Source organism: Mastigoproctus giganteus, chromosome 6, assembly GCF_048544385.1.
Source record: "Mastigoproctus giganteus isolate SK-2022 chromosome 6, ASM4854438v1, whole genome shotgun sequence".
NCBI lineage: Eukaryota > Metazoa > Arthropoda > Arachnida > Uropygi > Thelyphonidae > Mastigoproctus > Mastigoproctus giganteus.
Window position 1 is genome coordinate 147,798,150 of NC_143580.1, and position 121,896 is coordinate 147,920,045.

The 121,896-nt window shown below is 37.2% G+C and overlaps 2 protein-coding genes across 2 annotated transcripts in view; one reads left to right on the forward strand and one right to left on the reverse strand.

Annotated features, from left to right (window-relative positions):
- The window catches only part of LOC150084646 (transcriptional adapter 2-beta-like), a 356,600-nt gene extending 346,499 nt beyond the window's left edge, over window positions 1–10,101 (forward strand). Inside the window, exon 19 of the mRNA XM_090376312.1 lies at window positions 9,882–10,101. Coding sequence (XP_090232438.1) covers window positions 9,882–10,007 — 126 coding nt within the window. The 3' untranslated portion in view covers window positions 10,008–10,101. The remainder of the gene's footprint in view (window positions 1–9,881) is intronic.
- Window positions 10,102–28,599: 18,498 nt separating this feature from the next.
- Window positions 28,600–109,708, reverse strand: LOC150084647 (32 kDa beta-galactoside-binding lectin-like). Its single transcript, XM_090376528.1, is given in 10 exon segments — window positions 28,600–28,888; window positions 28,891–29,090; window positions 45,618–45,706; window positions 58,234–58,308; window positions 61,239–61,560; window positions 62,550–62,638; window positions 62,966–63,094; window positions 69,399–69,606; window positions 74,737–74,825; window positions 109,526–109,708. Coding segments are annotated over 10 exon segments (1,389 nt in total). The 5' UTR covers window positions 109,592–109,708; the 3' UTR covers window positions 28,600–28,766.
- Between the last annotated feature and the right edge of the window lie 12,188 nt (window positions 109,709–121,896).

Genomic DNA, 121,896 nt, shown 5'->3' on the forward strand with positions numbered 1-121,896 from the left:
TATTAAACCTCATAAAGCATGAGCTGATACTTCTGTGTGAGCATCAGCAAACTGTTGTCTTCTCTTGGATCCCAGGTCACAGTGGTATTCCAGGAAATGAATGTGCAGATGATGCTGCAAAGCATCCCTCCAGCATAGCCTCAACAAATGATCTGATTATTGAATGTTGGATACTCTGATTACAGACACTGTGTACGGAGAAGATGTATGGAACAATGGACACTTCTGTGGAAAATGCAAATAAATAACAAGCTATTTGAACTAAAACTTGAACTAGAAGTATGGACATCTAGCCTTTGTAAAAATAGAAAATAAGTAATCTTAGCCAGAACCCAAATAGGTCATAGTCACCTCACACATCCCTACCTGCTTACAGGAAACGATCCTCCACAGTGTGCACACTGCTTGAACCCACTTACAGTAAAACGTATACTCCTTAAATGTAGCTTGTTCAACAATGCCCGACAAACATCTTTTGGTTTCATTTCAGATCTATCTCTCAATAACCTCAGTGTCTCATAGGTAAAGAAGCAAATCTCTCTGAATTCTTTCTCTATTTAAAAGAAATTCAAATGTATCACCATTTCTAACTGCTCCCCATGCAGTTCTCATAAATGAACTCAATTAATTCGAGAGGTGCAATATAGCCTAAGTAGATTTTGCACCAGAAAATGTTAAATTTCAGTTGCCGCTTCTCAGCCCATCTACCTAAATTTTCTAGATCCTGTTTCAGTATCTTACCTCCATTACTGTTATTAACCACCCTGCCAAACTTTGTATCATCATGAAACTTAGACATAAGTGTAATATGCCTTCATCAATATCATTGATAAATATACAAAACAACAATGGGCCAACACCGAACCCTGGGGGGACTCCACTAATAATATTAGTTCACGAAAAGCAGTGTCCATTGATTACCTATCTCTGTCTTTGTATCAACTTGCCCTTAATGCCATACAGTCAGTCCTCGTAAAGCACGATAGTTGTGTTCCTAGAAACCCTCGTGCAATGCAAAATCATGCAATATAAACAACAGGCCCTATGGGAAAAATAGGGTTAGGTGCCAACCACCCAAGATTGAACACACATTTGTAACCAAAACATTACCAAACACAATAAATAATCATAATAAAATACTTATGTATTTTATATACTTACGTATTTTATTACGACTATTATGTAATAAAATATTGCTAATGCTTTTACTTCTATCGTAAGCAAACTTGTTTTTTGTTTGATTTTCTATCCAAACAGATGACAGCCGTTCCATCTCTTCCAATTCTTTGTGTCTTAATATAATGGATTTTAATTACACTTTGAGCTGTTTCTGCTATGAAAGTTGTTTTTATTTTCTCTGCATTCTTTGTAATTCTCGGCGTTGCCTCATTTAGGCCTGTAGCATGTGCAATATCACACGGTCTTTCATTTCGCTCAAAGCGTTTCACAATTTCATATTTTTTCTCTATCGACAAAGGCGGACTGGCCATAAGCCTTACCAGGGAAACCCCGGTGGGCCGGTGTGATTTTGGCCATAAACCATAGTATGAGGCCACTATAAATTTTCCCGGGTAAGAATTTTTGATCCAGTCCACCTCTGTTTATCGATATTGCTTTCCTTTTTCTCTCTGAATCTGCAGTGTCTTCACCAGGACGCTTCCTTTTCATACCTTTTAATTAAGTATTTTACTCGTTTTTAGGGAACAAAGCACAATTACAAAATGAGGAGGCACGCTTGATACACATAAACAAAGCTGCGCGTGTGTAGCAACTGAATAAACAACACCGTAAAAGCAGAGATACACTATTAACACCTCACATTTTACTAAAGCACATTTCTAGGGGTTACTACCATAAAACAATAAAAACAATTTCCAGTTGCGTTTCTGCTAGTGGAATCTATTATAAACTGGTAGTAAACTCGATCTAATTGCATTTGCGATTATACCGATATCTGGAATTGTGTTGGTTTTTGCGTTATTATGGTGAAATGTGTTCATCCTTAACTGATATAAAAATCAAATACATTTTCAGAATCTTCTCTTCATTTCTATCGTGTTGCATTCAGTTGGTGTGATTCTGCATTCAACTGCCATTTCTTTTAAACACAAAGGCGAATCGTGCATAAACGAATTCGGTTCATGTTATATAAGATATCGTTCCCCTATTTATAAATCTTGTGTGATTGAATTCGTGTAGTGTAAACATGTGTTATACGAGGACTGACTGTACTGCTCCCATTTGTACAGTAGTCGTCCATGTGCAACAGTATGAAAAGCTTTCCAGAAATCAAAGTATATGATATCAAAATTATTTTTTGCATCTGGTTCTAGTTTGCATCTAGTTTGAATTAATTTAAAAGAGATTGGGCAAATTATTAGAAGGGATGAACAGATGAAACTGAAACAAGATTTTTATTTTTTTTTGTTGATGCTGCATAAGCTCATATTGTTTTGCCAGTATAATATTCGATACTAATAACCCAAGCAGTTAGTAACAAAACATTGTTAAAAATGGAGAAGGGGTGATTATCAACACCAGTGTCACAGGTTTCTCCCAGACTGTTACAACTCAATGTTAGATGGAATATTAATCAAGGTGACTCACCACCTTTCATCACAGCCATTTCTAACCAGGCTGGCCACAGTAGCATCTAGTACCAGAGCATTTCCTACTGCCCATAATAACACTACTAGATCCAGATTGATATGACTCCCAGCAAAGCATTGTGCTCTTTACCTAGTACGTTAGAATTTCGTATTCATTTTTATTTTATTTTTAAATTTTACCATTTGCACATAGCCATTGTCTTCTGAAGAATTTGTTTATTAGAATCATTAATGTTGTTTTTATTTTATTCAAATATTTCACTAAATTTAAATGTTGCATATCATCTGGGAAACATATCCATTAGACTTGTTAAATATCACCGTTGCTGTTTTATTTCTTGGGAAATCCATACTTTGTAGATGTTATATTTTGAATCTGAATTAGTTGCTCATAAGAAACTAATGCCCATTATAGTTGCAACCCTTGAAAAATTTCACCATATGCTTTTGTTAACAACACCAACAATATTAATTTTTCTTTTGTTCCAGATGGACGTTGGCTTATGCAATAAGTTAACAAAAGATGAAAGGGTAGAGGTGATTTCACATAGCCAAATGGTCCCTATAGTAGTGCAGGGATGAGTTGATCATGTTCGAGCCCATGTGGCTACTAAAATACAATTAATGATTTTATTCATTGTCAAAATGATTATTTGTAACTCCTCTGACCTGTGATCATGATAGAGTATAAACAGAAGGCCGGATACTTCAAATTGATTAATTATTATTGAATTTATTGAAAAGCACCCTCGACAGATCTCTACTTCATCAGAAAACCATTAGAACAATAATTAATTAATTCAAAGAAATAGGAAGTGTCTATAAACATCTGCATAGCAGCTGGCCAGAACGTTTTCAGCTGAGTTACTCGATACCATTATTACTGAGTAGTAACAATGGTATCGAGTAAAATCCGAAGCAGCCCAAAGAAATGAAGAAAGCTGCCAGAGTCAGATGTGCACAGGAAGTCTATCCAGCAGATCCTAAAGAAAAATTTTAGAAATATTACCATTCCTACAGTCTGTATGTTGGTGATAAAGATAAGTGAATGGAGTTCTCTCATTGGTTCTTACAATAATACGACTTTCTTCATTGGATCGCATTTAGGAGTAAGCAGTATTTTACCCCAGTGATAATGTTAGTAGGTATAGTTCATGATATTAGGTTAGCAATAGCCTGTATTGGATGAAGGTGAATGCATGATAAGTTATAACTGGGCAGTGCAGTGAGAAGATCTGTTAATTGATCTATACTTCTACACCAGATGATACTGGAGACAACATTCCTAATGCTCATTGTGGACAACAACATTCCATCAGTGCTGGAAGCAGAGCTGTGATGCCAACTGGAAAGTTGGCATCACAGCTCTGCTTCCAAGCACCACATGGTTTACTCTGAGTCTTTTGATGGATTATCTGAAGTTAGGTGTCTGCATTGAACTTACATCTGGAAAACAAGGCAATAAAAAGAAAAATCAGTTCTGGTTGTGTCCAGATATCTTGCATAAATCAAATCAAAAAGCATTTCCAAGTTATTGGTAAGCAATGCAAATATTTTAATTTTTCTTATGGGAGTGTGACTTTTGTTATCCTACATAGTTTGATCAACAACTGATTAATTTTATCAAGTGATAAATGTTTGTATTGTTAATATTTTTCAATATTAATAATGCAAACATTGTTGTTAAAATGTCACTGATTAAATCATTTCTGGAAGTCTTCCTTTTGTGAATGCTTTTAGTTGGTTTTTCATATCTGATTGAATTTCTTGAATCGACTGAAATCATTTTCCGTTTGTGTATTTTAATTTTGGATAGACAAATAATAGGACTATGTGACTTTTTGAATAGTCAAAAAGTCACATGGTACCTAATCAGATTAATAAGGTGGGTGTGGTACAATGGAAATTTGCCAGTAAAAAATTTAAAGTTCACACATTCAAATTTCATTATTTTCCTTATATATCATAAAAGAGAGAAAATAAAAGTGCTCAATTCAAAGCAGATTTCCACTAGGCTGGTGCATAACAAGTTAAACTTGATGTGCTCAAAAGGCATCATCATAAGTCCTGCTCACAGTCTTTTAATTGTAGCTAAAAACTACTTATGGTGCATATTATGCATTCAAGAATTACAAGATAATTCACTAAACTTTTTTGATAAAACTTTGTACATTACTATACCTGTGGCATACATTAATATATGAAAATTAGTAATATAACATTTGTGAAAATGGCAGTTCACTTCCAGGTTTAGTTCATTGTTGTTTTGGATTAAGAGATGGTTGAATAAAATGCTTGAAGAAATTTATTTTTTTACTTAAACCTTGCTGAACTTCTTAAATGTATACAAATAATGATGGTTATTGCAAATATTTCATTTGCAGTATAATTATACTTGCAAATTATGAATTTCAGTTAAGTTTGCATTGCTTCATTTTATTATGCATGTATTATTCATTTTCCCCAGTACAGACTTATCAAATACCAAAGTCATGGTTTATCTAAGTATATTCAAAAATTCACAGAATATTATTTTTGAATATACTTATATAAACCATGAAACAAATAATAAAATAATATTCAAAGAATTTTTAAGTGACTTACAATTCATGAACAATAATTTAATTTTATTGAAAATCAAATAAAAATCACAATGCAGACACGAACTTTTGGTTGAAGCAAGCCAAAATTTATTCACAGAGTGGCAGTGCGACTCAAAACCAAGTGGTTTGAGCCATGACTTCAGCAGTCATGATTGTTGAGTTAGTTTTGCTGCTTCTGCTGATCTCTGAATAAATAGATCACCTAGATATATATGTTCTAATTTGTTTCACTTTTCATTTGAGATTGGGTGCCAAATAAACTAATTAGTTGATCTGATAAGTTTTATTTATTTACTATTTTTTTTATTTTATTATTTATTTATTTATTATTTATTTTATTTTATTATTTTTTTTTATTTTTTTATTTTATTATTATTTTTAATTTTATTTATTTATTTTTGCATTTAAACATTTCCAATTTTTAAATATAAAAAAGTTGCAATAAACTGACATTAATTGCAAATTTCCTGAAGAAAGTGCTAAGGACTAATGCTATTTTTTGAAGTGTACTACATCAAGTCATTAGGTGAAGAAACATATCTTATATTTTATATATGGATATTTGTTTATATTCAAGAAATTTAAGAAGAAAAAATTATCTCTTAATATGTTGTGATTTCAATGCCTGGTTTTGCAAGTAACATTGATTTATCATTTTGACCTTTTAACCATGTTAATACTATACATATTAACGTGTTAAAAGGCCAAAACGACAAATTAATGTTACTTGCAAAACTAGGCATTGGAATTAGCTCCCAGAAGCTGGGATAGAGCATACAAATGAAACAGAACTTTAAAAATGCAGTTTATTATACTTCATAATGAAATACATAAATTTCCTGTCATGAGCTGTATGTTGTACATTTACTAATTATTATTGATTTGAAAGAAATGTTCTAATATACTGTTCTTGTGTACCAGCAGAAAAGCAGATCTGTATTATAAGTTTTACAAATTGTAATTTATAAAAGTTGAAGGTATGTATAGTATATATAATCCACTCTGGTGTGTTTGATTTTTTATGCTGATCACAGGAACTTAATAAAACCTTTTTCATTGAAACTGGTTAGCTAGTCCCTTTCCACTGTTGTTAGAAGAGTTTTCTCCTGATCACAGAAACTTAATAAAAGCTTTTCATTGAAACTGTGGTTAGCTAGTCCCTTTCCACTGTTATTAGAAGAGTTTTCTCCTGAGATTTATTCTTTTTTTTTTTTTTTTTGTTACACAAAACAGGTCCTGTTTATAGTCTGTTATCGTGGTGGGGGGATTACCATCACAACAAACTACCATATTTCTTCGATTCTAAGATGCCATTGATTATAAGATGCACCTTAATTTCAGAAAAAAACCTTTGATTCTAAAAATAAATAAAATAAAACACTAAAATAAATCTAACAAATATTTTTATTATAATAGAATTCAATTTACTAACAACAATAGTACTGGTATTTATCAGCACGTATGTTATTCCTCACTTCCTTCTGAATCTTCTGAGCTGTCGTTATCTTCATTATTCCATAATATATCATCTTCTGAGCCATCGAGAGCGTTGGTGATGCAACATTTTTTAAACGAGTGCTTTACTATTCTTTATGGGATCAGCTTCCAAGCTGTTGATACCCATTCTGCCGATTTTGATGCTGGTGCTTTCTTAATTTTTCCGGAAGGTTGTCGGTCAACAGCCAGGATTCATATTCCTTTCTCAAGTAATCCTTAAATGGTTTGTTGAGTGAAATGTCGAGTGGCTGCAGTTGACTAGTAGTGCCACCAGGAATCACAACCAAGTCACCACGTTTTTGCACGATTTTATTTTTGACACATTCGGACAAATGTCCACGAAATGCATCAAGTACTGGCTTGCTAGGTGGGTTACGAAGACTTCTTGGACATCTATTCCACACAACATTTAGCCAGTCTTCCATAAGATCTGCCCACATCCATCCATTTTTTGTGCATGCACAATAACATCTTTGGGTAAAATTTCATTCTTTGGTATGGTTTTTTTTTCTATTTAAAATTAAATATGGTGGCAACTTTCGACGCAGTGATACGCTGCTTTTCGTAGCCCATGCTTATAATCTTGATTTCTTTAGCATTGACTGTGTAATTTCGAGGCATTCGAAGAAGACTGGGGTTTCATCAGCATTTCCAATTTGACTAAACTCATAGTTTCTTTTTCTTTAATTTCATCACCTGTTGCTGAAAGTTAATCAGCTTCTGTTGAAAGTCTGCAGGAATTTTTTGACAGATAGATGTTTGCTGCCTTAACGATAATCCACTATGACACACAAGTCTGCCGCACCAGCCGAGACTGCCTTTAAAAATTATTTTCTCTATTCCGAGGGACTTGGCAATTTCTCTGGCTTTCAGTTTGCATGGCTTGTCGAGTGATGGGTCGAGGGACTTGGCAATTTCTCTGGCTTTCAATTTGCATGGCTTGTCGAGTGATGGGTAATCCTTTTGCCCGTGTCTCTGTTACAAAACGTATCACAACTTCATCGACTTGTGGAAATCTTCCTTTCTTAGGCCCTGTAAAGCACTTGGTTGTTGCTTTGCACGAAAATATGGAATTGCGATCATTTCTCCAACGTCGAACATTTACTTCACTAATGTCAGAATGTCGACCCACAGCTCTATTTCCATGTTCTTTTGCATACACAATAACTTTTCATTTCAATGTGGCTTCGTAGTGCAATCTTTTCGACAATTTAATGTGCAATAAGGGATCAAAATTAACGAAATACAGTAACTCCACTTCTAAAGTACTTTCGAAGATACAAACAAAACTTCCTAGTTTTCGCTGAGTGAGCTCCGCTATAATGAAATAATGGTGGCTTCACATTTCGAAAGCACGTGAAATCACCCATGCCACTTTATTCCCCAATGGAATTGGAAAATGCGATAACGGTCAAACTTGGAGGTGGGATTTCCATGTAAAAACAAAACATGTGGTGCTGTCCAAAGCATGGGAAAATTCAAAAAAGCAAAAACTGTGATTGTAAGACACCATCGATTCTAAGGCACACCCCATTTTTAGAGACGTTTATAGGGGGGAAAAAGTGCATCTTAGAATCGAAGAAATACAGAATCCTCTATAGATGAGATATAAGACCAAAAAGAAAGATCTGTTTTTACGTTAATGTTTTTACTGGCATTATTCCAAAAATTTTGTAATGAAAAGCTGTCATGCAAAAAGCGTTACAAAAATTTATTGCAGTTTAATTTATCTTCTGCTGGACCAAAGTTAATGAAATTTTGCACGGAGTTAGCTCCACACTAGAAGGAAAACTTTCAAACCTCTGAAAATTGCAGTAGTTTTTCCAGGATAATGGAAAATATTTAGACATGTGATCAAGGAAATTTTCTCACATAATAAACAAGATAATGTGGATGTATAGCATATCGTTGGAAAGCTAAGAAATTTAGAAACAGAAATATTAAAGTTTTAAGATACAAAAAAACTTTCAGAAACTGGGAAATATGTTAATTCAAAAATGCATCTGGTTTCACGTCACCTGGTGTTTTCAGATTGAATGTAATTTTTTTCTTTAAAATTAAATTCTGAGGCTGGAAAAGGTTCTGCACATTTATGAAAACATTCTTCAACTTGAACATATCATCAGATCTTTTGATAAATACTACATGTAATGGAACTACTATAGATGGTGTATTTAGTTGTGAACTAAAATCTCATCAATGTAAAAATTATATATCCTACTTTAGTCATCATGGGCCAGTACTTTCAGTAACCGACATGTAATTATTATTAATAAAATAAAAACATTGTTATATTATTATCCATGAATTTTATTAATATCCGAAAATTAAATCGTTTTAATGCCAACCTCTTAAATGTAAAACACGTTAAATGTGCTAGCGGCAGGACACATGTGCCTGGTACAGAATTTTATTTCCTATATACAGTATACAAGTATATATATATTCAAAGGAAGAGTGAAATAATTGATGTTAACTAATGAGGACTGGTTTAGGTTATGAATCAGTCCAGTGTATTAGATATACTAGATTCATTATTCAATGAATTTAATTGAATAATGAATTATACTAATGCATCTACTGAATAATAATGCAAGTGATGCACAGCAGCACTTTCAGCAGAAACAGTATGACATTAACAAATGTCATACTGTTTCTGTATGCATTCAAGCTAACACAATGCATTTTCTTACAATAGAGGGCATCTCTCCAGCAGAAATTCCCCATCATATGAAAAAAACGTACGTCAACAACTGTAAGTTACACCCACGAATAGGCAAGTCATTAGCATGAAGGAAGCAAACTTCTGTAGTAAGGCGTCCTTGTCCAGGAAAAACATGCACGGCTGTTTGCAAGTGGCATAGCATACAGTGAAAAAATCAGTTATTAGATGACTGAAAAATGATTTGGCATGATGTCAGTTCCATTCTGATGATGAAGTGAAGGAACTAAACTATGGCAGAGATTTAAAAAAAAAAAAAAAAAAAATCTAATTTTCATTGCATCATTCTCATAATTTAAATTTAGCATAAACTTTGTAATATATTTTATATATACTGTATTCAATATTATAGCATATTATTTTAACTCAATATTTGCATTTGTAGAATAAATACAAAAAAAAACTGTTCTTTAAAATATAATTTACTCCCCTTCTTCTTTGGTTTTCTAGGATCATGTTCAAAAGCAGTATGGAAATGTAGCAGGAAAACCTAGCTATCCTGCTGGATTGGATAAAAATCACTGCCAGAAAGTAAGAAATTTTATGGTCAGTAGTGGATGGATTTCTGCTTGCTGACCACAATTCAAAGCATCAGCTTATTTAAGAGAGTGGATTTGCCACTGTGTGGCTATGTAATTTACCGTTCATTCAAAAGCTTCTTTAGAAGCAAAATTGTTTACCTCATTATACAGATGAGGTTTTGAATATATATTTATACATTAGATTATTTTCATATACATTGGAAATATGAATTACATACCATTTTACCAGGAAATGAAGGAATCTGTGGATTCATTGGTTAATTTCAGTGCATCAGACTGATTAACAGTACTTCATAAAAAATATGTTAAGTAAGTAAGAAATAAAATAGCATTAAATTATGGATAATTAGAAAAAGAAGCTAAAATAAGATATTTTTGTACCATTAAATATATTAAGATTTTGTTCTCCAAATTAATGAAAAAATCAGTCTAGAAGCATCAGTTGTTGAGGAGGGTAAAGGGTTTACAGTATAGTTTCTGTGGGGTACATATCATTCTTATGAAAAAAAGGTGTTGCATTAAAAGAAAGTACAGCTGAGATTAAAAATATGGGGGGGGGACTTTTAAGAAAGTATGATTTTTATAAAAGAATTTTTTGAAAAAAAGCTAAAGCAGTTTATTTTTATTATTATTTTTTTAATCTTTCTCACTCTTTTTTTTAACTAGTTTAATCTATTTAGTTTAAAATGTATAGTGTCATTCAACCTGTCTTTTGGGGAGGGGGGGATTTCTTTTTTTTTTTTTTTTTTTTTTTGTTTGTTATTTTTTAGTTGTTGCAAGTTATTTTTATTTCAGAGTCACTAGTCTTAAGACCTAATTAAATGTGTCATTCATTACTCTAGTTTTACATACTCAGTTCCATTTGTCAATAAGAAAATGTTGACAAGGGTAGGTATGTAAATGTCTTTTGTATATTAATAACCACATCCTATTTTTGTGACCTGTGTAACTGGCTTTCAGAAAATGATTCTCTGTGATTATAGAACAGAATATTTCAAGAGAAAATAGATGCTTCTTGTATTGAACACTTTTTAAAATATTAAAATTTTGGTATGTTTTTAAATTTGCCTTGATTATCATTTGTTTCATATATTTACTCTTTCAGTGCAATTCTTAAAAGTAGCCGACAGATTTTTTAAATTAAAATATTAACTATTTATTTTTTGTTATAATTTGAAATTGTTTTTACTTCAATAAGTTTATTGTTGTTGAAAGTGTATTTGTGAGACATTCAGTGTTTAAGTATTCCTAATGATATATGCAAATTTGCATATCTTTGTTACAAAAACGTATAAAATTTTTTGTACAGTAATAAGCTAATTATGTAGCTTATTGTCCATTCCAGAAACTATGCTGAATTATATAACAATGGACATTTTTTACTATTAGATCACTCAGAATATTACACATATAGTCGAATATTTTTGCTGCTTTAATTTACTCAGGATTCACTGTGACCATTGTAGAGGCATTGTACAGTGAATGTTGAACTTAAATAGAATTATTTGATGTACATGTAATGTTGTCAAATATCTGAAATAGACTATCATATCTAGAGTTTTTGATAAGACTTGGAAATTCACTGTGGAGTAACAGTTAGGCAGTAATGCCAGGTGTGTATATAAATTTTGTACTAACTTAATCATAGTGTTGAGTTTTATTTTGAGGAAATAAAAATTAGTAATGATTTCATATTGAATGAATAACATATAAGCTTGTGTAATGGCTGCATAAATTATGTAATGTATTTTGATGATTCTCAGTTAGAAAAATTAAAATTAAAATTAAATTCTTACGTCTAGTTATACTTTAGATTAACTCATTAAATCACACTCAATAGAACTCTTTTTAGTGATGATTATTTCTACTGTTTAGGCAAATTTTCATGATCAAGTGATTTTTAATGCTATGTTTTGTTTTGTTTTTTTTTTTTTTATCCATTACCATTGGGGCTGTGATTGTGTGAATGTAGTTGATCTAGAAAATGCTGTTAATTATACTGCTGTACATTCTCTTAAAGTCGTTGATTCAGGGGAATATGGGATGTAGATTGGTCAGGCAAGTAGTTTAGGAAATAAATAAATCCCAACAAAATATTAAAGTCCACTGGAGGACTGGCATTAGCTGCAAAGTAAACAGAAGTGCCTTTTGTGGCCACAATTATTTATTATTGACATGTCACATGTGCCATTAAATCAACTGTTCAAATTGACATTGATTTTATCACCAAAGATTGATCCTTTGCTTTGAAAGTATTAATATAAAAATAAATAAATGTATTTTGACAGCTTAGAATAATTTTCCTGAAGAAAATAAGAAATGTAATGTACAAGTGAAGTATTCTTGGAGGGAAAAAATAAAGATGTTAACAAAGTGAATACATACTTTTGTACTGGGAAGACCAAAAAAGAGTTAAGTGAAATTACATAACCTTTATCTTTTTTTCTAGTTGGACACCTTGTATTTTTTGACCAAAATGTTTTTTGTGTGGTTCATGTATTGCCACAGCATAAAAAAATTTTACAAAAAAGTGCAGTTATTACATGGGCTTATGTAATTTAATATTTTTGTACAAAAGTGTTTGCTCACAATAAATGATGTATAAAATTAGTTTTCAAAGTGATACAAAAAGGATTTTGTATAATATATTTCATCAATACCATTAACTGATGCAGAGTAAATTGTACTTGCATATTGTTACCAGCTTGTTAGTTTGTGTTACTTATTTGCATATTCTATAAAATGACTGATATAGAGCTCAATATAATCTGAGTTCTGCTTAATCTGAGGTTACCAGTAACAAAAAAAAAAAAAAGAAAGAAAAAAAAAGAAGCTACACCTGTGCAATAACACCTTATTGAAAAAAAAAATAATGCTTTTTAACTGTATTACTTATTGTGGCGCTAAAGTACAAGTAAATTACACATTTTTGTGTTATTTTTGCATATGTTTTTTCATTATAATGTTAAAATAAAATTAAAATACACTTCACACCATATGTAGTGATGAAGTGTATTTTAATTTAATTTTAATTTAACATTATAATAGAATATCTGCATAATGCTGTTTTAATAGTTCAGATTCAATAAGAAATCCAAAATTATTTCATAATTTTGCTATCTTTTCTTTTATTAGTTTAAAGGTTGTTACTAGTAATTTTAATAAATAAGATTAAAAATTACAAAATAAATTTTTTATTTTACTATTCTATATAATTTAAGTTTTCACTGATAGAGTAATCCAAGTTATATTTCCAGTTTACCATAGGTTATAGTGACACTACTCTATGTATAAAGTATATTTTTCCAAGAGAAATTTAAACCATATACAAACCTGTCCAACCATTTAAGTTCAGTGGAAACTTTAAAAATATTCAAGGCAAGGCACGGAATATACATTTTATATATTCATCTCAACATAATAAAAAAATGAAACATTTTTAAACATAAATATATTCTTACAGAACATGGAAAGTTATATTTCTTTAAAAAAATTACTTTTCTGTTGCAAAATCTAAAATTTATTTTTATCAGATAGATTGTGTTCAACTAGTTTGAACACAAACTAGTTGAGGGGAGGTATCTTAGTAGTAGTAGCTATTTCTCAAATTAAAGAAGTAATGTAATTTTGAATGGAATGTATGTTTTTAATAGAATAGTGTCTTATTTGAAGAATCCTAGACAAAACTATTTTTGATTAAAATGACATTTAATCAAAAATAGTGATCCCATGCTAACTGTTAATGATTAAAAATCTGAAAATTTGTTTCCATTCCTAAATATAAACTGTCTATGAAATGACTTTTTACAGTTTTCACAGATGTGTAGTTTGTGCTATAGTATCATGTTTATATGTAGCCAACTACTAAGTACAGCGGACTCCCACTAATCCGAACATCCGCCTAATCTGAACAAGTTTCGGTCGGCGGAGAGGAAATTTTTTAGTTCGCAAAATATACGTTTTTTGTATTTTCCAGTTAAACTTAAATGGCATTAATGGTACAAAAACATTTAGAATTCCACAAAACAACTGTATTTTATTGTAGTACTGTACTAATACAAAATTAATAAATCAGTGTTTGACATGGCCTATTAAAATTACAGATCTATACTTACACACCAAAACAGGAACAAAAGTCATTTTTCAGAAGTAACAAACTCTGTTAGTTTCTTTTGACGTAACGATGAAAATCGGCTAGATGATGCTATGTTTTGCCACCGCTTCATAAACATGTAGTCTGCCGGTGTAGCGCTGGGATATTGTTCTAAGTAGCGTAAAGCGAGGTCAAGGGCCGCTGTCACGTCTGTGTGTGACACAAGTTGTTCCGCAGAAACACCGGGCTCGTCATCATTCTGCTCGGAGTCTTCTTGGGTGACAGCTGCCACGATGTCCTCATCCGACAGGTTTTCATGACCTATTCCATCCGCTGCAATCCACTCGTTAACGTCAGATTCTATTGCTTCCTCGCACCCGGGAATTTCCTGTACGAGCTGAATTAATTGTTCTATGTCATTGTTTTCGTCAGAGCTATCGACAAAGCTGAGAGAGGGCCATAATTTCTTCCATGATCTTTGTATGGACTGCTCGGTTACACCCTCCCACGATTCAGCAACCCAATATACAACATCTTTTAAGTTCACTTGTTTCATTTTCTCATGTAAAGCAAGTGAATTGGTGTTATCTTCTATCAAGGACCTAAGATATTTCTTTCTGTAGGCAAGCTTGATAGACTGTAACACCCCCTGGTCCATGGGCTGTAATAACGGTGTTACATTAGGCGGTAAAAAAGCTGCCTTTATATCCCCTGATGTCAACTCGGAAACGTCTGGGTGGGACGGCGCCTTGTCTATGAGGAGAATGGCACGAGGTGGCAAATCATTTTCATTGCTGAAACGTTTCACTGCTGGGACAAATTGATTATGAAACCACTCAATGAAAAGCTGTCTGTTCATCCAAGCTTTTTTTTTTACTTTTATAATGGACTGGAAGATTGTTAATGTTCATATTTTTAAAAGCTCTCGGCTTCGCTGATTTACCGATCATCATCAAAGGTAGCTTGTGATTTCCTGAAGCATTACTACAAGCTATCAACGTCACTCGCTCCTTATTCATTTTAAAACCTGGGGCACGCATTTCTTGTTGAGATGCTAGACTTTTTGTGGGCAAAGCCTTAAAATTTAAACTTGTCTCATCAGCGTTATATATCTGCTGAGGTGAATAATGTGATACCAAATCAGCGAACTCACCCAAATATTTCTCTGCTGCAGCATGACCAGCTGATAATTGCTCCCCGGTGATCGTTAGCTGGCGAATCCCATGGCGCTTCTTCCAGCGATCAAACCAACCGGTACTCGCACTAAATGATTCATCACCTTTCATTAGTTTGTTGAGATGAATGGCCTTTTCTCTAACAAGAGGTTCGCTTAGGGGTGTTCCCCTTCCTCTTTCCTGAGTGAACCACGTGAATAAGGCTTCATCAAGCTTGTCAAACGTTGAGGGCCTTACTGTTTGTCGATTTTCAACTGATTTTTCTGAAGTAGAGGTACAAAACTGCTCGATCTTTGCTCGGTTTTTTTTCCAGTAAGTTACTGTGGCCTTGCCCACTCCAAACTCTATTGCTAATTTCGTTGCACTTTCCCCCTTGTCCAGCCTTTTCAAAACTTCCAGCTTATCTTTCAACGTACACGTTGAAAGATAAGCTGGTTTTCCGTTTCGTGGCCATTGTGGCAGCAGACTGAACTAAACTAAACTGTAAAATGTAATGAGAGCGAAGATATAAACATTCACATTTAATGCACAATGTCGCGTGCAATTAGTCTTAGCGTGGAGGGGGGGATTTGCTTCCGGTGTGTTACACTCGCGTACAAACGCTAGTAGGCTTACTATACATTCATTCCTTAATAAACCAGACCTGTTTTACTGCTTGCTTCTGCATTATTGCAGTTATTCGGCTAATCCGAACAGGGCTCGGTCCCAATTAGTTCGGACTAGCTGGAGTCTAGTGTAGTTACAATTTTTACACGGGGTGGGGTCCGCCAAGAATAAGTAACAGTAGTCTTCTGTATTAGAGAAGCGTTACTTATTTGAGGTAGTGCAATACCATGGCAACTCATTGTGAAGGCATTCACAATATGAGATATACTTAAATGATGCCAATTTTGTAACTACTTAGTAGTTGGCTACGTATAAACATGATGCTATAGCACAAACCTATACATTAGTTAACTTCTTCGTAACCTGAGGCTATTGCCCTGAACAAACTATGTAGTTTTCACAGAATAATGAATGTACGAGGAAACTGTCAGGTGACCCACCATAAAGTTTCGAATTATGTTTTTTTTTATAGGTTTAGGTTACTTGTTTCACTCTCCCACTAGTTCAGTAAACATCTATAGCCTTCTCTGGTTGCTTTTATTATTTCTTCACACAGCAAATATGAGAACATGAAACCCTGATATTCTCTCCAGATGGACACTCCTCTGCGGGAAGCAATACATGTACAGTAATACCCCGAAGTTACGTGATAGGTGGGTCCGACGAAAATTGTGTAAGTCGAATTCGCGTAAGTCGGGGTAAAACTTTGCATATAAATACATATAAATTTTGCTTAATTGGGACCAAGGACTAACAAAAACACTAGTTTAGAAGAAAAATATTAATAAAATTGCAGTTCTTTATACATATTAATACAAAATATGTATTAAAAAAACAAATGACTTACGTTAAAAAGTTATTTCAATGTCGATGGCTTCATAAAATCTATCAAATTCGTCTGATGACACAGCGCGTTCTTTTTTTCACGCAGAATTTCTTCGTAGCAAGCTAATAATTTTTTTATTCCTTGCTTTGTAGCTATAACGCGTTCTTCGTTGGAGTCTATGTTTTCTAAAATTTTTAAGCCCTTTACAATTGAGCCCTTTTCAATTTTCAACCTGTCAAGTTTGCAATTGTCATGTGCTTTTCGCCGTTGCTTCATTTAGGCCTGTAGCACGTGCAATATCACATGGTCTTGCATTTCGCTCAAAGCATTTCACAATTTCATATTTTTTCTCTATGGACAGAGGCGGACTGGCCATAAGCTTTACCGGGGAAACCCCGGTGGGCCAGTGTGATTTTGGCCATAAACCATAGTATGAGGCCACTATAAATTTTCCCGGGTAAGAATTTTTGATCCAGTCCGCCTCTGTTTATCGATAATTGCTTTTCTTTTTCTCTCTGAATCTGCAGTGTCTTCACCAGGACGCTTCCTTTTCACACCTTTTAATTAAGTATTTTACTCATTTTTAGGGAATAAAGCACAATTACAAAACGAGGAGGCACGCTCGATACGCATAAGCAAAGCTGCCCGCATGTAGCAACTGAATAAACAACACCATAAAGGCAGAGATACGCTATTAACACCTCACATTTCTAGGGGTTACTACCATAAACAATAAAAATCCAGTTGCGTTTCTGCTAGTGAAATCTGTTATAAACTGGTAGTAAACTCGATCTAATTGCATTTGCGATTATACCGATAGCTGGAATTGTGTTGGTTTTTACGTTATTATGGTGAAATGTGTTTCCCCTTCACTGATATAAAAAACATAAAAGCAGCAAAGTTGAATTTTGTTCATCTTTCGCTCTCATTCTCCGCCGTCGCACCGTATATCGATAACATATGAAAAACGACCTTGAAGATAGTGGGCGGCAGCGTTGCCAAACGAAAAAATCAAGAACCGCGTAACTCCGAGTTCGCGTAAGTCGGGGTAGCGTAAGTCGGGGTATTCATCATCATCATCCATTTTCAATCCACTGCAGGATGAAGGCCTCTCCAGCAACTTTCCAGTTCCTTCTGTTTTGAGCACTGGCCATCCATTTACTACTCAAAAACTCATGAATTTCATCTATCCATCTCCGCCTTTGTCTTCCAGGTTTTCTTCTAGCTCCTCTTGAGTACCATTCTGTTATTTTCTTAGTCCATCTGTCATCGTGTCTTCGAGCTATGTGTCCTGCCCAAGACCATTTTAGTTCTTTAGTTTTGATAAGAATGTCCTTTACTTGAGTTTGCTGCCTAATCCATGTGTTTCTCTTCTTATCTAACAGTCTGATTCCCAATATGATTCGTTCCATTCTTCGCTGTGTAGTTCTTAGCTTCTCTTCCATTCTTTTGGTGAGTGCCCAAGTTTCACTTCCATAAGTCATGGTGGGGAGTATACATTGATTCATTATTTTACGTTTCAGACAAACTGGGATATTGCTCTTCAGTATGTGACTATATTTCCTGAATGCTATCCATCCAAAATTTATTCTTCTCTTGACTTCCAGCCATTTATCATTATTACAGCTAATAACTTGTCCCAGATAAGTATATGACTCCACCTTTTCAATTACTGCTCCTTCAATCATTATATCCCTTTTTGTGGCATACTTGTTCATCATTACTTTTGTTTTAGCCATATTCATCTTTAGTCCAAAATCCTTACTAACTGTGCATAACTGATTAAGATTTTCCTCTAATTCTTTGGGATCGTGGCTTATGACCACAATGTCATCTGCAAATCGTAAATGGTTTAGATACTCTCCGTTCACATTGACTTCTTTCTGCGACCAGTCTAATCTTCTGAAAGCTTCCTCAAGGGCAGCAGTAAACAGCTTCGGAGATATTGTGTCTCCTTGTCGAACTCCTTTCTCGATTTTAAATTTGCTACTGTCTTTGTCTAGTCTAATAAAGGATGTAGCACTCTCATATATTTTCTTCAAAATCATAATATATGGAGTATCTATGCCTTGTCTTTCCAGTGCCCGAAACATTGCCTTATGCTGTATGGAGTCAAACGCCTTTTCATAATCCACAAACGCCAGGCATAATGGTGTTTTATATTCATTTGCTTTCTCCATTAGCTGTGATATTACGTGAAGGTGATCCATAGTTGAGAATCCTGTCCCTGTATGGGATAACAAGCTAATTGGTCTATAATTTCCAATTTCTGATTTATCTCCTTTCTTATGCAGCAAAACTATGATTGCATTATTCCACTGCTTAGGCATCACACCTTTTCTAATGCACTTTGTGAAGAGCCTTGCCAGGGTATTACTGTAATTTAAAATTTTGTATGTTGTGAAGCATTGGCAAATTTGAAATAAATTTTGAAAAATTTTAAAATGGAGATGAATAATAGTATCTAATATATATATATATATATATATATATATATATATATATATATATATATATATTAAATATTTATACATACAGTGGATTCTGGTTATTTGGGACACATCGTGACTAGTGCATTTTGGTCCAATTAAGCCAAGTTTCACGTAAATAGTTAAAAATACAGTGGACCCCCGCTTCTTGATTGATTCCCTGTACAATCAGATCATGTTACGATGGTCTCACCATAGTTTGGTACCATTCACTATACGATATGCAGTAAGCACTGATCACTGTGATCACGTTTGTGAATTGAATTTTAATTCTATTAAACAGCAATTCTAATAAGTGAAAATAGGAGGAATATTATCCACAGGTTATAAAAGTAAAGACATATTAAGCACAAATTTACACTTGATTACCTTACCAATTAACAAAATTAAATGATACGTGAAAATTGGAAGAATATTTTCCACAGGTTAGCAAAATAAAAATAAATTTACGCTTACGTGCATAGCTTAATTAATATGTACTGTAATGTGTACATACTAACTAGTTGATATTTCTGTTCATTGATATTTGGGGGGTTAACACTTAAAACAGTAAAAAAGATAAGCAATCAATAACAAAGAACACGGCACACACAAATTGCAACTAACACAATACGTGCCAGTGAGAATGAAGTAACAAGAAGTTACAAAGCTTAAAAAAATAGGAATGAAGAGAAAATTCTGAAAATCCATTTATGTTTTTTATATGATTGAAGATTTCATGTAAGGGGAAACACATTTCACCATGATAACATAAAAGCCCACAGAATTCCAGGTGTCAGTATTATCGCAAATTTAACAAGATCAAGTTTGCTATCTGTTTATAATAGATTGCACTAACAGAAAAGCCCAATAAACCAGAAACTGCTCATTTTTTTTTAGTTTTAAGGTTGTGACCTCCAGAAATCTGACCAGACCACGTGGTATGGTCACAGATAATCGTAGGGTAATATCAAGTGCTGTGGTCTCCTGCCTCGATTAAACGGCATATTTTCCCAAATAAGCAAAGAAAACCCTGGCTATTTTCTTGATTAGGTTCTGTTCTTTAAGATTTGTCCCAAATAAACGGCTGTCCCGATTAACCGGAATCCACTGTATTTAATATATACCAAGTGGTTATAAAATGTTTCCCTATTCAGGAGACCCTAGTGCCAAAATGGTTAGAGCTAGCACTGTGAAAACCGGTGGGTATGTAATTTAGGGTATGGGGGAAGTGATTTGTAGAATAAAAAAAATTAAATTTTCAAATTTCCGCCACCAGAGAAAAAAACGGCACTGCACATATGTCAAAGTTGTCATTTACTTCAAGACAAATGACATCTAACAGGATGTGATTATCTGACATTATCAAATGACATCCTGTTAGATAAAAGCAGAAAGGCCAACACCAGTCAATAACCATTATGGCTCTTACAAAAAAGGAATGTGCTCTTTTAGTAAAACTGTTCTACCAGAATAATAATGCTAATGCAGCACTATGTGAATTTCAGAAACTTAAAGGTGTGCATAAAGGACGTCAGTGTGGCTTCGAAAACTAATAAATAAATATGAAGCAACCGGGGAGTTAGGTGTAAATCCAGGCAAGGGATGACCACATATCAGAACAGAGGTAATGGATGAAGTGCGGTTGCAATGGTCAGAATGCAAAACACTACCAGTCAGTAGTGCCAGAGACATGAACCCTCCTTGGTCTGTTATACATAAAGTGCTTTGAATAATTTTACACTGGTTCCCATACAAGATTGACATAGTGCAAGAACTAAAGTCTTGTGATCAGCAACAACGTATAGACTGCTCTACGATTTCTGGCTTGTATGGAACTTGACGATACATGGGCTCGAATGATCTTATGGAGTGACGAGGCACATTTCACTGTTAATGGGGCTGTAAATGCACAAAACTGCTGAATATTCTTGTTTATCTGCTGCTGTGCATGAAAGACCACTACAAAGTCCATATGTTACAGTATGGTGTGTATTCACAGTAGAGTTTAATATCAGACCATTTTTCTTTGAAGAGTCTACACCTCGTGGCCCCATAAGGTGTATGGTAACTAGTGCACAGTACTGCGCGTGTCTAAGAGATCACATTGTTCCCTGCTCTGCAGAAAGGCAATACTTGGAGACCATAGTGTTCATGCAAGATGGTGCCCCTCCCAGTGCTGGTCGACAAGTGAAGGAACTGCTCCGTTCAACATTCGGAAATGATCGCATCATTTCTAAAGGCTTTCGGCAGTTCTGGCCAGCCCGATCAGCAGATCTTAATCCCTGTGATTTCTGGCTATGAGGATACCTGAAAGACAGAGTTTACCATGGTGGCATACAGACGCTTGTCGATTTGAAAGCAAGCATTAAACAGCACGTAGCAAATATCCCCAATGAAATGCTATGTAAACTGTGTCACACGCAGACCTCTGCTTTCAGAATGTCATCTCAAGTGAAGGAAAGCACATATAGAAATATCTGTAGATTTCTAAGTTTTGATATTAAAATATAATCCTAAGTTAAGTATTCCATCTCACAGTGGCAATTTCTCCTTTGGTGGCAGAAATTTGAAATAATTTTTTTTTCTTCTACAAATTGCTTCCCCATACCCTAAATGACATACCCACCAATTTTCACAGTGCTATCTCTAACCGTTTTGACACTAGGGTCTCCTGAATAGGGAAACTTATTTTATAACCACCCCATATATTAATATGTATATTAAATTTTGAGAGCTTAAAGGTCTTTTAAACTAGAAAATGGAAGATTATTTTAAAATATCCATCAGAATTAATATTTTTTTGTTTTTTTTTTAAATAAGGTGTGAAAAATACAGCATATTTAAATAAATAATTATATTTTTTAAGAAAAGATGAAATATTGGTGTATGCTCCAAGCAGAATGAAAAAAAAACCCAAAATTTTTTTACAAAAATTATAAAGTAAAAAAATTAGGTCATCTGGCAGCCGATCTGCAACAATTTTGCTACATTTTAGGTGCGACCACTGCTATGTTAATTGAATTTTTTTTTGTAAAAATTATTACCTAAATAAATTTAAACCCTCGCACAATAAGATTTTCTGCCATGAGGCCTAATCAGGAAAGATCTGTTCCTAATTTTACGGGGCAAAGGCTAGTAAAGTTAGTTTACAACCACCAAATCTTTCCTGATTGGGTCTAATGACAGGTTTAACAAGTTAATGGAGGCAGTGCATTACATTTCAGGCATGTTCCATTTTTGTCTAAAATTAAATGATTTTCTGTAATTAATAGAAATGAAAAGTAAATATAGTTATCACCTTCTCAACTATTCACTAAGATAAGTTTTTGCATTATTTGAGGCATATGATGCAAGAAAGCAAGCTAATAGAGCATCAGCCAAAAAAAAGAAAAACAAAAAACCTTCCCATTTCACCTATCCGGTCACTCCAAATGTTTGTCTAGTTCAGCCGTAAATATATTTATTTAAGCTATCAACTTCCACAACAACAGATGGAAGTCTGTTCCAGCAATCGACTGCCTGCTGGCTAAAGGCAAAGTTCCACACATCTATTCTACAACTGTCTTTCCTCACTTTGAATCCATGGCCCCTCAGGTTCTAAATCTGAGCAAGCAGAAGTATCCCGTCAGCATTAAGCCTGCTCAAACCAGTCAAAGCTTTATAGACCTCAATCAGATCACCTCGCAAGTGCCTAGTCTCCAGATGCTGAAATAACTTGCAGAACTTAAGCCTCTCTTTGTAAAACACCCCTGAGTGTAGTACCACACAATTAGTACATTTCTCTTGGGTTACTGCTACCCTTATCAATCAGATCACCTTGCAGGTGCCTAGTCTCCAGATTATTATTATTATTTCTCCCTCATTGTCAGTTCCAACTCGTGACAGGTATTGCTACCAAGTACACAAGGCGGTTGTTTTTATGTCTGGTGTTACTGTTGGTCGAGGAACTCTGACTATCCTACAGGTGTTCAGGATTGCAACTTTCTGGAGTTCACTGGGAGACCTATTGCTACTAGGCTGTTATGTAGGGTCTTTGGCACCTTACCTGTGGTTGACACAGGTATGGTGCCAAGGACCCTATGTTCCAACCATCCTGATGATGATTGGAACGTGTTGCATTGGCTAGTAAAGTTATTATTATTAGCCATATGTTGCAAGGAAGCTTAACGCTCATGCTGCACCAGCCAAAAAAAAAAAAAAATTAAGTCACCCTGAGAGAGAGAGAGAGAGAGGGTAGAAAAGAATCACCAAGAAAGAGAAGAATGGTGATATCCAGCTCATGATATCTAGGTGTGCCAAGCCCATACTCACCAGATTGGGCAAGTATGGGCTTGGCATACCTAGGCCCCTGGGGTTGGTGCTGCAGCTGACAGAATTTAAGCCTCTCCTGATAAGAGAACCCTTTGTTCCTCTCACCAAACTTGTTGCCCTTCTCTGTACTCATTCTAGCAACTATACATCCTTCCTGACCATTGCCTTATACAAAGGTATAATCACCTCCGTGTCTCTGCTAGCAAAATTCCTATATATCATTGACAAAACTCCATAGCCTGTCTGCACTGCTCAGAGAACTTTGTATCCACTTGCACAATTACCACCAGGTCTTTTTCATTCTCCACCTTCCTGAGTGTAGTACCACACAGTTGGTACTTTTCTCTTGGGTTACTGCTACCCATATGCAGTACTTTGCATTTGTCAATATTAAACTTCAGTTGCCACTCCTCAGCCCATCTACCTAACTTTCCTAGATCCTGTTGCAGTAGCATACTGTCTTTACTGTCATTAACAACCCCACCAACCTTTGTATCATCTGCAAACTTGGACATCAAGCCTGATATACCTTCATCGATATCATTAATAAATACACAAAACAACAATGGGCCCAGCACCAAACCTGGGGGGACTCCACTAATAACATTAGTCCACGTAGAGCAGTATCCATTTATTACCACATTCTGCCATCTCCCATTCAACCATCCCTTTATCCATTGCAGCAACTTGCACTTAATGCAATACCACTCCAATTTGTAAAGCAGTCTTCCATGTGCAACTGTATCAAAAGCTTTCCTGAAATCCAAGTATATGATATCAAAATTATTTTTTGCATCCAGTTCCTTTGTGTATCAACTGTATCAAAAGCTTTCCTGAAATCCAAGTATATGATATCAAAATTATTTTTTGCATCCAGTTGCTTTGTGACCACATTGTAGTATCCAATGAAGTTGATCAGACAAGACTTCCCCTTAACAAACCCATGCTATGTCTGAAGTATTGCTGCAGTCTTGTCTAGGTGATCCTGCATCACTTCTTTAACCAGTGACTCCATTATTTTCCCTGGGCACTCGGAGCGGCCTGCAGCTACGCAGCCCCATTTTCAGCAGGGTTCGATGTACTGTGTGTTGTGACACATTACTCCTATCACCAGCATTCCAATTACCGGCTTGTTGCACTACAGTCGCCATGTGCCATCCAGGAGAACCTTTGCTCACCTCGAGCATCAATGAGTTGTGGTTGTCCAACACCTCACCAGCGGTTCATGGGTTTCCTCTCCTTGGACCACTTTCCATAGGTACTAACCACAGCTGACTGTGAGCATCCCACCAGCTGTGCCGTTTTGGATATGCTCTGACCCAGTTGTCCCATTACAATTTGGCTTTTGTCAAACTCACTTAAGTCTGCTGCCTTTCCCATCTGAAAAACAACGGTAACACTGGTTAACGGAGCTCAGTATCAGGTGTGTTTTATATACCATGTCCCGACCCATGCACATGCCGTAGTTCCCCTTCAGTTGCTTCAATTTGCATAAAGACTCTCTGGTCATAATGTTTTGGCTCATCGGTGTAGATTCACTCAGACATAAGTGACACTGAATTTGAATATGGAGAGTGCGATGTATACAGGAATGACAGACAGAACAGGAGAGGTTGAAGGAATTATATTAGTTTAAGAAAAATATTAAATCTAAGCCACTGCATCAAGTTGACTTGGGTGATGAGTGCAATGTTGAGTCAGTTTTGTGTGATATAGGCACTGGGAAAATGACAGTAGGAATGCATTATAGGCTTAATAACTGTGATGGGTATACTAAACAGCTATACAGGGAAATAGAGGGGGCCAGCAAATCAGAATGTCTCAAATTGGGGGATTTGCACTTCCCAGATTTTAACTGGAATTTGTGGGTTAGTCATTCACACACTAGCAACACTTTTGTGGATTTCATGGATGACTGTTTTCTAAAGTGGCATGCTAGAGAGGCAAGAGGAAGCAATACTCTTGACCTGCTTATCAGCAGTGATTTTTTTTAAGCATTTAGAATCTGCAGATAAAAGACCCACTGTTTGGCAGAAATCAAAGAGTACTAATGTGGAATTTAATTAAAGACATAACTACTGTCAAGGGTACAGGGAAAGGCTTTTGGTTTCACAAGGGAGACTACAGAGGTCTCAGATAGTTTTAAAATTGTGTACAGTTAAACCAAGTGATGTTACCAACAGCAAATTCTAAATGGGAAGTATTCAGGGTAGTAATCAAAGAAGCTACTAGGCTTCTTTGATAGCTATCCAGCAGATAGTTCCATAGGAGGGGACCCAGTACAGAGCTCCGAGGGCAGCCCCTTTGTACCCAGTGCTCAACCTTGCAGTAGGGAGCCTGCACTAGGACCCTCCTATTGTTCAGCTAGCTCTGAATGCATCCATATAGGTTTGTTGGCAGGTTGGCCACTCTTATTCTTGTGAGGATTCTCTGCCACTAGAGGGCATCAGACACCCCCACAAAGTCCACAGAGATGAGAAGGTACTTTCGTTGGCAGTTTTCCAGCAGCATTCACGATATATTATAATGCATCCAGAGCAGATTTCTCCAGTTTGAAGCCAAATTGTTTGTCTGTTATTAAATTTGCTGCAGTCTAATATACTTTAACCCTCTAAGTTGTTATTCCTCCTATTTTCATTTATTAGAATCACTGTTAATAGAATTAAAATTCAATTCTTAAATATGATCATAATGATTGACATTTACTAATCTTATATTTTATTATGGAGTATCCATCGTAAAGTGATTTGATCGTACAGTGAACCAATCGTAAAAAGCGGGGTCCACTGTAGTGAGTGTTGTAAGGCATATAGTGCACGCACACATGCATCCATATATTGACAAAAATCACCAAGAAAATGCACCACAATGATTCATCCCACCATTGTACCACTCCATACCAGACACAAAACCCAATCAGTACCCCTACTGTTTGCATCATGCTGTTTCTTTTGTCATTCTTCATTGTATTAAATAAAATATTTACACGGAAAAAATTTTAATTCATCATGTCGAAGACTAATAGTGAGCATTGTAATGTGTATAGAGCATGTATATGTGCAATGTGACCATTGAAATCACTTCTGTGGTCCCAAGAGTACATAGAGATCTAAGCTATTTCGACAGCTGAAGAAATTAAAACGTTCAATGGAGTTGAATAAAGCCAGAGAAGGTCCATTCACATCTTCAGAGCCTTGCATTTCCCCAGAAATGTTAGAAATGAATTTGGAAGGAGTCATGGAAATTGATACTGCAAATGAAGTCCTCTAAGCCCAGTCATAAACAAGAAGCAAAGAAGTCAGAAGTACTCCAAATCACTGAACATGTAGCAGGCATAATACACAGCAAGAGCAGCAACAGGATTTTAAGAAACTAATGATTTCAGTTCAGTGTGTTTGATTCAAGAACAATGTGAAGATTGTAGCAGCTCGAGATCATGCTCTTCTTTAAACAGCATTTCCAAATGAGGATGCAAGTCAATTGTTGGCCTATAACAGCTGTCGTGGCTCTCAAGAACACTGATTCTGGCTCTATCAAAGTCAAATGGTTTTAAATATCATCCGATGCCGCAGCACTTTCCGAAACTAGATTTGGTAATGGAATGTTCACCTAAAGAAGTTTCACTTAACTTCCACTGTGTGCTCGGCCCAATTTTTTTTATTAATGGACTCAGTTTTGAAAACTTAATTAGTGGAGGTTTTCATGATACCTAAGAAATTAATCATTTTGCTTTTTTTTTTTTTTTTTCCTTTAGTGTAATGACTAACATTAACAATGTGGCTGGAATGGCAAAATTTTATTTTACTATAGCACTAGGGTAAGGTTAAAGTACTCTGTTGCTCTTTAGACCCAGAAATATTTTGTTAAAGAATTTTCAAATTCTTTAACAAATTCTCACTATTAACAGCATTTACATGACTATTACTAATCCACAGTGAAAGCTCTTCAGTCCAACTACTGATGATACACAAGCATTAAAAACTTTTAGAATAAAATAATAGTAAGAGTCAGCTGACTAGCTCACTTCTTTAGCATAGTTAATACTTTTGGTATTGCATATCCCTCTTAGTTTACAGACTGAGAGGGACATTGCATGAATAAATGTAATTAGTAATGATCTAAAAACATGTGCTTATATTATTCACTTAGTTTTTTTAAGTTATGGATCAAATTACTGCTAATATTATTTCAATTTTGTTACTTAACTAAATTCTTAGTACTTTTATGCAGCCTTACAGAAAAATTTAAGTAAGCTGATAACTTAATTACTTAAGTCAGTTTGATATTTCATGATATACATAATACTGTATATCAAATTGACATTAATTTATAATTGTGTTTAGTTCTGTTTGTTATCTCTCCTTCAGTTGATTTCTGAAATGATCCAGGGTACATAAAATAAAGTTGACATAAAATTTCTAATTATCTGTATTTTAAGATAAGCACATTTAGGAAATTGAATTTAAGAAAAATGGGACAATGGGGGAAAGTATATTTAAATAATCATTTTATAATTGAGTGTTTCTTGGTCTTTCACTTAAATAAAGATTCCATTAGCAAACTGGAGCATATATACATGGTGAAAAACAGTAAAATGTCAGTATTATTAACACCAGAGTAACAAATTATTTAGTATAATTAAATTACTTCATGTCCCTTACTGTTTTTTTATGTAAAAATATTTCCTTTCAATGAATATTATTATAATGAAAATATTAGTTTAGGGCAACAAAAACTCATCTAGATACAAAATAAAACCACTAAAGAAATTTGTAAAAATAAAATTCTTTAATGCAGCATTCACTTTTTTGACCTTTGACATCTGTAGTGATTTACTAACTCAGCAGTTAATTGCTTAATGGCTTTTGATCTATCTACCTAAAGTCTTATTTGAAGAATTGAAAGGTGGCAGGGATTTTTACTCAGTTACATAATCAGTGAATCATGCTGATAGGTGGAAAAACAAATTGTTTGGTTGTAGCTTTGTGTGAAGGTTGTTTACATCAATATGTAACAGTTGCACTTAGTTTTATAAATTTGAAATTATAAGAGACTACAGTTTCAAGGTAATGTTTTTTCCCCAGAGTTTAATAGCTTTAAGTTTTGTTTCATTGGAAATTTTAAATTTTACAATTTTTCTTTAAAAATGAATTGCATAATAAGTTTGTCATTTTGTAATAGATAACTAGTGTTTTCTGACATTGCAGTTCAGCGTAACAAAATTCATTATAATGAATTTTTTGGTTGCCTACATGAACTTGTTATAGTGACAGTTCGTTGTATATTAAGAAATAGACTATGAAAGCACGAGTTATACAATCAATAAACGGTGCACAATAATAGAACCATCAACAACTACATGGTCTACCCGACTGACATCCAGTCGATGTTGGTATTCAGTTTGTTTAGTGCCATTAATGACAATGAGAAACTATCCTGTTGACAGAGGATTTGCAGTTCAAATCCAAGGCCTTCTGAAAATGGAAAGGAATCTGATATTCTGATTTCTTCTCCCCAGCTGTCACTGTCACAAGAATTCATCACTATCACAGGGTCACCATCATCCCAACGTGGATTGTAATGGAAGGCAACATCTGAGTCTTCAGTCTCATCACACTGGAGGTTGATATGAAAGCTGTTTTTAAAAAAAGGGTTAAATAAGACAAACCCATATTAGATATAGTTACATGAAAATATTCCTGTTGAAAAATTTAGAATTATTTAATGCCTTCATAGATATGATATAATAGCCCTTTGATTCACTTTCTTAAATTTTGTCCTTTCTTCTCTTTTATTTTAGATAAATAGAAAGCTTACTTTTTAATATTTTAAGTCTAATTTTGACAGGGATATCTAGGCAAATCTAAGCAGGATTATTTTTCATTAGATACATAGTTGTATTTAACGCTTCAGCAGATGCAAAGATTATTCTTCATCTAAGTGTGCAGAGTCACTTCAACCACATGCCTACATTCGAAACCCAGCAAAAAGATAATTCAAAATTGTTCACTTTTTTCATGCCACCTTTATTTTCTGAACAAAACTAAAAAATCCATTTTTTTTTTATTAAAAATAAAAACCCACACACACACTTCAACAAATGCCTGCAAGTAACAGGAGTGCTCACTGCACAAAACATGAAGCACACAGTTTCATTCTAAATGATGCTTCAATGTCAAAGCCAGATAGTATTACCGATTGGAAGAAAGCATGCAGCAGTGAAGTGAGCTCTATCAATTACTATGACAGTCATTACTTGCGTATAATTAGGTTTAACTTAATGATTTTTTTCTAATTGTACAAAAAATTAAGATTTCTGGAATCAAAGGAAATATTTAAAAAACAGCATTAGGAGTTTCAGCTGAGCATGAATTGCTGATATACTGTCTGAGGTCTCACCAACCCCAAGCTCAGGGGTAAGTAAATATTCATTGACTTATGCAAAATGTTTAGTCCTTCAAGGACATTTCAAGACAAAGAAAATTCCACTGCAAATTTTGAAATACCACTAAATTCAATAAACTTTTCATTTTATGTTTCTGATAGTTTAAGTACTCTTAAATTTTTAAGAGTACTGAAAAAATTAAATTAAGTTATTTGAAAAATTCTTATTCAATGTAAGGTGGCCTGAGATAGCTATAAAAGTTAGGGCAATATCTTAGAGTTTTGCACATTGCAAACATCTCCTACTGTGAAGACCCTAACACTAAGTTTCCTGGATATATTTTTCCATTTGGAGAAGTACTTTAATTTAAAAAAGCATAGGAAACAAACAAAACATTATAGGAAAACTTTATGCAATCAAGCATAAAATGGAGTTTTTTTTAATAAAAAAAAAAAATTGCAACGTTCACTAACAGCATTCCAAAATTTGCATAGTAAATCATTACAGCATACATATGACGACTGGGCTAGCCTGGTGGGTAAAGTGCCTGCCTGGCAACCCAAAGGTTGCAGGTTTGAATCCTGCCTCAGGCTTGGATCACAGTAAAATGCAAAAACTTTGGGAGGTGCATTATGGGCCACAGAGGCCGATTCACCAATAACTATTTGGTCCTTGAGGTTGTCACAGACATTCTCTCAGATATGCCAGACAAGCTGTTCTTGCTACCTGGGAGTCTAAAACGCTGATGGAACTGATATTCGGGTGACACTCAAGTCAAAGTGGACCCAATTTCGGCGAAGTCCGGACGGTCTATGACAGCCAAATCCTCTGCTTGCACCTTCACGATGGTGGGACTGTTAGTAATCCTGGGTATAACCTTCATGCACAAGTACATGGTGGGTGACCACCCAGGTGTGAACCAACGTAAGCAGGGGTCGAGGTGTGGCGCCCACACCACATGGAGGAACGCCACCCCTCTATGTTACCAGGCAGTACTAGGTGGTAGATGACTCATCAACCGGTGAAATACCACCACTTTGCTTATTGGAGGCTTGAAGTGGTGGAACCCATGTTTAGTCTCTAGAGCTAAGTTCCGGTCAACCCTTCCCTATCTCTTCCATCATGCAGTATGATTGATGACTTTTGAGGTTATGATGAACGTCGTGGCGAGATCCAATATTCCTTACATTTCGAGGGTTACAGCTCTAAAACGGTGTTCGCAAGTTAGTACACCAGACCGAACCTATTGGTAACTCTCTAGGAGGCTTCTGGATCAGCTAGTGTATAATCTTGCTACCTCTACTCTGCAAGATAGTGACTGGAGGGAGTCTGAGTAGTGTGTATGCGGGGAGCATTGTTGAGGCCACGTTATGTCAAGGATCTGAGTATATTCTTACCACATGTACGCCATATCCAAAAATCATTACTTCATACAGCATGTCCCACCCACTTTTTCTTACTATTGAATACACCATGAATTGTCAAACTAATAGAGCAAGCTTATCTGCAAAAAGATCTAAACCTCCCAAGGACTTCCTAATTCATTTCACAAATATACGTGGTCTCAATTCTAATCTCAACGATGTCCATTTCCACTTGCAGTCTGCAAACCCCATGTACTTTTTCTGATAGAATCTCAGTTATTGATCGATTCAACTACTGCTCATCTCAGATGCCCAAATTATTCGCTGTATGAATCCTTTTGCCTCAAAAGGTGGTACTTGTGCATATGTCCATTCTGATATTCCCTGTCAGAGACTTGACAATTTGGAATCTCCTCTCTTTGATCTTCTCTGGCTTAAAATCTCTCTACCTCATTGTGTCAAATTCATCTGTTGTCTCTACCATTCTTCCAACTCCACTAATCACTTGGAGCTCTTTGGCTTCCTCTCTTTGCAACTTTACTTTCTCCAGTCCAACTTTCCTAACAGTGAGGTAATTTTCCTTGGTGATTTTAATGTTCACAACTCCAGCTGGCTTCCGTTTTCTAGTCACACTGACCCAGCAGGTCAAGATGCTGAGGCTTTTGCAATTACTAATGACCTTGCACAGATTGTTCATTTTCCTACAAGAATACTGGACAATCCTAATCATATAGCCAATACGCTTGATCTTTTTCTCACAAACAACCCTTCTAAGTACATGGTTGAAGAGAGGTCCTTTAGGCACTTCAGATCACAACTTGGTGATTGTCTCTTCTCCAATGGAACCTTTATCTCATGGCTATTCCCAACCTCGTGTTGTTTGGCATTACAAGAATGCAAAATGGGATGACCTGCGAGATTTCTTTTCTTCGGTCGGATTACTGTTTCAAAACTTCTGATGTCAATGTTTGCTCAGATTATGTCAGTGAAATTATTCTTGCAGGAATGGAATCCTTTATCCCACACTCCACTTTAAAATCTCGTCCTTTATCTAAACCTTGGTTTTCCAATAAATGTGCTAAGGCTGTCCAAGAGAAGAATGTTGCATATCGTAATTGGCTTGTTTCTAATTCTTCAATTTCATTTTCTGCCTACACCAAAACTTGCAACAACTGTAAAGCAGTTATTAATCAGTCCAAACTAGAGTTTGAACAGGCTAAGAGTAGAAAACTTGCTTCTTGCCCTTATGGTAGCCAAGCATTCTTCCCACCATTCCCAACACGCTCCATTCAATGCCTCCTGTGGTCTTCTGTCAAAAGGATATCAGAAGGATTTTGATGAATCTTGATGCTAAGAAAGCTACAGGTCCTGATGGTATTTCTCCATTTGTTCTCAAAACCTGTGCTCCTGAACTTATTCCTATTCTTTGCCGCCTTTTTTCACTTTCTTATTCCAAAGGTGTTTTTCCTTCTGCTTGGAAATTTCCTCATATCCAGCCAGTTCCTAAAAAGGGTGACAAATCCCTCCCATCCAATTATCATCCCATTGCAATTACTTCTACTCTTTCTAAAGTAATGGAGAAATTAACTGCCAACTCTTAAACTATCTAGAAACCTTCTGTCTGATCAACGATCACCAGTATGGATTCCATCAGTGTCTATCCACTGGTGATATTCTGGCTTATGTTACCCATTTATGGACTAATTCAATGGAAAGGTTCAGTGAAACACAAGTAGTTGCTCTTGACACCTCAAAGGGCTTTTGATCGCTTCCATCTTATGGTTTGCCAACTGTTTTTAGTAATTGGTTATCCAGTTTTCTCTCTGATCACTCACTGAGGGTGATGGCTCTGTCTTCTAACTTCTCCACTAATGCCAGTGTCCCCCAAGGTTCGGTTCTTTTCCCCTTGTATATCAATGACCTTCCATTAACTGGAAATCCTATCCATAGTTTTGCCGATGATAGCACATTGCATTCAACTTTCCATTTTGAGAAATCTTGTCCTGCTCAATCAGCTTCAACTTCTCGAAAATCTGCTACCAATTCCTTAAATGCTGATCTTCAGGTAATTCTCCAGTGGGGCAAAGCCAGCTTAGTTGATTTCAACCCTTCTAAAACTCAGTCTTGTATCTCGCAAAAAGGATTCTTCTGCTCCTATGCTTATCTTTAGTGACACTCCGATTTCTAGGCAAAAGGATATATCTCGTTTGGGGATTACCCCGACTTCTAATCTCTCTTGGCACAAGCACATTACAAATATTGCTTCCTCTGCATCTAAAAAACTTGGTTTTTTCTTTCCCTCTCGACGTTACTTTTCTTCCAAACAGCTGCTCCCTCTGTATAAATCGAAAATCCGCCCTGCCATGGAATATTGTTCCCACATCTGGGGTGGTGCCCCCAAAACCTCTCTCAGGCTTCTTGATTCCATTCAGAAGAGGGTAGTTAGGTTAATTAATGATTCATCTCTAACAGTCTCTCCACTTGCTGTCTCATAGATGCACTGTTTCTGCTGCATGCCTATTCTACAGATACTTCCATGGGCACTGTTCTTCTGAATTGGCTTCTATAATTCCCGCTCTCTCTTTCAAAATAGTCTGAACACATGCCGCCACCAGCCAACATCCATTTACTGTCCAAATTCAAACCCACAGAACCAACTTTTCATCTTCCTCATTTATTCATTCAACTGCCGTTTTCTGGAACAGCCTTCCTTCATACGTATTTCCTGAAAATTACAATCTACAGAAGTTCAAGTCCAATGTCAACAAATATCTTCTTTCGTCTTCTCAACCTCCAACCCACGCATGGTACTAAAGGTTCTAATACCTCTTGTGTTTGGGGTTCACATAAAAAAAAAAAACACTAACAAAAAAGCATACATATAAAAATGAGAAAGTAACTTTTACATTGTGTTGTACTATTGGAAAAGATTCAAAACCAACAAGTGCTGCTGCAATGAACAGCATTTGTTATTTCCTTGAATGAAGTCTCTTCACTTGCCTGTCAGACATCCTTGCATAATCTTTCTGCTTAAAGCTGTAGTAATGCCATTACAGAGAAATGCTGGTCACTTCCCTTGTGAGTGTGGACACCCATTTATTTTTAATTTAGTCACTTTATTTCTTGCTTGCAGGTCAAATTAGTATGAACAGAAAAATGTAGGCCCAACCTACTTGCTGGTCAATGCAAATATTAATACTTTTAATGGAGAATTAGTCATTTTTGCTTGATTTGACCCATCTCATAATACAGTGTCTTTTTTAAAAATATATATATATTTCGATATTTTAAAATCTGAAAACGTAACATGTTTTCTTTATGTACTGTATGTAGATGCAATTTTTCATTTAAAAAAATTGGACAGCATGAAATCAATGCATAAAAAGAAATGCAAAAATAAACAGTATAGCAGACTCGATTTACCGGGATTGGATTAACTGGGACACTTCAAGACTCCAAATAAATAATCAACCAGAAATCATAAAATTCAAATAATAACTAGAATAGGTATAAACACATGTTTTGCAAGTTATAAATAAGTGACAAGAAGCAGCATTATACGTCGTCATTGAGAGATTAATGTACCTATTATCTTTCAACTCCCACTGTCTTCACACCCGCTGCTCAAAAAAAAAAAAAAGTTTAGTTTGTTTTAGTGCATCGCATCACAAAGACAAGTTGTTTCTTTATTTATTATTAGCCATATGGTACAAGGAAACCTGAGGCTTATGCTGCACCAGCCTGGGGGGGGGGAGAAATTCTGAATTACGCTGGGGGAGAGAGAGAGAGAGAGAGACAGAGAGAAGTAGAAGGGAATCACCAAGAACGAAGAATGATTATATCCAGCTTAGAATCTTGGGTGTGACCCAGGGTTGTGTAAAGGATGTAATTTTTTTTTAGTAAATATTTTTTATTTGTTTAGAAATTGCAAAAATGGGTAAATGCAAAACAGTTTGCTTCAATTAAACAAAAACTTGCAATTATTCAAAAGTTTTGCAAACTGTGAACGTTAAATCTTTATCCCAATTCGCATCCATTAATGTTGGTGACCAAACCATATGTGACATTGTAAAAAATAAAGGGAAGCATTGTATTGGGCACGTGAGTAATGCCTGTTAAGTTTTTTCATATCTATCGCCATACTTTTTACATAGGCTGCTGCACACTTTTCAATACAGTAAGCCCAACTTATGTAAGTTGGGACTTACGTAAATTTTTTCAGTCAATTTTTTTTTCTTCTTAGGATTATAAAATTTAAAACAGTAAAAAAAAATAAGCAATCAATAACAACAATCACAAATTGCACAAGTAAGATATGGAGTAACAAGTAATGTAGTAAACAGCAACGAAGAGGAGATCCATAATATTTTTTATATTACTAAAAAAAAAATATCAGTAAAGGAGAAATTTCACCATAATAATATAAAATCCCAGCTATTGGTATTATTGCAAATGCAATAAGATTTGTTTCTTACCCATTTATAATGAATGGCACTAACATAAAAGCCCAATAAACTGGAAATTGCAAATTGTTTGTCTTATGGTATGACCTCCAGAAATGTGCTTAAGTAAAATGTGAGCTTGCATGGGGTGATAGTGAGTTTGCCTTAACACTGAAGTTCTTTACAGAAAATTTAATTTTGACTGTTATCATGGTGCCGACTACGAGAAGTGATAGCAGGACTAATAAATCTACCCAGAAAAGGAAAGCAATAGTTGGATCAGAAAATTAAAATAAGGATGTATGAAAATGGTCAAACATTAACAAGTATTGCGCAGAATTCAGATTTGTCAGTATCAACAGTGAACACAATAATTAGCATAGGCATATGATGTAAGAAAGCAAGCTTATACAGCATCAGCCAAAAAACCCCATTTCACCCATCCATTTGCTTCAAATGGATGTCTAGTTCTGCCTTGAATTTATTTAAGCCAACTTCTACAATAGATGGAAGTTTGTTCCAGCAATCAACCACATGCTGGCTAAAGGCAAACTTCCACACACCTATTCTACAACTGTCTATCCTCAATTTGAATTTGTCCCTCAAGCAATTGATCTGGGCAAGAGGCAAAAATCCCATCAGCATCGAGCTTGCTCAAACCATTCAAGGCCTTATAATACACCTCAATCAGATCATCTTGCAGGTGCCTAGTCACCAGACACTAATTTGCAAACTTAAGCCTTTCTTTGTGAGCAACCCTTTGTTCCATTCACTAATCTTTTTGCCCTTCTCTGTACAGCAGCTCTATATCCTTCTTGAAATGAGGCCTCCAGACCTGTGAACAGTACTCAAGGTGTGGCCTGACCATTGCCTTATACAAGGGAATAATCACCTTATCCCTGCTAGAAAAATTCCTGTATATCATTGACAAGACACCATGTGCTACTCTTGCAGACTGTCTGCACTGCTCAGAAAACTTCATATCTGACTGCACAATTACCCTCAGGTCCTTTTCATTCTCTACCACCTTAAGTGTAGTACCACACAGTTGATACTCTAGGGTTACTGCTACCCATATGCAGTACCTTACATTTGTCAATGTTAAACTTCAGTTGCCATCTCTCAGCCCATCTGCTCAAATGTTTCTAGATCCTGTTGCAGTAGCATACTATCATTAGTGTCATTAACAACCCTGCCAACCTTCATTTAGTCTGCAAACTTAAACATTAAGCCTGATATACCTTCAATATCATTAATAAATACAGAAAACAATGAACCCAACACTGACCCCTGGGGGACTCCACTAATAACATTAGTCCACAAAGAGCATTGTCCATTGATTACCACTGTCTTCTCCCATAGCAGTATTTTGCCCTTAATGCCATACTGCTCCAGTTTGTATAGTAGTCTTCCATGTGCAACAGTATCAAAAGCTTTTCTAAGATCCAAGTATGACATCAAAATTATTTTTTGCATTCAGTTCCTTTGTAACCACATAGTAGCCAATCAAGTTGGTCAGGCAAGACTTTCCCTTAACAAACCCATGCTGTGTCCAAACTAACCAAAGTGTTGTCTAGATCAGTGGTTCTCAACAGGGGGCCATGCCATATTTCTGAGGGGCCATAGGTAAAAGTTGTAAAATTGGGGACCATGGAAACTTCAATGAGCCACAAAGTTCACTTCTAAAATAAAATTATTACTAATATAAAAAAGAAAAAATATGAAATGGTCAGTACTTATAACTCAGTATCCTTGTTTTTTTGTGCCTTAATTAAAAGAGTCAGAACATTGTTCTTAAACCATAACCTTAGATCTGGGAATTCCAAGTAGTGGTAAATAGGTACTCTGGACTCTGGTTTGGTTTTTTTTTAGGAGCATTAGCAACTAAGGCCATATTGCTCCGGGAATATGCAGTGGTCATTCCCTGACCTTTCCGCATCCTCCGTATTTAGTGGTGACGGGCTCGAACCCCGGTCTAATCAAGAAGCGTGTGCTATGCACTGCTGCTCCTTCCCACCTGGCTACGGAGGCGCTCTCTGGACTCTGGACCCACCTTCTTGGAGCAGATAAAGCCCCAATGAAATGGTTAACTGGAAAAATGATTCCTTATTTTTCCAAATATTCTCCCACTCCTCTCATGAGTTTTACTGCCACACTTTCAGTAAATTTCAGATATTCTTCAGTTCAGTATCCAGGGTGTTTGGAGGAAGATATTTTTCTGCACAAGTTCTATTATTGTGGTAGCTCCAGCTACTATTTTTTGACAACTAAGCATTATCTTTCATAATAATTATGAATTTTCATTTCAAATAAATTAGCTTTCAATAGAATTTGAATACCCTCCATCTACAAAAAAAAATAAAAATTTATTGATCACAGCAGTTTTGTATTTATTTTAAGTAGAATATCTTCCAAAGTAATTTTTAGGCACCTGGGATGGATGGGATCTATCCAGTTATATTAAAGGAGGCAGCAAAGGAAGTAAGCAAACCCCTAGCTGTAATTATAAGAGTTCGTTGGACCCAGGGGAGGTCCCCATGGACTGGAGTTGTGCAAATGCATCACCAATTCACAAAGGGGGTTCAAAAGGCAACAAGTAACTAGACTTGTTAGTTTAACTTGTGTTCCAGGGAAAATAAGGAATCACTGGTTAAAGAAGTACTGCAGGATCATCTAGACAAAACTACAGTAATAGTTAAGACAGCATGGGTTTGTGGGTTTGTAAAAGGGAGGTCTTGTCTGACCAATTTGATTGGATACTGATGTGTGGTCACAAAGGAACTGAATATCAAAAATAATTGATACCATATACTTGGATTTCAGGAAAGCTTTTGACACTGTTGAACATGGAAGACTGCTGTACAAATTGGAGAGGTATTGCATTAAGGGTAAATTGCTACAATGGATAAAGGGATGGTTGAGTGGGAGACAACAGAGTGGTAATTAATGGACACTGCTCTTCATGGACAAATGTTATTAGTGGAATTCTCAGAGTTCTGTGCTGGGCCCATTGTTTTGTGTATTCAGTGATACTGATGAAGGTATATCAGGATTAATGTCTAAGTTTGCAGATGATAGACAAAGGTTGGCAGGGTTGTTAAAGACAGTATGCTACTCCAACTGGATCTAGATAAGTTGGGCAAATGGGCTGAGAAGTGGCAACTGGAGGGGCCCATCAAGCTCTCAGCTGCCCACATCAATGCCAGAGCTTGCACTTGGTCATCACACAACACAGCAGCAACCCCCAAGACAGAATGTGCTGGAGACGTCCCACAGGAACTAGTAGTTGTTGGTGACTATTGTCAGGGAAATGGGGAACATGCTTTGTAAAAAGGATAGGTGGAACAGGAGCAGGGTATGTCTGCCAGGGACAAAGGTTGATGATGTTGTAGAGCAGATTTCTTTAAGGGCACAAAAGGTGATATAGTTGTACACGTTGGCACTAATGATATTAAGAGTAGGAGACCAGCAGAATTACTTAACAAGTACAGGTCACTTTTGAAAAAAAGCTGTGAATTAGGGTTGAATTTGAGTGTCTACAATTCTGCCCAGACACAATAGGAGGGAGTATATGATGAGGCTTGTCGATCAATTCAGCCCTGGAAAGATTGTGCAAGGCTCAAGGGGTAGAATTTTTTTCAGCCTGATCTGTACTTGTTAACAGGAGAGACTGCTTCTACAGGGATGGGATACACTTAAATAGAAAGGGTGCAAGAATATTTGCTGATGCTATCAAGGCAGTGTTAGGTGGGTCGGAAAACTGATAGCTTGGGGGGTACAAGGACTAATAGATTAACAGTAGCCACTGGCAGAGGTGAAAGTGATTCTTGCACTGCTTCTATTGAAATAAGCAGAAGCCTGGAAAACAAGATGCAGGATATTTCAGAGACTGCTGGGAGCCATTATGGTACACGTAAACACATGGGTTGTGTTACGGTAGCTAAGAAAAAGAACAGGTGCATGTATACGTGTGTACACCAATGCTAGGAGTTTGGTAAATAAATTTGAGGTATTGCTCAAAGCATCAAAGGCAGATATTGTTGGGATATCAGAGACATGGTGTCACACAGATATAAGGAATGCAGAACTGTAATTGGGGAGTAAAACGTCTACAGAAAGGGAGGAGGGGTTATGCTATTAGTTAAGAAACACATAAAATCCAAAGAAGTGAAGCCAGTCGACATCGCTGGACAGTGCAATGTCGAGTCAGTTTGGTGTGACCTAAGCATTGGGAGATCAAAATTGAGTAGGAGTGTGCTATAGGCCTAATGACTCTGATGAGTATAATAAACTATACAGGGAAATAGAGTGGGCCAGTAAATCAGTCTTATAATGGGGGATTTTAATTTCCCAGATATTGACTGGAATTTGTGGGTTGGTCACTCACACACTAGCAAGGCTTTTGTGGATTTATTGGATTATTGCTTTCTACATCAGCATGTTTGGAGGCAACTAGAGCGAGTAATACTCTTGATTTGATTATCAGTAGTGATTCTTCATGCATTAAGAATCTGCAGATGGAGGAACCACTAGGTGGCAGTGATCACAGTGTGCTAAATTGGGATTTACTCAAAGAGGTAACTACCATCAGGGGTAAAGGGAAGGGTTATTGCTTTTGTAAAGGCAACTATGATGGTCTGAGACAGTATTTAAATTCTATACAGTGGGACCAACAGATGCTATCAACAGCAAATTCAAAATGGGAAGCATTCAAAGAACTTATCTTGGAAGCTACTATGCTTTACATACCAACTAAGAAATATTGTTCAAGGTTTAGGCCTAAATGGATGTCAGATGAACTAATGAGACATATGGCAGAGAAGAAAAATGCATGGGATACATATAAATTAACACGTGACACAGAAGCCTATGATAGATATAAGTTGATCTGTAACCAAGTTACAAAGGAGGTTAGGCAGGCAAAGGCCGATTATGAGAAATCTTTGGCAAGGGATGCAAAGAAAAATAGCAAAGAGTTCTTTACTTATGTAAACTCTAGAAGGAAGGGGATGAATCAGATTGGTCCACTTGATATTGATGGTTCATCTGTTGATGATCCTGCTCAGATAGCTAACAAACTAAATGAATATTTTGCATCGACATTCACACTTGAGTTATTCAGCGAGGGGAATGCCAGAGGTGTATTAGACTCTGGCAGTAAACTAGATAATCTTGTAATAACCAAGAGTAAAGCGGAGGAGAAATTGTTGAAGATAAACACAAGAAAGGCATCTGGGGTGGATGGGATCTATACAGTTATATTAAAGGAGGCAGCAAAGGAAGTAAGCAAACCCTTAGCCATAATTATGAGAGCTTGCTTGGACTCAGGGGAGGTACCCATAGACTGGAGATGTGCAAATGTGACCCCAAATCACAAAGGAGGATCAAAGGCTGACACAAGTAATTATAGACTTGAGTTTAACTTCTGTTCCAGGAAAATTAATGGAGGCACTGGTTAAAGAAGCACTGCAGGATCATCTAGACAAGACTTTAGTTATAGCTCAGACACAGCATGGTTTTGTTAAGGGGAAGTCTTGTCTGACCAATTTGATTGGATACTATGATGCAGTCACAAAAGAACTGGATGCAGGGATTAACTTTGATATTATATACTTGGATCTTAGAAAGGCTTTTGATACTGTTGCACATGGAAGACTGCTGCACAAATTGGAGCAGTGTGGCATTGGAGGCAAAATTGCTGCTATAGATAAAGGGGGCGATTGAGGGGGAGAAGACAGTGGTAATCAATGGACACTGCTCATCGTGGACTAATGTTATTAGTGGAGTTCCTCAGGGTTCAGTGTTGGGTCCATTATTGTTTTCTGTATTTATAAATAATATTGATGATGGTATATCAAGCTTAATGTCCAAATTTGCAGACGATACAAAGGTTGGCAGGGTTGTTAAGGACACTACTGATGCTATGCTGCTGCAACAGGATCTGGCAAGGTTGAGAAGATGGGCTAAGAGGTGGCAAATGAAGTTTAACATTGACAAATGTAAAGTACTACATATGGGAAACAGCAACCCCAGAGCAATGTATCTACTCTGTGGTACTACACTGACAGTGGTAGAGAATGAAAAGGATCTGGGAGTAATTGTGCAGGCAGATATGAAGTTCTCTGAGCAGTGCAGACGGGCTGCAAGTGTAGCTCATGGCGTCTTATCAATGATATATAGGAATTTTTCTAGCAGGGATAAGGTGGTGATTATTTCCTTGTATAAGGCAATGGTCAGGCCACACCTTGGGTATTGTATACAGGTCTGGAGGCCTCATTTCAAGAAGGATGTAGAGCTGCTGGAACGAGTACAGAGAAAGGCAACAAGATTAGTGAATGGAACAAAGGGTTCCTCTTACGAAGAAAGGCTTAAGTTTTGCAAATTAGTGTCTGGAGACTAGACACCAGCGAGGTGATCTGACAGAGGTGTATAAAGCCTTGAACGGTTTGAGCATGCTCAATGCTGATGGGATTCTGCTTCTTGCTCAGAAGCATCACCTGAGAGGGCATAAATTCAAATTGAGGAAAGACGGATGTAGGATAGATGTGTGGAAATTTTCTTTTAGCCAGCAGGTGATTTGTTGGTGGAACAGACTTTCATCCCTTGTTGTGGAAGTTGATAGCCTAAATAAATTTAAGGCTTAGCTGGACAGGTATTTCAAATGAACAGAGGGGTGAAGTGGAAGGTTTTTTTTTTGGCTGATGCTGCATAAGCTTGCTTTCTTGTATCATATGCCTCTAATATTAATGCTAAATGCAAAGTAAAGTGAAAAAGACCTGAGAGTAATTGTGCAGTCAGATATGAAGTTTTCTGTGCAAGCCAGACTGGCTGCCAGAGCAGGTCATGGGGTATTGTCAACGATATACAGGAATCTTGCTAGCAGGGAAAAGGAAGTGATTATCCCTTTGTATAAGGGCACACCTTGAGTACTGCATACAAGTCTGGAGGCCTCGTTTTAGGATGGATATAGAGCTGCTGGAACAGATACAGAGAAGAGCAACAAGATTAGTGAGAGGAACAAAGTGGTGCTCTTACCAAGAAAGGCTGAAGCTCTGCAAATTTTAGCATCTGGAAACTAGGCACCTGCGAGGCAATTTGATTGAGGTGTCTAAGGCTTTATATGGTTTGAGCATGATCAATGCTGATGTGATTCTTCCTCTTGCTTATATTATGCACTTGAGGGGGCATAAATTCAAATTGAGGAAAGGCAGTTGTAGAATAAATGTGTGGAAATTTGCTTTAAACAGTGGGTGATTATTTGCTGGAACAAACTTCCATCTGTTGTTGTGGAAGTAGAAAGCTTAAATTCAAGGAGGAACTACAAACTTTTAGAGGGAATGGATGTGTGAAATTAGGGGGGGTTTTGGCTGATGCTACATAAGCTACACTTGCTTTCTTTCATCATATGCCTCCATTACTATTATCATTACATGAAGATAGACTGAGCACTGATGCCTTAGTGAATAAAAGCGGGTCCAACACAATCTGACAGATGAATGCTGATAAGGGAATTTGATTAAGCATAATGTCAATGGTATGGAAGTCTTTGGATGCAATTTCATTGGGATGGGATTATATAATTAGCTGATCAGTATATAACAGGAGATTATAATTTGATTAAGTATCAAAGATATGACATATGGTTGAGATTTGTCTCCACTAACAGCATGAAAGGAGAGACAGTTGGTGATATATATTTAGACAAGGCTTAAGAGAAGTAAAGGAGAACATTAGAGAAAACAAAATAATAATGCAAGGCCAAGATTTACTAAACATGGTTTCATTGTAGATTCCAATTTTTTTTTTCATTGAAAGAAAAACCAGTTTGAAAAATAGGATCATACCAATGTCAACAGCATACCCACTATCCTGGAGTAACAGAAGATATTTTTCCATTCCTAGAATAAAGTGCATACAGCTTCCTGGTAGAGGGCAGTACTATGATAGAATTCATCAAGCTATTGGTTTAAGAAATGCACTGCATACTAGGCAGCTAGTGTAATGAATTTTGGCTCTCACATATATTTTTGGAATCTCAAACACCACCAATCATCACTTGAATTGAGCAATGCAAGGAGGGGGTTGTCATCAAAACTTTGATTGTGATTTTGCATACTTTGAGTTTGAGCACCTTTTGTTTTTTTAGTTAAACTGTTCAGTGTGAAACAAACCTAGCATAGAATTTCTGTTCACTTCAGTCTGTCAGAATTGCTTGATATGTTTGCCCATTAATTTGAAGTAGTTCCATCATTTGACAGTCACACGATTAAATTAATATGCAAACTTCTGAACCTCAGAAATGGTAATTTCTGAGGTTTCATGGCATTCATTACCTTGAACACAGCAACACTAAAATGACCTTTTATATAGTCACATAGGTCAGTTGCCACAGCTTGCTATGTGTTTCTGTTGCATTCTACAGACCACTGCAAAATAAGAGGCCTATGGATTTCCAAGTGCTGTGCAATGATTGCAGAAATATAAAAGAAATTGAGGTTATATGCTGAATGCCTTTTCCTCTACTCCCAAAGTTAATTCTAATGGTTATCAGCATAAGTTATTGTAACAGCCAACCAATCAAGAAAAAATTCTTAAAAAATAATTTAATAAATAAAAACAAAATGAGGCAAATAAAATCATAATTGATAAGTGTATTTCTAAAAGCAATAAAACATGAACTGAGTAGTTTAGAGTATGCCATTTTTTTTTATCAACTTAAAATAAGTAGAGCCATTTATAAAGCACTGATAGTAACTGCTCAAATATATTTTAAATCAAATACTGGTTGTAGAATAATTTATTTTAAAAAATGCACACACTAGGTAGGCACAAGATCTGAAGTAAAAGATCATTGAAATAACTCAGACTAAACAAGCTTTTGATTTCTTTTGTATTACACTTTTAGCACTAAAATTTAAAAAAAAAAATTTACCAATTTTCAAATCCTAAGAATTAATTCAGCTCCCAGTGAATTAACTTGCTATTTACTTTGACTTATGCACCATCAAACCTCCATATCAACAACAGTTTACTTTGAAAAAAAAAAAAGACAATTTCTTAGCTTTTTTCATCACAATCAACAAATCTCAGGTTGAGACAACAAAACTTGGACATTTTTTCTCATGGACAGCTTTACATAGTAGCTCCCAGGTCTAGATAATTTGTGCAACAATTAATTTTTTTAAAGGATGATATAGTCATACATGTAAAAAATTATCAAATTGCATTTTTACCAGAGTCCATTCCACTGACAAATTAGCTAGCAGCAAAGGGGGCTGAGGGAAAGGTTTTTGTAATTATTTCTATATTAATCTTTAATTCTTCTCTGAAACAGTTTCAAAATATTTGCCACAGGTATTCCAGTGAGTAATTAATGAGCTTTTTGCCATTGCTTTTCCCCATATAGCATGATCAGCTGCATTGAAGGTTACATTTGTCACAAAGCTTTAATATATTTATTTTATCATTAGTTTAATGTATTAGTTTTGGTACCATTGATTCATTCATAACATTAACCAACTAGGAAAAAACCATCTCAGGGGGATTATGAAATGGAGTGAACTAATATTCAAATATTAAGCCTTTTGTATATTATATTTAGTTGATAAAAGCACTGATTTTAAAGCTACTCTATTTTGTTTTATTGCTTATTTTTATATAAGTTGTCATTGCATTTATTAGTTTTAATGGCACTATTTTGTCTAGTGTAGTTTTTATTTTTTTTTTTTGTGTGTTCAAACTCTAAATGAACTTAACTGTTTGCAAGGTGAGTTTAGGTTTCCCAGTATGCTGCAAGTATGAATTAGTATTGGCATCTCAACAAATGAAACTGAATTTCTTGATTATTAGGCCTTTTATAAGAATTTTTATGAGAGATTTGCCAATTCCCCTTAAAAGAAGCATGCATAATGTATCCATTACTACCACATAAATTTGTTCAATTATAAAGGTAATATCATTTGTCCTATTACCGTGTTGGATCTTTCGGTATCTCTCCAGAGAGAAGCACTAACTGGCCAGGACTCATCCCACCAGGTATTCTTGATACAGTCTGAATTTTCTAAAAAAATAACAATAAATTATGGTAATAGTTTTAACACTACTATACAGTACAGATACTGGCAAACAAAGTTAGTATTTCCTGTTTGTATTTTACAAAATACATTGTTACACAGATAAATAATTTTCATCCTGATTTGTGTATAATCAGGATGGAGTTTATAATCATTAATCATAATGAAATAAAACTGACTGGGAAAACTATATAGCCAGGAAAGTCTTTCCTGGTTAAGTGGATATTTTTATATTAGAACATAATGGTAACTTATTGAATTGATTAATTTCAAGCTGCATAATTGAATTTAAAGAAAAAAACTATTCTCCACTTCCAACCCAAACAGTATTAGTAGTGGCAAATGATGCAAGAAGAATCATATACAGCAGCAGCCAAAAAAAAAACACATTTTACCTGTCCATCCACTAATAATTTGTACAGTTCTTCCTTGAATTTATTCAAACTATCCACTTCCACAATAGATGGAAGCTTGTTCCAGCAATCAACCATATGTTGGCTGAAGGCAAACTTCTGCACATCTATTCTGCAACCATCTTCCTCAATTTGAATTTTTTTGCCCTCCCATGTTTAAGCAAGAGGAAGAATCCCATCAGCACTGAATTTGCTCAAGCTATTCAAAGCCTTGAATAGCTCAGATCACCTTGCAGGTACTTTATCTCCAGACACTGCAATTTGCAAAACCGAGGCTTTTTTGATAAGCATCCCTTTGTTCCCCTTACTTATCTTGTTAACCTTCTCTGTATATCCATTCCAGCAGCTCTACATCCTTTCTAAAAGGAGGCTGCCAGACCTGTATGCAATACTCAAGATGTGGCCTGTCCATTGCCTTACATAATGTGATAATTGCTTCCTTATCCCTGCTAACAAAGTTCCTATATATCATTGACAAGACTGAGCTGTCCTGGCCACCTCTCTGCACTGCTCAAAACTTAATATTCTGACTGTGCAATTACCCCCAAGTCCCTTTCATTTTCCACTACCCTGAGCAGTAATCCTACAGGAACATACCACACAGTTGGTATGTTCCTGTAGGATTACTGCTACCCATATGCAGAATTACTTCAGTTGCTATTTCTCAGCCATCTGCCTAATTTTATAGATCTTGTTGCAGCAGCAGCATACCTTCATTAATGTTGTTAACCACCCTGCCAACCTTTGTATCATCTCTAAACTCTTAGAATTAAGCCTGATATACCTTCATCAGTGTCATTAATGACAATGAATGGGTAGAACATAAGTTGCTGAATGGATTAATTTCAAGCTGCATAATTGAATTTAAAGACACAAACACCCCCCCCCCCACCACAAACACACTGCCATCAATGTAATTTGTATAAAAATTTAGGGCTAGACACTATTGGCACTGTCTACCAAATCAAAACCATTTTTCCATGCATCAAAATTCACTTTTTATTTAGCATACTTAAAATAATACTGCTCTCATGGTGAAATTTTCACAACAGAGTAGTACTGTAATTCTGCTAAGCATGTCTCTCCCCCCACTTCTAATGACTGCTTAACTCCTTTGTAATTATTTATACAAAAAGTGACTACTACACTAGTGTAGTGTCTAAGATTTTTGGTTTTTCCAGTTAGTGGTTATCTGAAAGTTTTAGAACTGCTTTAATTAATTTAGCAAATTTTCTGGAAATTCAAAATCCTGACTTAATTTAATTCAAAATGACATCAAAATATGATTTTCAGCTCTAGAAATATAGCCTGCATTATTGCATTTTCATGCAATAAGGCAGGCTATAAAAGTGCATCCTTATACTTCACCTCAGTGCTATTGAGAACACACTTAATTGGCCACAACACTTGGTTATTATCATTGATAGTCACAAGCCCAGGTAGCTAGAGCCATAAGTATCAAGGATGGCTATTTTGAATCCGTGACAACTTCCTAAAGGTAAATTTAAGTCAGAGGCTGAGATAGGGTACTATCTGCAACAATCTATGCTTTTTTTCTCCTAATCTCCCCCTCACCACCACAAGGGAGCTATCTGATGTGGTGCAGTCTCTGAAGCTAGGGCCAATGTTTAGCAATGTTAGCAGAGCTAGTTTTAAAAAGGTGGCCAATATATTCATAGATATTTTTTGTTGTATTTTGAAATATTTAATTTCTTTCCTTTCTCTATGGTCAGCTAGTTTGTCAGATAAATTTTACTTGTTAGTTTTAGCTTAACCACTCAAACTGCAGAGTGGTCACATTATCAGTTATGCTCAGTGTCACCAATGCAAGAGCATTAACCAATTTCACTTTAAAAACCCAAAGTAGTACATGTGCATGCCTTGTGCTGATAGTGCTTCTCTGAGTAGTTATGCTTAGACTGTACATTGTGAACTGCACAGTTGACAAAGCATTTTTTTTAATATTATTGTTTGTGAAATTTACATTTTGATTACAGACAGGATAAAGTATTTAGGATTCAAAAATACTGGAAATATGATTGTACCACTTTTAAATGGACCAATCAAGGTATAATGTAAGCTTAAGCACTACAATCTACAGATAAGAGGAATTAATAATTACTTAAACACCAATTACATTTATATTAATGACAATTAGTAGCATCATTAATTGAAATAAGTTAATTTGTTTACTAACATAGCTGAATTGAGTGTTACTTCCCCCTCCCATCCATATTTAAGTACTATATATTTAAGTTTATAGGCATGCCAGTCAGGGATGCACAATTTAAACATTTTTTTAACTTAAATATCAATCCTTACTTTTGACTTTTATAGGCTAAGTGACTGGTTAAAAACAACTAGTTTGTATGATATTATGCAGAATCTGGATTATTTTAACTATATAATGTGCTAGACTAGCTAGACTATATACTTCATTTCCACAACTAGCTTCAGAGAATGAGCCAAAGCAAAAAGAATACGAAAAAATAGTTTAAGGTTGGATCAGTTACATCCAGATTTACAGAGCAAGTCTTTAACTTGATAGAAAAATTCTTTCCTCGACAGTGTTAAGAATAGCCTCACTGCATGTATGTCCTAAATATGGTCAAGATGCAGCTTAAGAGGAAAACGTTGGAGAGCCACAGACAAGGCTTTTACTCTCATTTACATTAAGAGACTAATCACAAGCTACTGAAAAAAGTTAAACTTTCCTTGCAGACTGCAAAACAGTGAACACTGATAAGCCAAACTTCTTTGCTGTTTTTCAAATTATAAATAAAAATACAGAAGCAAATAAGAGGACTGTACATTGTTTGAATGAAATATCCTTAAACTGCTGGAGATTGGGTTTGGCATATTTGATTAGTGTTCTTTTAGTACTATTTTATAAGCTAACTTTTAAAGCTAACAATACTCTTGTTAGCTTTAAAAGCAAGTGAGGGCAGAATGTTATGTCAATAGTTTATGATTTAGGCACCTACTAATCAAGGAGAATTGAGATCTTTAAAGTGACAGAAGAAAAGCAATACTTTTTCATTGATGAAAAGAAAAAAAAAGAATAAAATAAATAATCTGCCAAATAGTGTGAAAATTAAAAAAATCATAAGTTTTCTGGTGACTGAAGGAAGTTTATCATCTAATTACAATTAGATAGTAAATTATGTTTAATCATTTTGTGAACTATTTTTGAGCATATGGTACTATAAAATTGGAATGGACTTGCATTATCCCAAAGTCTGCCTCTAAAGGGTAGAGAATGTTTTCTAACCAATGTTAATTGAGTGCTTGTTTATTTAAAAATAAGGGAACAATTTGAAGGTAAGCAATTCCATATTTGCATGATACTTGATTGCTGAGAGTAATATTTAGGAAACCAGGGGCAGTCCTAGGAACTGAAAGAGCTATAGCCATCTTTCCCAATGACCAAATTTTTTTTTTTTATTGCTACATGATTGAAGTTTAATAGCCCTAAATACTGCTTTATCCTCTCCCTTTAAAAGAAATCTTGGGATTGCCCCTGGGGGAAACATCTGCCTACTTTTGTTTTTTCATTAATAGTGTGCCATGAATTCACTAATCTTCTTTCCACATGTTATGTCCATACTTTGAAGTTACAGCTACACGTTTTGGCTGAATTTTTGAAGTCCTATTACTCAGTCAGTTAAAATGTTCATCTCTTCCACAAAGTCTGCTGTAAACTTAGTTTATTACTAAATTGGTGGCTTATTTACACCAAAGCTACCATTATAGGAATAAACACAAAGGCTATCAACCTTAGATGGGATGCTATTTAAATTTTAAAAAATAATATAATAAAATATCAATGTATACAGAAATGACATATTTAATAATATGTCATGATTCATGTAGGATTTTGAGCTAAAAAGCTCTTAAATACTTTATGTATATTTCACAGTAATTATGCTATATTTAGATAACTGCAATTTGCGGGAAAGGGCAACTCAACAATGTCAGTGATAACATCCACAGATATTACATCTGTGGATGTAATATCCAATTAAAAATGATTTTCATTGTCCTTTCATTTGATTTTCCATTATTTCATTGTTAATTAATATCAAAGCATATTAGCTCTGGTTAGTAATAAATGTAATCAGCTATAAATTAAGTTAATTTGTTATTAAGTAGCTTTTATTACTGCTGTTTTCTTTCTGTATCCTTTATGGTTAGATCTTGAATAAACCTTTTGAAACAGGTGTATGTACAGATGTAGTTTGTTTACTAAACACATTTTTCTCTTAATATTGAAACACTCTCCTCACAATTTACTTTACATGTAGAGTATTTTTTCTTTTTTTGCAAGTATACAAAAAAAAAATTTAATATATAACTGAAAAGAAAATCATTATATGGCACTGCTGTGCTAGCATATAGTGAACAAAATTATGCAGTAAAAAAAAAAAAATCAATTTTTCTGTCTTATTAAAAAAAAAGATAAGCGGAATTGTCAATTTATCAACTTTACCAATCAAAGTTAGTGAAACGTTTTTCCGAACATAAGTGTTTCTGGCTTTCGGGCCTAGCTGTTATAGTAAGGCCTAATACTAAATCTATACACACTGACCCTTACAGAATACTGTAGAGCCAGATGCCTTCGACAGTAAATAATGAATTTCATTCTCTTAGCTAGAGAATGAAAGGGTTCCTGGGGAACTTGCATTGCCAAATTTTCTGATGTTGCACTCTACCACAGATCGAGCTGTAAGGGCAAAGTACCCGTTTTTTATATACTGAAAACCCTAGAAGCTAGGTTTTTGAAAACCCTAGAAGCTGTTGGGTCACAAAAAAAAAAAATAAATAATTATAGCAATGGGATCTCAACTAAATATTGAGCAAAATGATGCTTTAGTCAAATTTAGTGCAATGGCTTATTGCTCATAACTAAAGTGACCGGATCCTTAGCATTCCAATGAGGGACATCTATGGGGGCATTTTTCACCCCCCCCCAAAACAATATACACATTTTAATTTTTTATATATAACAAATATTCATATAAAAATACAAATCAAATACATTGCCTTCTTCGAACTAAACTTAAAATAAAATATCAAACTCCTTAAAAAAACAAATATATCACACACACACACACACACACACACACAGGTGTTCAAAGAAAGTGCATCACCCCTTAAAATTATAATTATCAACCAAATAATGTAAGTATATGGCAATATTTCTTACTGATTGCATCAGATAAGATTGTCACACAAAGGTGATGATATAATATTGCATCAGCTGTTACTTTCACCTATATAAGCACACTTTGCAAGAGTTGCAGTCATTCCTTGCTGTGTCAGGATGGTGAGTTACATGCAGCTGATGCCATGAAGAAAGAGTGATATTGTTGCTTTACGTGAGGAAGGATGTTCTTCCCATCATATTGCTTAGCGTCTTATCAGTCAACAGTGACTAGATTTCTTTCCAAATTCAAGAATATTGAGTGTGCTGATAGGAAAAAATAACTGGATGCAAATGAGTATGCTAAAACAGGATTGCATTTTGAAGCACTTATGCCTTAAAAACCATAAAGCTTCTCTTTTCAGCTCAGACTGATGGGAAGAACATACAGGTGTGGTAGCAAGTGCAGTAACAATCAGAAGATTGCCTCTTCAAAAATGGACTTTTAGCCCATCATCCTAAGAAGCCCCTCCTCACACAAAAAATGAAAAAGGCCCAATTAATTTGGTAAAAGGAGCATGTCAAATGAACTCAAGCAGTGGAAGTCAGTTATTTTCTTGGATGAGAAGAAATTCAAACTGCATGGCTGATGGGAGACAAACAATTTGCTGTAGACATGGTGAAGAATACCATCCAGACTGTATGGTGTCTAGAGTGACATTCCCTACCAGCTAAATTATATGGGGGTGCATTTCGTATCATGGAGTAGGTCACCTGCAGTTTATAAGTAAAGTAAAAGTAAAGTGCAGCCATTATCAACCCACTGCAGGATGGAAGCCTCCTCAACAATTCATGCTGAGGGAAATGGACCATAATTTGCCACGCTGGTCCAGGGCGGGTTGGCAGATTGACTGTATTCATCAGTCAGGGGCTTGAACCCCGGTCTACTCAAAGACCGTGTGCTACTGCACTCGTGCTCCTGACCACTTGGCTACGGATGCAGTTTATAAGAGCTTCCATAAATGCCAATGGATACTTGGCTATATTGGAAGGCAAATTGCTGCCAACCATTACAGTCCATTTCAACCTGCCAAGTACCTGCATCTTTCAGGCGACTACTCCTTGTCATCAGGCAAAAAGTGTAAGTAGGCACTTCTGTAGTTACTTTAGCTTCATTTCTGCATTAGAGGTTTGACAGTAATGTGTTTACATTTGTTACAGGTGAAAAAATTGGTTGGAAGACCGGTCCATTACAACTGTTAGCTGGGCAGGAAACAGCCCGGACCTGAATCCTATAGAGAACTGTTGGCATCTTGTGGAATCTGCAGTTGACAGAAAGAAACCAAAGACCCTTTGCAAACTTCACGATAGTTAGTGTTTGGAACCACGAACTATCAGTTGATTATCTTCAGAAATTGATCTTGTCAATGCCTCAATGGTGTGCTTCTGTCATCAGGGCCAGAGGTGGTTCAACTAAATATTAATTTAACCTGACGAACTTTGTTTTCCATTTAAAATGATAAACTGTAGCAAATAGAGGGCTTCTGATAACATTTCAGCCATAATTGTAGTGTTTACCAAAACTGTTGTATAAAGGTTGCAAATGCTCATTTTGTAATATTTTAAGAGCACCTGACAAATATTACTTAGCTTTGTCTTAACTATTAATAAATATATCTTGTTTGTTTTTTTATATATATATATATATATATTTGTGATGCTAGTCATTAATGTAACATACCATCACGAAAAGGGGCTACACAAGGGTACACAAATAATTGTAATTAGAAGGGGAAATAACACCTATCATGTTTCGATTTTAATTTTTGTTTGGTGAAAAAAGGTCTAGGTTCTGTGAAATAATATACTTTTAACAATAAAAACAAATTAAATATTTGTTCCGCTGAGTGAATTTTTCTTAATAATCCTTGTTATTTGCTATTTCTTTAGTATTGCTTTCAGCGTTTCTACTGTCAGTTGTTTTTGTTGACATAGACAGCGTATTTACTTCCCAAAAGCTGTTTCCATTAGTTCCCAGAAAACAATGCAAATGATTTGCATTGTTTGCCATAAGTATGGAGGCTACATGTCCAACCCCAGACAGTTTGCAGTGTGGGGAAAACCCTGAAATCTACCGGGACTCTCCCGCATAACCCCAGGGTTTCTCTCTCTCAGCATAAGCCTCAGGCTTCCTTACACCATATGGCTAATAAGAGACATCTGGTCACTTTACTCATAACCGAAAAAAAACTTGGCACTCAAGTTGTTTCAATTGTTTTCAAGTAGAAAAGTTAGTACCACGGCAACTCATTCTGAAGACAAAGTTCGGTTTGCTGTAACCAGTACGGCCATCGTATTAATTAAGCAATTAAAATTCTTCTGGCTTAAAAATAATTTGGACAGGGTAGTCCTCCAAACTCAATATAATTAGGTGCTTTTGCATATATACAGTGTTTCAACTAAAACTCACCGGGGTATATCTTGCTTATTTTTAGGTTATTTGTCGTCTGCACCTTTGTCATATTCAGGCTGAAATTGTACTAAGTATCGCAGTTTAGATTTTATGATTTATATTTAAATTTTGCCTAACCAAGATTTTCTGAATGGGAAAATTGTTCCCGTTCTCGGTTTAGTCTAAAAAAATCAGCGTACTTCTGAAACGAACGTAAACCGATTCTATTTTAGGAAAGAACAAACGAACAACGGTTCGGTTTTCTGTCTGTGACGGTCGCTTTTCGATTGGCGCGTTTACCTGTATCGAACAGTGAGGCAGCAAAGCGTCGCATCTCCTCTTGCAAATAATCAAAAAATAACATTCAAAAGAATTATTTTTTTAAATATTCTAGGATGAGAGAAACAGGGCTGCTCTTATCCGCAATTGTATTGATTACTGACTCGGTGATCAATGAAATTAGTTATGTTAGCATAAAGAAATCAATTTTTTTTAATGGTGAATTGATTATATGAAGTTTGTTTTTAAAACGCTAGGAACGCAGTAAATCTAGTCTGTTTTCCCTAGAAAGTTCGGAACGAGATTTTAATTAGAAAAAAAAAGTAGTAATTGAATGTGATAGGAAACTAAGGGCAAGTCATTAATTCGAATTGATCAGCTAAGCTGTATGGAAGAATTTCTGAAATGCTAAGGAAAACCCATTTTGTTAGATTACAGTATAACATATTCCACTTAGATATTAGTGAAGTAAGACAGTTTTTGGATCTTATATTTTCTCATTGCTTCGTTGGCAATTTGGGAAATAAAATAATACCGTACACCAGGACAACTTTGTGACAGCTACGCCGCGTGACTTATTTTTGATTTTACCGGGCATTCTTCAATCCGTCGGAGGGCAAAATTATCCCCAGCATTTTTACAGTTATTGCTTCCATCTGTTGGAACTGTTAAAACTACTAGCACAACCTTCAAGCTGCCTAGTGCAGCCATTGTGTGTGTCGCTTGTGAATATCATTTTCAGGAAGCTGTTGAAACTTTGTTTTGATACAGAAAAACTCCAACTGCAGTGGATTTAAAAGTGAGTTTATTTTAATACATGTTTTGTGATAATTTTGTAAAAAGTAAATTTTAAATAAGTGTTTATTTACTTTATTTTTCGTGAAAATAAGTGGAACGTAAACGTATGGAGTACAACATTGTGACAGTTAATGGCGGTGTCACAAAATTGCACCATGATATTTCAACACTTGCTTTTATTGTATTTTACTATATTTATAATAATAATTTCTGTTTTAGAGTATAAAATGCCCGGAAAATGCAGAAGGAAAGTTGGATCACGTCAGTATCGAAATTATACTGATGCTACGCTGACAGCACCCCTTAATGAAATTTAAATCAAATATCCTTACCGAAAGCAGCTGGAAAGTAAGTTTCAAGAAGTTTGTATCAGTAATCTGTTTTAAAATTAGAAAAATAATTTTACACTACGTAATTAATAATTTTATACTAATAAATAATTTTATTTTTTAGGTATGGGATACACCAGAAAATATGGTTAAAGCTGAAAGGGAAACATGCCACCCCAGGACAAACTGTTTTTAGTGAAACAGAGGAACAGGCTTTAGTTTCTCATTGTATTGTGATGTCAAATTATGGTTTTCCTCTGACAAGATTCGACCTGAGGTGCATAGTGAAATCCTATCTGGGCCGTACAGTGCTTATTTTTAGAAATAATTTTCCACGAGTTGACTGGCAAAACTCCTTCATGGGTCGCCATAAAGTTCTTACGCAAAGATTTGCTCAAAATATATCAATTGCAAGAGCAGCAGTTGAGGATGTTAATTTTTTTTTGACCACTTGCAAGCAGAACTTGGAGTTCCAAGTGCAAATATTTACAACTACGACGAGACGAACCTCAGACGACCCAGGCTCTTGCAAAGTAATCACAAAAAGTTAAAAAAAAAAATACCCTGAAAAAATTAGGAACTCCACAAAAGCTTGCACTTCCATAATGTTTTGTGGGAATGCAGATGGCCAGCTTGCTTCACTTTATGTGAACTACAAGTCCAAGCATTTGTGGAATACATGGACTGATTCTGGTCCTGCAGGTGCAAGATCTAACTGCACTCCTTCTGGATGAAGTCACTACAATACGTTCGAGGACTTCACCAATTTAATGCTTCCTATTCTGAGAAGAGAGAGGAACCCAAAGTGATAATTTGAGCTTGCATCTGAACATTGAAGTTATTCGACAGTGTGAGGAACACAACATTCGATTTATAGCACCGCCGCCGAACGCTACACTTGCTGCAACCGTTAAATGTTGCGTTCTTTCGGCCACTGAAGAGAAATTGGAAGGCCATTTAACCGAATGGAAGGAGTCGGTTGTTGGAACCAGGAGCGTCACGATACCTAAGCAGGAATTTCCAGCTTTGCTTAATAAGCCGGTAGAAAAATTAGAGGTGAATGGGGGAAAGAATATAAGTTGCGGATTCAGAAAATGTGAGATTTATCCTCTAAATAGAGAAGCGGTCCTGAATCGGCTATGCAGTCGTGTTCAGGAAAACGAAACAATTCGACAGAATGTGACAGCTTCGTAGAGTACCTTGTTCGAAAGACTATAGTGACTGAAAAAAGGCAAACGAAAAAGAGAATGGTTAATGTCCCACCAGGCAAAAGCATATCAGAGTTGGATCTACAGAGTGCGTCAGATGAATATTCCTGCGCCGCTCGAAACCAGCACAAATAATCCGAAGAACTCGGGTCGTAAAATTTGTAAAATCGAAACTTGTGATGCAGATAGTATAGTGTATGCAGAATCAGATGACAACTGGGAAGAATCTGAGTCTGAAGTCCAGCACACACCTGACATGCCCTTCAGTGAAGAAGAAAGTTATTGAAAGCTATGTTGTAGCTTATGAGGGAAAATATTATCCGGGAACAATAACTAAAATTAGAAAGAAAGGGACACTAATCAATGCAATGGAACCAGCAGGTAAACACTGGAGATGGCCTGCGGAAAAAGACGAAATTTGGTACGAAGACAAGGAGATTTTACATACAAAAGCGCGTAAGTATTAATTATTATTATTATTATTATTATTATTAATAATCATATGGTGCAAGGAAGCCTGAGGCTTATGCTGCACCAGAAAAAAAAAATTCCCAAGTTACCCTGTGAGAGAGAGAGAAGTAGAAGGGAATCACCAAGAAAGAGAAGAATGATGATATCCAGCTCAGGACCCTGGGTGTGCCAAGCCCATACTCACCAGATGTGAGCCCCCGGGGTTATAGAGGGGGAAGCGAGCAATTTGATGTTCCAGAAATAACCCAGTTGTTTTCGAGGTAATGAAATGTGTACCAACTGCTTTGAAGGGTTTCTTTTTGTTGTTTTTAGTAAAGTTTCTACCCTATATTCTATTAAAAAAAAAAAAAAAAGTTTGTGCTGAAGTACTGTAAACTAACATTAATAAAATTCATGACATTGTTCCATCGAAAATACCGAATGATTTGCTTCCGTTTATCCTTTAATTGTCCTAAATTAGTCATTTATAGTTACAACACTGACAGATGTTGAAACAAAGGAGTGATAGCAGAATGTTGATTGTCACAAAGTTGTCCTACAAAGGAGTGTAACATTGTGACACTTAATTTCTCAAATTCTAATTGTTCTAATGCAAATTTGTAAATAAACGTAATGGTATTCAGAAGATGAGGTAATTATACCCATAATCAGAATACCATTTCCGTTTATACTTACATGTATTTATTTTTAGAAAACAGCAAAAAGTTTTAAAGTTGTCCTGGTTTACGGTAAAACAAATGAAATTTTTCATTAAACTGTCGAGATTTTCCCTCTGAGAGGAAAAAGGCTTATTAATAAATACATGGAGTGTGTTGTTTAAAAACAGGCTATCTTCAGAATTGCTTGCCGCACACGCTCTCAGGAAATACCAAAACTGATGCTTCGTAAACACGACCAGAGGAATTATTTCTGATGTTTTATTTTTTTTTTAAATTTACACTGCTACTATGCCTTTCACAGTGCTCGAGATATCACAATGATTATAATCACTGTCCTCCCCCCTCCCCTGGAAAGTGCTCAGGTTCGAATCCCATCAATGACGCGAAAAACTTTTGTACTGGCTGTATTTTTAATATAACTCCGTAGCTGAATTAATCGACCTCAGTTTTTTTGTGTGCGTTCCTTACACATTAGTATCTAATGTAATAGGTTACGGCTGAGAAAGTGAATTGGACTGATCCTGGGAATAAGACCTTTGTAAAATAAAGTTGTGAATAAGGTGTTACGTGTGAGCATGATTAGGTTAGTTGGCTCTTTAATTTCGGAGACGTTAATGTAATGCTTCGAATTGAGGTAGCCAACACTAATAACAGTTTATGGATAAGTTTCAATAATTTGGAGATTGATTTCTCAATAAAGAAAACTTTGATTGTATAATACCATACGCATGGCAATGAACAAAATTATATTTCAAAACTTACGGGATAAAACTTTTCCACTAACGAGTTCCTGAAGTCCCTTTTATTTTCGTCTCCGCAACCGGGTGGCAGTTTGTCCTATAAATAAAAAAAAAAAAAAAGTAATTTGACTGACTAATTTTTTTTTTTTAATATTTTAAGAAAAATTAAAGTTTGTTTACCGATAAAAATCAAAATAAGTCATTGGAATGGAGAATCATTACTCAGTTTCGATTCACTTGAATTCGAAATAAGATCATACACAATGCTGATATATTCAATGAATGACTGGTTTCTTCGTTTTTGTATGCCAAAAGATAATCTAGTAATCTTGGGATACAACAAAAATATAAGACGTGAAATGCTGGCATTCCGCCCTTGTAGTGAATGGCAATTAATTTCTTAGTTAACTAATGGAGCCCAGTGTAATCTTACTATAAAGATCTTTACACAACTAAGTAAATCTTAGGCTGTGTTCACACACGCGGCACTGAAGTGGATGTGGCAGTGTTTATTTCTCCAACCAATAAAACTAAAGACCTTTCACACCTCTAGTGTCAACTGGTTGGTTACTTGAGGTAATAGCACTGCCGCATCTGTTTCAGTGCTGCGTGTGTGAATACAACCTTAAATGTAAGGTAAGTGTTTAAAGCAGTGGTTTCCAACCTTTTTTAATAATGGCACCCCTAAGTCATTTATTTTATTTTGGGGCACCCCTACTCAATTTTCTGCCTGTTAGATCCGATTCTCTCTGTATGTAGTAGCAGCAGTGGCATTTGATGTAAGAAAGCAAGTGTATGAGCTTATGCAGCATCAGCTAAAAAAAAAAAAAAAAAAAACACACCATTCCCTCCAAATGCCTGTCCAGTTCCTCCTTAAATTTATTCAACCTATCAACTTCCACAACGACACATGGAAGTTTGTTCCAGCAATTAACCACCCGCTGGCTAAAGGCAAATTTCCGCACATCTAATCTACATGTCTTTTCTTAATTTGAATTTATGCCCCCTTAGGTTCGTAATCTGAACAAGTGGAAGGAACCCATCAGAATTCAGACAAAACCCATTCAAGACCTTATATACCTCAATCAGATCACCGCGCAGGTGCCTAGTCTCCAGCCACTGCAATTTGCAGAACTTAAGCCTCTCTTGGTAAGAGGATCCCTTCATTCCCCTCTGTGTGTGTGTATATATATATATATAAAAAATATTAAAAAAATATATAGAGGTACTAAGTAAACATCAATTATAGATTACCACAAAGTTAAAAAGATACTGTAAACCTTTTTATAATGAAATAAACATATTTAAAAAAATAATAATGTTTAAGTAACTTAAACCCAAATTACATGGCACCTCTGTAATGTTGTTGTGGCACCCCGGTTGAAAAGCACTGGTTTAAAGTATTTATCGTTAATGTTTTCAGCCTGAATGTAAACCGTGTACAATAAAGATCATTTATATACAGATTTCTCCTAGTCCTCTCGATACAGTAGCTCCGAGAAATAAACGCTTAGGAAATTGTCTGAATCAATTAAGTGTAGAAGTACCTGAGAAAATACAAAAATGTTTCTAATATTAAAATGGGAATAGTCTTGTTTGAAGATGACACACTATGTTCAAGCCCCTCTAATAATTGTAGGACTAACTTTCCCTTCAGCGATTTTATCATGCATAGGATTATAGGCATAACAAGAATCTTACTATGGTGAGTTAGGATTTTTTGTCATAAAATTTGTTTGTCATACTCTAAACGATATTTTTTAAACAAAGGCCAACTTAAAAGCAACAGAATGAGGGTTTGAATGCCAATCCTCTACGTACTCTGCTATCTATGAGGATAGCACAAAATGGTATGTTATTGATTAAAGGACAGCCTTATATTTAATTTAAAATTCCGCATCAGTTTGGAATACATCTGCACCTTGAGAAAAATACAATTCTACAAAAGCCAGTTCTACTGCAAAGTTTTCAGTGAAAAATGTAGTTACTCACATACTGCATGACGTACTTTAACCTTTGGAACCCCCCCCCCACCTAATATGTCATAGCAACAACTTGACTTTCATTATTATAGAATAAATTATTATTGAACATGTTTTGTTCGTAGTGAACTTTAAGTCGATAATTATTATAGAATAAAATACCTCATTTTTGGGATAAGAACTTTCCTTCAAATCACAAACAAAATTCTTTGGAACATACAAGAGTTTGTCACTGTCATGCAGAACGTTCAACGTTGTTTCTTTCCAATAATCATGTACATTTTATTTGGCTGCCAGTTCCACAAACAACTCAATCGTTTCTTTTACCTGAAATGCTGGATGCACAGTATTCAGACTCCTTTCACGAGTTCTTAGTCTGTTCTATTCAGAGACCTGTCGTTGAAATCGCACGATGATTTACAGTTAAATTAATTCAGAGAACTCTAAGCTAAGAGAATTGCGAATGTAGGGGAATGCAACTGATGGTAATTACCTCTTTCCGAGATTCTTAATGTATGTTCTTCTAATCAACGATTTTCATATGCTGCATTAATTTCGCTATTTGCTGCAAAGTTTAAGATGAATTTAGAAGCCGTACCACTAACAATATAAGTTAACACGTAAGAGCAAGTAAGAAAATCTGTCTAGAATCAACGAAACCTGGATTTAATTTCTGGTACATTAATCTATATCATAAATGCTGTTGATAAATGAATACGAACTCTTATGCATAAATTGAGATAAATGTCATATCTGAAAATGCGATTTAATCGGATCTCGCTGTCAAACAGAGAAATTACTTTATTTCCTTCCAAAAATAGCCGATTTAAATACTAATATCAGAAACTTAAAGCTGCGCGTACATGAAGTTTTTCATACAGTATACAGAAAACTTGAACTGCAGTTGTGGCATGTTAGAGCCGTCACCTTTTTAAGATGGAAATTTTAAAGCTCGTTTGTACAGCAAGTTAAATTACTTATATTCTTAGTCAATCTCTGCTCGCATCATCTTCGATTGTTAACTGTAGTAACGAAATATTCTTACCAAGACTGAATCTATAAAGATGTCTTCTGTATTCAGATCGCCTTCTATGAACAATGTGCATGCTGTTGTCATATCCTGACGATGAGGGAACGAAATGAATTCCTTGCCATTGACCCAAGTTTCAAAAGAATCTTTAGCAGCCGCTATTACTAGTTTGAAGCTTTCGCCCTCTTTGAAAGGCATCTCTCCCTCACTTTCTTCCTCAGCCCATTGATCGTCGATACGAGAGTTACGCACTACTACTCCGTCACCAATACGGGGATTAAAATGTAAAACAACATCGTCGGATTTCCCCGGACCACACTGCAAGTTGATGATAAACCTAAATGAAAAATAATAAGTTGCTATATAAATACATCATAGTTAGTAAATATCAACTAATGTTTGGGTTATTAAAAAAATATTAAACAGATCTTTCAAAAGTTAAAGAATTTTATTCTGAGGGATTTATTTACTTTTTTTTTATTAAGCATTAAGTTTTTGGATTTATAAGTATTAGAAACCAGGGAAAGGAATAAAGTAGTTTCTCTACTAAGCATATTTTTCTACCTAATTCATAAATGATTCCTGGAATAACTACTTCCAGGAATTTCTGTGGCAATAGGCTTACATCATAGCTAAATCCCCTATGGTAGCGTAGTAGTTGCGTCCCATGTTATCTGCTCGGAAGAGCGAGTTTCGATACCTGTCCCAAACCGGGAAATTTATGCACACTTCGAATTGGCTATTAAAAAATAAATAATTCTGTTTATACTCCGGGACGACCAAACGATCAGGGGAGTTTACAAGATACACAGAATATAAGAAACAGCACCGTATTCAGCAGTCACGGGCTTGAACCCCGGTCACTCAAGGCACATGTACTTATGCACCCGCGCGCCTGACCACTAGGCTACGGCGGCCCTCATAGCAACTAATTTTCATTTATTACATTATCTTTTTTATTACATCTCGAATCGTCACTCTTTTCTCAAACTTGAAAAGAATCGAGTCGTTGGGGTGGTCAAACAGCCAAAAAAAAAAAAAAAAAGTTTACCAATAAGCAAAAACAGCATATTATTCCAAATTATATAGTTCACTAAACAATGAAACTAGTACGGAGCAGTACAGCCAGTATGGTTAATCGAAGCCCAATATAATAACTTTAAAAAACTAACAAAAAATAATATTAGCCCTAAGACTCAACACTTCACTTCCTACTATCAATGCATCCAATACACTACATAGGTCATGCCGAATATTTAGTCTCTCCAACTCTTCCTCTAAAATTAAAACAATTTAAAATCGTGCGGGGGGGGGGGGAAAGCTTACCTGTCTGCACCAGATGGTACTGCACCTTTGATAAAGATCATATCCCCGACCTTGATGTTGTTCGGAATGCTGAGTCTTAAATTCTTCGGCTGAAAAATAAATGAATAGCGTATGAATTAAGGAAATATTGGAATGGTTTTTGCGAGTTTGACGTTCATGCGCTTGATTCTAAAATTTGCACATCAAAATCACTCCGATATAGCCATGAGTATTCCACAAAATGCTTTAAACTGTTTTGATCAATCGAAGCGACTTTACTCAATTAGTGATAAGTTCTTGATTTCAATTTGCTTCATAAACTGATAATTAAAAAAAAAAAAAAAAAAAAACAAATGCCCGAAACAAAATACGTGTTTCCATTTAAAAGCTTACTATTAATCATTCATTGATTCTTACTATCTTCTTAAAATACTTACTATCGTCTCGATCGGGATGTCAATGGCACGTATGATGACGTCCCCGCCAATCGCCAAATGGGTGACATTGGCAAGCGGTAACCCCTCTCGATGATTGAAGCTCGTGGAGGCGTTGCCGTTGACCTCAACCTAAACAGTAAAGTTCAGATTTAGTAAAGAAATTTGGGGTAAGTCCTATAAATTAAAGCACGACCAGAACGAACACATGCTGAATTACTACGAGCTGGCGATTATTGTAGTGATGTTCGTTGATTGGTGACTTGTAACGGCATGTGTAGCAGTAGTGTAGAAAGATAAAAAAAAAATTCAAATTATTTTAATGGCGCCATAGCGTGTCGCTTATATCCCTCTGGTTTATCTGCAGGGTATGTTTTCACTAGCCGATTTGTACGGGCATGAAAAATACATAATGACTCACTGAGATAGCCAACTACAGCCTCGATTGAAAAGGACTGGAAATTTCTCCAGTCGTCAGGAATAGAATTGAGATTTCTCCAAAGAGTTGCAGAACTGCGGTGTATCGTACTGGCTAAGCTGCATAAAGGACGGCATAGAAAAAAGCAGGCAACGACACTGTTGCATTTTTTTTTTTTTTTAATATAAAAGTCGCGTTTCATTACCGATTTAAAAATCAACTTTCATCACATAATCGGAACATCTGTCCTTTCAGCGAAACTAGCTTAACATGATATTATTCTATTAAATTCATAGAAAGTTCCTTTAGTCTCATAATGTACAAATTTGTATGATTAAATGAATTAAAAGCAAAGCTTATTTATATCGATTTGCCTTTCAAAGCCGTATGGTTTAGTTTAAAAGATACTCAAATCAAAGATAATTATAGGTTAATTTAAAATATTAACATCCCCTTTGAGGAAAGGGCGCATTCTTGCCAAAGTTCGTGATTAAGAACTGCTACAAAGCTGCTAAAAGTTTCCATTACGTTAGTAAATAAGATCTAGCCAACTTAACCTATTCTAGTTTAGCACAATGAATTAGTTATTTAATAAAGGCATATATAATTTAAAAAAAAACTATAAATATTTAAGGGCAAAGGCCTCATGCTACGAGGTTGAATGACTAATTTGTAGGTTAGTGCAAATGCATCATATTGTGAAGTTATACTTCATAACTGGGTTATCACTATTGCAACACCAGTTGTACCTGCCCACCCACCGAAGAGAAATCACTTGCTTTGCTGTAACCACGGCTCACAAGAAGGTTATCAGGTAAATAGTATTTTGTTAATAAAAGAATTTTCACGTGCTTTCGGGAGTTTAAATTTGTGCACCAATAAAACAATGGGGAAACAATGAAAATGAAGGCACCTATATGAAATGTCGTTCGTTAAGATAATTTTTCTATATCATTGTGGGACTTTGGATTTACATGAATAGCAAATTGCTCTCACAGTGGACTAAACAGTCAATATTATCAAATATAGTTAGTGCAAAAGAATTTTCATAGAACCCGAAACAAATGTCTAATAAAAATCATTTTGGCTAATCGACTTCAGAATACAAAATGTCTTATCGAAAGGAAGAACCGTGCAGTTCTGTCCTATTCAGCGATGTCAGAGATAATAGAAGTTTGTTAAAGGGTTTTTTGGATTAATTTTCACAAAGGGCTGTTTAGTCATTGCATTCTACAAAAACATCTTACTTACGCTTGAACTGTTTTCTTTTCTTTGGAGAGTTTGAAGCAATATGGTCACTCCCGTGCTGACTTAAGCGTTTATATTTTTCCAGAGTCGTATTACGTGTGAAATCCACATTACTCGTAAAACTGACAGCAGACGGAGAACTTCTCTGGTTACCCAGTGGACCACAGTAATGAAACCTTTGCTTAACTTCTCATTGCTCACAAATGACGAATAAGCAAGACTTTCTTTCATATACGTGGGTAAGTTTTCTTTAACATTATAAAGATTTGTAGTTCAATTTAAACAACTCCTAACAGGGGAATTCGTAGCTAGGTGACGATAGCTTGTTTTCTGGCGCATTGTCATCTCAGGCCATGTTACGCCAAGTCCAAGACAGTTAACAAGTGATATGTAACCAAGAAAGGTTACCGGGTCAAAAATACCCAAAGGAAGCGCTAGACAACGTACAATAAAAACATACAACTAAACAAAAGTTGTATAGATACATTAAAATACCCAATTAATTTTATTTTCCATGAAAATAAAATTAAAATACCCAATTATATACGATAATACATGTTTATAGTTTCTAAAGACTGGAAAATTTCCGACACTTGGTCATTGTTTGTTTGTTTTTTTTTGTAGTTGTTAGCGCATAGGCTTCTGTGGCCATAATGCACCTCCCAAAGTTTTTACAGTACTTTGATCCAAGCCCGAGGCGGGAATCGAACCCGCGACCTTTGGGTTATGGCAGGCACTTTACCAACCCGGTCGGCTTGGTCATTGTCGAATAAAATTCGAGTATATGGTTTCAAATCGGCAAAAGAGCTAAAACATAAAGTGTGAACAAATAAAATCCGGCTATTCAGTTAAAACGTGCCTGATTGTTAGAATCGTCACAACACAATGGGGAAAGGAATGCGAGATGAATTTGTCCTATGCAGAGCTGAGCTAGAGTAATCCCCTCTTCGTGATTCTGCGCAGAGTAGAATGCTATGCTTTGGTTACATCCTTTGTTTGGTATAATTTGTTTGTAGTCTTTATTCCATGCATCTTGCTACTAGGAATATAGTACTATTTGCCTGTAGTCTTTATAGGGACTGGCTACGATTATTTGTGGCAGCTGGTGATTTGGCTGCAGTATCAGCCAAATATTTCCCGTAATCCCAATGTGGCTAGGAATCCAGCATAAGGGGATATCATGTGCACATTTAGATCGTGTATCTTCTGCTGACCCCGCGACAGAACTGGATGAGTAGCGTATTTCATCACTGACAAAGCTTGTAATACATTCAAAGAATCTCTGTATATATATAACTAACAGTTGTTATTGGCAAGTTCTTATGTGATCCAAGGCTATCTGTACAACATGCAGCTCTGCAGTGTGTATGTTGCAGAGACTGTTCAGATAGAGCAGTATCTGCAAAGACAGCAACACATGCCACAAACGATTTCCACTTATAGCCATCTTTGTGAACTTGCAAGAAGTGAGAATGACTGAATAGAGCTGAAAGTAGACGGAGTATCAGACTTCATCCAGTTAATAAGGGTGAAGTCGCATGTTGGCACTTAAACATGCCAGGATTGAAAACCTGGCATGCTTAAGGAGCTCCTTAGTGATAGGGCATCTTGTCTATTGTGATGTTAAGCTCTGAGTAGCTGTTGTGCACCTAATATCGAATGGACGATTGGCGACGAGTGTTGAAAATATTTCCCATCGTGGTTCAAAAACCGATGTCCATGTGGGGTGGTCTTGCAGGGAATTCAGCTTAAAATCATACTGTTTTCGTCGAAGCCGCAAGGATCGTTCTTTTGCTTCCACATATACTTTGAACACGAAATTCTCCTGAATGCACCAGTAGTAACATGAATAGCCTGATGATGAATGGAGTCAAACCACCGAAGGACACTATTTCTGACGGACGCATATACCCGAGACTCAATTTAATTTTGAATGCACACGTGCATGATACAAATACGAAGGAAAGTGCACGTGTGCGTCCCCGGGAAGCAGACAAGAACGCGAGTAGATGTAGTGGTCATTTGAACGAAATTTCTCCCATGATCCTTTGCGTGTGTCACCAGCGGTGACATTGGCTGTCATGTACGGCTATTTCGATTTACAGCTGTTTACTACTTGCGATTTTAGCTCTTAATAGAGCTCGTCAGACACTTCAAGAAGATACTATTCAGAGATCACGCCTCAGGATGAGTTCAGTATCTTGTGGGATGTTACCATAATTGGCATTCCTATATAGGTGCCTCGGAGGAGCAGGAGCTGTTCTAAATGTTTACCACATTTGGTTTCATGAGAATGTCCCCGGCACGTGGCGGCTCAACAGATTTAGGCGAGTCTGCCAAACCTTTCTGAATAAAGGGTCACATTTTCTCTATAGGTTTCTCTCCAGTAAAATGGATTGTCGGGTATCTAGGTGCTAATTGATCGGTTTCAGCTTTGGGCCTCTTTGCTGAAGTGGTGGTATCTGTATCAGTGCCATTTTCTGGTAGGGACGGTGTTGGAATTCCCAGAAGAATTGCTTACATTATCAGGATTCATAGTGGGAATTATTTCGGTTCAGTGTCCAGACTCCCCACGGAGCTCAGATGGGACGCCCACTACCCGCCAAGCAATAAATGCACTTGGTAGGACACTAGAACTAAATAGACGCCATACCCATCAGCCTATGACACTGACAACCCTTGAAGGCAAACCCACTAGACGAGTATCCTAAACCACTCACCCGTCTTGTCGAAGAGGGGAGCCCTAGTGGTGTGCTGAAGCTGTTTCCTGTTCAACCTTTCCGAGTTTCCACGGATCGCAGCACACAGGCAAACACGCCAGATTCCTATGATGTTAGCCTGGAAAGTAGGCTGTAGCCTCTGGATTCCAGTGATACTAATCTACAGTACCAGCACATACTAGGTGTGCACGTCGAGAGGCATGCCTAGGTAACCTCACTACTGTTCAGCGTGTTCGAAGACGATGCAAATGAGTTAGTTTATTAAAAAGCATATATTTTCTATGCAATTTACATATGCGGGATAACTTTTTTTTAAATGCGTAAAAAAAGTTGCAATTAGTTTGCAAACACGTCAAATTATTTCAATCCGAGCATTAATGCACAGATATGAAGTTGAAACTCAATTCATTTTCTATGGAAAACAGTAAGTCTTACCTTAAAGACAGTACTATGTAGTGGCAGATTTAAGCATAAGCGGCTTTTTTAGAGTCTCAGAATTTAGTATCACCCCCTCCAAAATTAAATCTAAGGCAGATGTCAAGGGTTCACATACTCTATCGATGTTCATTAACAATATATTTCAAAGTTAATTTGTTTAAAAAAAAAAGTTAACTTACCTTGTGTTTTGTAAAAGTGTATATAATGGTTTATCTTATGCCATATGGGGGGGGGGGGAGATTCCCAAAGTATCCTATACTTTCTGGTCCAGAAAGTGCTAAAGCCGTTATTGGCAATACTACCTTAGTTCCTTGAGGGGAATATTTTGTTTACAAGGTTCTTGAATCTGTGCATGCCAGCCCCTGTAAAGCTGTCATCTTTGGTATACAGAGAATATATGCGGGAAAAGTCAACAGTAAAAAAAAAAAGAAGTCGCGTTCGGTGTGCTACTTGTTAATAAAAAAGACAGCAGATGTATAATGGTATTATTGCCTTATACTCTTTGCGCCATTGTGACCCTGTTTCCCAGCGATCAATAATTCAAAACATCGATGCATGTTTTTTTTTCTTTAAAACAAGCATTTCAATAAATTTTTGAAAATTTATTTTAGCATCTACCTTTTAAATTAGACTCTAGAATACTCTAGATTTATTTTAAAAATCTGAGTTTATGGTTTTAGTAACTGCCACGAGCTCAAAACAGTTGTTTTGGTGGATAAAATCCAAGTCACGAAAACCCGCGTATATAATAAAAAATACTATATTATAGTGCAGTTTTTAAATAACTTGGTCGAAACGTGTTCGCATGGTTTAACCATTTATTATAGTTGATTATTCATAAGTGTAAGCAATTGCTATTTTCTCTTCTCACACTTGAACTGTATTTGCATCATACTCTACTCTACTTTCAATATTCTGAGTGTATAACGACTGTCAAAACTTGTGGAATTTGAGCAGCGATCAATTAACTAATTTATGTAAACTTTGTAGAAAATAAAACTCAGAAACAACCACTGGAAAGATCCTTAGGGTCCTTCATACATTTTACTGCTTTTGTTTTTATTAATTACAGTGAGAAGTGTGAAATTCTGAGTAACATATTAAAATAAACGATGAGCAATAAATACCGAGCCTATCAAGCATTTCCTGCATGAATACACCCAACACGTCGTTATACTTATACACTGCTGACTGAGTAACCGTTCCTGTAGCTATTTAAACTTTTTTCTGCAATGCTGGGAAAAAAAAACATTATCACGCTACCCAAACAGAAATATAGGCACACAGGTTATATTAAGTTAAGAAAAATTAATTTACGTTTGTGTTATCGGTAATTTTATATAGTTACTCTAATGTCAGGAGAGCACATTGCTTTCCTTAAAGATTTAATGTTTCCACTATCAAACATTGGAATCTCGACGGTTGCCAAACGTAAGTCAATACTGCAAAAATAAACTGTTTTATAAAATGCTTCCAAGAAATAAGGGTTAATCTCTTTTCATACTGACCATGATGAAGAAAAAAAAACTTTCAAACAATAAGGAAAAAAAAATTGCTTAATATCGAATATGCTTTAAGTAAATCAAACATAAGATTGAGTATATTTTCTCACATCGTAGGTGTCCATGTAGGCCGTGATAACCAATAGGAAAGGGGAAGCACTGGAGAACGGGAAGTCGCCATCCCTCTCCTCCTCACCCCACTCGCCGTGGGAGCGGGCGTTTCGTATAACCAGTAGGTCCTGTCCAAACCGGGGATTGAAGTGGAAGAATATGTCCGCAGTCTCGGGATCCGCCCCACGCTGTAGGTTGACCTTAAACCTGTTAAGAAAAAGAAACCATGAAAGTATACTCGCGTGTCAAAAAATTAATGCATCTACCTTTCTAAGATGAGCTATTTAAAATCATTCCTTTAATTATGTCTGACATTCAAATTGATGGAGAATCAGTAGCTCCAGCGTGGAATGATTTTTAAACTGCACTTAATTTCAGTTACTCTGGCATTATTTTAATAGCCCCCAAGCGTATGCTTATATCTTGTGTGCGCGCGCGCATGTTCATAGGCCGGTTTGAATGTTGTGCTGGCTGAAAACTCAGGCATAACTCACCAGGGGAACCCTGCTCCCTCCGCCTGAGATCGGCTAACTGCAGCCTCAATTGAAATAAACTTCAGAAATTCTTCCAGTTATCGAATCCGAATTAGGCCAAAAGAGTAACAAGTGATGTATCGCTAAGTTGTCACGGAGGACCTGCTCTAGCATTACAGTACTTTGTTTTTATAAATTCTACCATCAAATAACCTCATGTTTGTATTTAATGAGGTATCTGATATTCATAATAATATCATATTCCATTTATTTTAATTATGGCAGCATGTATTACAATTCTCTGGTCATAAAATTTTCAGTCATTGGTTTTAGGCGCATCAGCAACTTAGGCCACATTACGCCGCGCGTGTGTGTTTTATGATTGTAAATTGCATGTCTACTTGCTGGACAAGATACCCGAGTTTCCAGGAGAAAACCAGGCTACCCTCTCCTGAAACCGACTAACTCAGCCAGTTGCGAAAAAGACCCATAATTTCTCACGTCATTGACGAGATTCAAACTCAGGTCTTTTCCACCCTATGTGGGGGAGGATGGTTATACTAACTGTACTTGCTACCGACGAGGACAAGATTTTCGATACGTAACTATCGTTCTGGAAGAACATGTTTCTGAAGTAGAAGCTTTACTTCTACTTCAGAGGCGCCTCCGTAGCCAGGTGGGAAGGAGCTGCAGTGCGTAGCACACGCTTCTTGATTAGACCGGGGTTCGAGCCAGTCACCACCAAATACGGAAAGGTCATGGAATGACCACCACATATCCCGGAGCAATATGGCTTTAGTTGCTAATGCTCATAAAAACCAAATAACAAACTTCTACTTCAGAAACATCTAAAAAAAATTTGAACAATTTAGGTCTACTAAATAAAATTCATAAAAATACAATCCAATCCATTTTAATTGTATACCAACAAATATGCAGTTTCTCTTAGCGCTTCAATAAATATGAAATGAAACGATTTTTCTTTTTGATATTAAATAACGAATTTAACATCACTGTCTAAAATGTGTCCAGTCCAATGGTCGAAGATTTCAACGAAAAATAAAAACAAAACATGGATCCATTTCTGGGCTCTGTAAATCTGTCATTAATAAATTATGTGAGAATGACAGTTTCCGATTTTTATACAAGGGCATATAGGGAAATTTCTCCTTCCCCATAACTCAATGTTAGTGAATCCAGAAAAAAAAATATGGAGGAAATATCCGTTTATCCTTGTTTAAAAATTATTTTTACAATTCTTTTCACATTTTCGATTTTAATACAAGTGCATAAGGGGGAAGGAGTATCCTCCATATGTCTCTGTGTAAAAATCGGAAACTAATTCACTTGAACACACATGTAAAAAGTCATTTGAGGGACTTAATGCAATAACCCCCCACATACCCCTATAGAGTTAGAGTAAACCCATCATTACATCTAATGTGACTCCACCTTCACATGACGTAAGGCGCGGTTGATATACACAAAGTATAAGTGCCAAAATATTTACAACCCTGTTCCTTTCATAGCAAAAATGGTATCATGTCTCGCACTTCCCTAATGAAGTGCTGAAGAACCTTTTTAAATTTAGTCTCCTTCCGTCAGACAGTGACTAGCGAGAGAGCCACGCTAACCAAATTTTTTGTAATACTAGTAATGTCTAATACTCAAAGTTTCAGTTGATCTATTTAAAAGCAGTCACGGAATGCTTAAGTAATGAGGTCATTGGCAAAACTGAGTCACTGTAACTAAGCTAGCGAAGATACATGTTCCCAGAGTCATTTATATACTCCTATGCACATCTTCCAAGAATCGCATAAAAATTCTCCTCTAGCTGTTAAGTAAAAGTCAACATTCTTCATTTGTAATATAGTTTAAATTTTCTTTAAATGTAAATAAAAAGCCTGCTATGAATCTGATATTCTACTATTTACTCTATTTGGGTTTAATTACAATGGTATCTGGAGTTTAAAATAAGGAAGTATCTACTTTTCCTAGGATAAGTCTTTTTATAATCTGCCCCACGTTGAACTCTATGGATGGGAGGGATAAAATTTATTGAAATGGAATTAGCTGATGCTTTTATGATAAAAAGCATATGTTGGAAACGACTTAAACCGAGAACGTTCCACTGTTCGGGAAGTACGATCTTAGCAACTTTATTACTTATTGAAAAATACTCGCGTCTGAACAACTCCACTCAGACCGCAAAGGGCCATTCAAATTACGAAACTCAAAGTGGGGAGGGAGAAGGGATATGGTCAAATGAATGTTTACGATACATTACGGTGGGTGCTATCACGTAATGGTGCGCAATCTTTTTTTCTACACAAAATGTGATTGGAGTATTTCATAACGTAATAAGGGAGAGGTAGTTAAAGATGTTACAGGACGAAAAGAAACTCAGTTTAAATATTGCATCACAGAATTTATGTAAGTGGTCCCATTAATTCTGCCAGTTTTTTTTTAAGTTGCTTACCACGATGAATTTAAGTCGGCCCTACTGTAGACTTAAATACATCGGACATTAAGTCTGCCTAACTCCGCAGTTCTCGCGAGTATTTCAGTATAATATTCTTATTCATTGATCCATTACTATAACAGGTCCAACTTTTTATGAAATTTGATTAAAAACTGTTTTTGGACAGATTGTGTTATTGCTGATATTTCTGAATAGTCAAGTCATTTCTCCGTTGCTATCAAAATATTCATGCTGCCCGACCATATGGATTTCTGATGTGGCCATGTGGCCACTATTGAAAAAAAAAAAAAAAAAAACTTGGACAGACTCGAATTCTAATATGAATGCTTTATCAACAGTTCAATTTAGTTTTTCTATTATAAAGAGTGCTAAACGGAATTTACCACTCTTCTGCCTAAGTGCGTAGAAAATTGGAATAATTTTTTATAGTTAAAAACATGAAATCTAGTAGGCACATAACATGAATTAATATAAAGCTTACAAAAATGCTTTAGCCAAAAACTTTACTTGGCATAATGTATGATTAGTTGCTTTTGGGGTGTTTTAAGAAGTCAAAACTGAGATCATGCGAGGCCAATATACCGAGTCTGCTAGTTTCATGTCTGCTAGGCTAGTTGTATGTGGGAGGAAAGGGTTTTTCAGGAAATCACCCCCCCCCCCATTCCAAGAGATCGATAACTACACTCTAGAGAGTAGATGGGCAAGACTTCAGCAAATTCTGTACAAAGGTCAGTGTACAGCAAAATTAAATGATAATACTGAACTCTTTAGAAAGATTGTCAATAAAAGCTTTGGTGGCTTGAAGTGGTGAGACCCATGTTTAGTCTCCAGGGAACACTTTTCGGCATGTCTTTTCTCCCATTCTCCTTCAACCCATGCATGACACTAAGTACTATGTTTTGATAACTTGTGTTTGGAGTTTTCATTTTAAAAAAGGGCGAAAATAGTATCAGACAAAGCGTTATAAGAATGAGGTTACGATTTTGTACTCCTGATTCTACGATAAAAAGTACTTAAGAATAATGTTAAACTTATTTCAATAAGTTTTTGACATCTATCGAAATAAGTTTCTCACAAACGTGTACTTCTAGGGCAATATGACACTGCTACCCAGAAAGATGAGCGTTGTTAGCAAGTGAATGTCTCTGAATGCTATTGTGCTGCGGCAGGATATTTTACTATCAAGTTCTTTTGCAGTTCTCCACAATTTTTTTTGAAGTGCATCAATTTCATGTCAGCTTGTGCAGTATACACGCAGAGTCATGCGAAAATGGTCGCATTTTTAAGTCGTATGCGTCATTCGACCTTGGTGTTTAGTTTTACATAACTCGAGTGTGGCCTGCCAAACTTTCGGTTATGTGAAATAAGTGTATCTTATCTAAGCAACCCTCAGCGTCTCCGAGTAGAAGGTATAGGAAGGATGATAAGCGTGCAATCGTATTTCTGGCACTTATCTACGGCAGTTTCCTTCTTTAGCTTTTGGCAACTCCTCACTAAACATACAGTAGCAATATCCAGGTACCAAGTCCTTTACATGACCTTGACCGTCGCGGTAATATTGGTAAATTGTTTCTCGGAAGGATAATTTTGTTATTAATGGGCGAACGAATTTATCATTAGGAATTGCACTGACCGTCTTAAATTGAATGAATCGTTTTGCCATCTAGAACATCATTCAAGGTGCAAAGTTACTTTTATCCTAAAGTTTGAGTTTAGGAACGTTTCTGTGTTGCTAAACAGATTCTGTAACTACGTTGGTTTAAAATGGAATTCGTTTCCAGACTTCAGAAAAAAAAAAAACACCTTTCTCTGCTAAGGATTTAACCATATAGAATATTGGGCAACATTTAACTTATATAGCTGCAGCTTGAAGGTAAAACCGAGGTTCCTAGTGAAAGAATGAGTTGGATTTTCTCAGGAGAATGAGAATTAGTACTTTTTAGGAGGTTTTAACCCGCCAACTTAAATGGTGCTAATATGGTTTTATGGTGCTAATTTTCATTTTTACAGCGGTGGGTGGAGGGGATCTGACGAGAATTTATTTTTTGTAGAAAATTACTGTTTGTTTACCCAAGATTTTTTTTTTTGATACTGGGGGAGGGGGCGGAAGGTTACCGAGCCTAATGAAGCATTGCGCTCAAGGCCTGTATTACATTTTTCTCCTTATAGAACTGAAGGATTTACTTGATTTAAAATAAAGTTCTGATTATTTCAGCTGAAATGTTCAATCCAGGTGTGCCGGATTAAGCCTTAAAACGCAGTGGATCGACTCCCATTTCCACTAACTCTGTTTTACAATGGCGACATACAGCATTGTTATCCGCCATGCTGAATTAATTTTCAAATCTGGGTTAATAACTAGAAAGCTGTTTAGGTACTTACCTAGCAGAGTCTGGGGGTACCATTCCCAGAAGGAAGATCTTAGAGCCAATGCCGAGTCCACCGGGTATACTGCAGGCATGAGGAACAGCCTGAAAGATTGCAAAAAGTGTGGTCACCAAACAGACAAAGGACGCAATTTAAAATTTTCACGAAGACATGATGGTTGCAAGCCTTAATCTTTTAAAAAGGCTAATATGAAGCAGGGAGAAGCCTCTTCTCCAGCTAAATAAATCTAAGATTAAAATAAATTCATATTTCATAGTCTGAAAAGTATGTTTTAAGTAATATAAGGGGTTGTGTGCGAACAGATCACTTTTACAATATTTCTCATACTACGATAATGGGTCAAACTGTAGACAGATCAAACTCTACTCAGCAAAAAAAAAAAAAAATTCTCCCCTTCTTATTTTCTAACAAAAGATGCCTACCTCTGCAACAATGATATAACATTTTCTTGTTTCAGGAATGTGGTTTTGATTTATAAACTTCTTCAGAATCCATGTACGATGTTCAAGAAATCAATGGTTCTTCCGATACCCTCTTGGAAACCACTGCTCTGGGAAAGCATACTTAACATTTATGATAACTTTTTCCAACTGCAGGGACATTCATACATTGCACGTAGACACTACTACGAACAATACACAATCGCAAAAAAAAATAAATAAACTTTTAAAATCCTATGAAAATTACCGTTAGTTATTATCCCTAGACAATTCTGTTATTTATAGTGGTTGCTTGTTGTTTATTTTGGAATTTTAATATCCTTTCAGATATTCCAAGATGGAATCTCTCCTGACAATTTGAAAAGAAAAAAAAAAAAAAATCCCTAACCTATGTAGGGAAACACTGAATTTCGAGAAACTAAGTTTAGTTGTCTTCATATTAGAGGTTTGTGAAAACAAATTTACGCAAGAAATTTTTCTTGGTCGATTTCACTTGTACAAATAATGAAAATACAGTTTCAGCAAATTCTGATGGATTCAAGATGACTAAGTTTTTTTCTTGTACTATTCTGATAGTCTTTTAGTAAGATGTACTGGTACTATATTTCCAAAGAAAAAAATAGTTTTAACAGTGTACTAGCGGGAACCATCCAGTGGAACTTAATGAAAGTATTGCTCTCGAATATCCAAGCCTGTCATGTCAGGCGATGGTAAACAATGTTCAGATATCATCTTGCTTATTGGAAGTTCAACAGCTTAAACCATGTTTGGTGTCAAGAGAACCACATTTTCCCGCCTTCAATCTCTCTCTCGCGTCCCGTGTGGCTAGGGGTTATGATAGTTAAATTATGCGATTAAAGAATGCTATACCCCTTTCTCTTAACATGGCACGAACTTAAACCATTTGATGTATTCCTCGCAATAAAGTGCCAACGTGTCAGTTGAGGTGTGATATATGCTTTTAATTTAGCAACATCGGACGTTGTACAAATGGTTTGTAATATCTTATTCGGTTCAAATTTCATAAATGCCCTCCCCCACTTCCAGAATGTATTGGGTGTCCATTGAAGGTGATGAGTTTACCTACCTTCAAAAACTGTTTCTTAAAACATAATTGCATTTACACAACCAAAACATGATTATAATTTTATTCAATCAAATTCACTGCAGAAATTTGCATAAAGGCATGATATTTTACCTTCAAGAGAGTGAAAAAAAAAAAAAAAACGAGTCACACGGTGGACAAATTAACTAGTGCGGATTTAATTTCTAAATTTATATTTTATTTTTATGTAAAACTTTAATAACCTTTTATTACAAGAATGGTGCTCATCCGATCAAAATGCCATATTTCAAAACAAGCAGGTACAAAGACTTGCAAAAAGATCAAGTTGCACTCGTACACCTCCGAAGTAGACAATTGTTACTTTCAGCAATTCATTCATCAATTTTAAAACTGAACAGCAGTGAATTTGCTCGACGTGAATACCACTTGAATCTGAAGAAGAAAAAAAACCTTTAGAAATTTAAGTTTATTATATCAGTTTCAAAAAAAAATAAAAAGTTACTTCATTTTCTCAAACAGAAATATTGGAACAAGACGTGTTATGGTTATTTCTGGAGAAGAGTATGCTTTGTAAATAGAAAATTGGGGTCCAAGATGTTTTAACATCAGCACAAGAGGAGAGGGAAAAAAAACCCTTCAACATCTTCATATAGGACGCTTTGGTTCAAAACAATGCAACCATGTTCTATTTTACGCCTGAGCACAACGACCCATAAAGAAAGCAGAGCAATATGTAGATGGGATAGAACAGTGAACGAACCACTGATAAAATGTAGTGGTTATAATTAGACAACTCCAAGGCGGGGGAAGAAGCTAAGGCTGTTTGTTGGCTCAAGGAATACCGAAAAACCCAGCAGATATTTAACACAAATACCTTGCTAGATAGAAACGATGTAAGCGAACACAACAGTCAGAAGTCGTTAAGTAATAAAAGAACTCACCGGTTAGCCCAGAAAACAGAAAGACTGCGACACAGATATCTCGGTGTGAAGTCGAGAAGCAGCGACTTGCTTGTGAAGACGACAAAGTTTGTATGTTATGTGCGGAGAAGGAATGGCGAAATGCCAACGAACATAGGCACTTTCCCCCAAAAGGTGGAGACTGGAGGGGTGGGAGATTCTCAGCAGCTGGCATATCATCTTACAAAAAGCCATATTAGCTTACTTAACTCAAAAGGATAAACACTTCGGATTGAGGGAGAAACCGCCCTGAATCCCAGATAACCAGGGAAAACACACGCGGAAGTGCGTTTTATTAAGTGTTGACTTTGACACTTAAGTATATGAAAGTATCGTGGCTAATTTATAATTGTATGTTGTTAAAATAACATTATTTCTCGAAAAATGTTTTGAAATGGTTGGCTACATGCAAATTCTTAATCATTCTTAAGTACAGGGAAACGAGAACAGTGATAATCTCTGCCTGCATTATTAGAAGAAATTTGTCATTCTACGCCTGGCTCGGCGATTTATAAAACTTACGGTGCGTGTTAGGATACTTTTCAATAGAAGTGTCATTTTCAGGAGATTTTAATGGTCTCAGCACTTGATTGATCAGCTCTGACCGTTTCTTTTACTCTTACATTATAGAGTTACCATATAGTTCAGTTGATTCTGCCACGCTAGACTGGCTGTAGTCCTGACCACGTTATGCAATAAAATTCTTCTATGGAAGATGGACACGTACACAGCCCATTGTTAAACGAGTGCTATTCAGTCTTGTAGTAATAACACTAAAGTTGCAAACGCTTCTGCCCTGGGACTGTGTTTAAGGCAGTTCAATATTAGTATAATATACATGAAACTCAAATGAATTCCAACTATTAGATTCATTTGAGGCTAATCTTGACCAATCAGAACTCAAACGTTTTCACTCCATCTGAGTTTTTATTAATGCTTGTTACCTGTGGAGGAAGATTATGCAAACTTAGCTAATTGAAGAGTTGATTTTCATTGGTACAAGAAATTTGGAATTGTAAACATTGTTACGTGATTTCGGGATTAACGAAGTCCTGAAGCAAATTTGTAATATCGTTTTTTAAATTTATTGTTCATAGTCCGGGATGACCAGATAAGTTCAGGAGTTCACAAGAAAGAGAGAATACAAGAATATCGCCGTATTTTGTAATTACTTCAGCTTTGACACTGTCACAAAAATAAATTCGAATTGTATGTTTTTAATATGCTCTTCCTGTATTATAAGACGTTACTGCACACGAATAAATTTAGGCATTTGTTTTTTCTTCATTATCACATGGCAAGCGAAATGTAAAAAATCAATTACGTGCCAATTTTAAAATATTTATATTAACCATATTCTAAAATTTCGATGTGATATTTCCGTGCGAAGTTACATTAGCGCCATCATTTGGTCAATTATTAGCCTAGAACTTTGATTCGTCTGCTGTTTTTAATATTTTGCTGCTGTAGTGATACGTGAAAGTTGAATTAAAAATAACAGAAATAAGTGGAAAAAAAGAATAGTTTTACTTCTTTATTAGTGCTAAATTGCTGCTGAACCACAGCCGGAAGTATGGTAAACAAAAAAGGCAAGTTTAGAATAAAATATATATTTAACTGCGGTAATGAGTTTTGTAATCGTAAAATAGTTGAAATATCATTACATGAATAAAATATGGAGTTAGTATTGCACTATGCTGTGAAAAGCTGACTTTAAAAAGTAAGCAGGTTACATATATTGAGAGAAATGAGATTTTAGAACTGTTGGGAGAGGGTGTACCCATGTTTTGTTAGTGACAAAACCAGCGGTGTTCTTGACTCCCCGCCATACATATGCATCAAGTCCCGGTGCAACTCTTAGGCTAGTGCGTACTATTAAGAATTAAAATAATAATTCAATATTAATTCAACATTCTAATAAATTTTTTTCGTCATGGCGCAATCAAATTGCTCTATTTAGAGTCTATTCATAAAATGACCTGATAAAGCTATTTTTGCATTTTATAAAAAAGATAGCTTGACTCAAACTAAACGTTGTTCACACGCCGGCAGTTATTGTTAGGCGAAGGTTTCAGCTGCAATAAAATCAATTTTTCATCAACTTTATAACTGAAATATAAAAAAATCTTTTGGATATGCTTGTTCTTATACGAAGTTTTTCAGCTACAAAATATAAATCATATCATTCGAAAAGTCTCAATGAGGAATAGCTCATTATGTTAAATCAGAATTTGAGCTAATTATTAAATACGAAATTAACTGATGTGTGTGAAAATGAGTGACTTCATATTGTAAATCAGGGTATTTATTATAAGCAGTTGAATCAGTAGTGCAACGGATAAAAAAAAATTATGTATGCTTAAGTACGTGATCAAACCCAGGCGTACTTATTCGGTTATACTCCAGAATATGGGTACTACTTTGCGGGCTTGGCTTCTTTTCCTTGCATCCGCCCCGAATTAGTGGCTTAAACTAACCTACCTTTTTTCACTAGCCAAAAATGGAAGTCTTAAAAAACCCACACTCTTGCTTGAATCCGTTCCAAATTCGGACACGCCCGCAATGTGGTGACTCGGGTGTACCTACGTTTTGGAAATCAGTCCCCCCCCATCCACCCCCAAACTAACTTAAATTGAACGATGTAATATATAAACGAAAAATAATTAAAAAAAAAGCATGTCACCCAATTAAATAAGCTGAAAGTTAAACTGGAATCTTATTTGACCTTTAATAGCCAATGTCCATGGCATTCTGTAATCCACTTCATTAATATCATATCAGTTAGACATACGTGGTAATGTCTACCAAATTAAAAAATAACACTAACCACAAAAGACGTAATTTTATTTTATGAATAAAAAAAAAATTACTTTATGGTTTATTTTATTTGAATACATGACGATAATATCAACAGGCAACAATATTGCGCCTTCCTACGAATTTGCCCTAATTGGAGCATTTACTTGTTTCTTGGGAAATAGTTTATTTTCTATACTTAATCGGATGAGCTGATCACAGAATCGCCATACCTCCGGGTAAAGTAAAATGACTACTTTGTGTGTTGTAGGATACATAATGTGTAATCATAGTACTAACTCTGAACATTAAGACGTGTTCTCAAATCTTTGAATACAGTTGACTTCTAAAAAAAAATTAACCAAATTAAACCAAAGTCATTAAATCTTATCCGGCGGTACGTCGACGTGTGTATATTGGTGCACTTATTTCTGTTTTTTTGGTCATACTGTAAGAAAATATTTTAGGTTCTTCTGTTCATAAACAATTTAAGCTAAGTATAAGAAGAGGAAAAACATGCTGCGCCGCGGTAAAGTCTGTAGCTCACTATCGATGCATTCACTGTGTAGTCCCTGCAAACTCATGTGACTGCATGAATTTTTGAATTGCGTGCTTCTACTATGCAAATTTTGCCAAACTTACCTTAATATAATAACTTGTGTACAGTTAGATTACGGAAATCGGCAACGAAAATAAACCGAAGATGGCTAAATACGTGTAGCTCTCTCAGATAGCTAAACGTATTTAGCTACAGACCTTGCCACGGCGCAGTTTGTTTTTTATCCTCTCCTTGTACAATTTCTTCGAGAAAGTCCCTTTCTTCGAGAAATATTAGAGACTTGCGCCCTTTATGCGTCATATCTTTAACGACTTCCTTCTCACATCTTTAATGTCTTCTTGATGATATTACCGCAAACCCTTACAAATCCTTTGTTCAAATCAATTTCATCTTTACGAAAGAAATTTCTACTAAGGCAGACTGTGCCATGAAAAACTTCCTCCCATAATCTTGCAGGACCTCATACTGCATCGGGAACCGACTGGGTAAAGTGCCTGCCTGGCAACCTAGGGGTCGCGGGTTCGATTCCCGCCTCGGGCTTGGATATCACGATGGTGCCGTACTATCCGGTTGGATCTCACGGCCACGATACACGAAGGAAGCAGGAAAAAACTGGTTCCTTCGTGTATTGATCACATCATACGACAAAAAAAACTGCATCGGGGATAAACATCAAATTTGTTTCTTGCATCGAGCTGATTTGACTTCGTCGTAATTAACCATACTGGTCAGGCAAGATTTACCTTTTAGTAGGACTAAGGGGCAAGTCTTGCTTTAACTATGCTGCGATCCATTAAGGACCATTCCTATCGAGATGGTGTCCCGTGTATCCTTAATCACAGATTCCATAATCTTACCCAACACTGAAATAAAACTCGGGTCAAAAGTTGGCCCTCACGTCTTTTGCCTTCTTTGTGGACGGGGAGACAAGCGCTACTCCAGGAGGATGATTTCGGGGTCTAATTGATAATCGCATTGTTATTCCAAAAAAAAAAAAGTTACATACGAGTGCTGTTACACTTATACACAGCCTGAATTTTGCATGATAGGATGCATACAGTCACCCTTGGAGCTGTCCCTCACCTTTTCTTCTCTTAAGGTATTTCTCTGATATAGCTATATCCTTTATTTTACAGCAGGCTGACTAGTCAGTTTCCCTCGAAGTTCTGATTTCCCTTCTACAGTAAATATCGTTGCAAAATATCTATTAAACTACTCTAATTTCTGGTAGATTATGATTTTTCCCCTTCGATCACTTAAGATTCTCATTCATTCTTTTGTATTTAACATATGAGAACCCCGTTTTTAGCTGTTTGCTAGCGTTTTAACATATTCAGCTTTCATTTGCTTTACCACATTAGTGGTTTTATTACCTACCCTCATGATAGTTACATAACTTAGTATCTCGCGATGGTCTGCACCTTTCTTTGCTAACTTGAACCCTTCAACATCTCATCATCAGTTGTGTTTTTATGCAACTCTGATACAGCCCTCAACTGCTCCAAATGCTTTTTCCACGAATGAGACTAGGGTGAAGAAAGGGACATCAATTTCGATGTCCCTTTCTTCGAGAAATATTAGACTTGCGCTCTCCTATAAAGGGCGCAAGTGTAATTTTGGCTCATGCCAAAATGACACATGGGCCCTTTATGCGTCATATCTTTAATGTCTTCCTCCTCACATCTTTAATGTCTTCTTGATGATATTACCGCAAACCCTTACAAATCCTCTGTTCAAATAAATTTCATCTTTACGAAAGAAATTACTAAGGCAGACTGCGCCGTGAAAAACTTCCTCCCATAATCTTGCAGAATCATTCAATCTAGAATTAATCCAGGAGGCTTGACATCTGAAGGAGAAGTCAGATGTCAAGATAAACCAAGTCAATTGGTTCGTTTTAAATTATTACCCACGTAGATCATCGTATACAGCCTTTATTACGCTTAAACTGACCTTTGGTGAATCATTTCACTAATTTTTTCTCCTTGGAGATACTGGGTTTTGTTACATCTGTCTTTATTACAGAATAAATTTCCAGTCTGAATGGTTGGGGAAATAAAGTATAATACCTTTTAGGGGTTTCCTAAAAAAGGTATACTTCAGAAATAGATTTGGTGGGGGAATCCGTTGTTGCTTTCATTCAGAAAGTGAAAGTCAGTAGAGATTTAAGTTCAGGAAAATGCGCAGTACCGTCTAGTTAAGATAGACTCTACTGGGTAGCAAATTCTGTGAGACTGAACTTGAAAAGTTCAATAATGTTATGATGATATGAATTAAGTTTAAATAAGAGTGTTTGCAGTGGTAATTGTTTTCGGTTTCACGAAAAATTTATAGTGGATATTTTGAATTTTAATATAAATTTCATGGGTACATTACGTACATAATGCATTAGCATGACCAATAATGATTAAAACTATTATATTGAGAGTATATTTGAATTGGTGTAATATGCTACTTATTTTTTCTAATTAGAGAAACTTTCTCCTCAGTCCCTTTAATTCACTTAAATAATGTATAAATGAAATTCAACAGAAATCTATTCACAGTGCGCCGTTTGATTTTCCCACGCCATATTCGTGTAGGATAGACCAGTGTTAGCTGTGTGCAGTGCCGGTGCCAAGTATTTTGAGCACAACAGCGCCCTAGGCAAGGCTAACTACTTGCATCCCCTCCAAATTGCAAACTTAAAATTTTCAGAAACAGATGTCTTGTAGAGAAAATGAAAATCACAACTTTAAACAGCTAAATTTATTTTAAATTGCAAGAATAAGTAATACATTTGATTATCTTTCTCAAATGCAAAGGAAAGTTTTGGCACACATTTTGAATTGGTTAAAATTTAAGTCGCTTAAAAGTTAATTTCAGGCGCGAAAAATTTACATGAAAATTGCACAAACAAGCTGTTACTCATTCGATGACAACATGACGTAACATATCCAGCTGTAAACAACACATGCTGCCACCTAAGAATAAAACTTATAGCCAAAAATATCACTAAATTTCAAAAAGAAAATTAAAATAAACAAAAAGGATAAATAAAAAACAGTACACGAATTTTTATAAGACTAATTCGTAGCACTGTTGTGGCATTATCTTAAAATAAAAAGATAAATTGTCAGTTGCATTTTTTACATGGATTAAAAGAAAAACTAATCTATATAAAACTGTGCCCCTCAAAGATCGGTACTGCGTCCCTCTGAGGTCTGCGCCCTAGTTGGCCTAATGTTAGCCCTGGCTGTGTGATGAACTGGAACCTTGTATATCACACGGAATCACTAATGCCTTGTACATACTTGATTAAGTTTTATTAACCAGTGTTCAATTTTTAGAGAGAATGTATTGCTATTATATACAAGTTGATTGCAATAACCCCGTCACACCCTCGTGGTAGCACAGTTGGTACGATCGCACTGAGTGGAAAATACCCGAGTTAGTCCGGTCGATGACGAAAGGAATTATGGGCCTTTTCATAAGATGGCCGAGTTAGTCCGTCTCAGGCGAGGGTAACATGGTTTTATCTTCCGAAAAAGTTTTTCGCCCAGAAAACCGACCCCAGGATACACTCAATTTGCAGACAATATATACAGAGCAATATAGCCTTAGCCGCTGATGCTTTTAAAAAACTCTTCGCAGCCAGAGAGAAACTGGTTCATAGGATAAACTGTAAAAAACATAAGTACGTTAAGTTTACTTGGATATAATCTAAATAAACATTTAGCAAGTTGAACCGTATAAATTTACATGCTCGAGGAATTACATATTTCTTAGGTCCTCATCAATATAACAGTTCTTGGGAGGTACTAAAGATTCAGCTCCATATTACCTTACTTTGAGTATGTTATCCATTAACCTGGAAATTCCAAGCAGCTTGGCAGGCCGTTCCCCTGCACTATTATATAGTGTTGAATTATGAGCGTCTGCAGCTCCATGATAATAAAGCCACTTTTAGTAAAAGAGGTTTGGTTATTAAAATAGGCGAACTGAAATCAAGGATCCTACCACCACAACATCTGACTACAGCCCTGGAAACTTCTAGGTATATTCAGTGGATGCTTCACAGAGATACAGCGACTCCTTATAGTGAAGAAGCCCTGGCTTGTAGCCGTGAAGGGTATTGTGTACGGCGTGTGCCCCTTGTATGCAACTGAGTTCTTCATCAACCAGATATTGGCACGAGACATTTTACTGTTGGGGTTGTCCGCCTCCAGGCCTGCGCTCAACTCCAGCATTGGGAACCACCTGCTTATACAAGATGAACCGGCCTGTAATGACCGGTTCATCTTGTATAAGCAGCATTTGTGTAATGCCTCGACGTGGACCTGTATAAACTTTCCTCTGACCGCACCTACAGGAATAGTATACATCTGGCGACGCCACGCCTCTACAGAATGCAGGCCTGGTGCCCTCTGAATAGTTAAGAGGTGCTGAGATCTGTCAGACAAATTTTCACTATGAGAATTTGCTGTGTATTTATGAGTTGAAGCATAAACTTAATATCCACAGACGTTTCCGGGCTGTAGTCTGATGTTGTGGTGGGATTTTAGTTAGATTCCATTTCAATAACCAGACCTCATTTACTAAAGGTGGCTTTATTACCGTGTAGCTGCCGACGCTCATAATTCAGCACTATATAATAGTGCTGGGTATGATATAGTTTTAGTATATATTCTTTTGTGAGAACCGGGGGTTTCTTACTATTGTATTTATTTATCTATTCCTCTGTATAATTGCGTATTGCTATATCCCGTACTTTGGAACCCAATTTTAGTTGGGTATTATTTTTGATTTAAGCACAACTGGTTCCTCACCCTTCCAAAGCTCACAAGCTACCCGACTGCTATATTTATTCTTTCTGTCACCGAAGATTCTGGGCACTGTGGATATTTATTCCCCTTGTATGGTTTGGACTTAGCGCAAATTTTTTTTTTTTGAGGACAGTGTCTATTTCTCTTAGAAAAATAAAATACTTATTTGAATTTCTAAACATAACAAAGGTTTATTTCAATATAAAAATTTACACAGTACTCTCATTTAAATAAGAAATATCTCTACCTTCCTTCTGAAAATTTTACAAGATTACTTTAAATTAATGTTTACTTCAGGATCAATAATAGCTTTCCTTCTACCTCCTTTATACATATTCATCATACATTTTTCAATTAATCTAAAAATTTTCATTTTTTTACACAACACATTTCCTCTAATAGTCTCAGACTATACAACACTGAAAACAATCCCTTTAGCCTTACAAAATACTACTACTCCTCTAGCCAATTATCAATCAAATATCTACCCCTTTGTTTTTTCTTTCACAAACATATACAACTTAATGCCTTTATATCAGAGAGATAGTATTTCTCACTATCTATCTAACCCAGTTTCTTACTATGTGCTTGTGTTCTAGGTCTATGCCAAGCTATCTGTCGATAAGGTTAATAATTATTAGTCCTGAGTGAATCGTAAACATTAACCAAAACTATTGTCGGGGGGGGGGGGGGACTTGCTTTGCCTTTTTATTTCCGCAGCTACCAGTACATTAATCCTCCACTTTTGGAGTTTCTCCGCGGCAGTCTTCCTTGTGTTTAGCTTACGGGTTCTATAGGCATTCCTTTCCTAGATTCTCCTTTAGAGGAATCGATGGCCGACGGTCTGCATCCATTTACTTTCTTGTTATAATGAGGCTCGTGCTTCCTAAGCATTCAGACACTTCTCATTTTTAGCAACATCTCCACTCCTCTAACCTTTACATAAAAACACAGGCACTTCTACTTGACCATTCTTTCCGACACGACGTTACATTTTCCAGACATTCCCAAACCAAAAATTTTTCCGACGACACCCTTTCTCCCGCCTTCTCTACCAGCATCTCTAATATAATTCGTCCTTCATCTGAAATCTTTGTTTCCTCCGTGTGCTGTGTAGCTGGGCACCCCCCCCCCCAGAAGTACAAAGGTTGTGGAGCCACTTCCTTCTGGAAGTTCCCCCTAACTGTACTTTCCTGTAATCCGGTTTGTTTCGCTCGTAGTCAGAAACAGACGCCCTTTTGTTTCCCAAATGCATTCTAGGGGCAGTTTCATTGTATGTATCTGAAACTTAAGTTATCTTCCATTACTAGGTTCACAGTTCATTACTCAAGCACATACCACGATTAATGGATAATTTAGGACGGTGACTTTATTGCTTTCCCAACATATCTTTTCCTGCATTCCGAACCATTATTTTTTATAAATCAAACTTGCCATCCATCGTCACATTCCAATTGTTCTGTACTTGCTGACATTGGCATAACTAATCAGCAATCTGCTTCAGATGAATATCTGTGCAGGTTTAGATAAAAGAGTACTTAGCTTGCCGCATCTTAGATTCTTTGTAGCTAACTACAAAAGAATTTGAAAATTGTTATAAAAATTTAATTAATATAAAATTATTCATTTTATTTATACTTGTAAGATTTTGGATCTTACACTAATTATTGCATAGTCATTAATATGTTGCATATTTTGCTTTGCCATCCATGTCAGTCCAGCAGTGGAGTGAAAGTTTTGCAATCGGCAGATGGAATCTGTTTGGAGTTAATGTCACACCAAAATCTGAACGAGATGCAACCTGATGAATGCTTAAGAGATGGTACATTCACAGATGAAGTAGGCAGGTTTTAATGAAAAGATCATTAATTGATTTTCAGACTGAACCCTGCGAGATAGGCAGATTCTTCAGTATTCAATTAACGGATTCAGTGGTCTGAGCAACGCTTTCATTCTGAGTGATGAGAGTTAGAATTTGAGGTCATTGATTTGGCATAGTTCAGAAGAGATGTTAGATGTTCTTCATGGTGGTGCTTTTATTGCAGTAAACAGCAGTCCCGATAAGACTCCACCCTCGAAGGTGTCTGCCGTCACTTATCACTCTCGTTCCATTTGTGGTTTACAGTCTGATTATCCGATTCTGATGGAGAGAAGATAAGTTCAGAATGTTCCCCCGCCCATATATTAGAATTTCGGAAGGGATAGAAACGATGTTGTGTTGGCAAATCTCTCCCTGCAGCTCCGAACTTGAGCTTTTCCTGTCTTTGGATTTCTCTAGAAGTCCGAACATAGACCCTTTATACTACTTTATTCTTCATAGGAATTGGTTTCTTGAGCCTCTCTAAAGGTTCAAGAAATGCAATTCCAACGAAGTCATCATTGATTGCTACATCTGCCTTTGAGTTAGTTGGTCTCAGGCCAGGGTAGAACGATTTTTTATCCCGTAAACTCTGGTTTTTCGTCCAGAAAATTGACCACAGAACATGCGCAATTTAGAGGCAATATGGCCTAAGTTTCTGATGCACCTAAAAATCCTACAAATAACTTCCTTTCTCTCCAAAAAAAAGAATAACTTAATCATATCTGCAGCACCCTAATTATTGTCTGCTTTTGCGACATAAAGTCATATCGTATAAACCAGGGGTCGGCAACCTGTGGCTCTTTGAGCATGTAACTGCGGCAATAACTTTTAGCCCACATGAAGCAAAGTTTGAGGACTTAAAAATCAAGAACATGTGGAGTACAAGACTAAAATGCCTTAACTGAAATTGAGGATTTGGGCAAAAGAATTGGAATTCTACATAAATGCAGATAGAAGAGTTGAAAAAGCAATAACAAGTTTTGTTCGATGCGTGGTGTAGCTTACCGGACACGTATATAAATTTGAAAATATTTGCGTTTGGACTTCTGTTTTGATTGGACGAATTTCTGTGGACAAATATTTTCGAACATGAAATATACTAAAAATAAATCAAGAAACAGTCTGAACAATGCAAGTCCTTCAGCATGCTTAAAGATGAAAATTACGGCATACTACCCAGATGTTGAGAAACTCGCTCAAGTTCAGCAGCAAAAGTCACATTAATTAGAAATACTAATAAATATTTTAAAATATTTTTAATAAAACACCTTCCTACTATTCCATTTCTTAACCCCCCCCCCCAGCTTGAGCTGAAGTGTGGCTCTTCGGATTCTTTTTTTTCAATTAGATCAAAAATGGCTCTTCACTCAAAGGTTGCTGATCCCTGGTATAAACATATCGTAAAATGTGCATGACGTATAAGCTGTTCTGTCGTTTGCCCAATCGCAGCAAACGTTGAAAGTGACCACTCTGTACTGCGCAGCAGTTCAATTTTCGGATTAATCATCTAATATTGAATAAGATCGTTAATGTAATGATGTCGGATAAAAAACTGTTCATTTTCCTACCAGAACACCAGGCAATCCTAATCACACACCCAAAGCTCATGAATTTTCTTAAGCAATCCTTCAAAGTACATTGATGTGAGTGGGTCCTCTAAGCATCTCAAATTACAACTTAAAGAGCCGACCGGGCTAGCCGGGTGGGTAAAGTGCCTGCCTGGCAACCCAAAGGTCGCGGGTTCGAATCCCGCCTCGGGCTTGGATCAAAGTACTGCAAAAACCTTGGGAGGTGCATTATGGCCACAGAAGCCGATGCGCCAACAACTACCAAAAAAAAATTGACGATCTCTTTTCCTTTTCCTTGGTTGGATTACTATTTTAATTCTTCTGATTTCAATGTTTGCTCATACCGTGTCAGTGAAATTATTGTAGGGATGAAATCCTTTATTCCACACTCCACCTTAAAATCTCGTCCTTAGCACACTAATTGAAAAACAAGGTACCTTGTTTTTCCAGAAATTATATTGTTTGTTATTTGGTTTTTAGCATTAGCAACTAAGGCCATATTGCTCCGGGGATATGCGGTGGTCATTACCTGACCTTTCCGCATCCTCCGTATTTGGTGGTCACGGTCTCGAATCCCGGATCTAATCAAGAAGAAGAGACTTTGTAAGATATAGGTCATTAATTAGCCTGACTGTCCTCTTTTGAATGGAATCTAGAAGCCGGAGAGGTTTTACGGAGCACAACCCGATGTGCGAACAGTATTCCATGGTACGGCGGATTTGAGGTTTCTACAGAGTGAGTAGTTTTTTAGAAGAAAAGTATCGCCGAGAGCGAAAGAGAAAAATCCCAGGTTTCTAGATGAAAACGAAGCAGTATTAGATAATCCCAAATAAAGATTTGTGATCTTGTCTAAAGATCCGAGTGTCATCGAAGATAAGAATAAGAGTAGTAGAATTCTTTTTGCGAGATATAAGATGGGAGTCAGTTTTAGAAAGATTGAAATTAACTAAGTTATGTTTAGTCAATTGAGAATTATCTGGCGTCTTGATATTCGAGAAGCTTGAAGCTGTTTGTGCACCGAAAAATTCTCAAATGGTAATGTGCCATCATCACATAAACTATGGATAGTTTCCAGTCAGTGAAAGAAGGTCATTAATATACAAGAGAAAGAGGGGAGATAGAACTGAACCTTGGGGAAGAACAGCATTAGTGAAGAAGTTAGACAGCTATCTACCACCACTCGCAGGGAAAGAAAATAATACCCAATTGTAAAAACCAATCAGCAATCCTTAAAATGGATTGCGACTGAGTTTAACCAAAAACTTTCCCATTTAATCAGTCCATAGGTGGGTAACATAAGCTAGTATATCACCAGTGGATAAACAGACGAAATCCATACATCATTCCATCTGATCATTGATCAGATGGAAGGTTTCTAGATATATTAGAAGTTGACGGTTAATAATTTGGAAAGAAGTAGTAAGTGCAATGGGACGATAATTGGATAGGAGTGATTTCTTACCCTTTTTACGAACCGGCTGGATACGAGAATGTCCCCAAGCAGAAGGAAAAAAACACCAGTGGAATAAGAGTGTAAAAACACAAAACATCAAGCTACAGATCAAGATTATTCAAAATTCCTGATATCCTTTAGAAGAAAGACCAAAATAGGCACCGAGTGGAATGTACTGGGAACAGCAGAAGCGATTTACCAAGATTATCAATACAAGAGAAAAAAAAAAAAAAAAGTAGGATGCATAGGTCGGCTTTCTCCTTAGAAGAGGCAACAGAACCATCAGGTTTTAACAGATGGGTAAAAGTTGCGGCCAATGACTTTGGCAGAAGAGCAGAATGTCCCAGTACCGTTTGAACAAGAAGGAAATTTTCTATGCTTAGCCTGTTCAAAATCTAGTTTGGACTGATTTGTCGCGATCTTTAAGAGAATGAGCCTGTAAATTTGGATGCGACCCATTTGCGATATGCAGCATTCTCATCTTGAACAGCCTTAGCATAATTTCTGGGCGGCACCTCCGTAGACGTGTCAGACGGTCAGTTTCTGCTCAATTTTTTATAGATGCTGCCGACCGAGCTAGCCGGGTGGGTAAAGTGCCTGCCTGGCAACCCAAAGGTCGCGGGTTCGAATCCCGCCTCGGGCTTGGATCAAAGTACTGCAAAAAACCTTGGGAGGTGCACTATGGCCCCAGAAGCCGATGCGCCAACAACTACCAAAAAAAAAGTGCTTTCATAGGTACTGTTCTTCTAATTTTGCTTCTGTAATCCCCCCCCTTCCAAACCCATGCCACACCACAGCTAGTCAACATACATTTACTGTTCGACTTAAATATATTTCGTAATTTCACTTCAACTTTAGCTTTCTGGAAACTCCTTCACATGTATTTCTTGAAAATTAGCATATCCAAACATTCAAGTCTAATGCTAACAAGTTTGCCTTACCAAACTTTAACCCATGCACTGTACCAAGTGCTATGGGTACTAATACCTTTCGTGTTTTCTTAAAAAAAAAAAAAAAAAAAAATTACATGCATACATAAAACTACAATGGTAGTGTGGGCGGCATCATTTGCTCTGTATCTCGTATTGTGCTCTTCCTTCACAACGAGTTGCCATGGTATTGCACTACCTCGAATAAGTAACGCTTCACTAATAGAGAAGACTTGTTACTTATTCTCAGTGAGTACCACCACCCAGACGGCCCCGTTTCAAAGCTATTGACCTATCATCGGTGGGTGGGCAGGTACCCTGGTATTGCAGATATGACAACCCAGTTGTGAGGATAATCACACAATGAGAGATTGTGTGAAGATAATCACAATCTGCAATACCAGAGTACCTGCCCACCCACCGATGATAGGCCAGTAGCTGAAACGGGTGCCGTCTGGGGGGGGGTGGTACTCACTGAGAATAAGTAACAATAGTCTATTAGTGAAGCGTTACTTATTCGAGGTAGTGCAATACGATGGAAACTCGTTATGAAGGAAGAGCACAATGAGATACAGAACAAATTATGCCTCCCACACTACCATCGTAGTTTCTTAAGAGTTATCTATGGTGTATCTACACCAATATTATATAGATATTAAATTTGCTCTTAACGTATTATGCCTTGTACATTTAGTTATTTTTAAGACAGACAGAATCACCTAGGAATTTCACTTTTCTTTTTCGCAATGGTATACTAGCATCACAAATAGAAATATAAACAAAAGATATTTATTAATAGTTAAGGCAAAGCTAAGTAATATTTGACAGGTGCTCTCAAAATATTCCAAAATGAGCATTTGCAATCTTTATACAACAGTTTTGGTAAACACGACAATTATGCCTGAAGTGTTATCAGAAGCCCTCAATTTGCTTCAGTTTATCATTTTAAATGGAAAACAAAAATGAAAAGTTCACCAGGTGCAAACTAATATTTAGTTCAACCGCCTCTGGCCCTGATGACAGCAGCCCACCGTAGAGGCATTAACAAGATGAATTTCTGAAGATTCATCAACTGATAGTTCGTGGTTCCAAACACGAACTATCGTCAAGTTAAAGAAGGGTCTTTGGTTTCGTTCTGGCAACTGCAGATTCCACACGATGCCAACAGTTTTTTATAGGATTCAGGTCCGGGCTGTTTCCTGGCCGGCTAACAGTTGTTATGGACCGTCCTTCCAACCATTTTTTCACCTGTAACAAATGTAAACACATTACTGTCGAACCTCTAATGCAGAAATGAAGCTAAAGTAACTACAGAAGTGTCTATTTACACTTTTCCATCGATGACAAGGGGTAGTCGTTCTGAAAGATGCAATTACTTGGCAGGTTGAAATGGTCTCTAATCTTTGGCAGAAATTAGCCTTCCAATATAGCCAGGTATCCATTGAAATTTACTTAAACTTTTATAAACTGCAGATGACCTATTCCGCGATACGAAATGCACCCCCATGTCATTTGGCTGGTGGCGAATTTCACTGTAGACCCTATACAGTCTGGATGGTATTCTTCACCATGTCTACGGCGAATCGTTTGTCTCCGATCAGAGCCATGCAGGTTGAATTTCTTCTCATCCGAGAAAATAACTGACTTCCACTGCTCGGGAGTCCATTTGACATGCTCCTTACACCAAATTAATCGGGCCTTTTTTCATTTTGTGTGAAGGGAAGCTTCTTAGAACGACGGGATACAAGTCCATTTTTGAAGAGGCGTCTTCTGACTGTTACTGCACTTGCTGCCACTCCTGTATGTTCTTCCCATTCTCTTTTCAGCTCAGACAGAAGCTTTATGGTTTTTAAGGCATAAACCCTTAAAAACGCGGTCCTGTTTGGGCGTAGGGACTCTTGCGTCTGGTTCCTTTTTTTCCTAGCAGCAGAACCAGTATTCTTGAGTTTGGAAAGAAATCTACTCGCTGTCGACTTATTACAAGGCACTTTATAAGACGGAAAGAACATCCTCACGTAAAGGAGCAATAGCACTCTTTCTTGGTGGTGTCAGTTGGACGAAACTCGCTATCCCGACTCAAGCAAGGAATGACTGCAACTCTTGCAGAGCGTGCTTATATAGCTGAAGCAATATTAAGTCATCACCTACGCGTGTCAATCTTATCTAGTATTTGTAATGGCAAATGGTGCAAGGAAGCCTTTGGCTTATGCTGCACCAGCCAAAAAAAAATAAAATAATAAATAAGCGATAATAATAAAATAACAAAAAAATAAAAAGAATAAAATAATAAGAAAATAAATCTGATGCAGTCTAAGAAATATTGCCATATACTTACGTTATTCGGAAGACAATTACAATTTTAAGGGATGATGCAATTTCTCTGAACACCAGTGCACGCGCGCACACTGCAAAATATTGAAATTTATTGGCAGTGACAACGGTAATGTTGGCCATCAACCAAAAAGTCCATGTTCTTTATCGACATGCGGTACCATCAGGTTCTTTAACCCCCCTCAAAAAGGGACCAAAATATTGAAGTGTCCACACTTAATATATTATTTGATAGCTGCATCTTTTATATATCGTATGCGCACGCCCATGCATACCAAAAGCCACACTGGAGAAAAACAAACTTCTGGTATGGTCCATTTTTCTCCACAGTCCAGTGCTGTATATTCCATTTCCAAAACTTTCCACAGCAACGTTCCATTCCGTGCTTATGCGCGAATTTCTTGAACCCTGTTTTTTTTTTCCTCTTCGACCCGGTGCTGAAAGATGAACTCCCTCCTCTTCGGTATCAGTAAAATTTTGTTAACGTTGGAATTTCAGAGTAGTAAACTTATCTGAAACTAACTTTATGCTAAAATAATAAAATGTAAGAAAAAAAAAAAAACTCTTGAGGTTAAGTGATGCAGGAGAAAACGTAAAAATTGTTACAGTCTATATTTAGGAGAAACGATTTTATTCCTTTCCTACACCAGGCAGCGTTCCAGCCACGCGTTCATTCTACCTAAAGTTTTTCTTCGTCTCCTTGGCATTTGTTTGGCGAACAAACACGAATGTAGAAAGTCCGGAAGAAAGGAATGATTTTCACACTATTCTCGAATAGTTACCTAATGGCAGTGAGTCAATGGTTAGTCATTTTCTTTTGAAAATGATCCCCAGAAGCTCTAAATGATTTCAACAACGATTGTCGTAGATATGAAAAGACTACGTTTAGATATAAATACCGTACTTTCTTTCGCATTTCAAAGTATCAATAGCAGATAAATTGCGGTTCTAAATGAATTTAGACATTGATTAGTGCCAAGGAAGCTCTGCTCATGAAGCATAAGATTATAAAGCAGCATGGTATATAAGGCGATTTGTGCATTTTCTGGGCGAAAAAAGGACGAGCGCCAAGGAAGCTCTGCTCATGAAGCATAAGATTATAAAGCAGCATGGATATATAAGGCGATTTGTGCATTTTCTGGGCGAAAAAAGGACGAGCTAACACTGGCTCCTTGAACCAGGCTAGATGAACTAAAATCTAGTTTCTTCCGAGTATCGTCAGAATCACTTTGATTCTAATGACATTAAAAACAGATGAGGCGGGGGAAGAGAAATCGGCTTCCCTACTATAAATAAGATATAAAATGACAGTTTAGTCTTACTTCGAGTCTTGCGTTAATTGAAGTATGTCACTATTGTTTAAATTCAGGTGTATTCGTTCAAAGGCGAATTCAGCCTTTCAATTCGCTCCATTTTGCCAAGTCATGACGTGCTTTCGAACAAATCGAAAGAGTGTGCAGTGAATTCGGAAGTATATTCTAATTCAGACGCTGTCACACAAGTTGCGACATTTTGTCGAAAAACTGACATAGGTCAAAGCATGATTACATTAATGAAGTACTCACTCACAAAAGTACGGTTAAAGCAAGCACAATACATTGCGCAATAATATTTGCTATTGTATTATTACTGCTTTAATGTCATTGGTGTCCATAAAGTTACAAATTACAGTAGTCTGAAATCAGAAAAGAGGGTCAGAAAGAGATGCTTTTTTTACTGGGTAGTGATCAGTTTTTTTATGGCGATTCATCCGTAGGCGTTCCACTCGTCGGAAATAATCCTAGTAGCACCTTGCGATTATGGATTACGCGCTGCACAGCTGAGGCGTCTTGTATGAAGGTAGACGTTTTTGCTGGTGGTAGTATGCTACAATAACCACATTTTCCCCTCAGATTCCAGCTGTGAAAATTGTTAGTCTTAATAACACACTTTGTCGATCTGGCCTGTACAAGTACAGATTGACCAATGTGTATATTTTGGAGAACTATAGCCAGTTCTCCCAAATGTACAGTTTGCTAATTTCTAGTCATGTTAATACGTAAGGGGGCGCTCGGGTCGTGGAAGAGAACAGTCGGTGGATTTTTGGCTGCTGTAAAGGGATAAGTATTTTTAATTTTCACCGTATTCTTCGTTAATTAACATAGTACATTGTGTAAAACACAGATATTAAATGGTTTAGTAGCGTTCGTTAGCTTCTTATCTTGAATTTAACCATCGATTTTTGGAAGTTACGACTCCCGGTATTGGCGCCAATATTGTTGAACTAGCAGCTATATCGTAGTCGATAAGAAATAGTTTAACATATATGCATATAGCATTAGCAGAGGCATTTGATGCAAGAAAGCAAGCTTATGCAGCATCAGCCAAAAAAAAAAAAAAACCACTTCCACTTCACCCCTCTGTTCGTTCAAAATACCTGTCCAGCTGAGCCTTAAACTTATTTAGGCTATCAACCTCCACCACAAGGGATGGAAGTCTGTTCCACCAACCAACCACCCGCTGGCTAAAGACAAATTTCCGCGCGTCTATCCTACATCTGTCTTTCCTCAATTTGAATTTATGCCCTCTCAGGTGATTATTCTGAGCTAGAGGAAGAATCCCATCAGCATTGAGCATGCTTAAACCATTCAAGGCTTTATACACCTCTATCAGATCACCTCGCTGGTGCCTAGTCTCCAGACACTGTAATTTGCAAAACTTAAGCCTTTCTTCGTAAGAGCACCCCTTTGTTCCATTCACTAATCTTGTTGCCCTTCTCTGTACTCGTTCCAGCAGCTCTACATCCTTCTTGAAATGAGGCCTCCAGACCTGTATACAGTACTCTAGGTGTGGCCTGACCATCGCCTTATACAATGGAATAATCACCTCCTTATCCCTGCTGGAAAAATTCCTGTATATCATTGACAATACTCCATGAGCTACTCTTGCAGCCCGTCTGCACTGCTCAGAGAACTTCATATCTGCCTGCACAACCACCCACAAGTCCCTTTCATTCTCTACCACTGTCAGTGTTGTACCACAGAGTTGATACGTTGCTCTGGGGTTGCTGTTTCCCATGTGTAGTACTTTACATTTGTCAATGTTAAACTTCATTTGCCACCTCTCAGCCCATCTGCTCAACCTTTCCAGATCCTGTTGCAGCAGCATAGTGTCAGTAGTGTCCTTGACAACCCTGCCAACCTTTGTATCGTCTGCAAACTTGGACATTAATCCCGATATACCATCATCAATATCATTTATAAATACAGAAAACAATAATGGACCCAACACTGAGCCCTGAGGGACTCCACTAATAACATCAGTCCACGATGAGCAGTGTCCATTGATTACCACTCTGTCTTCTCCCCCTCAACAACCCCTTTATCCATAGCAGCAATTTGCCTCCAATGTCACACTGCTCCAATTTGTGTAGCAGTCTTCCATGTGCAACAGTATCAAAAGCCTTTCTAAGATCCAAGTATATAATATCAAAGTTATTCCCTGCATCCAGTTCTTTTGTGACTGCATCATAGTATCCAATCAAGTTGGTCAGGCAAGACTTCCCCTTAACAAAACCATGCTGTGTCTGAGCTATAACTGAAGTCTTGTCTAAATGATCCTGCAGTGCGTCTTTAACCAGTGCCTCCATTAATTTTCCTGGAACAGAAGTTAAGCTCACAGGTCTATAATTACTTGTGACAGCCTTTGATCCTCCTTTGTGAATTGGGGTCACATTTGCACATTTCCAGTCTATGGGTACCTCCCCTGAGTCCAAGGAAGCTCTCATAATTATGGCTAAGGGTTTGCTTACTTCCTTTGCTGCCTCCTTTAATATAACTGGATAGATCCCATCCACCCCGGGTGCCTTTCTTGTGTTTATCTTCAACAGTTTCTCCTCCACTTTACTCCCAGTTATTTCAAGATTCTGTAACTTACTGCTAGAGTTGAATACACCCCTGGCATTCCCCTTGCTGAATAACTCCTCATGTGTGAATGTCGATGCAAAATATTCATTTAGTTTGTTAGCCACCTGAGCAGGATCATCAACACTTGACCCATCAATATCAAGTGGACCAATCTGATTCATCCCTTTCCTTCTAGAGTTTACATAAGTAAAGAACTCTTTGCTGTTTTTCTTTGCATCCCTTGCCAAGGATTTCTCGTAATCTGCCTTCGCCTGCCTAACCTCCTTTGTAACTTGGTTGCATATCAACTTGTATCTATCATAGGCTTCTGTGTCATGTGTTAATTTGTAAGTATCCCATGCATTTTTCTTCTCTGCCATATGCCTCATTAGTTCATCTGACATCCATTTTGGCCTAAACCTTGAACAATATTTCTTAGTTGGTATGTAAAGCCTAGTTGCTTCCAAGATAAGTTCTTTGAATGCTTCCCATTTTGAATTTGCTGTTGGTAACATCATCAGTTGGTCCCACTGTATAGAATTTAAATACTGTCTCAGTCCATCGTAGTCGCCTTTACGGAAGCAATAACCCTTCCCTTTTCCCCTAATGGTAGTTACCTCTTTGAGTAAATCCCACTTCAGCACACTGTGATCACTGCCACCTAGTGGTTCATTTATCTGCAGATTCTTAATGCATGAAGAATCACTGCTGATAATCAAATCAAGAGTATTACTCCCTCTAGTTGCCTCTCGAACATGCTGATGTAGAAAACAATCATCCAATAAATCCACAAAAGCCCTGCTAGTGTGTGAGTATCCAGCCCCCAAATTCCAGTCAATATCTGGGAAATTAAAATCTCCCATTATAAGACACTCTGATTTACTGGCCCACTCTATTTCCCTGTACAGTTCCTTATTATACTCATCAGAGTCATTAGGCCTATAGCACACTCCTACTCTCAATTTTGATCTCCCAATGCTTATGTCACACCAAACTGACTCCACACTGCACTGTCCAGCGATGTCGACTGGCTTCACTTCCTTGGTTTTTATGTGTTTCTTAACTAATAGCATAACACCTCCCCCCTTCCTATCCTGTCTATCCTTTCTGTAGACGTTGTACTCCCCAAATTGCAGTTCCGCATCCCTTATATCTGTGTGACACCACGTCTCTGATATCCCAACAATATCTGCCTTCGATGTTTTGAGCAATACCTCAAATTCATTAAATTTATTTACTAAACTCCTAGCATTGGTGTACACGCAAGTATACCTGCACCTGTTTCTATTCTTTGCTACCCTAACACAACCCATGTGTTTACTTGTACCGCAATGGCTCCCAGCAGTCTCTGAAATACCATGCATCTTGTTTTTCAGGCTTCTGCTCATTCTAATAGAAGCAGTGCAAGAATCTTTCACCTCTGCCAGTGGCTACTGTCAATCTACTGGTCTTTGTCTCCCCCCAAGCTAGCAGTTTTCCGACCCACCTAACACTGCCTCGATAGCATCAGCAAATATTCTTGCACCCTTTCTATTTAAGTGTATCCCATCCCTGTAGAAGCAATCTCTCCTGTTAACAAGTACAGTCCAGGCTGAAAAAAAAATTCTACCCCTTGAGCCTTGCACAATCTTTCCAGGGCCGAATTGATCGACAAGGCTCTCATGTGTTAAACTCTCATATGTTAAACTATTAAACAATTAACATATATACTGTACATATGTTCAATATATACATATGTATATATCGAACTGATAGCGTAAGGTATAAAGTAAGACTAGATAGCGTACTACAAAGCACTGTATTAGGAATCTTTTAGCTTATAGTATTATCAATTAAGCAAAAATAATATTAATCTTATTAAAATTCATTGTTAAATTGTAATTAAACGGAAATCATGACCCAGACTAGAGCTGCGAAGCAAAGATCGGACTAGCGAAAGTGCTGTGACCCGGGGGAGAAACGAAGGGGGCGATTCTCCAACGCGTCAGTCTCAAAATGTGCGAAATATGAAATGTTTGCCGACTTTCTAAAACAGGACATGATCTAGCCAAGGAGGATGCCTTTGTGTGTGCTAGGTGTCTAGAAATTAGGCGCCAACTCAGCGTTCTAATGGGCGTCTATGAGAGCTTGAGGTGTAGGGTAAGTGCAGTTGAAATTAATCAGGGGCCCATCAAGCTCTCAGCTGCCCAGTTCAACGACAGAGCCTACTCCTGTGCAGGCAAAACAGGCAGAATGCGCTGGTCCCAAAGGAACTAGTTATTGTTGGTGACTAGTGTCAGGGAGACGGGGAATATACTATGCAAGAAGGATAGATGGAACAGGACCAGGGTATATCTGCCAGGGGCAAAAGTTGATGACGTAGAGTAGATCTTTTAAGGGCACAAAAGGTGATGTACACGTTGGAACTAATGACATTAAGAGTAAGAGATCTGCAGATTTACTCAACAAGTACAGGCCAAAGTTGAAAAAAAGTGGCGAGTTAGGGTTGAATGTGAAAGTGTTTGCTCATCTGCCCAGATACGATAGAAGGGAGTATATGATGAGCCTTGTCAATCAATCAATTCGGCCCTGGAGAGATTGTGCAAGGCTCAAGAGGTAGAATTTTTTCAGCCTGGTCTGTGCTTGATGACAGGAGAAATTGCTTCTACAGGGATAGGGTACACTTAAATAGAAAGGATATGCAAGAATATTTGCTGATACTATCGAGGCAGTGTTAGGTGGGTCAGAAAACTGCTAGCTTGGGGAGATACACTAAAAGGTGGCCGCAGGCAGAGGCAAAAGTGATTCTTACACTGCTTCTATTAGAATGAGCAGCAGCCTGGAAAGCAAGGTAATGGAGATTTCCAGGACTGCTGGGAGTCAGTGGAACAAGTAAAAACATGGGCTGTGTTAGGGTAACTAAGAGTTGGAACAGGTGCATGTATACTTGCATGTACACCAATGCTAGGATTATAGTTAAATTTGATGAGCTAGAAGTGCTAGTCAAGACATCAAAGGCAGATATTGTTGGGATATCAGAGACGTGGTGTCGCACAGATATAAGCAGTGCAGAATTTGAATTTGGGGAGTACAATGTGTACATGAAGGGAGGAGGGGTTATGCTATTGGTTAAGAAACAAAATCTAAGGAAGTGCATCCAATTGATTTTGGTGGACAATGCAGTGTTGAGTATGTTTGGTGTGAAATAAGCACTGGCAAAGGAAAAATGAGTGTGTTATACGCCCAACGAATCTGATGAGTATAATGAGCAATTGTGCAGAGAAATAGTGGGCCAGTAAATCAGAATGTCTTATAATGGGGATTTTAACTTTCCAGATATTGACTGGAACTTGTGGTTTGGTCATTCGAACACTAGCAAGACTTGTGGATTTATTGGATGACTGTTTTCTAAAGCATCATGTTCGAGAGGCGACCAGAGGGAGTAATACTCTTTATCTGATTATCAGCAGTGATTATTCATGCATTAAGAATTTGCAGATAAAGGAACCACTAGATGACAGTGATCACAAATGTACTGAAGTGGAAATTACTTAAAGATGTAAATACCATCAAGGCTAAAGGAAAGGGCTTTTGCTTTCGTAAAGGTGACCACAGAGGTCTCAGACAGTTTGTAGAGTGGGAACAACTGATGATGTTAGCAACGATGAATTCTAATGGGAAGCCTTCAGGGATTTAATTTTGGAGGCTACTAGGCTTTCTATTCTAAGAAATACTGTTCAAGGTTTAGGCCTAAATGGATCAGATGAATTAATGAGGCTCGTAGCAGAGAAGAATGTATGGGATGCATATAAAGTATCAGGTGATACAGAAGCCTATAGCAGGTATAAACTAGCCTGTAATCAAGTCAAATGTGGTTAGGTAGGCGAAGGCAGATTACGAGAAATCTTTGGCAAAGGATGCAAAGAAAAACAGCAAACAGTTCTTTACATATATGCAAACTCTAGAAGGAAAAGGATGAATCAGATTGGACCACTAACATAGATGGGTTGACTCTTGATGATCATGCTTAGGTAGCTGATAAGCTGAATGAGTATTTTGCATCTACATTCACATGAGGAGTTATTCAATGAGGGGAGTGCCAGAAGTTTATCAAACGCTAACAGGGAGTGAAGTGATTTTGTAATAATTGAGCAAGGTGGAGGAGAAATTGAAGTTAAACATAAGGAAGGCACCTGGGGTGGACGGGATCTATCCAGTTATATTAAAGGAGGCAGCAAAGGAAGTAAGAAAATCCTTAGCCACAAGTATAAGAGCTTCCTTAGACTGAGGGGAGGTCCTATGGACTGGAGGTGTGCAAATGCATCACCAATTCACAAAGGGGGTTCAAAAGGTGTCACAACTACAGACCTGTCAGTTTAACTTGTGTTCGGGGAAAATAATGGAATCACTGATTAAAGAAGCACTGTAGGATCATCTAGACAAGATTGCTGTAATAGATAAGACAGCATGGGTTTGTTAAAGGGAGGTCTTGTCTGACCAATTTGATTGGATTCTATGATGTGGTCACAAAGGAACTGAATGCCAAAAATAATTTTGATATCATATACTTGGAGTTCAGGAAAGTTTTTGATACTGTTGCACGTGGAAGACTGTTGTAAAAATTGGAGAGGTATCGCATTAAGGGTAAGTTGCTACAATGGATAAAGGGATGGTTGAGTGGGAGAGGACAGAGTGGTAATCAATGGACACTGCTCTTCGTGGACAAATGTTATTAGTGGAGTTCCCCAGGGTTCGGTGTTGAGCCCATTGTTGTTTTCAGTATTTATCAATGATATTGGTGAAGGTATATAAGGTATGATGTCCAAGTTTGCAGATGATACAAAGGTTGGCCGAGTTGTTAACGACAGTAAAGACAGTATGCTACTTCAACTGGATCTAGATAAGTTGGGAAAATGGGCTGAGAAGTGGCAACTGAAGTTTAACATTAACAAATGCAAATTACATTACTGCATATGGGTAGCAATAAACGAAGAGAAATGTACCAACTGTGTGGTACTACAATCAGGGAAGTGGAAAGTGAAAACGACTCGGCGGTAATTGTGTAGTCAAATATGAAGTTCACTGAGCAGTGCAGACGGGCTGCCAGGGCAGGTTATGGAGTCTTGTCAATGATATATAGGAATTTTTCTAGCAGGGACAGGGAGGTGATTATCCCGTTAAGGCAATGGTCAGGCCACACCTAGAGTACAGATCTGGAGGCCTCATTTTACAAAGGATGAGGAGTTCCTAAAACGAGTACAAAGGGCAAAAAGATTGGTGCGGGGAACAAAGGGGTACTCTTACCAAGAAAGGCTTAAGTTCTGCAAATTGCAGCGTCTGGAGAGTAAGCACCTGCGAAACGATCTGATTGATGTGTACAAGGCTTTGAATGGATTGAGCAAGCTGAATGCTGATGGGATTCTTCCCCTTGCTCAGACTAAGAACCTGAGGGCACAGTTTTAAATTGAGGAAAGATAGCTGTAGAAAAGATGTGCAGAAATTTGCCTTTAGCCAGCGGGTAATCGATTGGTGGAACAGGCTTCCATCTTTTATTGTGGAAGTTAGCTTAAATAAATTTAAAGCTGAGCTGGACAGGTATTTGGAAGGAATGGAGGGGTGAAAAGGGAGGTTTTTTTGGGTGATGCTGCATAAGCTCGCTTTCTTGCATCGGATGCCTCTACTAATGCTAATACTATACAAATTGCCAGTATAACAGAATTTGTTATTGGCAACATGCAAAGAAGCAAAGCTTATATCTTGAAAACTGCCCACTTCATTTGCCCATTCCAGTAATTTATCCAAAACTCGTAGAAATGTCTCCAAATTACCCACTTCCACATAAGTGGAAGTTTATGCGAAATAATTGATTGCTCTTTTTTGTGCCTGAATGCAGATTTCCATACATCTATTCTGCAACTATCCTTTTAGTTTAAGTGAAAGTACTCGTGTGTTATCATCCTAGAAAGAGTAAATACCCGTCAACATTTAATTTACTTAAATCTGTTAAAAACTGATACACTTCAATTAGACAATTAAATTGCAATTTAGTTGTCTTTGACAAGAACCTCTTTTGTCCAAAACTAATTTTCTCCCTCTTTTTTTCACCCTTTCCAACAAATCTATCCTTCTTAAAAGGCGCCTCCGTAGCCAGGTGGGAAGGAGAGCAGTGCGTAGCGCATGCTTCTTGATTAGACCGGGGTTCGAGCCCGTCACCACCAAATACGGAAAGGTCAGGGAATGACCACTGCATATCCCGGAGCAATATGGCCTTAGTTGCTAATGCTCCTAAAAACCAAATAACAAACAAACCTTAAAATCAAGTTTCCAAACCTAAACTGCTCGACAAAATTAACGGAACACGTAGAAAACGTGGTGTAATTCGTTCAGCTTGCGATGAAGCAGGACAAAATTTGGTATGGTGGTGTACCATAGAATAACGATGAAATGAGACAGCGAGAAACTTCGGCCAGGTATAGGCAGTGTCGTAACTAGAAAAAGTGGGCCCCAATGCAAAGTTTAGTATGGCCCCCCTCCCCTGAAAATATTGAGTAATACTATACGCAATAATGATCCCAATAAATGGGCCTTACCCCCAATAAGTGGCCCCTATTTGACTTTGGTCCCCGCAGTAACAAATCCTTAAAAATTGTCCTGGAATCAGCAGCTATGCTAATAGCATTTCACCTCTGTTCACTGCAGTTTCGCTTCTGCTGTGCAGGTAGCTAACAATAAATATGCTTCTTGTGAAAAAAAAAAAAAAGTTCGTAGACAAAGTAAATTTTATCATAAACATAACTTAAAAAAAAAAAATTTTTACTCTAATTTTTGTTTCGGGAAAGGAGGGCAGTGGGCTCTTTCGGTCGTGGGCCCCAGTGCACCGCGTTGCATAGTTACGCCACTGGGTATAGTGTTGTATAAGAATTACCAAAAAGGTCACATCACATTACAATAGTCGATACAAGATGCTCGAAAATATGGTCACATGACATCAGTACGGCGTAGATCCATCCAATGGATCAACGCCTTACAGCGGTGAACCATGGCCGATGTAAGGTTGTGGCAACAAATCCCATTCTATCAGAATGGCATAAAATGTTAGTCAACGATTCGCAGTGCTTCACTTAAATGACACACGTGCAGATGGTTATCAGTCGGCCCATAGTCAAATAATCAGCTTTTCGTATGAGACCTTGAGCGTCTTTGTAAGAGTATACGTTCAAGTAACTACTCCAGAATTTAGGTCATCTTAAGTTAAATAACGTCTCAAGAAATCTGTGCTGAATAAGTCCAATTGGACTTTTAATCTATAATTTAGGGGGGAAAAAATCTGATTATTGCAAGCATTTTTTTTTTTTATATGACTACTAAGTAAAACCACCGTCCTTTTAACTGACTGTCTTTAAAGAAAATGAAAAAGTTTTATATACATATATAATGGAAATCATAAGTAGGGCAGGAGAGAAACTGCGCGGAAATCTCTGGAAGTCTTGAAATTTAGTGTCGTTTCAAGGTGGAGTCGCAAGGTGCCAGACGCTATTTTGGTCCGACGCGGAAAACGATATTAGCTCCGCCTTTAGTTCCTTCAGATCGCATCACACCCATAATCTAATCTAGCGGTGCGCCTCTTTTCTGTATTCGGTTTCTCCCGTTATGTTAGTTCCTTTGCTTCAGTAACTGATTAGATATTCAAATAAGCATACGAAAGGAAATGAGATATGATTTCTGCAAAGATATTCTAATCGATCACAAAAGAAGGCTAATTTAAACGCAGACCTATTAAAAAATAATTGTTTTAATCTCAGAGCACTTAATTGAAAGGGTGAGTAACTTTGTTCAGTTAAATCCTCACATGAAGTCTTTTAAACACATTTATTCCTTTTGTAGAATTCTGAAACTCTAGAATTTACTTTACATAAAGCAAAGACATTGTGTATGAGAAGGAATCATTTAAGTAACCAGAAAAGGTTACTTAATGATACCTTACAAAAGGTTTGTAATTCGAAAGGTCTTTACTAGGAATCGCGCCTAATATATATTGACTAGAATTAATTTTAAATTACGAAGTAGAATAATTGCTTTCGTTACCAAGTTGCAAATTGACCGTTTACTTTTATGGCATGGCTGTAGAATTCAATAGGATATTACTGTATAATACACAGCAACGAGTAGCGCCGTGTGGCGTTGGGTATGTTAGTTTCGTGTATTAATAAATAAGTACAGTTGTGACTGAGTATTTTCCCAATTTGTTTCTTCCAACAAAAAATAATGAAAAAAGTGTTAAAGCCTATCACCTACAACAGTTTACGGATTAAATAAGTTTACTGAATGTTATGTATTACAATCTAATAATCAATCTCCATGCAAAATGCCAGGAATATGATCTACTTATATTTTCCAAATTATTCTTCGTGGTGATAACCAGCGTAGTAGACAGTGACGGGATTATATTACGTTTCGGCATAGTTATCAAAGACTGTTCAGGAATCTTGAATGCTTTGTGAGTTTACAGTGTTCCGCAATGTAAATCAGTCTTAAAAAACTGACCGATGGAGCCAAATAGGGTTTTACCTGTCTAAACTGAGGCAACTAAAGCCATAAAGGCTTCAAAAACGTGGACATTGTTTCATCACTACAGCGTAAAAACGCTGTTGTGATAAAAAAATAAGAAAACGTATTAAAACCATTAACTTTTCCAGTGGGGGTGCAGTATTGTGTGAGTTTATTGTTGGGACAATGAAATTGTAGTTTTTATCGAATGGAGGCGAATTTCAACATGCAAAACTGTATGGACGAAAATTTGTCCACAAATGCATTTCTAAATAGCTACCAAAGACGACACCTGAATATGGTTAGTACTGCCGCCTTGTGATGTAGTTAACATATGCATTGCAATCACTTTTCACAAATACGGAATTCAGCTAGGGTTTTTTTGTAAAAACGAAAAAAAAAAAAATTCTAATTATTTAATAATCACTCGTATTAAGTCTGTAAATTGCATTTGTTGGAAAATTTATGCTTCGTTTTGCTGCTTACAGAGCATCATACTATATCTTCCTGTAACGAAATAAGTCGCCATTCGCTGGCAAAGAGATTTCCGTCAGCGGATTCCAGCGTCCCCAGTCCATTGCATTCAGGGTAGTGTTGAAATGGCAGCCTGGAAGCGACTGCACCCATGCGCCTTGATGCGGTATTTAAAAGGAGATATAGATTATGCTCTGTGGTATGGCCCGCCTCCTCGTGGCAGGGACGGTAACTAACCTAATTAAGATAAGTGAAAGGAATTCGCTGCTGTGTCTTCCTATGTTTTGAGTTTAAATTTAGTGTTGTGTTAATTAACATAAAAGTACCTTAAAACCAAGACGTTAGGAATGCGTGAGGCTCTAAGAAACCATAGATGGAATGGGAAATGGTATAGGGTAAATGCAAACTTAAATGATTGCACCCATGCGCCTTATCCGCTGGCACTACATACAGTGTATGCTGGATTTAGCCCCGTTAGGGCAGAAAGTGATTGTAATTACCCTGTGTATCGCTTAGTTGTGGCCTCCTCCTCATGGTGTAGACTGGCACTGGGCGGGCTATCCTTGTGATTGGCAAAGTGGCAAGAAGAAACTAAACCTATTGCAAAAACATAACAGTGGAGTTGAATTAACGTTCTGGAGCCGTTGTACAATAATATACATGTCTACGTGCATACATACATGCAGCAGATCTCGGGGGGAAAAAATGCAATGGGACGTTTTCATCTAGTGGGGTGAGACAACATTTTCTTGTTTGCATCCGGTGTTTAAAAGTCTTGACACCGACTTTTGTTTTCCCTCCCTTTGCCATGCATCTTTCATTATCCACTTAGCCATACAAACAACCATAATTTTCAGGATAAAACAAATATACTGGGGTATAAAAAGTTGATATCCCGATTTAGTTTGTTTTGAAGTGTTTTTGGTACATCGATAACTTTGGTGATAATGCTTCAGTTCATAGTATTATTAATATTAGCCATATGGTGCAAGGAAGCCTGAGGCTTATGGTGCACCAGCCAAAAAAAAAAAAATTGAATTACCCTGAGAGAGAGAGAGAGAGATGGCACGCATTGTTTGTATGAATGTGTTCATGGACTGATTTGAATGTTATGTAGGTGAAAAAAAAAATTTCTAAAAACTCACTGGGAAGAGGATCCTACTTTCGCAGGAAATGAATTTATAATCTTGAATACTATTAACTCATACATACGATTGTGTGTATGAGTTAATAGAAAATGTCCTGTGAGTTGAAGTTCGAGAAATACTGTTCAGTTTACCGAGTTCATTACATTGGCATACGACTTGAGGTTAGAGTATTTAAAAATTTAAGATTGCGAAGGTAATTTGAGGTTTAAAAATGCTGTTTATACTCCTGGACGACCACATAGGGTCAGGAGCTCACAAGATAGAATAAAAAACGTCAGTGTCAGTACACACGTCTGAGTGTAGTAATGAACCCTCAAACGCATGCACTAATGTACCTTGGTGCGTAACCACTCGTCTGCGGCAGCATGGATTGAAGTTTTGGTTCTTGTTCACTTTTAATATATTTTATTTAAGGGAAATTTCATTCTGTTTCGCTTATGCCGATTTGAAGTGCGAGCCGTTTGAGTACACTTCGTAGCTCGTGTATAGTAATATGAAATCGTGGTGCTAGAAGGAACACGTTTCTATTTATAATAATAAAGTTGTTTATACTGAGTCACGACCACCAGGTTAGAGAAGTTTACAATTAATTTTTTCATAATAAATAGTCATGAACCATATTTAGCAGTCATGCGAGCTTGAACCTTGATCCACTCAATTGTATATGCCTTACTGCATTCTCGCGTGTGTGGGGAGGGTGTGCAATCTTCAACTGTTTTCCACTGCCGAAGCGAATAATGAGCTAGCATAACTGCCGACTGGCCCGACTTGTGCTAATGGGAAATAACTTCGCTGAAAGCTAACGGCAGCAAAACAAAACATCCAGTTATAATATGACAAAGATAAGCAAAAACTTAAATGCAGCGTAGCCACTTTCCTTCCAAGTTAGGAAGATGTTCAGTATCATGACATTCACCTAATGTCATTTTCTGTTGAATTACATTAGGTAAGTGTCATTAGTAAAATGAATTTTGCTGAATTCATTTCACTAAAATTAGAGGAAGGGAAATAAATGTTCAGCTTGCACAGATTTCATCTCCTTCCATAATGGTAGAACTGGCGGTATGGCAGTTTTGCCAGTGGAACTGGACAATTTTTTTTTCCTGCACTTTTCAGTATTGGATACAGTATTAATAAGCAGCTGACTTTAAACATCTAGAAGGTTTAAGGTCGATAACGTTATCTTATTTACAATCATATTTTGATGACAGAAATACTCTGTATACGTCTCCACTTTTGAGTTACATCGCCTATTCGTGCGCCACTGATATCTTACTGCCCTTAGAATTCGATACTTTTACATCATAACTTGGGTTTTTTTCCTTCTCTGTATAATCATTAGCTACCAGTGTCGTCTATACAACTGATTCCCCAGAAATAGCAATGTATATTGATCAGAACTGTACTCTCGTCACCACATAGTATTTTTCAACTGATACCGAGAGTTTGCTATTAATGGAGTTGCCTAAAAGTTTTATCTTTGAACTTTTCTGAAATAACCGACTCATCGCGAGAATATTAAACTACCAAGAATCGATATTTAAGTTTTTAACGGTATAAGAACACCTTCCTCTCGCGTTATAATTGAATGAATAAGAATCTTCAAGATTTAGCTGAATATAAATGTTACGCTGCTTTACCGTTATATAAATACTCGTAACGTTCTTGCATATCATTTCACAAGAGAGAGGGGAAAAAAATGAACATAAATAAATTGAAACGTTCTTCAGTTCACTGAAGATTCTTATTACGACCAAGCTCCAACAATTAATTTAGTTCCTTCAGCGGGAAAAATCACTTTTAATTTATGGAATTGGCATAACGAAGCACCAAATGGGCAGTTCAAATTCAATTAGTAATGCGTAACAGTGACATTACATCTGAGTTATTTGAAGTTCATTTATATAATAATTAGGATGAATACAACTAAAAAAATTTAAGAACAGAAATGAAATAAGTTAATGAAATTAATAACGGAACTTACGGCGTTTCTGTAGTGAAGACCCGGAGTCCCCGCTGCCTTTTCTATTAACCTAGTAAGTAAACTCATGATGCAGGAGTAGAAAAAAATCGTCTAGAAAACTTGCTAGTAGTTATCGGTCTGTGTCTTGCAAGTTATATTACTTTGACATTGCAGCAGAGGAAACACCCTAAGCGCAATGCAGAGGGCACTGTCCTGTTGGCGCACATGAGCGCCCTCTAGTATCACTGTTCTACTAATTCACCTAGGCTGTTTCGAATAAGTCGGGCCGTGTCTATCCCACACAGTTATGCAGAATCTGTGGTTGCCAAACCTCATGTTCCTTTAGTTGCAGACGTTTGGTTTGCTTGTATGTATAAGACAGAACATGCAACCACGTGTAGCCTCAAAACTAGATGAATTGAGAAGCACGCAGCGCGCCAGTGACATCGAAACAGCTAAAAAACTAAAGGCGCCAAATAGAATGCATTTCTATTATTAGTCTCTCTCTCTCTCTCTCTCTCTCTCTCTCTCTCTCTCTGTTGTGTGTAGTAATTAGCTACGAATTCCAATTAGAAAATGAGTTAGGAAAGTGTATTTAAAGCCCACTTTTGTTATCGGTTTTAACATCATATTCAGTACACTTTTCGTAAGGATTTGGATACTTTTTTTTTTTTTTTTTTTTAAATTTATTAAAACATATACGCAAGAATTTTTCCGACAATGTCCACATGGCTAGTTCAGTATGATAGTGCTGTTCTCTCACGTCGAGTCGGAGTGGCCTGGATTCAATTCCAGTCGCCGGAACGAAATTCAGGGACATCGCCGCACTGAAGCATATTTTATGGACTTCACTCCGTGCTGGTTTAGTCAAAAAAAAAAAAAATATATATATATATATATATTATATTGGGGTCGTCCTTAAATGATTACATTTACCGTTTATTTATTATGTCTGTAAATTCCGTGTGTTCTTTGGACAAAAAACCTCAGTTTTCTGGGGGGGGGGGGGGTTGATATCTACGACTGAGACCAATAACTCAGCCACGGAGTGAAAAAAGCCCATTAAAGTTCCCCGCGTCATCGATGGGATCCGTATCCGGGCCTTTTCCACCCGGTGTGGGGAGGGCGGTACGATACCATTGTGCTACTCGCGCAGACAGCAGGGTTAGTCAGTCTCGGGTAAGAGGATGAATGGATTTTCCGCTCGGAAACTCAGATTTTTTGTCCAGCAACAGACATACTGACTATAGAATACTCGCGGCGTGTAGACAAATTTTCAGGGGGTTGACTAATCAATCAATTTTTTGCAAGTTTCATTTATTTTTGGATCATGTAACCATACCTTTATCACAGCACAAATCATTTTCTCTTTGTAGGGTCCATTTTTTTGAGCCTATCGTTACAGACAGCCTATACATATTCAATAGGATTGAAGTCAGGGGAATTTCTCGGCCATTCCAAGCACTTGATATTGCTTCTTTAGAAAATTGCACGACTTTTTTGAGTGAATGACAGGGAGCAAGTTCCTGCAGAAAAAATCGTTCCCGGTTGAATCAACCTCTTGGTAGCACAGTTGGTAGAATTGCCGTCCTCCTCACACACCGGGTGGAAAAGGCCTGAGTCAGAATAACGCAAGAAATTTTTATGAACCTTTTTCACGTGGCTGAGTTAATCGGTCTCAGGCGAGGGTAGCATGATTTTCTCCCCAAAACTAGTGGTTTTCGTCCAACGAACAGCAGTTCGACCACAGAGACACGCAATTTACAGACATACTATATGCGTCATTAGGCCGTATTGCGCAGCGCAATACGGCCTAATTGCTGATACGCCTAAAACAAAAACAAAAAAAAAAACAAACAAACAAAAAAAAAAACAGTTGCATCTAGCTTATTCAATTCTGGCAACATATTTGTTGCTAAAATTGATATATATTTGTCATTATTCATCATCCCATCTGCAGGTACTAGTGATCCAGTGCCTTGATACGAAAAACAACCCCAAAACATTTTTAATAGGGTGTTTGACCAGATACAGTTTCTCCATTTTGACCTCCTTAGGGACGAACTGTTGATTCGTTAACTTTCGCACCAGTTCCAGCCAAATCCTTTTGTAAGTCAGAGCTTTTCATATGAAGGCCTATTTTGTTTCTTCTGATTCTATAGGCATCAGTTTTGGATGTTGTTTTTCTTTTCCATCCACATTAGTCTTTTATTTGAGGTGAAACTGCACCATTCTCGTGTTTCAGCTTGATTATTTTATTAACAGCTGTTAAACTAATTTTATACTCTGCTATGCTCCGTCTGGGTAAGTTAATGTAAGGGTAACGATTTTAGACTTTTTCTAGTGGTCAGATCCATTTTGCAACGAAAGATATATAACACAAAAGCATTTCTAAAGATTTTTATTTAAAAGCACAGCTCTTTGGATAAATCATTCAATTCTTCCTCAAAAGGCGACTGATATTAGCATTAGCATTAGTAGAGGCATATGATTCAAGAAAGCAAGCTTATGCAGCATCAGCCGAAAAAAAAAAAAAAAAAAACCACTTCCGCTTCACCCCTCCGTTCGTTCGAAATACCTGTCCAGCTGAGCCTTAAATTTATTTAGGCTATCAACTTCCACGACAAGGGATAGAAATCTGTTCCACCAACCAACTACCCACTGGCTAAAGGCAAATTTCCGCACGTCTATCCTACATCTGTCTTTCCTCAATTTGAATTTATGGCCTCTCAGGTGATTATTCTGAGCAAGAGGAAGAATCCCATCAGTATTGAGCATGCTCAAACCATTCAAGGCTTTATATACCTCTATCAGATCACCTCGCTGATGCCTAGTCTCTAGACACTGTAATTTTCAAAATTTAAGCCTTTCTTCATTAGAGCACCTCTTTTTTCCATTCACTAATCTTGTTGCCCTTCTCTGTACTCGTTCCAGCAGCTCTACATCCGTCTTGAAATGAGGCCTCCAAACCTGTATACAGTACTCTAGGTGTGGCCTGACCATTGCCTTATACAAGGGAATAATCACCTCCTTATCCCTGCTAGAAAAATTCCTGTATACCATTGACAAGACACCATGAGCTACTCTTGTAGCCCGTCTACACTGCTCAGAGAACTTCATTTCTCCCTGCACAAATACCCCCATGTCCTTTTCATTCTCTACCACTGTCAGTGTAGTACCACAGAGTTGATACGTTGCTCTCGGGTTGCTGTTTCCCATATGTAGTACTTTACATTTGTCAATGTTAAACTTCATTTGCCACCTCTCAGCCCATCTGCTCAACCTTTCCAGATCCTGTTGCAGCAGTGTAGTGTCCTGGACAACCCTGCCAACCTTTGTATCGTCTACAAACTTGGATATTAAGCTTGATATATCATCATCAATATCATTTATAAATACAGAAAACAATAACGGACCCAACACTGAACCCTGAGGGACTCCACTAATAACATTAGTCCACAATGAGCATTATCCATTGATTACCATTCTCTGTCTTCTCCCCCTCAACCACCCCTTTATCAATAGCAGCATTTTGCCTCCAATGCCACACTGCTCCAATTTGTGCATCAGTCTTCCATGTGCAATAGTATCAAAAGCCTTTCTGAGATCCAAGTATATAATATCAAAGTTATTCCCTGCATCCAGTTCTTTTGTGACTGCATCATAGTATCCAATCAAATTGGTCAGGCAAGACTTCCCCTTAACAAAACCATGCTGTGTCTGAGCTATAACTGAAGTCTTGTCTAGATGATCCTGCAATGCTTCTTTAACCAGTGCCTCCATTAATTTTCCTGGAACAGAAGTTAAACTCACAGGTCTATAATTACTTGTGTCAGCCTTTGATCCTCCTTCGTGAATTGGGGTCACATTTGCACATCTCCAGTCTGTGGTACCTCTCCTGAGTCCAAGGAAGCTCTCATAATTATGGCTAAGGGTTTGCTTACTTCCTTTGCTGCCTCTTTTAATATAACTGGATAGATCCTATCCACCCCAGGTGCTTTTCTTGTGTTTATCTTCAACAATTTATCCTCCACTTTACTCTTGGTTATTACAAGATTCTCTAGCTTACTGCCAGAGTTGAAAACACCTCTGGCATTCTCCTTGCTGAATAACTCCTCATGTGTGAATGTCGATGCAAAATATTCATTTAGTTTGTTAGCTTTCTGAACAGGATCATCAACAGTTCACCCATCGATATCAAATATGACAACAAACCTTCCTGAAAAGAAACAAATGAAAATACAATTATAAAAAGCTGTTAACAAGTTGATAAAAGACAATATACCAATTTTGAACACATTAATTTGCATAGGACTGTACATCTCTAAATTTGACAGACTTCTTGGTTTTTTCGCAGCACTTGTTTTCAAGCCAGTGTTAAGGCTTGAAACGTGATTACTTAACACTGGCCTGGTCGTTAGGATTTAGCAAGAATGTAGAAGCTGGAGTTAAACTTAGTGTTAAGTACTTGACAGCGGAATTGATATATATGAATGAATAATAATTGGGGAACCTCACCTCTGGGAAGTAATGGTTATTTCCAAAAGTCACATGATAGGTAGAGAGAAGTAAATGCCACTTAAAGGTAATATAGCAATACAGTCACCCCTGCCTATAACTGAGTGTGCATGCACACTTAGTTACAGGCAGGGATGTGCTGAAGGGATCTAGATTAACCTGTACTGCAAAAAAAAAAAAAAAAAAACATAGTTTTGATAAAATTTAACAGACCATTTTAACTAGGAATGATGCTTAGCTGATATCCTCGAGCAAGCCCCTAATTAAAATTCCCCACGTGGATGACGTGAGGAATTTTTACTGGCATTTTTCACAACGTGGCTGAGTTTATTCGGTCTCAGGCGAGGACAGCATGGTTTTTCTCTGGAAACTCGGGTTTTTCGTCCAGCAAACAGAAAATCGACCACAGAACACACGCAATTTACAGACAGTATACACGGCGTAGTATAGCCTTAGTTGCTATACTCCTAAAACCCTACTACAGCAGCAGCCCCTTATTAACAAACTAGCAGCACACCACGGGTTACAGGTAGATAGAATAGAATTGAACGAGAATAGGACCAAGATTCCTTCGCAAGAGGTATGATAGCAATTTGTCACTTAGTGGGCATGTATCATTTGCCAGATATCAGATTCCCAAATTCAACTTGTGCGCGAACGGAAGACAAGGTAGCGCGATCATTCGTCCCAAGCCCATGCACAAAGAAACGGATAGTAAATGAGCTGACTCCAAGAAAACAGTTGAGAACTTGAATAAGCATAGAACTAACAAAAACGCTTCATAGAATGGATTACCTTTGGTACGCAACTGCTGATCAATAGTAACCAAGGGTCGAAGCTTCCAGAAATGTATATTTACTGCCTATCTTGGTGAAGGAAAGGAATGGTTGGACATTACAACTTCCGGATACTAGCAGTCTCTTCAGGTCTCTTGTCGAGAGATGCTCCCGCACCCATAGCCAAATATGTAATGGGAGGTTTACAAGGAAGGACCGCAAACTTCATGCTGGGGGTCAAGAGATCATGTTGCTCCTTAGATAATTGTTTGCTGCCCATGTTCAAAACAAATTGCGAGTTATCTCTGATATGTGTGTTCCTAGCAGTTTCTCTCTCATATGTGTGTTCCTGCTAACTTAATTCACTTTAAAACAGCTTCTATTTTGCAACACATCCGGCCTATCACTAATAATCTCAGGCGATGTCAACGGGAAGCTCTTTCTTTTTTGTGCAAAGGTGGCACTATTGTAATCTTGCCTGCAGATAAGGGGCGGCGCACTGTTGTCCTGGACAAGTCGGAATATATTCGTAAAGCCCTCGCTCTATTACAAGATCGGGAGGTTTATGAAACTGTTCAAGACTACCCTGTGAAAGTGTTGGAGAAGCTGGAATCTAAAGTTAATAAACTTGTGCATTCTTGGATTTTAGCTAATAATATAACCAAGCACGTCCGCTGGAAGCTTCATGCGACAGGTTGTCGACTCCCGCAGTTTTATGGACTTCCAAAGATCCATAAACCTGATATTCCTTTACGGCCTATTGTTTCTTGTTGTCATGCACCTACATATGAACTTTCTAAACATGCCAAGTTACTAGCACCCCTTGTTGGGAAAACTGCTTACATTGTTTCCAGTAGAACCCATTTTCTGCGTATTATTAAGAATTTTACTGTTTCTGAGAGCGAGGTTATGGTCTGTTTTGGCTTCTCTGTTCACTTCTGTTCCTGTACAACAGGCCGTTGCCTGTGCGAGACGTTTTTTTTTAGCATGGATACCACATTGGGAGATAGAACCTCACTCTCTACAGATGATATTTGTACCGCTCTCAATGTTTAACGGGGGGCGTGATCATGTTCAATGACTCTGTTTCGCCAAACACAGGGCACAGCTATGGGTGCCCCTGTTAGTCCTGTCGTGGCCAGTATCGCCATAGAGGAACTTCAGAGTCAGAATTTCTTGAACTTACCTATTCCTATCACTCTCTGGTGTCGTTCATCATCATTATCATCAGCCATTTTCAATCCACTGCAAGATGAAGGCCTCTCCAGCAACTTTCCAGTTCCTTCTGTTTTGTGCAATGGCCATCCATTTAAAACCCACAAACTCATGAATTTCATCTATCCATCTCCGCCGTTGTCTTCCAGGTTTTCTTCTAGCTCCTCTTGGGTACCATTCTGTTATTTTCTTAGTCCATCTGACATCATTTCTTCGAGCTATGTGTCCTGCCCAAGACCATTTTAGTTCTTTAGTTTTGATACGAATGTCTTTATTTGAGTGTGTTCTCTAATCAATGTGTTTCCTCTTCTTAGCTAACTGTCTGATTCCCAATGTAATTCGTTCCATTCTTCGGTGTGTAGTTTCTGAGCTTCTCTTCCATTCTTTTGGTGAGTGGCCAAGTTTCACTTTCATACACCATGGTGGGGAGTATACATTGGTTCATTATTTTACGTTTCAGACAAACTGAGATATTGCTCCTCAGTATGTGACTATGTTTCCTGAATGCTATCCACCCAAAATTTATTCTTCTCTTGAATTCCAGCCATTTATCATTATTACAGCTAATAACTTGTCCCAGATAAGTATATTCAATTACCACCTGTTCAATTACTTCTCCTTCAATCATTATGTTCCTTTCTGTGGCATACTTGTTCATCATTACTTTTGTTTTAGCCATATTCATCTTTAGTCCAAATCCTTACTAACTGTGCATAACTGATTAAGATTTTCCTCTAATTCTTTGGATTGTGGCTTATGACCACAATGTCATCTGCAAATCGTAAATGGCCGTGGCCTAGTGGTCAGGCGCGCGGGTGCATAAGTACACGTGCCTTGAGTGATCGGGATTCAAGCCCGTGATTACTGAATATTCTTGTATTCTATCTATCTTGTGAACTCCTCTGACCGTTTGGTCGTCCTCGAGTATAAACAGAAAAGTTATTTTTTGTTTAGGTACTCTCCTTTCACATTGACTCCTTTCTGCGACCAGTCTAATCTTCTGAAAGCTTCCTCAAGGGCAGCAGTAAACAACTTCGGAGATATTGTCTCCTTGTCGAACTCTTTTTCAATTTTAAATTTCCTATTGTCTTTGTCTAGTCTAATAAAGGAGGTAGCGTTCTCGTACATTTCCTTCAAAATCATAATGTATGGGGTATCTCTGCCTTGCCTTTCCAGTGCCCGAGACATTGTCTTATGCTGTATAGAGTCAAATGCCTTTTAATAATCCACAAATGCCAGGCATAATGGTGTTTTATATTCATTTTCTTTTTCCATTAGCTGTGATATTACGTGAAGATGATCCATAGTTGAGAATCCTGTCCTAAAGCCAGCTTGCTCTTTCGGTTGATTCCCATGAAGCATTCCTTCTAATCTGTTAATAATGACCCTTGTGAACAACTTGTAGATGTGGGATAACAAGCTAATTGGTCTATAATTTCCAATTTCTGATTTATCTCCTTTCTTATGCAGCAAAATTATGATTGCATTATTCCACTTTTTAGGTGCCACACCTTTTCTAATGTATTTTGTGAAGAGTCTTGCCAGTTTTTGTGTTATGTCTCTTCCTCCCAATTTTAACAACTCTACAGTAACTTCATCTTCCCCTGGAACTTTCTGATCCTTCATTTTCTTCAACGCATGTTCTATCTCATCAGGAAGGATATTAGGTATGTTGTATGTGCTACTAATTTGCGATCCATCTTCCCCACTGCTGGCATCATTCCCTCGCTCCTTGTATAACTCTTTATAGTAGTCTTCTGCTATTTGAATTATGCCTTCTTTGCTATTAATAAGTACACCCTCACAATTCTTCAGTTTCAGTATAATTTGTCTTTCTGTATTTCTGCTCATGACTGCTGATTTGCCGACCGGGCTAGCCGAGTGGATAAAGTACCTGCCCGGCAACCCAAAGGTCGCGGGTTCGATTCCCGCTTCGGGCTTGGATCAAAGTACTGCAAAAACCTTGGGAGGCGCAATATGGCCACAGAAGCCGATGCGCCAACAACTACCAAATCAAAAAAAAAAAAAAAACAGACTGCTGATTTAAATCCTTTATTTTCCCTTAATACTTGTTCTACTTTTCTTGTGTTAAATTTTCTTATGTCCTCTCTGAGTCTCTTTCTAATGACTTTGCATAACTCAGTATACTCAATTTTCTCCGTCAGTGTTTTTCTTGCACTTCATTTGTCTTCTTCGGTTCATCATGACAAGTGTTTCTTGACTGATTTTTTTCTTCTTTGGATTTCTTTTTACCTATAGGTTTCTTGGGCTCTATCACTTTCAGAAATTGTAATATTTCTCGTCGATATCTTGTTCCTGAACAGTCTGCAGAAGCTCAAACTTGTTCTTAAGTTCCAGTACATACTGCTTTTTCTCCTCTTCTGTTATCTCAAAGACCTTCGTATTGTTTACTCGAGTCAGTTTTTTCCTTTCTTTTCCTAAATCTATATCAAGTGTGCATCTTACCATTCTGTGATCACTTCCAACATTTACCTTATTCAGGATGGTAACATCATTCGCGATATAACTTCTGTTAGTGAGGATGAAGTCGATTTCATTAGGTGTTAATCCATTTGGACTCTTCCATGCCCACTTTCTGTTCATCCTTTTCTTGAAAAAAGTGTTCATTACTGATATTCCTTGAGATTCTGCAAATTCCACAAGTCTTTCATTTCTTTCACTAATTCCACAAGTCTTTCATTTCTTTCACCAATTCCACAAGTCTTTCATTTCTTTCGCCAATTCCAAAATTTCCTATAGTTCCCCTTTCTGCCGACCGGGCTAGCTAGGTGGGTAAAGTACCTGCCTGGTAACCCAAAGGTCGCGGGTTCGAATCCCGCCTCGGGCTTGGATCAGAGTAAATTGCAAAAACAAAACTTTAGGAAGTGTATTATGGTCACAGAAGCCGATGCGCCAACAACTAAAAAAAAAAAAAAAAAAAGTTCCCCTTTATGTGCTGTTTTGTTGCTTGGTTTTTTTTAGGAGCATTAGCAATTAAGGCCATATTGCTCCGGGGATATGCGTGGTCATTCCCTGACCTTTCCGCATCCTCCGTATTTGGTGGTCACGGGCTCGAACCCCGGTCTAATCAAGAAGCGTGTGCTACGCACTGCTGCTCCTGGCTGCGGAGGCGCCAAACTGTGTTGTCTTTTTCCAACCTTAGCATTGAAGTCCCTCATAATGATAGTGTAGTGTGTTTTCTGCTCATCTAGAAGGCTTTCAATCTCAGTGTACATTTTTTCAACCTCTTCTTTGTCGTTATGTCGACGATATCTTCGCAATTTTTCCCCAAAGGATCGGAATCTCGACTGCTGCAATATCTCAATTCCCTGTCGCCCGTATTCAGTTTACGATTGATTTGGATTTTATTGGCGCATTAGCAACTAAGGCTATAATGCGTTTACGATTGAACTAGAGGTTGATAATACTCTTACTTTTTTGGATGTGTTAGTCCAACGTATGGATTCGCGTTTAGTAACTTCCATTTTAGGAAGCCAATGTGCACAGGCCAATTTACCAATTTTGGGTCTGCGCACTCCCCTGGTAATTTGCGTAGCACTGCTCACACTTTATTTTCCCGTGCTTGGATGCACTCTAGTTCGACTGGTGAAGGTAATTGGAGATTTCTAAAATTAGAGCAGAACTTTCAAATTGCAGCTATCCATCTCATGTTAGATAGATGTAAGCTTCAAGCTCACGAATTTTTTTTTTACGCAATCTAACCCTCCTCGCGTCAATGAATTTTTCTCTACCACCTACATCCCCTGTTATCTGGTGTTTCAGAACGTCTTGTTAGGATTTTGCGTCTGTATCATATACGATGTGTGCAACTTCTGGTGGGGGGGGGGAATTACAGTATATTATTTCTAAGGTGAAAACACCTGTTCCTCCTTTCCTACGGAGTGGTTCCGTATATTGCATTATGTGACCGGATTGTCTGTGTGGGGGGGGGGGTTATGTAAAGGGTAAAGTGTGTTTAGGGTAATACGGCACTAGGGGTTTCCCCTATTTCCGCATAGTATACATTGTGGATGTTAAACAGAACACCGTCAATGCCAGAAGTTTAAAAGTGTATGGATTTTGTATATGTGTGTAGTGTCGTTGTTCGTCTGGTCATTTAGCCGTTGGACCCCAGTGGGGACCACTGTTGCCCGCACTTTGCCCCATGGAGGCAGACAGGTACACCAGTATTTTAAATGGTGCCCTGGGGGGGTGTAAGGTATAAGGTATGTTGATGTCGTGCGGCACCAGGGGGTTTCCCCATCTCTGCGTTGCTTTCATTGTGGGTGTACCAGTTTGCTGGGAATGCCAGAGGTTTAAAATTGTGTGGTATTGTACATGTGTAATGTCGTGTACCGTTGTTCATCTAGTCATTTAGCCGCTGGACCCCTGATGGAGCCCAACGTTGCCGCACCTTTGCCCCGTTGAGGCAGACCAGGAGTCCAGTAGGCTTAGTTACTCTGGCAGGTCCTGCCGCTTAGAGTCCTGAGATTTCGGCGGCTAGGACCTAAAAAAATATTCATATGTATGTGTATATACACATGTATGTATGTATATACTCATTTCGCTTGTCTGCTTATAGCATACGTTGTATGCCCGTACACCATCTAGGTAATATCAACCCCCACTGGAGGGGTTTGATATTACCTAGATGGATAAGCCGAGACTGGGTGGGGTGTTATAAAGTGTAAAGTATATTTAGGGTCAGGAGTTTTCTCCATCTCCACGTAGTTTACATTGTGTGGTGATACAGATCACTGTAAAAGCCAGAGATTTAAAAGTGTATGGATCTTGAAGTGTGTGGTGCCGTGTACTGTTGTTCTTCTGGCCATTTAGCCCCCAGACCTCTGCCGAGGCCCGAGGTTGCCCCAGTTTCGCCTCCAGGAGATTCCTGAGATTTCAGTGGCTACGACCTAAAAAAAAAATGATCGCATAGTGTAGCGGGGAAACGCTGGAAGAAAGCCAAAAATGGTGGGCGAAATTGATTTTAGATTATTGAATTTAGTTTGTGTGGGGCATTCATTTGCGTGCAGGTAGAGTAGGGGGAGAGACTGAAGACTGGGGGGGATAGACAGAAATATGGGGCCGATAGGGAAGACAACTCCAGTTAGAGTGGGACATGCCCATGCCCCACCACAGGGGAAAGTGGGGGCGGCGGAAGGGAGAGGGGACAGCGAGGCCGTCTACTTTTCCCCCGCTCACGGAAGGGGAGGAATAGTGACCGGCTCAAATCGCCTGTATGGCACAACCAGTAGAAAAGTCATCGCTAGGACAGCATCCTGGTTTCCAAGGTGTTAGGATCATTTGTGGGAGGAATCCCATCCGAGATTCATAGTCACGAAGGCGTGGTTGATTTCTACCTGTTAGTTTGGTATGGTCAGTTCCTTTGGCCTATGAGTGGTGATTTTTCCTTTGGCCTATGAGTGGTGATTTTTCCTTTGGCCTATGAGTGGTGATTTTTCCTTTGGGAGAGTCATGTTATGGCGGTAGGCTTGTTCTTCGTCTCTCTAACAGGTCATGGGCGAATTTTGTGAAGGCGTTGTATGCTTCCTTTGATTCCAGAAGATAGTGTTCTTGGTCCTTCGGGTTGAAATGGATGGTTGCGATCAGTATGCAGCAGAGGTCTTCATATAGCGGACAGTGGTATATTATGTATTCCTAGGATTCCAGGAGGCCACAGGAGCAAAGCGGGTTGTCAGTCAAGCCTAGGATAATTCATTTTACTTTGATGGCACCATGACCAGTCAGAAGATAAGTAGTGAAGAGGCCTGGAGAGAACCAGGATGGTGGTGGTGCTGGGTGGGTTTTGTCAAGTTCTGGTAAGAATTTCTTCGTTATTGCACCTTTGGTTGTGTCATTCCAGCGTTGTTGCCAGGTCTGTTT